Source organism: Thamnophis sirtalis, unplaced genomic scaffold (assembly GCF_051295495.1).
Source record: "Thamnophis sirtalis isolate CommonGarterSnake01/CBP01778 unplaced genomic scaffold, rThaSir2_p1.2 scaffold_3, whole genome shotgun sequence".
Taxonomy (NCBI): Eukaryota; Metazoa; Chordata; class Lepidosauria; order Squamata; family Natricidae; genus Thamnophis; species Thamnophis sirtalis.
The window spans coordinates 31,427,709-31,571,887 of record NW_028261383.1 but is presented as its reverse complement, the minus strand read 5'-3'; the positions used below and the strand labels follow the sequence as shown (position 1 = coordinate 31,571,887).

At 44.8% G+C, this 144,179-nt stretch overlaps 2 protein-coding genes and 1 long non-coding RNA gene across 5 annotated transcripts in view; 2 read left to right on the top strand and 1 right to left on the bottom strand.

Annotated features, from left to right (window-relative positions):
* The first annotated feature begins 59,601 nt into the window (after positions 1-59,601).
* LOC148047838 (uncharacterized) lies at positions 59,602-64,710 on the top strand. Its single transcript, XR_015695858.1, has 2 exons — positions 59,602-60,469; positions 64,047-64,710. It is a non-coding gene; the product is annotated as an uncharacterized LOC148047838 (long non-coding RNA).
* A 3,203-nt stretch (positions 64,711-67,913) lies between these two features.
* Positions 67,914-110,283, bottom strand: MDC1 (mediator of DNA damage checkpoint 1). Of its 3 annotated transcripts, none has more exons than XM_087708527.1 (14): positions 109,724-109,869; positions 103,194-103,667; positions 100,056-100,152; positions 88,878-90,853; positions 88,044-88,139; positions 84,685-84,777; positions 80,398-80,856; positions 78,526-78,590; positions 77,005-77,583; positions 75,632-75,763; positions 74,658-74,840; positions 72,673-72,801; positions 69,489-69,599; positions 67,914-68,335 (listed from the first exon to the last, which is right to left on the bottom strand). In XM_087708527.1, the coding sequence occupies exons 1-14, from the start codon at positions 109,848-109,850 to the stop codon at positions 68,072-68,074; spliced, it is 4,785 nt and encodes a 1,594-aa protein (XP_087564653.1). In that variant the 5' UTR covers positions 109,851-109,869; the 3' UTR covers positions 67,914-68,071. The 3 variants fall into 3 exon arrangements, with proteins under 3 accessions (XP_087564653.1, XP_087564654.1, XP_087564652.1); XM_087708528.1 differs by having other exon boundaries at positions 84,685-84,771; XM_087708526.1 differs by lacking the exons at positions 80,398-80,856; positions 84,685-84,777 and adding an exon at positions 110,146-110,283 and having other exon boundaries at positions 109,724-109,851.
* Positions 110,284-125,128: 14,845 nt separating this feature from the next.
* The window catches only part of TUBB (tubulin beta class I), a 23,953-nt gene continuing 4,902 nt past the window's right edge, over positions 125,129-144,179 (top strand). Inside the window, exons 1-3 of the mRNA XM_014071541.2 lie at positions 125,129-125,374; positions 141,867-141,975; positions 143,551-143,661. Of these exons, the coding sequence (XP_013927016.1) occupies positions 125,318-125,374; positions 141,867-141,975; positions 143,551-143,661 (277 nt within the window). The 5' untranslated portion in view covers positions 125,129-125,317. The remainder of the gene's footprint in view (positions 125,375-141,866; positions 141,976-143,550; positions 143,662-144,179) is intronic.

Here is a 144,179-nt window from a genome sequence, read left to right as displayed (position 1 = left end):
GACGAATGAGCGCTGAAGCGCGCCGACAACAGCACACCGACAGAAGCGCGCTGTAACGCTAACCCTAAACCAAACCCTAAACCTAACCCTAAACCTAACCCTAACCCTAAACCTTACCTTAACTTAAATCGTGCTTCTGTCGGCGCGCTTTTGTCGGCGCGCTGTTGTCGGCGGGCTTTTGACATCGGTTTTAGTGCCGCGGTTTTGTCGGCGCGCTTTTGTCGTTCGCGCATTTGTCGGGTCACGGAATTGGCTGTGGCATGGCCAGTGCATAACACATCTGGCCTGAGGGACGCAAATTTGACAGCCTTGAGCTAGATCCATCCAATGTCCATAGGTTATTTTGTCCCTGAGGTACAAGCAAGGACTACTGAAGTCAAGACTAAAGTGGTTTTAGAGCAGGAGTCTCCAAACCTGGAAACTTTTAAGACTTGTGGACTTCAACTACCAGAATTCCCCAGCTAGCTTGGCTGATTGAGGAATTCTGGGAGTTGAAGTCCACAAGTCTTAAAAGTTGCCAAGGTTGGAAGCTCCTGGTTTAGATTAAGGGCAGGACGGGGAGCTATGTCTGAACCACATTAAATGGCTTTAAATCAGTTCCTAAACTCTTTCCTGGTCAATGTTTGTACATTTCTTTGTTTAATATCCTGCATTTATTATTTTTACAAATAACTCAAGGCAGTGAACATATCCAAGGCACCTCCTCCCCCTCCTGTTTTTCCCACAATAACCCTATGAGTTGAGCTAGGGTGAGAGAGAGTGACTGGGCCAAAGTTAGCCAGCCAGCTTTTATGCCTAACATGGGACTAGAACTCATAGTCTCCTGGTTTCTAGCCAGGTGCCTTCACCACTAGACCAAACTGCCTCTCCCAGTTTGTGTTTCCTGAAGAAACTTTCTTCCTGGCAACAGCCCCAGCCAGCACTATTTGAACCCAATGAATTACTGTAAGCATATGCTTCTCCTTGATGGATGGTCACAGGTTGATAAACAACAGAAAGAAATGAAGCGTGATTTTCTTATCTTTACATATGTTCAGACATTCCTGGCGAGAGAAAAAGAAGCAGAATTCCTTCCCTTTCAAACAAGGGTGAAGATTCACAGCTTAATCAGTTCAGGGACAGATGCAATACTGAGACAGGCATGAGAGAATCATCACATCATCACTTCACGGAGTCTCGTGATTGTCTTATAAATGCCACAGCTTAGTGGGGTGACAAAATGTTGGGCAATTCCCAGTGGTGCACCTGCCATCTTCTAAATTTTGCCACCCACCCACCCCACCCCCATAGATGACCATGATTGACCTCCAGCTGCCTGCCATTCTCTCCTGCAAGAGAATAAAATGTACACGGGCTCTTTATTTCATTTATTTATTTTATAAATCTCATGGCCCACCACAATTACACAAAGACTCCTGGCAGCCAACCAAGAGGAAATAACATCCATAATAAAACTTACGCAATCCGACACAATACCTGGCATCAACCCCCAAGCTGGAAATATACAGAAAGGAGATAAAATATCTTCCACAGGTCATTTTGGAAGGGTTGGCCCCTCATTTGGAAGATTTGATCCCTCTGATCTCATGAAAACGCGGGACAGCCAGCTGCTTCTCTCTGCATGATTGAAAAGATTGAGCCAGATCTTGTGAAGAGATGCCTTCCTGCAGGTTGACTGGTGCCAGGGCATAAAACGTTTTATAGATAAAGACTAAATTGCATTGGGAAGCTAATGGAAAGCTAATGCAAGGCCCACAAAATGGTGCAAGACTGCATGCATGTCCGGGCAAACACCGGGTGGAAACTAATCAAGGAGAGAAACAACCTAGAACTAAGGAGAAATTTTCTGACAGTTAGAACAATTAATCAGTGGAACAACTTGCCTCCAGAAGTTGTGAATGCTCCAACCCTGGAAGTTTTTAAGAAGATGTTGGACAGCTATTTGTCTGAAGTGGTGTAGGGTTTCCTGCATAGGCAGGGGGTTGGACTAGAAGACCTCCAAGGTCCCTTCCAACTCTGTTATTCTGTTCTGTTCTATTCACCTTTGAGTGTGATGGCCAGTACATCTGACATCAATTGAAGTCTCCAGAGGGTGTTTAAAAGCACCCTCATGGAAAGCATGTTCCGGGAGTCGTGTGTGTGTGTGTGTGTGTGTGTGTGTGTGTGTGTGCATGTTTGTTTGTGTGTGCACATGCACACATGAATGCCTTCAAGTTTGTGTGGACTCTTAGAAACTGCCTGGACTAACCCCTGCAGGGTTTATTTGGCAAACCAGAAGTGGTTTGCATTTTATTTTGCAGTATGCCAAGTTTCCTTTTATTAAAACGAAGGAAGACGAATGATTGAGGAGGAGGAAGAGGAGGAGGAGGAGGAAGAAGAAAAAAAGGAAGGAAAAAAGGAAAGAAGAGATAAAGGAGGGAGGAAGAAAGGAAGGGAGAGAAGGAGAAAGAGAGAAGGAGGGTGGAACAGAGGGATGAAGGAAAGAAGGAGAAGGGATGGAGGAGGGAGGGAGGGAAGGAAGTAAGGAAGCAAGGAAAGAAGGGTTGGAAGGAATATCCATCTGGCTCAGTTCCAAGCTGGGAGAAAGGCACTGGAGACAAAATGGAGGCTGGAGGCTGATTGGAAAGATGGTTTAATGATGAAGCAGAACCACATGGGTTCTTCTGGGCAACTGACTACATGGAGTTGAGGGGGAGTGTATTATACCTTCTCTTGGGCTCCGTACTTGAGCTTCCTGTTCCTATGCAAGAACATGTATTCTATTGGCTGTTGTCAGACTCCCATGGGGCCATCTCCTAAGAGTTTGTCTGAGATACATTTGGCTGAAGTTTGAGGGTGATGCAATGAAGGAGCTTGTGTTCTGAAAGGGTGTTGGGTAAATCCTATTGTGGCTTTATGGCTTTGCCCTGAAGGATAATCCCATCATCCTGGAGCTGAAGGCCTTTTGTTTTGTAAATAGGCTGGCCTAGTCTTTCCTAATGGGCAAAAAATATCTGCTGGGGCTATTAAGAAAGTAAAAGGTAAAGGTAAAGGTTCCCTAGCACATATGTGCTAGTCGTTCCCGACTCTAGGGGGCAGTGCTCATCTCCAATTCTAAGTTGAAGAGACAGTGCTGTCCGAAGACATCTCCGTGGTCATGTGGCTGGCATGACTAAATGCCGAACGCACCAAAGTGGTCCCTATTTTTCTACTTGCATTTTTACATGCTTTCAAACTGCTAGGTTGGCAGAAGCTGGGACAAGTAACGGGAGCTCAGTATGTTACAGGGCACTAGGGATTCAAACCACCGAACTGCCGACCTTTCTGATCGACAAGCTCAGCGTCTTAGCCACTGAGCTTTTTTTTTTTTAGCAACCTCCATTAAGAAAGTGGGGGATTCCTAAAAAAATAAAAGCATTTCCTCTGTTTCTCCCTTTGGAAAATATAATATTCTGCCATTTTTTTTAATATTCCTCCAAATATTTCATTCTCCAAGAGAGGGGCAGAGGTGGGTTGCTGCCAGTTTGGCCTGGTTCAGTTGAACCGGTAGTGGAATTCAGGCCTGGGTCACAGAACCGGCAGCGACCTGGGCCTGACATGTCTCTGAACTGGTTCCCTAGCTGCCGCTTGGGTGCCGCCATTTTGAATTTTAGTGACTGCGCATATGCAGATCACTGTAAATTCACTGCTGCCATTTTGAATTTTAGTGACTGCGCATGTGCAGTTCACTGTAAATTGTTCTGCGCATGCACTCAGAACAATTTACACTCAACAGTGCACACACACGCATGTTGAACGCAGGTTGCGAACCGGCAGTAATGGAGAGGGGCGTGCGCTAACTTTCTACAGAAGGCTTTTAAAGTATGGTCAAATTAAGCACAGAGCATAACATTTATTTGGGTATCCTGGCATTGAGAGTCACCCTGCTGACTCCCCAAATTTTAGTCCCCATCTCTAAAGAGTGAAAGGGCATAGCAGGTGTTGCCTAGAAGAAGCTTTCTTTCTATGTGGAATCTTTCCTACAAATCCTCATTATTCTCCTCCGAAGGCGACATCAACCGAGGCCTTTGTGCCTCCCTCCCAGCTACTCCCTCCGGGGTTACAGAGGCGTCATTATCAGAGACTTATTCATTCATTATTCACCACTGGGCTTGTGAAAACCCTCCCAGCCCATCTGGTATGACTGGAGCACCGGGTGGGTGTCAAGAGAGAAACTCTCCTTTTAAATTATTCAAATATTGCTCAGATGCACACACACACACACACACACACGCACACACACACACACACACACACACACACCAATCAATAGGCGGGGGGGGGGGTTGGGAGACACCCATGATGGATCACCGACCAGCTGGAATTTTCTAATCTTGCCCCATAAAGCCCTCCGGGGCCTTCCCGAGCCTCACTGCCTTTGCACAAAATCCAAGCCTCGTTCTTGGCTCCCGCTGGGATGATGGAAAAAACCTATCTGCTCCTAGTCATGTTACAAAAAGCTCAAACCCATCTGTGCTCACAGCATCTCGTTTTATTTACTCTTTTCATACCACCCAAGGACCAAGAGATTGAGTAGCTAGGAAGGCATTAGATCAGCGATGGCAAACCTCTCACACATATGTCAAAGGCGACACGGCCTGGCATTCTGGATGGGCTGCCAGCATTCACCGATATACCTGACATCAATAATACTCGGAAGCACGCCTTGTTCTCGTGTGTGGTCGAGGCTGCAGAGGCCTTGTGAAAATGGAGGCTGCTCTTCTGCAGCCTCTGAAAATGACTTTGTTTTACTTGTATTTCATGTTTTGTAATTATGTGATTTTTCTTTATATAATACATAGCACCACGTATGAGGAATGAGGAAAGAGAAGAGAGGAGAAGAGAAGAGATGGAGGATGAAGGAGAAGTAGAGTGGAAGGAAGGGAGGGAGGGAGGAAGGAAGAAAGGAAGGAAGGAAGGAGAGGTGGAGTGGAGTGGAGTGAAGGAAGGAAGGAAGGAAGGAGGGAGGGAGGGAGAAGTGGAGTGAAGTGGTGTGGAGTGAAGGAAGGAAGGAAGAAAGGAGAGGTGGAGTGAAGGAAGGAAGGAGGGAGGGAGGGAGAAGTGGAGTGAAGTGGTGTGAAGTGAAGGAAGGAAGGAGAAGTGCAGTGGAATGGAGTGGGTAGATGAAAGGAAGGAAGGAAAGAAGGAAGGAAGGAAAGATTTTTTTTAAAAATGAATATGGAAAAATTGTCTTGTTTTGGTGGGATTGTTCATTTTTTGAATATTTGACAAAAGGTTCACAATCACTGCATTAGACATCGGAGCTGAAACCAAAAAGGTGTGTTAGAGCAGGAATAAGTACCTATATTGCACAGAAACAGCGTGTGCATCCCTGCACCCTCCAAAGCACCATGTTGGCTTCAGAGCCTAAACACAACACATCCTTGCTGTTGGCAGTTTACAATTAAAATATTGAGCCAACTTAACCACCAAGATAATAAAAAGAAATTCAGATGTTGTTGTAGAAGCTGTGCCAGCTGGAATCAGTTTTTCATCGATACTATTATTAAAGGCATCAGGAGCAACCTTTTTCATTAGCTGGACATCCTACTAGGTAGCTAAGCTTAGCAAACTCAAAACCTACGTTAAAATGGAAGGATCACCCATTGGCATTTTTTTTCTTTTTGCAAAGAAGGGGGGGGGGAATACAGTAAAAATAGATGGATGTTGTTGCTAGAAGCATGGCAATCCATGGCTTTTTTAAAGTTGGAGGTAAATTTATGAAGGATATATCTCTCAAATCAAAAACCATGACCTCAGGTAGTCCTCAACTCACAATCACAACTGAGCCTAAAATGTCTATTGCTCAATGAGACAGTTGGTATGTGAATTTTATAATAGAATAAAATAACAGAGTTGGAAGGGACCTTGGAGGTCTTCTAGTCCAACCCCCTGCTCAGGCAGGAAACCTTATCCCATGTCAGGCAAATGGTTGTCCAATCTCCTCTTAAAATCTTCCAGTTAAGAGAATTCACAACTTCTGGAGGCAAGTTATCCACTGATTAATTGTTCTGACAGGAAATTTCTCCTTAGTTCTAGGTTGCTTCTCTCGATTAGTTTCCACCCATTCCTTCTTGTCCTACCCTCAGGTGCTTTGGGGAATAGCTTGACTCCCTCTTCTTTGTGTTAGCTATTGAGATATTGGAACACTGCTATTGTGTCTCCCCTAGTCCTTCTTTTCATTAAACTAGACAGACCCAGTTCCTGCAACCGTTCTTCATATGTTTTAGCCTCCAGTTCCCTAATCCTCTTTGTTGCTCTTCTCTGCACCCTTTCTAGAGTCTCCACATCTTTTTAACATTGTGGTGATGAAAACTGGGTGAAGTATTCTAAGTGTATTCTAAAGTGGTATTAACACTCCAGGGATCTTGATTCTATCCCTCGGTTAATGCAACCTAGAAGATTTTGCCCCATTACGACCTTCCTTTCCATAGTTGTTAAGTGAATCACTGCAGTTGTTAAATTCATAGCACAGTCCTTAAGTAAATCTGTCTTCCCCATTGACTTTGCTTGTTAGAAAGTAGCAAAAGGGGATTGCTTGACCCCAGGATGCTGCGACCTTCATAAATATGAGCTGCCCAACTTCTGAATTTTGATCACGTGAGTATGGAGATGCTGCCATGATTGTAAGTGTGAAAAATGGTTAGAATAGAATAGAATAGAATAGAATAGAATAGGATAGAATAGCTGTTGTGATTTTGAATGGTCACTAAAAAGTGTAAGAGACAGATATTACAAAACAGCATCAGTCCTTGGGCAAGTATAGACAACTTCATTTTAAAAGCATCTCTGAAGGGCTACAACCATTTTAAGTGAAGTCATCCGGGGTTGAGTTAAGCCCAGGGGCATCAACCAAGACGAGTCTTCTCCTGGAAATCCTCGGTATCCTGATGGACCCTTGAAAGCTGGATAATTTAGTCTGTTGTGTACTTTAGAAAGGAAGAGACATGGGCATCAGCAAAAGGCTGAATATTTGATCCCCAGCTGTGAAATGTTGCAGGTTCCTTCCCTTCTGTAAAGCATATGGAGAGGAGTCCAATCACACAATTGTGCAAGTAAGCTTGGGGTCAGAAACTGACAAGAAAGGTGTCAAGAGAAATCCTTCAGTTAAACATATCATGGCATCTGGGGGTTGTAGGGGGAACAAAGAGATGGGGTTGGGGGAAATATTCTCCACAGGAGCACAATTGCCAGTTAACAGGAATTATTAGAGGACTACGATCAAAAATTGACTTGGAACAGCTTTTCCCAATCATAGCCATTTTAAGATGTGTGGACTTCAATTCTGGCGGGGATATTCTGGGAGTTTTAAGTCCACACATCTTAAAATGCCGAAGGTTGAGAAACACTGATTTAGAAGTCTATGGAGATTTCTCAACCATCCAGATCATGATTGTCCCAAAGGTGCTTTTTTTCAGAAGGCAACTGGACTTTCTTGTTTCTTCTTCCTAGAAGACTTTTCGCTTCTCATCCAAGAAGCTTCCTCAGCTCTTGGATGAGAAGCGAAACGTCTTCAAAGAAGAAGAAACAAGAACGTCTAGTTGCCTCCTGAAGAAAACACCTTTGGGACTGGTTTAGAAGAAGACAAAGGCCAAAATTAAAGACTGTTGGAGACTTTACACAAACATTTCGGGATCTTATCAAGCTCGCCCTCCAGGTGCCCAAATCTATGACTTTGGAATCAGGACCCTGGTCTCAGGCTGGTGTCGCTAAATGCCAGGTCTGTTGTTCACAAGGCTCCCCTCGTCCAGGACTTAATTTTAAACGAGAGGGCAGACCTGGCATGTATTACTGAGACATGGCTGGGCACGGAGGGAGGAGTCCCCCTCGTTGAGATGTGCCCAGACGGGTTTCAGGTGCTGCATCAGCCGAGAGCCTAGGGAAGGGGTGGCGGTGTGGCTATTGTTATCCAGGAGTCTTTAGCATCTCGTAGGATCCCTGCTCTGGAGCTTGTCGGGTGTGAGTCCCTGCTGGTGAAGCTGGACCTCAAGGGTCAAGTGGGTCTGCTGCTAACGTACCTGCCTCCCAACAGCGTTGCAGCAGCCCTCCCCTCGCTCCTCGAGTCAGTAGCCGAGCTGGCAATTGAGTTCCCCAGGCTCATGGTTCTGGGGGACTTCAATTTGCCATCGCACGGGGAACACTCTGATGGAGCGCAGGAGTTCATGGCTTCCATGACAGCCATGGGCTTGACCCAGGTAATTCGGGGCCCAACCCACTCAGCGGGTCACACGCTCGACCTCGTATTCCTCTCGGAGCAGTGGACTTGTGATCTTGGTCTGAGGGGTAGTGAGATCATACCCCTGTCGTGGTCAGACCACTGCCTACTGAGGCTAGACTTCCGGAGGCCAAACCCCCACTGTAGGGAGGAGGAACCGACCAGGTGGTTCCGTCCCAGGCATCTCATGGACCCCTTAAGGTTCCAGACAGAGCTTGGGGTTATTCCTGATACTCTCACCCACAGTTCGGCGGAGACTCTTGTTGCTGCCTGGCACTCGGCGGCATCGGAGTCCCTCAACCGAATTGCGCCACTACGGCCCCTCCGGGTCAGCGGATCCTGGAGACCTCCTTGGTTCACCGAGGAACTCCGGGAGAAGAAGCGCCGGAGGAGACGCCTAGAGCACCTATGGAGGTCCGATAAGTCCGATTAGAACCGAGCACTCCTGACAACATGCACCAAGGAATATATCAGGGCATTAAGGACAGCTAAAAGATCACATATTGCCACCTTGGTTGCGTCCGCCGAGTCACGCCCAGCCGCCCTGTTTAGGATAACCCGCTCCCTCCTAAATAGGAGGGACGCGGGCGAACCCCTACAGGGTAAGGCTGAGGAATATGTCCAATTCTTGGCGGACAAAATTGCTCGGTTTCGGTCGGACTTGGACTCCATCTCTGCAGATCCAGCCAAGAAACAGGGGGAGAGCTTGGCAGACCATCTCTGGGTTGAGTTTCAGGATGTTGCCTCTGGGGATGTGGACAAGGCCATACGAGCTGTGAGTGCCTCCACCTGTATACTGGACCCGTGTCCCTCCTGGCTGGTTGCCAACAGCAGTGAGGTGACACGAGGCTGGATCCAGGCGGTTGTAACCACCTCCCTTCGGGAGGGGCACTTCCCCGCCGCACTTAAAGCGGCGGTGGTGAGACTCCTCCTGAAGAAAACATCTTTGGATCCAGCCGTTCTTAACAACTACCGTCCAGTCTCCAACCTCCCCTTTCTTGGGAAGGTTGTTGAGAAGGTGGTGGCCTTCCAGCTCCAACGGACCTTGGAGGAAACAAGTTATCTTGACCCCTTCCAGTCCGGCTTCAGACCTGGTTACAGCACAGAAACCGCTTTGGTCGCATTGACCGATGATCTCTGGAGAGCCAGGGATGGAGGCCATGCGTCCATCCTGGCTCTCCTTGACCTCTCGGCGGCTTTCGATACCATCGACCATGGTATCCTTCTGCGACGACTGCGGGAGGTGGGAGTGGGAGGCACTGTTCTGCGGTGGTTCTCCTCCTACCTCTCGGACAGGTCGCAGTCGGTGTTGGTTGGGGGGCAGAGATCGTCCCTGAGGCCCCTAACTTGTGGGGTGCTGCAGGGTTCGGTCTTATCCCCCCTACTATTTAACATATACATGAAACCGCTGGGCGAGATCATTCGGAGGCACGGGATAAAATACCATCAATATGCGGACGATACGCAGCTGTATCTGTCCGCCCCGTGCCAACTCAATGAAGCGGTGGACGTGATGAACCAGGGTCTTGAGGCCGTTAAGGACTGGATGAGAGCTAACAAACTGGTACTCAACCCAGACAAGACCGAATGGCTGTTGTGTTTCCCTCCCAATAATTTGGCCAGTGTTCCATCGCTCAGGCTGGGGGGTCAAATTCTACACCCCTCAGATAGGGTTCGCAACTTGGGAGTCCTCCTGGACCCACAGCTGACTTTTGACCACCATTTGTCGGCTGTGACCAGGGGAGCATTTGCCCAGGTTCGCCTGGTACGCCAGTTGCGACCCTACCTGAACCGGGAGGCTCTCACAACAGTCACTCGAGCCCTTGTGATCTCCAGGCTGGAATACTGCAATGTGCTCTACATGGGGCTGCCCTTGAAGAGCATCCGGCGACTTCAGCTAGTCCAGAATGTGGCCGCGCGAGTGATAGTGGGCGCACCGCGGTATGCCCACATAACACCCATCCTCCGCGAGCTGCGCTGGCTACCTGTTGATCTCCGGGTGCGCTTCAAGGTGCTACTTACCACCTATAAAGCCCTTCATGGTAGTGGATCTGAGTACTTGAGAGACCGCCTTCTGCCAATTACCTCCCTTCGTCCCATCAGATCGCACAGAGTGGGCCTCCTCTGAGTTCCATCCGCCAGTCAGTGCCGACTGGCAACTACGCGGAGGAGAGCCTTCTCAGTAGCAGCTCCGACCCTTTGGAACGATCTCCCCGTAGAGATTCGCACCCTCACCACAGTCCAGAGCTTCCGCACAGCCCTTAAGATCTGGCTATCCCGTCAGGCCTGGGGATAAGATCCTCATACACCCCACCCGAATGTTGAATGAATGTTGTGTTTTATTGCTATTATTATTTGTATTCACATATTATTTTACGTTTTGTCTTGCACCCCCTTCCCATGAGTTGTAAGCCGCCCTGAGTCCCCTCAGGGAAAAGGGCGGCCTATAAGTGACAATAAAATACCTAAAAAAAAAAAAAAAACTTTAAAAAGGATTCAAAGGAAAAATGGGATCATACTAGCTACTTTTTACTCATGATTCAAGCAAGGAGTGCTTCCTCCATTAACTATGCCTTCTCACCAGGGGTGAAATGCTACCGATTCGAGCCCGTTCAACGAACCAGTAGGAAAAAAAAAATGCTTAACAAAGTAAAAAAAAGTTCTGATGATCAGCTGTGCTGCACGATGGTAGGGACTTTTTTAAAACTTTTTTTTAGCATTTGGGGTCCATTTTTGCTCCCAGGAGACTTCCTTGAGGCCTGCTGGGCGAAAAATGGGGGGGAGGGGTGTTGAGAAAGGAAGGAAGGAAGGAAGGAAGGAAGGAAGGAAGGAAGGAAGGAAGGAAGGAAGGAAGGAAGGAAGGAAGGAAGGAAAAAGGAGATGGAGGAAGAACCACAAACCTGGCACTAGATGCAGCTTCAGAGGATACCTTGAAAGAGCACAGCAATCCAGGGCTGGAAGGGACCTGGAGGTCACCTAGTCCAATCCCCGGCTCCAGCAGGACATCGTTAAAGTGAGTTTCTGTCTTCTGACCCCCCTTCACATGACTACATAGCCATGTCCACCAAGTCACATGACCCCCACCAAGCCACACCCTCAGAACCGGTAGGGAAAAAAAATAGATTTCACTACTGCGTCTCACCTTATAATGCACCTTATAATTGCAATGGTTTGCCCAGACCAACATAATAGGAAATGCTGCGTGGTCTTCTTTCACCGACACCATCTCAGATATGCAAACATAATTGAGGGATTTTTGAAGGATTTCTATTACTGAACTTCCGAAGGGAGATGCTGTTCCACGTTAATGCCAGCCTTATCCCCTGAGAGGTAGCCATGGATTGATCATGAAAGCACCTAATCCCCTTTTAGAGTTTAACTATATTGTATGTGATGAAGTGCTTCCTTAGGGGAAATCTAAGTTAATCCAATAAATATGAACTGCCTCGCCTCGCCTCAGATTTTAGTCTTAACAGAATTGATGTTTGTTTTTACTTGTTCCACTTTGTTCTCTGAATAATCATAATATAATATTCAGGGAATTCAAGGAAACCAGGCCGTCAAAGAACTCGGTGGCTGGACACCACCAAAACTACACAGAAAAACTTTCTGTACAGAAAGTACAGAAAAACTCAAAGAATTAGTGTAAAATCGAAAGATGTGGAGAAACCTGGCCCATAAAATCACCAAGAGCCAGACAGGACTGAACGGATAACACCATCAACATCATCCGATCTCATTCATTTATTCATGCAATCATTCCTTCATCCATCTCTCCATTTGCTCTCTATAAGCCACCATTGAGAGCTGGGATAAAACTGACAGGAAACGGTAGTAACAACACAAACTGGTGTTTGTAATCTTAAAATTATTAGCATCCTTGACTGATCAGGAAGTCTCATGATTCTTTGCCAGAACCATGGTGCTGATTTTTTTTCCTTTTAGAGAAGCTTGTGCTTTATAAAAACAGTAAAACTAAAGAGCGATGATTTCATTTGGCTTGAAGCATGGAATTTTTCACATGTCGCAAAGTTTCTCTTCTCTCCCTTCCCCGCTTCTCTCAATATTTAACGCAGTTAAGATACGCCATCCTACTGCTGTATATGATTTCCTGAAATCTAATGGTTTAGCAAATTGGCAGCTTTCAAGCAACCTTATACAGAAGATCCTTGACTTATGACCACAGTGGAGCTCAGGATTTATGTTGCTAGGTGATAAATTTGTTGAAAGTGAGTTTCGCCACATTTTATGACTTCTCTTACCACATCTGCTAAACGAATAATTGCAATTGTTAAATTAGTAATGTGGTTGTTAAGTGACTCTGGCTTCCCCAATGATTTTGCTTGTCGGAAGATTGCAAAATAGGATCACATGACCCTGGGACACTGCAACCGTCATAAATATGAACCAGCTGCCAAGTGTTTTAATTTTGATCCCGTGGCCATGGGGAGGCCGCAATGGTCATAAGTGTAAAAAGCAGCAATAGCAAAAGCACTTAGACTTATATACCGCTTCCAAGTGCTTTTACACCCCCTCTCTAAGCGGTTTACAGAGTCAGTGTATTGACCCCAACAATCCGGGTCCTCATTTTACCCACCTCGGAAGGATGGAAGGCCGAGTCAACCTTGAGCCTGGTGAGATTCGATCTGCCAAATGGCACGCAGGAGAAGTAGCCTGCAACACTGCATTCTAACCACTGTGCCACCACGACTCTATGGTCATAAGTCTCTTTTTCCAGTGCCGTTGTAACTTTGAATGGACACTAAAACGAACTGTTGTAAGTTGAGGACCACCTGTAATAATCAACGATGTTTAACAACACAAGGAAGCATCCCAACATTTGCATACACACATTGCAATAACACATCTCTGGACCCTGTGGTACAGTTTATTAGTTGCAGATGATACTTCTACAAGGACACGTGGTGGCATTTCAGTCCAAAAAAGGCTTCTTCTACAAGGCTTCCTTTTTTTCCCGAGAGGCTCACTTCAGAGGTCCATGGAAGAAAGGGTACTTTCTTTCCCAAGAGAAAGAGGGAGAATTCAGAGACATCTATCATTGTTGTGAAGGTCCTTCCCTGACCTTTTTCTGCCAAGGGTATTTTCCCCCAGTTTTAATCCTCTGGCTCTTCCATTTACTTTTGCCCTAAGATCTTCATGGAAGATTAGCTGAAGGCTACATTGGTTTAGGGTTTCATGGCCGACCAATATCTGTCGGGCAGTGATGAGCTTCAGGGTTTAGTGACCCTGGTCGAGAATCAGATTTCCTGATGTTTTGCCAGCAACTGTAGTTGGCACAGCCAGACACTCAGGTGCCAGGACACCTGGCTATAAAGACAGGAGCACACTCAATCCCTGCTTAGTCTTCCATAGTCTATGGTAATTGTGCATTTTGTCTCTGAAGATGCCAGACACAATTATACAGAATACCAGAGTAGGAAGAGACGCTGCAGGACTTCTGGTCCAACCCCCTGCTCAAGTAGGAGACTCTATACCAGCGATGGCGAACCTTTTTTGGCTCACGTGCCATAAACGGGGGGAGCGCAGGGAGGTCGTGCGCATGCATAAACCACCCCCAGTGTGCATGCGCGCATGACAGGTGCTCCCTTCCATTTTTTGCATGCTTTTTTCGCCCTCCCCAGGATCCAGAGGCTTCATAGGAGTCACTTCCGGTTTGCTCGTAGGGTCATTTTTAGTCCTCCGGAGGCTTCAGGGAAGCCGCCTGAAGGTCCCTGAAGGCCCCAGAGGGCTTAAACCGGCCCTACGAGCAAACCGGAAGTCCGTTCCCAAACTTCCGGTTTGCCCTTAGTGCTGGTTTTTTGCGCTCCGGAGGCTTCAGGGAAGCTCCTGAAGCTTCCGGAGGGCCGCCGGGTCGGGGGGGAGGCTGTTTCCTTCCTCCCCAGGCTCCTAGAAAGCCTCTGGAGCCTGGGGAGGGCGAAAAATGGTTTTAAAAAAGGCTGAACTCAGCTAGCCAGCACGCTCATGCCCGCTGGCCAGTTGACAGGGCAACGCCTCGTGTGCCCTGACAAATGGCTCCGCGTGCCACCTGTGGCACGCGTGCCATAGGTTTGCCATCCCGGCTCTATACCAGTGATGACTAACCATTTTGGTGCCGAGTGCCCAAAGGGCATGTGTGTGAATGTGCATGTGCACACACGAAACCCAGAAATGCAACACGAATGCCCCACACACATATGTGTGTGTCCCCCATGCATGCGCCCTGCCCTCCCTGCCCATTTTTGGCTTCCAGGTTGGTGCAGGAGGCCTTCCAGGCCCAAAATGCAATGCGTGTGCCTGCCGCACATGTGCCATGCCCCCTGGGCATGCACAGCAGAGACCCAAAGACCAGCTGGCCAATGGGAGGTGTGTGCTGATGCACGGTGGAGCTGGGCTGGGGCAACCGCTGGCGTGCCTGCAGAGAGGGTGTGCCATAGGTTTGCCATCACGGCCCTACACCATTCCAGACAAATGACTGCCAAATCTTTTCTTTAAAAACCTCTAGGATCTTTGAAAGATATGGTTTAGTGGTTCCAAAATCTACATCTGCCAGCTTTTTCAGATCCCTGAGATGAAATGCATCTGGACGTGGTAATTTGAATTCATCTGGAGTGGATAGATGTTCTTGTCTGTTTTTTATTCCTAATCTCTCTTTTATAGTACTGCTTTTGATAGTTACTGGTGAGTGTCAAGAAATCTGTTGTTTAGATCCCAGGCACTAAATTCTGAAGTGCAAAATAATTCCCATTAGCTGAAGGCTTTGAAATTCGGGGGTTCAGGATCCTATCTTACATTTGAGGGGGGAGGAAGATTACAACGCGTGGAGAGTGGGCCCTATTTCACCATAAACAAACATAAGTGCCCAATTTTTTGATCCATCGCAGACAAAGTATCTTGGCGTCCTAAACGTTAGATCCAAATCTAAGTCACTCAAGACTTCACATCGGCCTTTTTCAGCCTGGCACCTTCCAGAATCTTCCACTCTAAGTGTATTTAATTGTGTTTTTAAAAAGCCAATTTGCTGCCATCTGGTGCGTTTATATCAACTGGAGTGGCTGGCAATCCTTAGAAGCAATTCAAAGAATTGACATTGTTGAAAAGATGAACAAAAACCAGGCACAATTGCAAACAGAGTAAAAGCAGGCAGATAGAGGCGCTGAAACAGGATATAGATTAAAACTGACATGGGTTATGGAATAAACGTCTTCTGAAATTGGAGAGATCTTAACCAGCTGGAGAGAGAGAAAGAGAGAAAGAGAAGAGGAAGGGAGGGAGGGAAAGAGAGGGAAGGAGATAAGGAGGGAAGAAGGGGAGGGGGAGGGAGGGAGAAAGAGAAGGAAAGAGAGGGAGGGAGGGAAAGAGAAGGAGGGAGGAATGGAGAGGGGGAGGGAGGGAGAGAAAGAGAGGGAGGGAGAGAGAAAGAGAGGGAGGGAAAGGGAAGGAGAGGGAAGGAGGGAGGGAGAGAGACTGATCTGCAGTCCAGAGGCAAGGATTTGTTGATTTAGTGATCTCTTCTCTTTTGATGATCCTCAAATCTGTCATTAGATCTTAGGATGTGCGGTTTTAAGAGAAGGCTGCCTTTAAGGGCCCAAAATCCTTTAGGGGGGAGTAGGCAAGCTATGGCTTGTGAGGCACATGGGTTCCGGCATCCATTTACATTCCTGATGGACAGGGCACAATTTGGAAGTTTGTTTTGGTTGTTTTGGCTCAGGAGGTGGTCTTTAACAGACAAAGTGAGTAGCTTGGAGCGGTTTAAGGCAAGCAAACATCTCTTTAGAAAAAAAAAAACACTCCTGCTCTCTCCCTCCAACCCAAAGCTGTGTTTGCACACCCTCAAGAGCAAAATGGGTACCTTAAATTCCAGTAAAATCAAAGGCAGTCAATCCCTACCTAACCTCAAACTCTTACCAGCCTCAAAATGAAGAAAAAGCAAAGTTGGAATGTTCAAGAAAGTCATGGCTAGGCTAAAAAACATTGTCAGTGTCTGCTCCATCACATTTTGTCACTTTTCTTCGGCCTACAGTTCAGATCCCGTCATCTACAGCAACTCAGATGATTGGATCTGTCTTCATTTGAAGGACACTGAAGGGTTCTCGTCTTCTTCCCACCTCTCTAGCGGGGACCTCCAGACTTCTTCTCACAGGGGTATCCAACTTTGGCTACTTCAAGACTTGTGGACTTCAAGTCCCACAATTCCCTGGCCAGCCACAGGAGCCATGCAATTCTGGGAGTTGAAGTCCATGGGTCCTAAAGTGGTTGACACCTCTGTTCTATAGCATAGGCTTCAAAGGTCCCTCTCTGATTTCTTAGATCAGCTTTCCCAAATCCAGTAGCATTTACAGTTGTTGGTGTGTTTAAACAAGTCTGGGAGCCCCCTTTTGTTGTTGTTGTTGGTTGCAAAGTATGTCCAACCCATTGCAACACAATGGACAACATTCCTCCAGGCCTTCCTGTCTTCTACCATCCTCTGAAGTCCATGTAAGCTCTTTGGTGATGCCTACTGCTTCGGCGACTCCATCCAGCCACCTCCTTCTCAATCGTCCCGTTCTTCTTTTGCCCTCAATCTTTCCCAGCATTAGGCTCTTCTCCAGTGAGTCCTTCCTTCTCATTAGGTGGCCAAAGTATTTGAATTTCATCTTCAGGATCTGGCCTTCTAAAGAGCAGTCAGGGTTGATCTCCTCTAGGACTGGCCGGTTTGATCACCTTGCAATCGCAGGAGTCTTCTCCAGCAGTATAATTCGAAGGGCTCATTTCTTTGGCGCTCAGCCTTTCTTAGGGTCCAACCTTCATAGTCGTATCCCCTTTTAGGGATATTTTAATGTAGACCCTTGCCCTGAACAGAAGGCTGGATTCTCTGGCCCCATCAAACTCAACGATTCTTGTTCTTTCTCATCAGGATTGCCATGGGAGTCGTAATCCAACATCTACAGTTGCACCCATTTGGGAGAAGGGGACCTGTGCTCCTCCAGAAGTTGTTGGGTTATAATTCCCAGAATTCCCCAAGCCACTGTGACAATGGTGAGAACAGCTGGATCAGTAAGACAGGTGGTCTTCAACTTACGACCACAACTGAGCCCAAAATTCATGTTGCTAAGTGCGATAGTTAACTGAGTTTTGCCCCATTTTACAACCTTTCTTGCCACAGTTGTTAACGGAAACATCGAGTTGTGAAGCTAGTAAGACGGTTGTTAAATGAATCTAGCTTCCCCATTGACTTTGCTGGTCAGAAGGTCGCAAAAGGGGATTGCATGACCCTGGGACACTGCAACCATCATAAATTTGTGCCAGTTGCCCAGCGTCTCAATTTTAACCTTTTTTTAAACCTTTCCTTTTATTTCCAATTTCCTTTTTTATTCTCTAACCATTGGTAGAAAATGTCCCGTATCAGGTAACAATCAGTTTGCTCTTTCTCCTTAATTGCCAATGTAAATCTATTCATTTCTGCACATTCTAATATTTTCCTAATCACCTTCTCCAATAGGAATCTCTTTGCTTTTCCAGTGTTGTGCAAATACAATTCTAGCTGCAGTTAATACATGAATAAATAAATAAGTATTCTCTTTATTGTAAGTTTCAGGTAATATTCCCAACAGAAATATTTCTGGTTTAAGCTCAATACGTTGCTTTGCCAAGCATCTGAATTTTGATCACGTGACCACCGGAATACCGCAACGGTCATGTGCGAAAAACGGTCCTAACTAAGTCACCTTTTCCGGCGCCATTGTAACTTTGATCACTAAACCAGTGTTTCTCAACCTTGTCAACTTGAAGATGTCTGGACTTCAACTCCCAGAATTCCCCAGCCAGCATTCGCTGGCTGGGGAATTCTGGGAGTTGAAGTCCAGACATCTTCAAGTTGACAAGGTTGAGAAACACTGCATTAAACAAACGGTCGTAAATGAAGGACTACCTGTATTGAGATGGCTGCAGGTTCCTCCCTCCCTTCCCCTTTGACACACCTGCTCTTCCTTACCTTGATCAGCCAGCCAGCCCGGCTACCGGAACCCAGGCCCACCTACCAGAAATGGCCTGCAGAGATTTTGAGCCAGAGGAGGAAGAGATGAATGAGACATGACTAAATGTCTCTTTTCTAGCAATGACCTTCACATCTTCAAATGCAAACAAGAAACCAGAGAAAAGCTAATAATACTCCGCTGGGCCAGCCGGGAGTAAACACTCCTCTGCCTTAGCCGGGAAAGCCAGGAGCTCGAGTGACACCCGCCTGGAGCCAGTGAAGGCAGCCAAGAATGTGCTGAGCGTGTCTAAAAGCTGGGAAGGGCTGCTGATGCATTTGAAGTCTCAGGGTCTCTCGGGGTTCGTTTTTGGATGCCGAAGAGCCAGCAAACACCCTACAAAAGGCACCGAGCTTTGGTATCCATGCCAGTGGTGGGTTCCGGCAGCTGCTACTGCTGGTTTGCTCAGGGATGCGCCGCGTGTGCGTGCTTAATGCTCAGTACAATGAAAATTGCTCTGCGCATGCGCAGAAGCCAAAAACAAGACAGCGCCGCCGATGGCACTGCCGAGAAAACCGGTTCCGGGGCATGGCAGGTCAGTTCCAGCAACCCAGGCCGCCAAGCTACTACCGGTTCGGCCGAACTGGTAAGAACCCACCACTGATCCACACCGTCGCTTATGGAAACAAAGACTTTGTACAGGATTAATCAAATAATAATAATAATAACAGTAGACTTATATACCGCTTCATAGGGCTTTCAGCCCTCTCTAAGCGGTTTACAGAGTCAGCATATTGCCCCCAACAACAATCCGGGTCCTCATTTTACCCACCTCGGAAGGACGGAAGGCTGAGTCAACCCTGAGCCGGTGAGATTTGAACCGCTGAACTGCTGATCTAGCAGTCAGCCTGCAGTGCTGCATTTAACCACCGCGCCACCTTGGCTCAAATCCATGAAAGAGGAACCTCCACTCAGTTACCCTCAACTCCTTGCTCTCCAGCTGCTTTGAGGAAGCATTTCACATTTCCCAGACTTCCTAGGCAGCCTCTCTGTCCTGAAGAATTCTGGGAATTGTACAGGTTGTCAGGCCTGCCAGCCATCTTTTCTTTTGGACTTGGGGCCTGCCACACTTTCTACTATTCATTTTCTATTGTGGGAAAATGGGAGGGGGGATTATATGGTGTTGGTTGATATGTAGCCATAATAACATTCTTCTTAGAAAACCACGGTCATCCTTTGTCTCTGCACCTGGACGGAACTGGATGGGTGGAAGCTGCCAGCGTGGCAGTGGATGATTGGACCATGTGATGGAATTGTGGGTGTGGGGGCAGGATCTTGAACTTTCAACTAAGTGGGGGAAACCGGGAAGCTTTCAGATTTGGGCTTCCCCAGATGTGCCAACATGGCTCTCTCTTAATAAATTGGAACTTTGAGGAAACTTTTGCCTCAGACTCTGATTTACTTTTGAATGCTATTTGGAACCCTGACACAGGTAGCCCTTGATTTACGGCCATAAATGTATTAGAAATATACAGGTGGTCCGCAACGTACGGCCACAATTGAGCCCAAAATGCACATTGGTAAGCGAGAAATGTGTTGCTGCAGAAGTTAAATTAGTAACATGGCTGTTGAGTGAATCCAGATCCCCCATTGACTTTATCTGTCAGAAAAGGGGATCCCATGACCCCAAGACGCTGCAACCATCTTTAGTATGAGTCATTTGCTAACATCTGAATCAGGGGTGGTATTCACTTACTTTTGCAAATGTGAGCACATGCACACGTGCTTCGTTTGTATGAACCCCATCCATGCATGTGCTTGGCCTTCCGCACATGCGCTTTGGCTTTTAAAATGTGACAAAATAGAGCTGGGACATGTGGGTGGACCCACCCGCGATTTCCACTACCGGTTCGGGCAAACTGGTCCGAACCGGATGAATACCACCTCTGGTCTGAATGGAAAACACATGACCATGGGGATGCTGCATTGGTCGTATGAAAAATGGTCACCCGTCATTTTTTTCAGTGTTGTTGTAAATTTAGAATGGTCACTAACCAAACTGTTGTAAGTTGAGGACAACCTGTCTAGGTACTTTTGTGACAATTGCATTAGATAACTACATACAGGTAGCACTCAACTTGCAATCACAATTGAGCCTAGAATTTCATATTGCTAACAACTTAATAGTTGTTAAATGAGTTTTGCCTCGTTTTAATGACCTTTCTTGCCACTGTTGTTACGTGAATCACTGCAGTTGTTGAGCTAGTAGCATGGTTATTAAATGGATCTGACTTTCCCACTGACACTACACGTCAGAAGAGTCGCAAATGGCAACGACATGACCTTCCGACACTTCTTTTTTAAATCAAGATTTTTTATTTCTTTTAATACAAATTATACATATTATAGGAACAAAGCGTTGTCCCGGTCTTTTCTTTTACAACATCTCATTTACATAGTCCATTTTACATCATAGGTTTGTTTTCACTTTCAGCCAAATTATTCTCTTCCATTATTTTTCATCTTTATACTTATTTTTCTTAACACATAAACAATATCTTCAATTGCCCCTTCAAAGTTACATCACATTTTCACTTCTTATTTTCTCAATTTATATATTTTACTATAAACAACATACGTATATCTTCCAATTCAATTTAAACGTAGAGAGCATTTCTTTCAATTTTTCTACAATGAACAATATACTATAATTTCTTTATTTCCTAATTAATTACATAACAACAACAATCTTACTATTATTCTCTTTGTTCTACTAATATAACTCTTGTCCCCTTTCTTTCTCTTTTAACCGTTTTCTCTTGGGCTCTCATAAATTCCACTTTTAATTCTTTTTCTTCTTCTCCCCCTTTCTCCTAACTTCTTTTTCTTTTTCCTATTTTTGTGGTTATTGCATCTTTTCTTCAGAGTATTTTCTTTTATTATTCTTTCCCCAGGGTGTGTCCCCTGTTCTCCTCCCTTCCTTACTATTTGGTGGTTTCTTCCTGGAGGGGATCTCCCCTTTTGTCCTTCAGACACTTAATCATCCTAAATACATGCCAGTTATTTAAACGTCCCGGATTTTGATCACGTGGCCATGAAGATGCTGCCAGGGTTGTAAGGGTGAAATAAGTTACTTTTTTCAGTGCCATTTAACTTCAAGCAGTCTCTAAACAAATGGCAGTAAGTGCTTCACCCAATAGGATACAACATCTAACATCTAGTCTAACATCTGAGCTCTATCAACACCAAAGAGAAGCCCATGGGTGAAGATTGATGGTGATGATCTTCCCAGCTACCTTCTAGCTCAGGGATGTCACACTCAAGGCCCGGAGCCAGATCTGGCCCACAGACTGCTTAGATCTGTGTTGAGGACTACCCTCGAAACAGTGAAGGACCAGCCTGCGGGGCCTCTGCCAGCGAAAACGGAGCTCGTGGGCGCTGCGTGTAGCCCGACCAGGCTCCATTTTCACTGACAGAGGGCTGCAGGAGGCTATCGTGGCCAAAAATGGAGCCCGGGTGGGCCACCACGACTGAAAACGGAGCCTCAATGAGTGACGTCAAGCTGGCCATGCCCCATAGCCCCCCCCCCCCCCGAGATAAAACACAACCTTGATGCGGCCTTCAAAGAAATTGAGTTTGACACCCCTGATCTAGCTGGTCCTCCTGACAAACAGGATGATGGATCAAGATGGGTTTTTTTTTTCCTTGCAGAGTATTTTGTAGCTTTCTCCTGATGCCTCTTATCCTAGCCGAGATGCAGCACTTCCCTTCACAACGTTAAAATCACTTCCATTCCTCTGGAGGATCTTAATAGAAATTAACCTAAGAAGCTTAAACTAGATAAAGTCCTGACCTGGACGGAAGCTTCTAAACCTGCTGATCATTGTGGTTTTCGCTTTTCCTGGATCCATCACACACACACAACACACACACACACACACCCTCTAGGTCTTTGGGTTCTGCTGATCTGCTTCACCCAATAGGATACAAGTGCCTTGACTGGAGCCAAGATTGATATACGGAAAGATAAAGCATTGATTTCCTGTCATTCAGCCTTTCAGCTGCCTTGATTCTTCATTCCTGGTCTTTCTTCAGCCAAGGAAGCTTTGTTGCTCCCACTTTCTGAGCGAGGCATTTTAGACAATAGGATTGGATGCCTACGGTCTTGTGAAAGAAAGATCCTGTGATCTTTCTTGTGTGGTGTGTCTAAAACAGTGGCCCCTAACCTGTTGGACTCCAGGGACCGGTTCTTTGGGGAGAGGTTTTTCTATGGACCGGGGGGGGGGAGGGAGGCATGGTTTTGTGTGCTGCCTGGTTTGTGCGGCTCAGTTTCGGACATGCTGCTGACTGGTGCTGGTCCATGGAGCAGGAGTTGGGGACCCCTGGTCTAAAAAAGGTCTTGGCCAGGGGTAGGATTGAAACATTTTAGCAACCGGTTCTCTTCCCAGTTGCCAGTCCTTCCAACTACCAGTTTGATGAACCAGATGCAAAATTAGCATCCGGTTCGCCCGAACTTGTCCGAACCGGCTGAATCTCACCCCTGGTCTTGGGGTACCTGAGCACAAGTATTATGATGAAAGTGTCTATGGATCTTGAAGTGGGACTGTGAAAGTTGGCATCACATAATTCAGCTTTTTAAAGTACTGCAGCATCAGGCAATCAGTTGTGATCGCAAAATTCGCCGGTCCTGCAAAATGTTACAAATCTACGGTAAGACATTACAGACGGTCCTCAGCTTACAACCAAAATCGTGACCAGAATTTCTGTTGCTAAGCAAGATGGTTGTTAAGTGATTCATGCCCGATTTTACATCCATTTTGCCATGATTGTTATGTGGATCGCTGCAGTTGTTAAGTGAATCACACATTTGTTAAGCAAATCCGGCTTCCCATCATTGACATTGTTTGTCGGAAACCACCTGGGAAAGTTGTAAATGGCAATCATGTATAAGCATGCCAGTTGCCAAGCATCCAAATTTTTATTACCCTACATGATTATGGGAATGCTGCAACAGTCATAAGTGGGAGGACTGAGAGCAAGTCACTGTTTTCAGTGCCATTGTAAATTTGAAAGGTTGCTAAGCAAATGCTTGTAGGTCAAGAATCTCCTATGAGAATCTGGGAAAAGCAAAATCTCACTAGAAGTTGGTATCTAGGGCAGGACAAGAAGCAATGGGTGGAAACTAATCAAGAGAGAAGCAACCTAGAACTAAGGAGAAATTTCCTGACAATTAGAACAATTAATCAGTGGAACAGCTTGCCTCCAGAGGCTGTGAATGCTCCAACACTGGAAGTTTTTAAGAAGAGATTGAATAACCATTTGTCTGAAATGGTATATGGGCAGTGATGGCTAACCTTTTTGCTTTTGGATGCCAAAAATGCAAACCCTATACTATAGGGTTTCCTGCCTGAGCAGGGGGTTGGACTAGAAGCCCTCCAAAGTCCTTTCCAACTCTGCTATTCTATTCTATTCTATTCTATTCTATGCTATGCTATGCTATGCTATGCTATGCTATCCATCCCATCCCACTCCATTGTATTGCATTCTATTCTATTCTGTTCTTGTTTCGCAGGAGATTTTGTGAAAGATTGCAATAATGAGTAGTCCTCTACTTACAACCATTTTCTAGTGACTGAAGTTACAACAGCACAGAAAAAAGTGACTTAGGATTGTTTTTCATATTTATGACGGTTGCAGCATTTCCATGGCCATATGGTCATAATTCAGACAGTTGGCAACTGGTATTCATATTCATAATGGTTGCAGTATCCCGGGGGTCCTGTGATCCTCTTTTGTGTCCTCCTGACAAGCAAAGTCAATGGGGAAGCCAGATTCACTTAATAACTGGTTAGTAACTTAACAACTTCAGAGATTGACTTAACGACTGGGGCAAGGAAGGTCGTAAAATGGGACAAAACTCACTAAGCAACTGTTTCGCTTAGCAACAGAATTTGGGGCTCAATTGCGATTTGTACTGATTTTTAAAAGCCCAGATTGTACATTAACATGACAAAGCATGCGCCCAACATGAATGAAGGTGTACATCAGCTTCAGGCTTAACAGCATTTATGCAGCTGTCCCAGGATGAAGTTACAGGATCCAATCTGGGTCGGTCACCGGAGCCAGAGGTTTTTGTCTTTTCTGTGTTAGGGCTCATGCTGGAGCCCATCCTCACGGAGCTTCTATCTAGCAGAGTATGTGCAGTTCTGTGTGTGATATTTATAGTGTCTGTTGTAAGTGGCTTTTTAAATATTGATTCGGGTGTGTTGATAGTGGCTTTTAAAAGTCATGAACCCAATAACTAACACTTCTATAAACGTTATAGGGCTCCGCACACCAGAACAACTAGACACAAGGACAGTTTTTTCCTGAATGCCATCATTCTGCTTAACAACTAATTCCCACCACACCGTCAAATTATTTACTAAGACTGTGTTACTATTATTCTTCTCATCTTTCCTAGTATCTATCTCTTCCCACTTATGACTATAACCATGTTGCTTGTATCTTTCAATTCACATTGTTTTATTTGTTCACTAGTACGATTTGATAGCTTATTAGTAACCTTGACTATCTCTGTGTGCTTTATTATTCTTGATGAATGTATTCTATTTTTTTAATGTACACTAAGAGCATATGCACCAAAGACAAATTCCTTCTGTGTCCAATCACACTTGGCTATTCTATTCTATTCTATTCTACTCTACTCTACTCTACTCTACTCTACGCTACTCCACTCCACTCCACTCCACTCCACTCCATTCTACCCTACCCTACGCTACTCTACTCTATTCAACCAAGGTAGAAAGAAAGAAATATAGATTATTTTTCAAAGGCAGAAATATTCCAAAAATGCTTTTCAAATAACCAGGAAATTATAACTGAAGAGAGATAATTCCCAGCAATCAGAATGAGCTCTGTAAATGTTTCCAGATCTTGAGACAACATCAGCCCCTAAGCTCTGCTTGATACCTATCTTGCCTTGCTCTTTTCAGAAAGAGCAAATATTTGTTTCCATAGATCCGTAGAGACAACTGCAATGTGCCCCCCAAAATGTGAACTATGTGCAAACACAGAAAGGTTTCTCTCAAATGAGCTCAGAAGTTGACATCTGTCCAGGGGGGGAGGGGGGTTCTGGGAGGGGGGGGGACTCCAACAAAGTGTTGAGTGGAGGCGGCTGTCAGGGTTCCGCTCAACCGCATTCCGTGCCCATGACATAACAATCGGCCACTGTTCTGATTGGCCCGTCAAGCAAATTCGGTCCTTGCTGGATTTACCTGAGGGTGCTCCTAATCCCAAGATATTTCTTCTTCAAAATGCTTTTGTTTCTGCGATTTTTTTGAGGGGTGGGATTTCCCACACCTGTTGGGGCAGGGATGCCACAGCCCTCGCAGGTGGATACATTGCGTGAAGTCCTAATGTGGTTTTGCTTGACTCTGGATTAGTAAGTTGTGTGAACCTAGACACTAGAGTTTCTAAAGCAGTGTTTCTCAACCTTGGCAATTTGAAGATGTCCGGACTTCAACTCCCAGAATTCCCCAGCCAGCGAATGCTGGCTGGGGAATTCTGGGAGTTGAAGTCTGAACATCTTCAAGTTGCCAAGGTTGAGAAACACTGTTCTAAAGTAAGGGTGTTTTGTTTTGTTTTGTTTTGTTTTGTTTTGTTTTGTTTTGTTTTGTTTTGTTTTGGTCTGGTCTGGTCTGGTCTGGTCTGGTCTGGTCTGGTCTGGTCTGGTCTGGTCTGGTCTGGTTTCCTTAACAACCGTGTGACTAGTTTAAGAACTGGAGTGATTCACTTAACAAATGAGGCAAGAAAAGTCGTAAAATGGAGCAAACTTACCTTAATATATTTCTCACTTAGCAACCTAAATTTAGGGCTCAATTGTGGTCGTTAAGTTAAGGACTACCTGTGATCATGCTGGCTACATGACTACGGAAGTGTCTTCAGACAACGCTGACTAGGAAACAGAGACGAGTGTTGCCCCTAGGGGTTGGAGATGACCGGAAACCTTCACCTTTGTTTTTGCTCCCAAGAATGGGTGAGCAGTCTGGAGAGATTCTTGTATTATAGGTGGAATACAATAAAGTAGTCAACTTGAATTTGTCTGTGTGAGTCTGGTTGCTTGCTCCTGATCCAGAGGTGGGCTGCTACAGGTTCATCCAGGTTTGAGAGAACCATAGCTAACATTAGGGCTGGTTCGGAGAACCTCCAAATCCCACCGCTGGCTGGCCCCACCCAACCTGCCCTGCCCTGGAGTCTCCATGCTGCCCGTTTTGGATGTGCAGGGTCCACATGGAAGCTCAGGGAGGGGAGAAAACAGGTCTCCCAGAAGACCTCCAGAGCCCAGGGGAGAGGTTTTGTCCCCCCAGAGGCTCAAGGAAAACCTCCAGCACCTGTGGAAGGTGAAAACATCCCCCACCCCCACCGTGGTGCAAGAGGCCAACCAGGCCACGCCCACCATGGCCATGCCCACCCAGCAACCGGGTAGAGACCCCGTTGCTGAAATTTTTGAAGCCCATCCCTGTCCTGATCCCTAGGCAGTTTCATGCTTATTCTCAAAGACAAGGATTAAAACAAAACAAAAAAGCCATCATTCTGTGGTTAGTTCCTGGTTTATCCAGGACAAACGCTCTGCATTTTCTACAGAAAAGCTTCAGGCTGCAAACAAACAGAACCTCAAGGCACCTCTTAGAAATTAACCATTACCCAGAGTTGGGTGAGTACAGAGACCAGGCGAGCTTGCTAGCAAATCATTAAATCGCTCCAAGGGCCAAGAGTCAAAGGAAAGAGTGAAAACCACACACCTTGACTGTCTGTGCAGCCTCTCGTACTGGGATACATGAACTCCATCAGTTCCAGCTTGGGACAAAGGCCGCATCGCCACTTGCACTTGTGACAGATTCAAATTTCGATCCCATTTCCCCACCCACTCCCCCACCCCTTGACCTTGCCTTCATCTCATTCCTGGCTTATCAGTCATGCTGCTGGGAGAAAGCAGAGTTGTCTTTAGTAATTCTAGGATGAAAGCGATTCTGATTCTGGCACTGCACAAAGGCATTCTCGAAAATCTGTTGCATTTTCTCACCTTGGAGGGAAATCGGATGGCGGGTAGGATCCTGAAACAGGACAAAATAGGTAGAAGGCAGCAGCAATGGGGGGCAGCAAACACCACACTATAAAAAAAGATGTTGAGACTCTAGTCTAGAAAGAGTGTAGAGCAGAGGTGGGTTCCTACCAGTTCACACCTATTTGGTAGAACCGGTTGGTCAAATCTACTGAACCGGTTAGAAGAGGTTCCACCAAGTGGACCCGGAAAGCAGACCACACCTACAGAAGAGGTTCCAAAAAATTTTGAAACCCACCACTGGTGCAGAGAAGAGCAAACAAAGATGATTAGGGGACTAGAGGCTAAAATATGAAGAACGGTTGCAGGGACTGGCATGGCTAGTCTAGTGAAAAGAAGGACCAGGGGAGACATGATAGCAGTGTTCTGATACTTGAGGGGCTGCCACAGAGAGGAAGGGGTCAAGCTATTTTCCACCTGAAAGCCAGACAAGGAATAATGGATGGAAACTGACCAAGGAGAGATTCTACCTAGAAATAAGGAGGAACTTTTTGACAGCGAGAACAATCAACCAATGGAATAGCTTTGCCTTCAGAAGTGGTGGGAGCTTTATCCCTGGAGACTTTCAAGAAGAAATTGTGTAGGGTCTCCTGCTTGGCCGGGGAGGAGGAGATGGACTAGATGACCTACAAGGTCGCTTCCAACTCTGTTATTCTGTTAATTTGTCAGCCTACTCAAGAATACAAAGGTATCTGCAGACAGGTTGTGACAAGCCCCACCCCTCGTGGTATCATTGCACAAGCCTCTAATTCATGTGCCTGCATTGTGGAATGATGTCACTGGGCAAGCTCTGATGCCATGAAAGCTCACTTGGTTCCTTGCTTGCTGGCAAAAAAAACCAGCCAGGCCAGCCAGATCAGCTGGTTTATTCTCTGCCAGCAATTGCAAATCACCCACCTGGAAACAGCCTGGTAGCCTGTTTGCTGCTGGTTGAGAAACAATAACAGGTCAACCTTATGCCCATCATTGAGCCTAATATTTCTGTTGCATAGGTATCCAGGTGAAATACAGGAAGAAGTTTTTATAAAACCTTTGTAAGACCACACCTGGAATTCTGCATCCAGTTTTGGCCACCACATTACAAGAAAGAGTCTGAGACTTTGGAAAAAGTGCAGAGAAGAGCAACTAAGATGATTAAAGGCCTGGAGACTAAAACATAAGAAGGATGGTTGCAGGAACTGGGTATGGCTAGTCCAGTGAAATGAAGGACTAGGAGTGACATGAGAGCAGTATTTGAGGGGCTGCTACTAAGAAGAGGAGGGTCAACTTATTTGGGGGTCAACTTATTTTCCAAAACACCACAAGGTCAAACAAGAAACAATGGATGGAAACTAATCAAAGAAAGAAGCAACCTGGAACTAAGGAGAAACTTCCTACCAGTGAGGACAAGAGGTGGTATTCAGCAGGTTCTGGAGAACTGGTAGTGGAAATTTTGAGTAGTTTGGAGAACCTGTAAATACCACCTCTGGCTGGCCCCGCCCCATCTATTCTCTGCCCCCTCCTGAGTCCCAGCTGATCGGGAAGGAATGGGGATTTTGCAGTATCCTTCCCCTGGAGTCGGGAGGGAATGGAGATTTTACAGTATCCTTCCCCTGCCACGTCCACCAAGCTAACCCCACAGAACTGGTAGTAAAAAAATTTGAATCCCACCACTGGTGAGGACAATTAATCAGTGGAAGAGCTTGCCTTCAGAAGTTGTGGGTCCTTCATTACTGGGTGTTTTTAAGAAGAGACTGGACAGTCACCTGACTAAAATGATATAGGATTTCCTGCTTGAGCAGGGAGATATCAGCTAGAAGATGTCCAAAGTCCCTTCCAGATCTATTCTATTCTTTTTTTGCGGTTCTTATTAAGGCAAGGATCAGCCAAATGCTCTTAAGAGGAAAAAAAGATTCATGCTCTGACATGATTCTGTAGTCTGTTACCTTCAATTGCTGTGTAGTATCTAGTAATTAGGGATCCACAACTGTCTTGAAGTAATGTTGCCGTGGCCAGCCCTAACTACAGGCTGATACACCATGAATTTGCCCTATTCTTTGAACAAACCACCAGGAACCAACATGCTTATTTTATGGCAGGAGGTTCTGTAAAGTAATTATGCAATGTGCAAACCCAGGAAACCTTCTTAGGAGGTGATGAAATCAAGCCATCCAATCCTGGTTTTGCAGGATCGGGCCAGCTTCTCGATCAAGATCACACATGCCCGGCAAGTTTTGCAGCATAGATCTTGAGTCGCTCTTCCAAGAAATTTCAGTGGAATGGTTTTGAAAGGGTGACTGCACAGTTTTAGGCCTTCCAAGGTTTTTGAGGCCCTCCTTTTGTCCTCTAACCCTTCCAAACTTCCAAAAACATAACAGGGGAGGAGGAAGAAGCAGCTAAAGATTTGGGCATTACACACTTTGGGGCCAGTGACAAGGGATCCTGTCTAATAATAAACACATCTTGGCTAATAATAAACAGCAAACCCATGGTTTGCTATGGGCCAGTTTTGCTAAGACGCGGAAGTGAATGCCGGTTTTTAGCAAAACTGTTATAAAATGTAAACAAGGGATGCTGCAAATGGCTGTAAATGGAGTTTGGCTGCTAAGCATCCAACATGCAGACACATGACCACAGTGTGTGTGTGATTGACTGATGAAACGTCAAATCCGAGTCATTGTTCTGACCTAGGCTTCCCCCAAAAAGCAGGAGGCAGAGTCGTGGTCTCGAGAAAACCCCTTTTATTAAATGAATGTGAATTCCTCTCCTTCACATTCAACAAAGGCCTGGCAAACAGTCTTTCAAAGGCGAAGTTATGACCACAGACCTTATCTAGCTTGGAAAGCTGCCATGTAAATATTTTCCAAACACAGTGCTGTGCAAGGAAAGACTTGGCACAGAGTCTCTGGGATTCACGGACAGATCTTCACACTCCTGAAACGAATCTAACAGCCAAACGAATAAATTGTTTCCTGCAAAAGCCCACTCCCCTTTCGTTCCTCTTTTATTTCCTCTGGGAGGGGCCAATCACCATCCACCTGTGGCTTTACTCCCAAGTTGATCCTGGTTCTTAGCTATTCTTTTCTTCTGGCAGCTCTGCACATGCGCACTCTGGGAACAGTCTCCAGCTGTTCCTCTGCCTCACTGCTGTCTAGCTCCGAATCGGCTGAGAACTGCCAGACTGCCTTGGCCCCATCTCTGCCTCTGACACAGAGCTCTCATCTGAGCCTTCCCCAGCCTCCAAGACTGGCTCATGTTCCTCCCCAACCTCCTCATTGTCCGGCTCTGCTGCTAAGCTTCGCTGGCCACTGGTTGGCCACAACACTCATAAGTATTCCCTGGGTGGATCCTTCGTAAATTCAAATGCTCACTAAGTGATGGTCGAAAGCCAAGGGTTACCTATAAGAGTAGATGATAATGACCTTGGGAGACAGAATGAAGAGCCAGAGCCAGGAGAACAGACAGATAAGAGGCAGGTGAGACTACAGAAGGAATGGGGATGTGGCAAACATCTCAAAAGAGACACGAAGCTATAAAGGTATCAGGGGAGAACTGTACTTTCAGACTTGTAAGATTGTATTAATGTCACCTTAAAACAGAGTTAGTCCTTCTGGATGTGCTTCTAGTCTGTACTACCTCGCAGGGTTGACATTCTGTGATAACTTTGGAGATACATGCATGGAGATGCACATGCTCCTTTTAGAGTGTGTACCTTGAAGACAGCCACACATCGCACATTTGGATTAAATGATAAACTCCTAGTGACTGAATCTCTTAATCTCTACGTACTGAAGATGGGGAAACATTTAACAGAGTAACAGAATAACCAAGGCAGTGCAGTGGCTCACAAGGTGAGGATGCTGTGGTGACAATTAGCAGGCTCGTGTTCGAACCCAGTTGCTGCCGCAGGATGGGGTGAGCTCCCGTCACATGCTCCAGCTCCTGCAGTTCAAAAGCAGTTGACCGTGAATAGATAAATGGGTGCTACTTCATTGAGCAACTTAACAGGGGCGTCAAAGAAGCCTCCAATTGGATATCCTGCTGGCAACAGTGAAGTCACCATTCAATCGTTTCATCCCGGAAGAATTTCAGTGCTCCCAACACAATTGTAATAGTACAGAATAACAGCATGGGAAGGGACCTTAGAGATCTTCTAGTCCAACACCCTGCTCAAGCAGGAGATCCTACATCTGGGATGGCAAACCTATGGCACGGATGTCACAGGTGGCATGCAGTGCCTTCTCTGCGGGCACGCGAGCCGTTGCCCTAGTTCGGCTCCACTGCGCATGCATGCATGCCTTCCGCCAGGCAGCTGATTATCTGGTTTCTGCTGTGCATGCAGATGATGTGTGCACATGGGAGGGCGGGGTTGTGTGCACACTTGCGCGGGGGCAGGGGAGAGCACGGGGGCAGTGCCCTTTGCACCTGGTTTTGGTCCCAGGAGGCTTTAGGGAGGCCTGCTAGGCCCAAAATGGGGTGGGGGGGTCGTGCGCATGCATGGGGGCACCTCAGGGTCATGTGCACATGCACAGGGGGCAGGCTGCATTGCATTGTGGGTGTGGGCACACAGGCATGCGCTGTCATGTGTGCGCTGTCACGCATGCACGTGTGATTTCAGCACGCAAGGATAAAAAAGTTAGCCATCACTGACAAATGATTGTCCAATCTCTTTTTAGAAACCTCCAATGATGGAGCACACCCAACTTCTGAAGGCAAGTGATTCCACTGATTAATTGTTTTCACTGGCAGGAAACTTCTCCTTAGTTCCAGGCCTTGATTAATTTCCATTTAATCTTAGCCAGTTTCAAAGATCTCCCCTGTTGAACCAGAGAAGGCATGACAACTGTTTCCAGGACTTTCAGAAAGAGGCCACTATACAATGCACAGTTGTAAAAAGAAGATTTTCTTTGCATGTGGCAACTGCAGCTGAATGGGAAACAGATGGGGGGGATTGTAAGAAGCAGGTGGAACAGGAAATATCCATTTCAAAAAATTCAGGTTTGCCTCTTTTACGTTTTATAATTTCTCCTCTCTTATGCTCTGGTATTTTCATTTTATCCTTGGATAATTTCCAATAGTGCAACTGAACTGCACTCAGAAGGCTGTGGTTTGAAATAACACACAGCTAAAAGAATGTCTTTTCCAGAGCAAACCAGTGTTGTTAATCTTTTTGGATAGAGGCACCCTTGTCAGATTCCGTATGACACTTTAGGTAAAGGTAAAGGTTCCCTTGCACATATGTGCTAGTCGTTCCCGACTCTAGGGGGCGGTGCTCATCTCCGTTCCAAAATTGAAGAGCCAGCCCTGTCCGAAGACATCGCCGTGGTCATGTGGCCGGCATGACTAAATGCCGAAGGTACACGGAACGCTGTTACCTTCCCACCAAAGGTGGTTCCTAGTTTTCTACTTGCACTTTTTATATGCTTTTGAACTGCTAGGTTGGCAGAAGCTGGGACAAGTAACGTGAGCTCACTCCGTTACGCGGCGCTAGGGATTCAAACCACTGAACTTCCGACCTTTCTGATCGATCGTCTTAGCCACTGAGCCACCGTGTTTTTTTTATAAATGCCAAAAATAAATATCAAATGCCATTTTGGAGACTGATAATTGAAAAACCCAAATATGTCTCAAAAGTGATGTGAAACCGGTTTTATGTAATAAAATTGGGGCCACTTTGAATTTTAAAAAAGCCTACCACGTTTATTTGTTTCCCACAAAGGGAATATCAGCAATCCTTATACACACACACAAACACACACATTTGGAGAATGAAGAGAAACCTATGGAGTATATTTTAGAGGTGTCAAATTGTCTTACATCTTTGATTGTGTCAAGGAATATAAGACCCAATTCCATGTGAGTTTCCCAACTAAGATGCTATATATCAAATAAAATTCAAATGCCTTTGTGGGCTGGAAGGATTTCCCGTTTCTTTCTCAGTTAATTAATTTATCATGTGCCATCAGATTTGGAGTTTCTGCCATTAGGTTCACCAGTTTAATGTTATAATGATACATTATGCAGGTACTCCTCGACTTACAACAGTTCTATTGACCGTTCAAAGTTACAACAGTAGTGAAAAATGTGGCTTATGACTGTTTTTCATAGTTACAACATTTGAAGCATCCCCATCATGTGACTAAAAATTCAAATGCTTGGCAACTGGTCCATGGACAGTTGCAAAAACTGAATATGACTAGTCTAGAAAAAAGAAGGACAGTTGCAAAAACTGAATATGACTAGTCTAGAAAAAAGAAGGACTAGGGGAGACATGATAGCAGTCTTCCGGTATCTCAGGGGCTGCCACAAAGAAGAGGGAGTCAAGCTATTCTCCAAAGCACCAGAAAGCAAGATAAGAAATGATGGATGGAAACTAATGAAGGGGAGAAACAACTTGGAATTAAGGAGAAACTTCCTAACAGTGAAGACAATTAACCAGCGGAACAGCTTTGCCTTCAGAAATTGTGGGTGCTCCATCACTGGAGGTTTTTAAGAAGAGACTGGAGAGCCACTTGTCTGAAATAGTATAGGATCTCCTGCTTGAGCAGGGTGTTAGACTAGAAGACCTCTAAGGTCTCTTCCAGCTCTGTTCTGATTGATTGATTGATTGATTGATTGATTGACTGTTGCAGTGTCCCAAGGTCATGTGATCACCTTTTGCAACATTCTCACAAGCAAAGTCAACGGGGAAGCCCAGTTCTGTAACCGGGTTACTAATTTATCAACTGCAGTGATTCACTTAACAACTAAGGCAAGAAAAGTCATAAAATGGGGCAAAACTCACTTACCAAATCTCACTTAACAACAGAAATTTGGGGCTCAATTGTGGTCATAGGTTGAGGACTATGTGTCCTTTTTATTTTTCCTTTGTTGCATTTTTTACCTTAAAAACATTTTCTATATGTTATTTTCAATGACAATGCACACATTTTTAATCATAATTATCTCTTTTGTTCCTTTTTGGCATTGGCTTAAAAGCCATCAAACAATAAAAAGTTCAGCTTTGCCTTTGAAGAGTGTTATTTGGCATCAGCCTGGAGGTCAAAGGACACACGAAGGGGGTGCAATTCCCTTCCCCCTGCCCAGACTCCTGGTGCCACCTATGCTTTTTAAATCATGTAAAAAGGATTTGCCTGTGTGCTAAAGGAGCACATGACTTTAGGGGGGAAGTGGAATGTGAGTGGGAAGTGCTAAATGCCTTTGCAAAGACTTCTACCCTTCCACTCTGCTTTGGGAAGCATTTTCATCTGTAGCTTTGGTTTAATACAGGAAATGAGCTTGACTGGCAGAGAAGTGGTGGGTGAGATTGATGGAAAAGGAATTGAGAAAATCTGACACTGGGAAGAACAAGAAGGTAGCCCTTGACTTACAATCACAATTGAGGCCAACATTTCTCTAGCTTAAAACGAGAAGTGGTTAAGTGAGTTTTGTCTCAATTTATGACCTTGCTTGCCACCGTTCTTAAGTGAACCATTGCAATTAAGATAGTAACATGGTTGTTAAATGGATTTGCCTTCCCCATTAACTTTGCTTATCAGAAGGTCGCGGAAGGTGACCCTATGACCCTGGGTGACTGAAACTGTCATAAATACATGCCAGTTGCCAAGCATCTGAATTTCGCTCATGTGACCACAGAAATACTGCAATGGTTGTAAGTGTGAAAAATGGCCATAAGACACTTTTTTCAGTGCCGCTGTAACTTTGATCGGTCACTAAGCAAACTGCTGTAAGTCGAGGACTACCTGTAACGATATTAAGTCATAAAGTGATTCATTTGGTTTGGCATGTGAGCCAATCCTACTATTTTGGTTTGTTTAAAACTCAGTCTTATTATAAACCCAGCTACCTGTGCTTAAGGGGGATGGAGTCGATTACAGTGGTGATGGGGTCACCATTGGAAGACTTAAAGGACCAGGTTTGAAGCAGATCATCATGGAGAAACCGTAGTTGCTAAGAGTCAACGCATACTGGATGGCACATAATCAATCAATCAATCAATCAGTCAATCATTTCCCATAAGCCACGTATAATAATATTTATTAATTCATTTTCCATGTTTTCCCATGCTGGGAATCCATACATCTTAAAAGTGGCCAAGGATGAAAAACACAGCTGAAACCTCCTAATAAAAGTGATATTGGTCTATATAATTATAGTTTCTTACTTTGGACTACCTTGAAGGGATGACCTCCGTTCATTTCTGAGAAGTGGGATCTGGATAAGTTTGGAATCCCAGAATACTAAATGGGCCATGTTATTAGTGAATAAGAAAAACTCAGCAGAAAATACTCTTTTAGAAAGGAAAGGAAAGGAAAGGAAAGGAAAAAGGAAAGGAAAGGAAAGGAAAGGAAAGGAAAGGAAAGGAAAGGAAAGGAAAGGAAAGGAAAGGAAAGGAAAGGAAAGGAAAGGAAAGGAAAGGAGATGAATTTTCTGAGTCAATCTCCATTGAAAAAAATTGTATGGTTTCTAAAAAGAGAGGTAGTTGAAACTAAACTTTTGTGGGTGTTTTGTCTCTAAAGAAGAGGCAAGACCAGAAGGAATTGGACAAGAAGTAATGGATGGAAATTAATCTAAGAGAGAACCAACCCAGAACTAAGGAGAAATTTCCCAACAGTCAGAACAATTAATCAGTGGAACGATTTGTTTTCAGAAATTGTGGCTGCTCCATCACTGAAGGCTTTCAAGAAGAGATTGGACAACTATTTCTCTGAAATAGTATAGGGTTTCCTGTTTGAGCAGGTAGTTGGACTAGAAGTCCTTCAAGGTAGTTTCCAACTCCATTATTCTGAATTCTGCATTCTGTATTCTGTTTACCGGACTCAAGTTCCCTAGTGGTGCAATGGTTAGGATTCAGTATTGCAGGCAAACTCTGCCCACAGCCTTGGGTTCAATCCTGACTGGCACAAGATTGTCTCAGCCTTTTTTACCTTCCGAGGTTGGATTGTTGGAGGCAATATGCCAACTCTGTAAATCAAGTAGGCAAGCCTGTCAGACGTGGGCTGGATGCGTCACACACAGGCCACATCCACCCCGGCTCCACAAAGGCAAAAAACGTCACAATATGTCACAATACGTCATATGACACAATCGGATTTGACATCTGTGACGTAGAGAGTGCTATAAACACTATGAAATGGTATATAAGTCTAAGTAAGTGCTATTGCTATTGTTATTCCTGCACTCAAGTCACCAGCCCTGAAAGGGTTGATATTTTCCTTTCTCCCTGTTGGGGTTCCTCTACCATCTTTATTTACCGTATTTTTCAGAGTATAAGATGCACCTTTTTCCCTCAAAAAAGAAGGGTGAAAATCTGGGTGCGTCTTATACACTGAATACAGCATTTTTTTTGCCTCCTGAAACCCCGCCCCTTCACCAAAATGGCTATGCAGAGCCTTTAGGAGTCTTGCAGAGTGCTCCTTGGGGCTGGGGAAGGCAGAAATGAGTGAAAAACGGGCTGTTTTTTGCTCATTTTTGGCCCACCCACCCCCCATCCAGGAGCACTCTACAAGCCTCCTAAAGGCTATTCATGCTCTTTTTTTGAAAAAAAAAATGGGCTCATTTTCACAAAAAACAGGCTGTTTTGGGGTAGGTCTGCAGAGTGCAAAAACTTTTTTTTTATTTGCCTCTTCAAAACCTTGGTACATCTTGTACTCCAGTGCGTCTTATACTCCGAAAAATATGGTATTGTTGGGGGCGATATGCTGAATCTATAAACTGCTTAGAGAGGGCTTTAATTCACTGGGAAGGGAATTCACTGGTATGTAAGTCTAAGTGCTATTGCTATTCCTCTGCTGCTCTAGCAGATTTGAGTTTTCATCTGAAAAGGCCATAAAGACCTGTGTTCTCTATCTCAGTTATCTTTGTAATCTGTTATGTGTAAGCAGGGGATTGGACTAAAAGACCTCCAAGGTCCCTTCCAACTCTGTTACTCTCTTCTATTCTATCTTCTGTAACCTGATCTGGGATGGTAGATAAACCCCTTCTGTCATTTTAATCTATCTCCTATGCCAGCTTCAATTGTGGGTTGATTAAAATTTGTTTCTACTTCTTTTTTTTTATTTTGCCTCAGATTGCTTTTGATCGATTGATATTCATTTCGCTTTCTTATCGTTGCCCATGATAAGAATCGCGAAATGTCTAAGAGGGCTGCCTTTATCTCAAGAAGAGGTAAGATAAAGTTGGCTTCCTCCACCCATTTTACCCTGTCCATTTAGAACTCCCTCTTCCTGCAATTACAAATGAAAGCTGCTTTTAGCCGCACAAAGGAACCAAAGATTTCACACGCCTGTCTTGTTGCCCCTCTGCGGACCCAACCTGGCCCAAGAGAGCATTTCTCTTCCATGTATTATGGAGTGACGTTAATGAGATTTTAAGCAATGCTCCTGGCTTCCAAGGTCAGCCAGCAAGACGTAAATGTCACCCCAGCAGCAGGGCCTACTGAATTCCTGGGGGGGGAAAGATAACACCACAGTCGCCAGTCCAGCCGCTAACCATACATCACCCAGCATCCTGGGTGGCTTAGGAGAAAAATAACCTTGAAAAGTGTCTCTTGTTGCTATACACCAGGAGTTGTTCGTGATCCAGAAGTCCTGGTTGTTGTTGTCAATCTCTACCCTCCCTTCTCTGCTAACTAAAGATGGTGTCCTACAGATTTAGCAAATGAGACAAAGACGCGATCACGGCTCACAGTGTTTTAGCAATCCTGGAAATGTGTTGCATTAAAAATCTCAATTAATAATATCAATACCAGACTGGAAATTCTGTAATCGGAGTCAACACGATTCAAGAATATCTTAGATTGGAGGGGGAAGTGGTGGGTTCTGGGCCATACGGCCCGGTATGGGAGCACCGGTGGTAGCTTGGAGCAGTGGCTACTGTACCTGAATGGTGGGCCATTTGGCCCACCCACCCGCCCGAGTTCCTTACCACTTTTTGAGGCAAACGGGCCAATTGTGTACGTGCGCACAGCATGCGGCACCTGCGCGACCTCCACCAAGCAGCTGAGTGTCACTGGGCAGTGGGGTGCACATGCGTGCACAGCGCGCATGCCCGCCGAGGACGCCTAGCCCCATCTCAACGTACCAGTTGCAACGGGATCCGGAACCCACTACTGGGAGAGGGGTGTGGTGGGAGCAGGAGCAATGGAAGGATACAAAGCAAAATAGGTACCTAAAGCATTGTTTCTCATCCTTAGAGTCTTTATGATGTGTGGACTTCAACTCCCAGAATTCCTCAGCAAGCAAAGTCAGCTAGGGAATTCTGGGAGTTGAAGTCCACACATCACAAAGTTGCTAAGGTCGAGAAACACTGATTTAGATATATATCTCCTGTCTTCAAATTTTCAGAATAACAGAGTTGAAAAGGACCCCGGTGGTCTTCTAGTCCAGTTTTTTTCAACCTTTTTTGTGCAAAGGCACACTTTTTTCATGAAAAAAATCACGAGGCACACCACCATTAGAAAATGTTAAAAAAATTTAACTCTGTGCCTATATTGACTATATATAAAGTAATTTTCCCACGGCACACCTTACACTATGTCACAGCACACTAGTGTGCCACGGCACAGTGGTTGAAAAACACTGTTCTAGTCCAACCACCCGAAGCATATATCATTTCAGACAATTTGCCAACTTCTAACTGAACCTGGCCGCAGTGTCTTGAGAGCCCATCAATTAACCCAATTGGCCAACGTGACCTGTGACACTTGGGGATGGGGTTATTTCCCATTTTAATTATGCTGAAACCGCGGGAAAGATTTAGAGTTGGTTTTCCTTTGAAGCAGTGCTGATACAATGTACTCAATAAAGAAGATCTTTGAGGAGGATCCTAGTCCCAGATTTCTTGGGTTCATTAGTCGGAACCTTGACACAATTTACATAATAACTGTGGCAAAAAAAGTTCATAAAATTGGACATGACTCACTTAACAACTGCTTGTGTCAGACCTGGAAGCCATCTTTTATATTGGGGCCTTCAGGACTGCCACATTCAATGATGTGGGGAAATGGGAGGGGGGATTATATGGAGTAGGGGACACATGAAGTCTAAATAACATTCCTTTCTCAGAAAATAAAGGTCATCTTGCCCAGATCAGCCAATGGGGACTGTTTGGATAGACATGGCAACAAGTCAGCCAGTGGGGACTGTTTGGAAACTGAAACAGTTATTTGCTGTGTGAGCAACAAGGAGACAGTAAGGAGCCTGGGCGTGGCTTAGCTCTGCAGCTCTGTGTCTGTGCTGAGCTCTAAACTAGTCTGCTGTTCTAAACTGATATTGAAACTGTTCTCTCTTTTGCCTGTGTTTGCTTGTATTTGCTACCATGTTGAAAAATCTGGTTTTGGTATTGTATATTTACTTGATGTGTTATATTATATATAAAGAGAAGTTAATGAATCCTGCTGAATCAGTTACCTCTGTGTGCTTTCTGGATGTGATTGCTGCAACAAACTCTGACAGAACTCCAGCAGAAAAATGCTGGTGGGTCCCATTTTGTTGTTCTGAAAGGGAAATGACATCAGGGGCTTCACCCAGATAGGAAAAAGAAAGGCACTGGGTTATTCCTGCATTTTCTGGAAACAGAGTACAATCACAGAGGGTGGGAGAAAATATCCCAGCTGTTGAAAGCCATATGTTCTCTCATTTTATAGCTTGGCCTCAAATGATGGATTGTGATGGATGGAAAAGCAAGGGCTGTTATTCACTGTGATTGCTCTTTTCAAATAAACCATGGAAACAAGGAAGGAGAAAAATGGTGATCAGACTGTGGCCAGTAGAATTATGATTATAGAAAAACTGCCTAATATGGAATTTTAGACCACAAGATTAATGTATTTTGTATTTGTGACTGCATTGAAGGAAGTTGGACATTACTCTTTTTTCTTTTTCCTTTATTCTTTTGCATCTTCCCTTTCCCTATTTTTTAAATTGTTCCTTTTTCTTGATTTTTATATTGTATTTTGTAGAAATTTAATGAAGGTATGTGGTACAACCAGAGGTGATTTGGGGCATTCTGGATGAAAAGCACCTGCCCCCCCCCAAAAAAAGAACATTGTCCCTTATGTAAGATTGTTCCTTATGGACAATCTCACATTTGGTCACTGCCATCATCAGCTGCTCATTCATTTCAAATGCTTTTATTTATTTTATATTTTTATTTATTTGAATTTATTAATTGCCCAACTTTAATGAATCATGGGCGGTATATTTTATTTATTTGAATTTATATGTTAATAAAATATTTCATGTAGACATTTTATCAAAAGCCAGAAGTCATTTGGGAAGCCACGCAAAGTTTTAATCCAGCCTTCTCTGGCTTGTAAATCAAAGACAGATATCAGTTAGAATATAGAATAACAGAATTGGAAGGGACCTTGGAGGTCTTCTGGTCGAACACCCTGCTCGAGCAGGAGACCCAGGGGTGTCAAACTGGCGGCCCATAGACCGGATCGTCATGTGTAGAACATACCCACCGCAGTTCCGTGAAGGGGGAAAACATCATGTATGTTACGCTGTGAGTTTGACACACGTGCCCTATACCATTCCATGCAAGTGGCTGTGCAGTTTCTTCTTAAAAGCCTCTAGCGATGGGACACCAGTGGTGGGTTCCTACCGGTTTGGCCCGGTTTGGCCAAACCACTAGTAGCATGCCCAGGGGTGGGTTTCTTGCCCCGTTCCAACCGGTTCGGTTGGAACGGGGCCGGCGTCGTCCTCGTGCACGCGCGCGGTGCACGCATGCGTACTAGCGTCTGTGCGATGCTCCAGCTGCTCCTGGAGGATCGCGCAGGCGCTGTATGCGTCCTGCGCATGCATGGAAGCGCAGAATTCATCAAAACCAGGTAAGGAGCGCGGGCGGGCGGGTGGGCCCTTCGCCGTTCCGAAAGTTACTTACTTAAAGAGCCAAGGTGGCGCAGTGGTTAAATGCAGCACTGCAGGCTACTGCTAGATCAGCAGGTCAGCGGTTCAAATCTCACCGGCTCAGGGTTGACTCAGCCTTCCATCCTTCCGAGGTGGGTAAAATGAGGACCCAGATTGTTGGGGGCAATATGCTGACTCTCTGTAAACCGCTTAGAGAGGCCTGAAAGGCCTATGAAGCGGTATATAAGTCTACTGCTATTGCTATATTGCTATTGCTACTTCCAGGTTCACCGACCAACCGGTTCGCAGGGACCGCCGCGAACCGGTTGAAACCCACCCCTGGGCATGCCGGCCTGGGTCGCAGAAACGGCAGCAACCCAGGCTGGCCATGCCTCCGAACCAGTTCCCTGGTTGCCACAGTCGCTGCCGCCATCTTGTTTTTGAATTCTGTGCATGCGCAGAACTATTTCTGTTGAAATATGCATGCACGCACAGTGCCCATCCAGCATGCTCAAAACGCGCAAAGCACACCCACAAGCAAACCAGCAGTAATGCCTGCTTCAACCCACCTCTGTCGGACACCCACAACCTCTGAAGTCAAGCTGTTCCGCTGGTTAATTGTTCTCACCATTATGAATTTTTTTCCTTAGTTTTAGATTGTTTCTATTCTTGTTTAGTTTCCATTCATTGTTTCTTGTCCTGCCTTCTGGTGTGCTGTGGAGAATAGCTTGTCTCTCTCTTCTTTGGGGCAGCCTCTCAAATATTGGAACAATGCTGTCATGTCACCCCATGTCCTTCTTTTCACTAGACATATTCCTGAGCGTGGCACGACAAAACCGCGCTCCACTAAAGCGCGCCCGATTAAACCGCGTCGCTGACGTCATCAGCAGGGCGACAACAGCGACCGCGGAGAAAAAAGGGCGCTTTAAATAGCGCTTTGAAAGCAAGCCGATTCAAGTTAAGGTAAGGGTTAGGATTAGGTTTAGGTTTAGGTTTAGGTTTAGGGTTAGGTTAAGGGTTAGGTTTAGGGTTAGGTTAAGGGTTAGGGTTAGGTTTAGGGTTAGGTTAAAGGTTAGGATTAGGTTTAGCGTTAGGTTAAGGGTTAGGTTTAGGGTTAGATTAAGGGTTAGGTTTAGGGTTAGGTTTAGGATTAGGTTTAGGGGGGTTAGGTTTAGGTTTAGGGGTTAATTTTAGCTTTAGCGTTTACAGCGTGCTTTTTTCGTCGTGCTGTGATGACGTCAGCTACGCGGTTTCGTCGAGCGCGCTTTAGTCGAACGCGGTTTTGTGGTGGAACCTTCCTGAGACCATTCTTCATATGTTTTAGCCTCCAGCCCCCTAAACCTCTTTGTTGCTCTTCACTGCCTTTTTTCCAGAATCTCAACATCTTTTTTATGTTGTGGTGACCAAAAGTGGATGCAGTACTCCAAGTGAGGTCTTACAATTCCCATAATATAGATTATGGGAATGGTAGCCCAGTCGTGGTGGGTGAGAAAAACTACTTCCATTTTTTTTTAAAACGGGGATTTGAAACATCTTTTCTACCACTGCACATTTACTCTCTAATTATGTCACCCAATCTTTTAATTTCCTGCAGGCATTAAGCTACAAGAGTTTTCCAATTAAAAGAGATCATCTTCAAAAAAGCATGCTTGCTTTGTTTTTCTTGGCAACAGGTCTAAAACGATGACATCAGCCGCCACAAAAATCCAGCTGTGCTGGGATTGTGCACTCCCTTAGCAAACCTGGTAACAGAATCCAAAATTATATTGGTGCATTTATGGAAATTTGTTCTGGAAGACATGTGGAAAGAGAATTAGGTTTCACCCAAGAGGAAAAACAAGAACCATCAGAAGAGTACAAGGAGTCCTCATTTAGCAATCATTTGAAGTTACAATGGTGCTGACAAAAGTGACTTATAACCAGTCTTCGCACTTAAGCCCACTGTAGCATCTCCACAATCAAAATTCAAGTGCTCAGCTCAAGAGCCAGGATGGGATAGTGTTGAAGATGTTGGTTTAGGAGGGGGTGAAGGACCAAGGATGAAACCCCCCTACTTACCCATGGTAGCTCTATGAATAAATTGGGTTTATTCAACTTCTAACCCAGGGTTTCTCAACCTTGGCCACTCAAAGATGGGTGAACTTCAAGTCCCAGAATTCCCCAGCCCGCTGGCTGAGGAATTCTGGGACTTGAAGTCCACCATCTTAAAATGCCCAAGCTCGAGAAACATGGCTCTAACCCATCTAAGAAGAAGAAGAAGACTCACTTCAATATACCGACATACTTGCACCCCCTAAATTTTAACCATTTGGAGGACAAAGCTTGGTTGATGGAGTATGTACATTTACTAAATGAAATGTTTACGATATGGTATAAGTGTTCTGATAGTTTATTGTCCTTCGTTTTAGTACTGTGCATCTTTCATTCCAGTTTGAATGGGTATTGTTGACCACAATTGTTCATAAGAATTGTGCTTTGCTTCATCCCTGTGGGATTGATGTAGCAAGACTGCCTCATCAGCGGATCAATACATATTTGTCTGCACATTAAATGCTTTCCTGTATAGATTTATAGTTCTGAATCATCTGATGTTCTACATTGCTTTATTGACCAATACCACGAGCTTGACTAAAAAGCTTCTAAATAAATCAAAGCTGGCTAACTTCAAAGACAACTTGGGGAGGGGGGGAGAAGAGAGCAAACAACCAGATAGGAGAAAGGGAGTGGGGAATCTATAAATAGGCTGTAATTATGATTAAAGTATTTGAAAGATCCCCAAAAGGCTGCTTGAAGTAGCATGCCTGCTTATTATATTTAAGAAATTAGCATTATTATTGTTTTTAATTTGGTATATATTTAAATCTAAGCACAACATGACCCATTCTTTAAATATAAAAGGTATTTTCTGCCATTCCATTTCCTAAAAATCATTTAACAATGGAGATATTCTCATCTTTGGGAGACAAATCTGGATTTCTTAATTTTGTCAAGAGCGCAAAAAATGACAGTGTGACATTACTCACTGGAATCTTTTTCTTTCTTTCTTTCTTTCTTTCTTTCTTTCTTTCTTTCTTTCTTTCTTTTTTTCTCTTTCCTTCCTTCCTTCCTTTCCTTTCCTTCCCTCTCCCGTCCTTCCTTTCTTTCTGTCCTTTCTCCATTATGTCCTTTTTCTTTTCTTTCTGTCCTTTCTTTAGTCCTTCCATCCTTTTCTTTTTCTTCTCTCCATCCTCCTCCCCCCCCCCATATAAGAGGGGAGCCAATGGCATTGAAAAGGGGGGGTCAAGGCCTGGCTGTTTCTCCAGGTGTTTGGGTCTAGATGAATGGAGACTTCTATTACATCTTTTAATCTATGCACTCAGGTTGCACATTGGAGCTATATTTCTAAATGAGATGAGGTTGATTTTCTTACGAAATTTGCCATATGCCCCACAGAATTACATTTGCTGAGTTGGGTAGACATATAAATGCTTGAAATAAATAAACCCTCTGGGACCGACATTCCCGAGAAGCACAAATTAGCATGAGGGATAGAAAAGTGAAAACTAAGGTCTCTTTTGAGTAATGCTTGGTGTCACATGGTTTTTAACTAATACCCAATTAGATCAGGGGTGTCAAACTCAATTACATTGAGGGCCGCATCAGGGTTGTGTTTGACCTGGGGGGGGGGGGGCTGGGGGGGAGTGGCCAGGGGGGGCGTGGCCAACTCAACATCACTCATGTCGGGTGTCCCTGAGCACTCTGCCAGCAAAAACGGGCACCCAAGCTCTGTTTTCGGCTGCAATGGCCTCCTGCAACCCTCTGCCAGGAAAAACGGAGTTTGGGAGTGCTGCCCACAGTTTCAGGGTCTTGGCAATCTTATAGCCTAGACCAGTGATGGCAAACCTTTTGTGGCTAGCATGCCAAAAGTGAGGGGAATGCAGAGGGGAGTCATGCGTGGGCGTGCCACACCCATAATGCTATGCGCATGACCCCAGCGCGCATGCGTGTACATCCAGCACTCCCCCTCATTTTTGGTGTGCCTTTTTCGCCTCCCCCACCCTCCAGAGGCTTCAGGATCTTCCTTGACGCCTCCGGAGCACGAAAAACCAGCCCTACCGACAAACTGGAAGTTCGGGAACGGACTTCCGGTTTGCTCGTAGGGCCGGTTTTAGCTCTCCGGAGCCTTCAGGGGCCTTCAGGAGGCTTCCCTGAAGGCTCCGGAGGGCAAAAAACAACCCTACAAGCAAACCTTTCGGTTTATCCGTAGGGCCTTTTTTCATCCTACAGAGCCTTCAGGAACAATTCATTTTTTCAGATCCTCACAGAGTTCATTGCCATGAGGTGCCATGTTGACCTTCCAGTGACCAGTATGAGAGAGTGAGAGCACTAACACCACATTTAACACATCTGCTCTTCCTTCACACTAACGAGTCACATGATACCAGGGAGGGAAAACGGCTACTTGGGCCCCATTTGGACATTATCACTTAGAGGTGTACTCACTTTTGTTGCCAGCAGTTTAGACATTAATGGCTGTGTGTTGCGTTATTTTGAGGGGGCAGCACATTTACACTGTTGCACAAGCTGTATACTCACTACTTTACATTGTAGCCAAGTGTCATTTCTTCAGTGTTGTCACATTAAAAGAAATACTTAAATATTTACAAAATGTGAAATGGATTCACTTCTGTGATATACTGTATATACTATTACATGTATATACTATTAATTAATGTTACCTTTTACCCTATTACGATTACTTACACACTGCAGAAGTAGTCCTCAATGTACAACCGCTTGTTTAATGACCATTCAAAGTTACAACGGCACTGAAAAAAGTGGCATGACCATTTTTTCACACTGTTGCAACATCCCCGTGGTCACATGATCAAAATTCAGGTGCTTGGCAACTGACTCATATTTATGACGGCTGCATTGTCTTGGGCTCATGTGATCTCCCTTTGTGACCTTCTGGTAAGCAAAATCAATGGGGAAGCCAGGTTCACTTAACAACGGTTACTAACTTTAACTAATGCAATGAATCACTTAACAACTGTGGCAAGAAAAGTCATAAAATGGGACAAAATCTGCTAAATAAATGTTTCACTTAGTAATATAAATTTTGAGCATCGTTGAGGTCATAATTCAAGGACTACCTGAATTGCCATTAACTATTTCCCACTCTGGTCTATCCTTCTCAGAGGTGAGCTGCTGCCGGTTCCAACCGGTTCAGATGATCCGGTAGTTCTGACCACCGGGTGGGGCCGCCCACCCACCCCAGCACTATCCCATCCTATATATCTCACTCTCTGGCTTGTTCACCCTGCCCACGCAGCCCAGCTGATTTCCAGGTTTCACCCACTCTACTCATCGCGGCTGCCAGAGAAGTTGTGCTGGAAGCCACGTGCATGAAATCGCCGTGTGTTTGAAGGCGTGCACGCGCACATTTTTGGTTCTGCACTAGGTGAATTGGTTGTTAAATTACATGAAGCCCCCCTCTGATTGTTCTCCCATCCATGTATCAATCAGATCTGGCCTTGTTTAGTTTCAGAACTTGGAAAAAAGTCAACCAGCTAAAGAAGGGAAGCTAACAGTCCACCAGTGGTTAAACTCTCTCCAGCACAACAGGAAGTAGGAGAAAAATTCTCTCCAGCGGCCCAAAGTCATGGCAGGATTCCAAGAAGAAAACAGGTTAATGGTTTACTAAGGGCTCAAAGCTTTGCAGAAAAAAATGCAGAAATGTTGATAGTAAAATCACTCTGGCAATGGTTGCTGTCAAGAGATCCTGGGATCAAGTGAAGTACAACAACTTTCTCAACAGGGGCCTTCCAGACGTGCCAAACTACAACTTCCTACTTTTCAACTGGCAGGACTACCATGTACTTAATGGGAATTGTAGTTTCATGTGAAGAATGAACATGGGAGAATGCTAATAAAGTACCAAAAGTTTTAATTGCAGGAATGAAACCTCTGGTGATTCATTTTCAGGCCCACAGGAGTTGCTGTGAGGATACAACTGGAGGCAGGACAGAAAGCACACATATTACCTGTGATATGGACGATATCTAGGGAAAATAGCACTTGATGACCATCCATGCTAGATAATATCTAGATTCATAGAGCAAAGGTTATGCTTTGCTTAACCATAGTTTGCAGACAAAATTGTAATTGCTAAGTTCACACAACATGTTGAATAAAAAAAGAATTCTGCATTAGATGGCTCATTGAATCCACTCAGATTGAGTTCACTCATCATTTGAAAGATTGGTTGGTTGGTTGGTTGGTTGGTTGGTTGGTTGGTTGGTTCGTTCATTTATTCATTCATTCATTCATTTTATATGCCACTCATCTCACTTTGAAAAATGAACTCTGAAAATGGCTCCGGATGGCAGTTTCTTTGATTTTGGTTTAGCACGTTGAACCTATCCACTGTAATTTGATAATCATAGCATGTGACTTAATGTGCTTTACAGACCCAGTCAAACAGTGGCCTTTAATGAATACTATAAAGCGTGATTACCTAATTGACGGCTTAGTATTTTATACAAATATACATTGAAAAATGTTTGAGAATATTAGTGCTGAATATTCTTGTGTGGTTAAAACAGAGTCATTTGTCTCTTGTTTCTATCTGACTGAACATAAAATGCAAGCACAAGGGATAAACTGAAATTGTTCATCATTGGTCAAAATTAAAATAATGAGTTTTATGGCAATCGTGAGTGAGCAGGCCATGGGCTTCCCATTACGGAAATTTGAAATATAACATCAAGAAAAGGAGGGGGGATGACAACACATCATTTAACCCACATCATTGCTGGGAATTTGGGCAGAATGAATCCTCTCTTTCAGGAACTTAAGACCGTAGCAAAACTTTTTAACTAGGAAACATGTGACATGTTCTCAGTTACAGCAATTACACATAAAAACTGCCCAAGTAGATCAAATCAAGGTCCATCTTGCCTAGTAGTCAGTTTCCAGGGGCATCCAGCCAAATTCCTGTGCGCTCATAAAATAGTACATACCTTAAGCTGAACACTTTGCTTGTGAAATGAACTATTTTGGCTATCAAACCAGAATGCAGACAGGGGAGATGGAATCTGTCTTCTGAATATGTCTCTGAAGAAACCCCAATGACCTACAGAAAGTAGCAATAAGGAGAACAATCAAGCAGGCCACAAATAACGGAAATCGGATGGCCAGAAGGAGGCAAGATGCATGGATGTGACTTCTGGTTAAACCCAAATGTTGCCATGTAATGAGAACCAGTTTGGCTTAGCGGTTAAGGCACCAGGCTAGAAAGCAGGAGACTATGAGTTCAAGTCCCATCTTAGTCAGGAAAGTCAGTTGGGTGATTTTGGGATAGTCGTTCTCTTTCACACAGCCCAACCCACCTCACTGGGTGGTTGTTGTGGGGAAAATAGGGGGAGGAAAGTGTAAGTATCTGTAAAAATAATAAAGGTGGGATATAAATCAATAAAAAATGTCATAGAACACTCTTAACTGAAGGGTGGGTAATGAAGGCCCTTTATAGCAATGCTGGCTCAGGAATTCTGGGAGTTGAAGTCCATAGGTCATAAAAGGACCATAATTGCTTACTCCTCTTCTAAGTGAAGAGTGGTAAGATCTCCTTAGCTAGAGGAAACAAAATTCATGCTAAAAGTCTGTCACAATGCTATATTTGAACACTGTCAGTCACTGAATGAACAAACAGATGACTTCTATGATCCCTTCCGCTTCTAAGACCAAAAATAATGAGTATAGATACTAGCTCCCAAGATTTGTTTAAATATCAGAATGAGATCTTGTCAACCGTGGAACAGTCTTCATATGGAGATTCTCCCAGGGATGAAATCCAGCAGGTTCTGACAGGTTCTGGAGAACCGGTAGCAGAAATTTTGAGTAGTTCAGAGAAGCGGCAAATACTACCCCTGGCTGGCACCAAAGTGGGGAGGGAATGGAGATTTTGCAGTATCCTTCCTCTGCCACCCTCACCAAGACACACCCCAGAACCGGTAGTAAAAAAATTGAATTTCACCACTGGATTCTCCAGTAATAGAGGGTTTTTTTATCAATAAGCTGAACAGCCAACTCTCAAGGATGATTTAAACTGGCTTTGTTGCACATTGCCAAAAATCCGTCTAAACGAAGCACGGTGGCACAGTGGTTAGAATGCAGTACTGCAGGCTACTTCTGCTGACTGCAATTTGGCAGTTCAAATCTCACCAGGCTCAAGACTGACTCGGCGCCAAAATTGTTGGGGCAATATACTGACTCTGTAAACTGCTTAGAGAGGGCTGTAAAGCCCTGTAAAGTGGTCTATAATGCTAAGTGCTATCGCTAAATGATCTTGGTTGTCCCCTCTTGACCTCAGCAATGTAGATTTCTTATAGCAGGGTTCATGCATCAGCTTGACCCATGATCTGTTTGGTTCGACTTGATTTGCTACAGAGATCTAATACAGATCTCTAATTTGATCAGAAGTTAGTCCTATTGAGCCCAATACGCTATACTCCCACATAAATGTGCAAAAGTCCATCATTTTAATAAGACACAAACCTTTGTACAGATATTCCTGGACTTCTGATCACAGAAACAGAATTTCTGTTGCTAAGCAACAGAACCCAATTTCACAAGCTTGTTTTCCCTACAGTTGTTAAGGAAATGACCGCAGTTATTAAGTGAACCATGTGGTCATTAACTGAATCTGGCTTCCTCCATTGACTCTGCTTGTCAAAAGTCAGCTGGGGAGTCACAAAGGGCAATCGCACAATCCCAGGATGCTACACCAGTCTAAAATATACGACAGTTGTCAAGCGCCCAAATTTTGACACATAGCTGTACAAAAGCTGCTATGATTGTTTGTTTCACACTAGTCAAAGTGAAGTTGTTTCTCACAACTTCAAACTTTCACTAAACAAACAGTTATAAGTCAATAACTAGTTGTAATATTTTTAACAACCACATAATCTAGTATCTATCATGAATTCCTTAGGATAATTATATATTCTTAAGAGCCGAGGTGGCGCAGTGGTTAGAGTGCAGTACTGCAGGCCACTTCAGCTGACAGCTATCTGCAGTTCAGCGGTTCAAATCTCACCGCTCAAGGTTGACTCAGCCTTCCATCCTTCCGAGGTGGGTGAAATGAGGACCCAGATTGTGGGGGCAATATGCTGACTCTGTAAACCGCTTAGAGAGGGCTAAAAGCCCTATGAAGCGGTATGTAAGTCTAATTGCTATTGCTATTAAGTGTGTCTGTCAGTTCTACTGACTGATCCTAGTTTTAATTCTTACAACAAGGAACTAGATTAAACCCTTATTAAAAGTCTACCAAGTGAAATCAGAAAAATTCATATTTCATCACTGTCAAAACACTAATGGCTACTGAGATTCATTGATTTCAATGAATCTAACCCAGTGGTTGAATTCCATTTTTTTTACTACCGGTTCTGTGGGCGTGGGTTGGTGGGCGTGGCGTGGCAGGGGAAGGATACTGTAAAATCCCCATTCCCTCCTGATCAGCTGGGACTTAGGAGGCGGAGAATAGATGGAGGTGGGGGCCGTGCAGTGGTGGGTTGCAATTTATTTTACTACTGGTTTGCTTGTGCGCGTACTTATGCAATCATGCGATGCTTCTGCGCATGCGCAGAAGCGTCTAAGCAATGGGTGGAGCCTCTGCCGCTGCCACTACCAGTTCGCCCGATCTGGGCCAAACCAGCAGCAACCCTGCAGAGGTGGTATTTACTGGTTCTCCAAACTACTCAAAATTTCCGCTACCAGTTCTCCAGAACTGGTCAGAACCTGATGAATTCCATCTCTGATCTAACCTAAGCCAATATTTAAAATTATTACTTATGAAAACTTTCAGATAACATCCCCCAATTCCTCCTCCATTTAATTTTCTCAGCAACCCTGCAAGCTAAATTAGATTCAGATTTCCTAAGATGGAAAGACTATCCAAATCCTTATTTCGTTCTGAGAAGGAAAAGGAAGTCTTCCGCCCCTCATCCCGATTTTACGGGCATCTTCTGCCACCTCATAACAGCTCCCTAGTCCATTCTGAAGAAAAGAAAGTGGTTGGTATCCAGTCTCAAAATACCACAGTACAATGGGCTGGAATGGGTTGCTATTACAAATCCACTCTCTTTCTACAAGAGAAAAAAGCAAGTTTAGTGGATGATAGTTAGACAACACACTGGAAATGCACACCTGTTTAACAGTGGAAGGGTTTCCCAATCTTTTATCCTTTTCCCAGATGTCACCAGGAGGATTCCAGTGACTAACAGAAGCTGTAAAGTGCCATGTGGTACTTTGGGTCAGAGTTTGAACAAGTCAACCAAAAACAGCTGTTTCACCACTGAGTCACAATACTGTACCAAATGGGGAGTGAAATTTGAGTTGGTTTCGGTGCTCAGAAGACCATGACAGCTACTTAATCCTACCCAGAACTTCTAGGGCAGGGAAAATGCAATTGGGCACCCTGCATATGATGAAACAGATGCTCGGAGTGGTAGTTTAGCAATATCCTTGGGGGCGTAGATTTCCTATGTTCTAGTGAAAAAGGATGAAGAGTAGATAAATTTAGGACATATACTGTATATACTCGAGTATAAGCCTAGTTTTTCAGCCCACTTTTTGGGCTGAAAAAAGCCGCCTCGGCTTATACTCGAGTCAGTGAAAAATTTGCCCGAAATGGAGGAGAAAAAGGGGCGGGGCCATGCCGCTGGGTGACACTCGTGAATGGCCCAGTGCCCCTGTGAGTTTCCCCTCCCTCTGTGTCAGTTTGCCGCGCAGCGCGCACCGCACCATCCCCCCTCCTCACGTTCTAATGTAATGCAGGGCTGTCTTACGATTCCCCTTCCTCCCCCTCCTGCCGCTCTGCAACGATGTCCCACCTCCTCCTTGTTATGGCAAGCAGCCACATAGCGATGTCCCACCTCCTCTGGTACAGTGATCCAATGATAGGAATCACTGTGCCGTGTGTCATAAGAGGCGGGACATCGCTCCCGCGGCTGCACGGGACATCATCATCACAGCGGGACATCAGCATCATGAGGTGAGTGAAGTATTTCATTGAATACACCGCTAGTTTACTGTTTTTCTTTGAAATAAATATTCAAAAACATTATTGGTATCTATTTTTATTTTTGAAATTTACCGGTAGCTGCTGCATTTCCCACCCTAGGCTTATACTCGAGTCAATAACTTTTCCAGTTTTTTGTGGTAAAATTAGGTGCCTCGGCTTATATTCGGGTCGGCCTATACTCGAGTATATACAGTATGTATGCGTGACCCGTCAAAAGCGCGTTCCACAAAAGCGCGGTCGACGAAATCGCGTATGTGACGTCATCACAACGCGACGAAAAAGATCGAAAAATTGAAATAAAAATTAAATTACAGCAAGCCAATTCACATAAAGGTAAGGGTTAGGTTAAGGGTTAGGGTTAGGTTAAGGGTTAGCGTTAGGTTTTTCGTTACGTTAAGAGTTAGGTTTAGGGTTAGGTTAAGGGTTAGGTTTAGGGTTAGGTTTAGGGTTAGGTTTGGGGGGGTTAGGGGAAGGTTTTAGCTTTATTTTTACATTTTTCGATCTTTTTCGATCTTTTTTGTCGCGCTGTGATGACGTCACATACGCGCTTTCGTCGACTGCGATTTTGTTGTCCGCGGTTTTGTGGTAGAACCATATGTATGAAGTTCTGTCTATTTGTTTATTTTTATTTTATTGATTATAATTTGTCAAAAACAAAAACAGGAATAAGATGACAGGGGCAATAGGCACGTTAGAGAGTAGGACAAGAAGCAATGGGTGGAAAATAATCAAGGAGAGAAGGAACTTAGGAGAAATTTCCTGACAATTAGAACAATTAATCAGTGGAACAACTTGCCTCCAGAAGTTGTGAATGCTCCAACACTGGAAGTTTTTAAGAAGATGTTGGATCACCATTTGCCTGAAGTGGTGTAGAGTTTCCTGCCTAGGCAGGGGGTTGGATTAGAAGACCTCCAAGGTCCCTTCCAACCCTGTTATTCTAGTCTAGTGCGCTTATGCATGCCCCCTCTACGGATCTCTTAAGTATGAAGTGAGGTCCATGGAAGTCAATTTGTGACTAAAACTGTGAAAATTTGTAGCTGAGACAAGTGAATCAGGTAGAGCATTATTTATTTATTTTCTTTTAAACAGCTTTTTAAAACTTTATTTGCATTTAAACAGCTGTCTTCCTCTGCTTAGGATGCAACTACAGTGAGAGGCAATATTGAGATGAGGCTGGACACTCTAAACTGGAAGGAGGAGCAAAGAAAGGGGGAACCAGAAGATTACCGTAACTCAACATTATATCATACGTCAGGACTGCGAGTCGAGTGTATTAATGAGATAACAGACATGGGGAAAAAAGTCCTTAGTATGACCCCTAGTGGATTATATTATGCTCTTTCTTTAATTTAACATACATACAAATGCACGCACCCCTTTCTCCCTTATAGTCTTTTAGTTAGTTCTCCAGTGCAAATCTTGATGTGTTCATATGCAAAACGGGGGAAAAAAAGTAATATAAGGCAATCACGGAGTTAGCACTTAGCACTTAGATTTATATACTGCTTTACAGTGCTTTACAGCCCTCTCTAAGTGGTTTACAGAGTCAGCATATTGCTGACTGGGTCCTCATTTTACCCTCCTCTGAAGGATGGAAGACTGAGTCAACCTTGAGCCTTGTGGGATTTGAACTGCCGAATTGCAATCAGCCAGCAGTCAGCAGAAGTAGCCTGCAGTTACGGCACTCTAACCACTGTGCTACTGAGACTCTTGATAGGTTTCTACCCATTATGGTGCAAAGATTTTCATGAATGAATACAGTCGTTTTAAAAGATCCATTTATTGTACCCTGTTTCCTTGAAAATAAAATATCCCTGGATCATAAGCCCAATTGGGCTTTTGAGCTCATGCACTAAAAATAAGCCCTCCCCTGAAAATAAGCCCTCCCCAAAATATTGCAACACAGCAGCAGTCATGAGGTGACCACATTCGCTGCCTCCTGCACCTCAAAAATAATAAGACCACCCTGAAAATAAGGCCAAACGTTTATTTCAGGGGTCAAAAGAAAATAAGACACTGTCTTATTTTTGGGAAACACGGCATACTCATAACAAAGACTTTAAAAAAAACTCTGCTTAGGTATCAGCTATATTTGTTAGAGTCCTGTATCTTATTTGTAAATGGCCCACAATCACTTAGATAAAATGAGTGATGTAAAAATTTGATCAATGAAATAAATCTCTAAAATGAGTTGTGTGATCTATAAAACTCCTTACAACTTAGTACCAGCATATCTCATGGAGTTCTTATATCCCTGTGAAATTTGTCAGGTTTGCAAATCATCAGCAATTATTTGTGAGATGATAGACTAATTAGGATCAAAGACTGAACTTTGTCAGCCAAGGCAGCTTATCTTTGACATTCTCTATTCACAAAAGCTAACATTTCTATCACATTATTGTGGGGTGGACTTTTTTTGTAATTTTATTTATGGTTCCCCACCCTTCAACATATTTAGCAAACAGTACATTGTCTGGTTCAATTTGCTCTATACAAAATACTGGTAATAATAATAGTATTATTTAGATATACATAATAATCAGAGGTGGTATTCAGCAGGTTCTGAGCAGTTCTGGCGAACCAGTAGCAGAAATTTTGAGTAGCCCCACCCCCATCTATTCTCTGCCTCCTGAGTCCCATCTGATTGGGAGGAAATAGCGATTTTGCAGTAACCTTCTCCTGGAGTGAAGATTACCATCACACATTGGTGGGATTCAGCCAGTTCACACTACTTCGTGAGAACCGGTGGTTAACTTTCTTAGGAGTTTGGTGAACTGGTTGTTGGAAGAAATCATTGGAGCAGAGAACCGGTTGTTAAATTATTTGAATCCCACCACTGCTTTAGCACCATCAAACAACATTTGCCTATCCCAGGTCTTTGGAAATGGATAAAAACGACAAATCTGGTCTAAACATCTGGCTGCCTGTGCCATGAACCATAATAATAAAATTACCTAGAAAGAGAGTGAGAGAGTTGCAAGTTTATCTATCAATTTGAATATAACTAGAAGACAAGATTCAACTGAGTAGTCCATACAGTCATGGAAAAAGTTAACCTTGTAAGCTCCAAGGAGAAAAAAAACAAAAACAAAATGGCAATTGAAAAAAGATTTAGACCTGGAACTTAGCCATTCTGATATATTGTACATCCCACCAGCCCTCTCTTTGTCTAGACAGTTTTTAATATGTCCCTTTGAAGGATTATTGAAGCAATAGCAAAATTTGAAAGCGGGCGCAACTGGTGCAGCTGAAACATAGGGCAAAGGAAATGAGGAGAAAAAGAAAAACAAGTCACTGAAGGAATGAAAAAAATTGCAAGTAGTGGGGAGAGGGGTAAAAGGGAGAGGGGTGCAAACCCTGCCAACAAAGGAAAGAAATGGAGAATGTTGACATGTGGGTTGCTAAGGGATGTCACGCAAGGCTCCCAACAAAGAGATCTAATCCTTAGCTTTGCAGGACTATATTTCCAAAATGGGGAAGGGGAGAGAGGGTGAGGCTGAGTGGAAGTTAAGAAAGTAGCCCTTGGTTTTAGCCAAAGTTGAGAGTTGGATCTTAAGAGAATGAATCTGTCTTGGGCAGTGGTGGGTTTCAAAAATTGTTTGAACCTACTCTGTGGGTGTGGCCTCCTTTGTGGGAGTGGCTTGCCACCCATGTGATCGGATGGGAGTGGCTTGCTGCCCATGTGGCCGGATATGAAGATGCCGACGACACTTGTCAGAACCACCTTACATTACCTCACACACAGCACTGGCATGCATAAGAATATGATGTAAACTTGTTTTTTAAAAGGCATCTTTGGTTTGCGTTAAAACAACTTCAACACACGCAATGTTCTGATTGCACCACAAACGCAGTAGTCATCCTTACCTTTCACAGAGGCACTGAGTTTTATAAATATGAGCATGATAGTGCAGAATAATCATATCCAAGGACCAGTGGGGGGTTTCAAAAATTTTTGGAACCTCTTCTGTAGGTATGGCCTGCTTTCCGGGTCCACTGGTAGAACCTCTTCTAACCGGTTTGGTAGATTTGACGAACCGGTTCTACCGAATAGGTGAGAACTGGTAGGAACCCACCTCTGGTTTTGGGGGACAGGAAAGCTAATCGAAAATTGCTTTTCCATCAGCGCAATGGCAACTGAATGACTAAATCCCTCGTAATCCAGAGGTCCCCAAACCTGGCAACTTTAAGACTTGTGGACTTCAACTCCCAGAATTCTCTAGCTGGAGAATTCTGGGAGTTGAAGTCCACAAGTCTTAAAGTTGCCAAGTTTAAAGACCTCTGCTCTAATCTAATGCAGTGTTTCTCGACCTTGGCAGCTTTCAGATAAGGGGACTTTAAGTCCCAGAATTCCCCAGCCAACTAAGATTGTATTAAGTTTACATGGGGGGGGGGGGGGCACGAGGCCTGATCCATATCAGTAATTGAATAAATTAACCCAAGCAACCAAATTTTGCTTCACTGCCATGTGGAGGCAGCGAAGATAAAACTGCATTCCTCGAATACCTTCCAATGTCTATCTTTTGCTCCTCCTTTTTCTTTCTTTTCAATTCTCTTTAATTCCTCCCAACGGAATAGTAATTCAAAACAAAAGAAAACCCACTGATTTTGCATTCACGGAACAGCCCCACTGCGGAGACTTCAGCTAGAATTGCTGGGGACAGGCCCCGCCCCTCGCCCAGCCCTCCGAACTCGGGAGAAGCCAATGAGCGAGGCCGGCGCATCCAGCCAATGAGAGGAAGGAGAGTGGAAATTCGGGTCCAGGCGCGCAATCCCAGCAGGCTTTGCGCGGGCGGCGGGCGAGTTGGGCGGCGGGGACCGGCGGAGAGCGGAAGGCGGGCGGCATCCGTCGGCATCGCCTCGACGGAACGTGTCTGGGGCTCGGCGGGCTGGCGAGGCTTCGGGACGGGCACCCAGGCAATTTAAGGGAAGGCAAGCGCTGGGCTTCTCCGAAAAGCCTGTTCGCACCGGAGGCTCGTTCACCGGGCAGACCGCCAGCTCTTTCCCCGAAGTCCGTGCAATGCTCCGGCTGTCTGGGAGCAAGGGGTGAAACAAGCCGGGTAAGCTCCGTCCGCGTCGGCTGCCCCGATATTGAGGGATCCCAACTCCCATGATCCCATCCAGGCGGCACCTCTAAAGATCTGTCTGGGGAAAAGCTGTCCTGGCCCTCTGGCGGGGGATGATGGGATCGGTAGTCCAGCGCCTTGGTTGAGCCCAGATCTGGGATAAGAGGACAAAATGATAATTCCCGAGAGCTTGTTTTTTTTTCCCTTAGTAGGTGGCGTTGCTGTCACCCGATGTCCTCTTTGCATCGTGGCGTGTGAAATGTTCAAAAAGAGCTGGAAATGAGCTCTGAAGTAGTTTTATTTTAATGCAAAGGACCAAACGTGAATAGGGGTTGCAAACATGCCTAGATTTTATTTTATTTTTTGGCTTCCCATGGCCGGGAGAAAGGACACAGGTGTTCCTGATGTCGTTGTAACTCTTGTCTTATAGCCCTGTAAATGTATGAAATAGCAGATTAAGTGAGTTGGAAGGCACCTTGTAGGTCATCTAATCTAACCCCATGCCCAAGCAGGAGACCCTCTACCATTTCTGACAGATGGCAGTCCAATCTCTTCTTGAAAGCCTCCAGTGATGAAGCTCTCACGACTTCCGAAGGCAAAGCTGTTCCATGCTGTTGATTTATTTGCACTGTCGGAAAATTTCTCCTTATTTCTAGTGTAGGAAGTTATCACCCAGCCCTCTCCCAGAAAAATGAAATATCCTAGGAAATATTGAAAGGGCAGAATATTTCTCTGGATGTGAAAAGAAAGAAACATGTTTTAAAAGACAGAATAGCTCTCTGTAGCTTCCTGCCCTTTGTCAATGAGCCATTAAAGCCTGAGCTAGTCCACTTTAAATAATAAAAAGAGTTCTCCCCTTCAGCTCCAGAGTGATGGGATTAAGGCATAACCCAACATGCCACATGGCATCTGAGAACTCAACCAGACCTGGATTCAAAACGCAGCCTAGAGAGTTGCCTCTGCATGGCCCCATGGGAATCTGACAACCAATCAGAATACAAGCTCAAGATCAAAGGCCAGAGAGGGCATAAAACCAGGGACTCAGCATCTCTTCCTCCCTTGCTTCCCCTTCTCCACCAACATTGAAGCATGTGATCACCTTTTCTGTTCAGGGCTCAAGCCATGTGGTCCTGTCCACCATTAAAATCATCTTTCCAAGCAGTCTCCAGTGTCTTTTTCCCACTTGGAGCCGAACCCAGAAGGACATTTCTTCCAACACTAGGTTGAATCTCTCCTTGGTCACTTTATCCGTTATTCCTTGTCTGACCTTTGGGGGCTTTGGAAAATAGCTTGACCCCCTCCTCTCTGTGGCAGCCCCTCAAATATTGGAACACTTCTATCATGGTCCTTCTCTTGACTAGCCATGCCTAGTTCCTGCAACTGTTCATCGTATGTTTTAGCCTCCAGTCCCCTAATCATCTTGGTTGCTCTCCTCTGCACTTTTTCTAGAGTATCAACAGCTTTTTTATAGTGGTGACCAAAACTAGATGCAGTATTTTAGATGTGGTCTTACTAGGGTTTTGTAGAGTGGTAATAGTGCTAGCTTGACCTGGGTTCCCTCCCCCCAAATCCACAACATGCCCAGCATTTAGAACGGGAATTCTTGTGCGGTATATGATCTGCATGGCAGTGGACTGCCAAAATGGTGATTAAAAACAACACACGGGGAGATCTTATGTACAGGTAGTCCTCAACTTAACAATTCACTTAGTGACTGTTGGAAGTTACAACAGCACTGAAACAAGCAAGTTACGACCATTTTTCACACTTTTGACCATTGCCGCATTCCTCATGGTGACGTGATAAAAATTCCGATGCTTGGCCACTGAGTGGCATTTATGACGGTTGCCATGTCCCAGATTCACTTAACAGCCACATTACTAATTTAACAATGGCAGAGATTTACTTAACAACTGTAGCAAGGAAAGTCATAAAATGGGGCAAAATTCACTTAACAAATCTCTTACTTAGCAACATAAATTTTGGGCTCGGTTGTGGGTCATAAGTTGAGGACTACCTGTACTTTCCAGGCAGTCGCTAGGAGTCAACACTGTCTTGGCAGCACGTTTGCAGGTTCAAGAATACAGAGTTGGAAGGGACTTTGGAGGTCTTCTAGTCCAACCCCCTGGGGGCTCAAGCAGGAAAACCCAGTATCATTATCCAACATCTTTAAAACTTCCAGCGTTGAAGCATTCACAACCTCTGGAGGCAAGTCGTTCCACTGGCTAATTGTTCTCACTGTCAGGAAATTTCTTCTTAGTTTTAGGTTGCCTCTCTCCTTGATAAGTTTCCATCCATTACCTATTTGTTGTGGAAATTTTGTTTTTTGTTTTTTTTTAAATCCAAACCTTATGAGTAATGTTCACCAGCTTCCTGTGGTGAATTCTGCTTGACATATATTTATCCTCAAGGTGGTGGTTTGCTCACCTTTGTGTACAGCTCGGAATATATTATTAGAACCAGAAGAATGTTCATTATTGTTCATGTCAATCCTCCTTGGTGATCCTTCCATAGTCTGTCCCTGTTCGGGAGCACTGGGAGGGAAAGTCCATATAAAAGTTGTGCCTTGTGCAAGTTTCCCTGCACGCAGTCTGCACAAGCAAGCAGATGTCATCGCTCATGGGCTACATGCAAACGTTGGCTCTCTTTCTACATGCAAAATTTGGACGGTTGGAATGGGGTAAGTGATGTCCTTCGTTGTCTATACCAGGGGTCTCCAGTGTTGGCAACTTTAAGCCTGGCAGACTTCAACTCCCAGAATTCCCCAGCCAGCCATTTTGTGACCTTCTGACAAATAAAGTCAATGGGGAAGCTTTGCTGGCTGGGGAATTCTAGGAGTTGAAGTCTGCCAGGCTTAAAGTTGCCACGGTTGGAGACCCCCTGGTGTATACTGTTGATCTCTAAGAAGAAGAAGTCACATCAAGAAATTTTACGGTTATCATCCACACCAGGGACTAGCCACCGAAGGGGTACTTACTCAGAAGTAAGTCCAGTTGATCTAAATGGGGCTTCTTTGCTTGTAAGCATGGCTTGGATGGCAGCCTCAGTCTTGTGTCCAAGGCAGAGTTCTTCGTTCTCTCTTTTCTTTTCTCTTCTGCTCAGATGGGACACCTTCGTGAGTTCCTGGGCTTCACCTGTGCCGCATCTTGTCGTTTCGAAATACAGTGCTAACAGGGTCCTGCCGGAGTCTTCCAGGAAGGTAATTCTGTTCCTCCCAAAATAGCAAAGCGGAGGTAGTCCTCGACGTACAACAGTTCATTTAGTGACCATTCAAATTTACAACGGCACTGAAAAAGTGACTCATGACCGTTTTTTACACAACTGTTGCAGCATCCTTGTGATCATGTGATCAAAATTCAGGTGCTTGGCAACTGATTCATCCTTATGACCATTGCTGTGTCCCAAGGTCACGTGGTCACCTTTTGCAACTGTTTGCCAAGCAAAGTCAGTGGGGAAGCCAGATGATTTGCTTAAGAGTTGTGGCAAGAAAGGTCACAAATTGGGGCAAAATCTCACTTAACAAATGTTTCACTTAATAAGATAAATTTTGGGCTCAATTGTGGTTGTAAGTCAAGGACTACCTGTAGAATTTGATGATCGCTTATTGAATTCATATGTTCCATTTATTGTCAGGCTTCCAAGCGACACCCCCAACGAAAGAAGACTCCAAGGCTTAAGTTCCCTCAAAGTTCCATTTTATTAGAGATGTCATATTGGCATATCTGGGAAAACCCAAATCTGAAAGCTTCCAGGTTTTCCCCACCCAAAAGAAAGTCCAAGTCCCTGCCCAGCACCCACATGATCCAATCAGGCACCATCCAATAGCAGTAGACTTATATACCGCTTCATAGGGCTTTCAGCCCTCTCTAAGCGGTTTACAGAGAGTCAGCATATTGCCCCCAACAATCTGGGTCCTCTTTTTACCCACCTCGGAAGGATGGAAGGCTGAGTCAACCCTGAGCCGGTGGGATTTGAACCGCTGAACTGCTGATCTAGCAGTAGCCTGCAGTGCTGCATTTAACCACTGTGCCACCTTGGCTCTCCAAAACTGGAGATGCCTCCCAATCACACCATCGGCAGCTGCAGGGCAAGGTGTCCTTGACTCTCTCAGAAAGGAAATTATTTAGACTATATATCACCCATACTCCATACAATCCCCCCTCCCATTTCCCCACAGTAGAAATTGTGGCAGGCCTGAAGGCCCAATGCAAAAGCTGGCTTCCAGGTCTTGACATGTATTTGTAAAAATTACTAGATGCCCATCTTGCTATATGGGGTAACTCTGGGCAGCCTACAATATTAAAAGATAATGCTGTATAATTTATAATAGCAATAGCAGTTAGACTTATATACCGCTTCATAGGGCTTGCAATAGCAATAGTTAGACATATACCGCTTCATAGGGCTTTCAGCCCTCTCTAAGCGATTTACAGAGTCAGCATATCGCCCCCACAGTCTGAGTCCTCATTTCACCCACCTCGGAAGGATGGAAGGCTGAGTCAACCTTGAGCCGGTGAGATTAGAACCGCTGAACTGCAGATAAGAGTCAGCTGAAGTGGCCTGCAATACTGCACCCTAACCACTGCGCCACCTCAGCTCTTAATAATCTAAATACTATAAAAGAACCTAACTAAAAGAGGGGCAGGGGAATATGATGAGAAGGTAGGATCCACCAACCACTCCCAAGCCAACTGGCAGAGCCAGTGTCATGTCTGGAAGACATCTTTTGCATTGGGCCTTCAGGCCTGTCATATTCAATGCTGTGGGAAAATGGGGGTTATATGGAGTATGAGAGATATATATAGTCAAAATAACATTCCTTTCTCGGAGAGTCAAGGACATCTTGCCCTGCAACTTGAGTGGTGTGACTGGGAGGCATCTCCAGATGGGACGGTGTCCGAATGGACCCTCTGATGGACATGTGGGTGCTGGGCAGGGACTTGAAACTTTCATTTGGGTGGGGAAAACCTGGAATCTTTCAGATTCGGGTTTTCCCAGATGTGCCAATATGGCATCTCTAATAAAATGGAACTTCAAGCCTCAGAGTCTTCTTTCGTTAAGAGTGTTACTTGGAAACCTGACAGCCAGATCTTTTAAGCTGCTACAGGAGGTTTGGAGCTGACCTCTCTTCCGAGCGGTGAGGTGTTCCAGACAGCAGGCACAATTCATAAGACGTTGGTGCTATGTGTGAATTCAGTCTTGGTGGCTTATCTCACAAACGATGGGTACAACAAATCAGGGCTTAGGGTGATGTCGAACTTAAACACTATGTTTGAAATTTGGATTGGAGTTCTTTTATGGTACGAGACATTGAATGGGTTCTAGCAAGAGCAGAACTGAGTGAGCGGATTCTCCACAGTGTCAAGACAGTTGCAGGCCACTTCCACCCACGTATGGAAATTAAACAAGTATTCCAAAGATCCCCGACCAGTCCTTCTGGAGGAGGCATCTGAACAAGTGATTTGAGAATCAAATTTGAACCCACAGATAATGTTTTACCTCAGACTAATCTCCTCTCCCTTCCCACCAAAAACCAGAGCAGATTCAGTTAAGACTTTTTGAAGCAGAAAATGACGTTCGTGAGATTTGGTAGCAAATGGCCTCCTACAAAGGCGTGTCTTTACCTCCCATGTGGAGACACGTAAGAAAAGGAGGCAGATTACAGATTACGGAATAAGACACAACAAGAGCATTGTCGGTTTCTGGACTCTGTGCTACGGTCTTCCGTCCTACATGAGATCATAGCTGATGGGACGGGATGGGGAAGGGAACAGGTAGTCCTCGACTTACGACTGCCATGACGGTCGGAAAACATGAGTCATGTGACTGGCCTATTTCTACAGTCTTTTTTGATGAGCAGATCAGTGGTTTGCTGTAGACTTGGGTTTTTGTCAAAAACCTGGAAATGAGTAGCCAGTTTTCAGCCAAACCATTGTAAAACTGTCATGCGGGACTCTGCAAACGGTCGTAAATGCAGTCATGTTGCCGAGCAGCTGAAGTTCAGTCATGGGACCACCAGGGAGCTCCCCACATGCTGAACTGCACATCTGGGTTGTAAGTTTAATAAAAATCTAATAAACCAAATAGCCCCACAGTAGATTCATCATAACTTTGAACAGTCACCATACGACCAATCAGAAGTCAAGGACTATCTGTATTCTTTGATATGCCGTCCCTTCTGCAGAAGCCTTCTCAGACTGGCAAGTCCCACGTTCTCTGGCCAAACGTTGCCAAAAACACATCCTTAAGTAGGGGTGGAAGTAAATCCCATGTTTTGAAGACTTTACATATGGGAAGGTTGGCCTATGGCAGTGATGGTGAACCTTTTCAGCATTGAGTGCCGAAAAGGGAGCATGCATGCCCTTCGGGGCCACACACCCAGAAGAGCTGCACAGGGGGCACAGCGCACACCAGAAAATGAAGTTCCGATTTCTGGCATGCGCACTAGCCAGTTAGTGTTACTGGTGTGCATGCAGCATGACAATCACCTGGCCGGCGCATATGCTCAGGCCGAAAAACAGAAGATGAGCTCTTCCAATTTCCAGCACTGCCGCATGGACAAAGGCTGGCTGATCGCCGCACATGCATGCACACCAGAAACCCGGAAGAGGAATGGGTGATGCCACACCTGCCAGGTGACATGGTGCCACGTGGCACTTCGGGCACCCGTGCCGTAGGTTCGCAGTTGCAGGCCTATGGACTGATAAGGGGTTACACAATTTACATTATTTTTTTATTCTGAAAATGTCTTATTTTTCCCCCCCCTTCTTGGGCAGGTTTCCTCTCCCAGGCGGCACTGTAACCCCAGGATTCCTTAGTCTGAAGAACAGAAATGCTGTTTCGAAGAGCTATTTCAGTAGGTTCTTTTTAAGATACAAAAAGCTTTGCACTCTTGATTGTTATGCAGGATATTTTTGTATTTAAAAGTTTTGTATTTAAGTGTTTAAAAAAGAAAACACAGCTAGAAAAAATGCTTTCTGCTTGGTTGGTTTTAAAATTCATTGCAGTCTACTCACAATGTTGAATCTCAAGCGTAGACATTTTCCAAATGAAGCCACAGAAACATTTATCCTCCAAGCTGTGGACTTTATGCTGATTATTAGAGGCTGAAGAATAAAAAATAGCACCTCTGTTAATGTTGGTACAGATCAAGCTTTCCAACAAGCTCCTGGAAGTTTTGATTACAATGACCATTCTCCACAGCTTGACAGCTTGTATCTAGGGTATGATGGGGATAGTAGTCCAGCATAGTTAGTATGAGATTGCCAATGGTTGGTTTGGTTCATTGAACTGAACAAGACTTAAATTTCAGGGGTCCTTGTCTGGATTATAGCGAAGGTCCAAATGCTTCTTAAGGATGATAAAAAATAGCAAATACACTTGTGGCAAGCTAAGCCATTCTTTGTACACGAACAACACGAATAAAACCTTTTAAAATTCTGCCAGCAGTCGTTTGACAAGTTATTTTGAACCTCTCTTTTAAATCCTTATCATTTCTCACAATAAGCATACAGCATGGTGGTGGATCTGGGTCTCCATCATGGGTGAATTCCAGCCTGGCTGGAGAATTCTGGAAGTTGAAGTCCACATATGTTAAATGTTGTCAAGATTGGGAAACACATGTCTTGTCCTTTGCAAATGTTCTCCTTCATTTACGATGGATGTTGTAGCCTTTAGCATTCTGGTCTTTTCTATCTTTCAAGAATAGGTGGAAAACATGGTATGGCATCACAGCAGGTTATCCAATCAAGGACTATCCATGGATCTGTCTTAATAACTAACGACTGAAAAGATTGCAATTGTAGCCTCCCACAAAGGCGTACCTATTACTTTCTGTGAGTGGGCACGTAAGAAATGGAGGCAGATGAACTGGACTGGCGACGTTGCACAAAATAGACAACTTTTCTTTGCTATTTGTAGATCTCCAGTCCTACATGTCCTGTAGAGCAGCGGTCACCAACTGGTGATCCACATAAAAAATATTTGCATTTTTATATTGCACCAAATGCTATTTATCTTTTTTTTAAAAATCATATTAGTGGTCTGCGGGATTTAAAATTATGAATTCAGTGGTCCCTGAGATCCAAAAGGTTAGTGACGCCTGCTGTAGAGAATGTAAAAGATTTAGATCCCTATTTGATTAAAATGGATTTATACAATAGGAAGGGACCTTGGAGGTCTTCTAGTCCAACCCCCTGCCTAAGCAGGAAACCCTGCTTGTTAGATCTGCTTGTTTAATTAAAATGCTCCAATCTCTATTTGAAGACTTTAAAAGTCTTCCAAATTGCTTTTATTTTGAGGGAAATCTAACCGCTGGTGTTTTTTTTTAACCTGCCTCTTTTTTAAAAGGATTGAAAGATAGTAATTGCCTTCATAAATCAATTTCATGAAGCTGTGTGTCTTCTCCCCGAGAGTTGCTATTTTTTTCTTGCGGGTGACTGAATTACACTAAAAGATAAATTATACTTCAACATGGTTCTCTGTGAATTTTTCTGGTTTAAAAATACTGTCTACTCAGTCAAGGGCATGTAAGGAAAATCGGGACGGAAGACAATGATATTTCAAGAACATGCAAATATCCAGAAGAAACATGTTATTTGTTACATAGAGGACCCAAAGTATTGTGGGCAATAGCCTGACCCTGTACTCTGCTTAAGAGAGGGCCATAAAAGTGTGTGTTATGAAAATGAAAATAAAATATGAAGCAAAAAAAGAGGGCCATAAAGCACTGTGAAGTGGTATATAAGTCTAAGTGCTATTGCTACATGGAACACAGATGTCTCCTATGTCCATGGCAGATGAAAGTTGGGAAACAAACATCCAGATGTTTCACATTCTTTTACTAGGATGGTGCTTACATTTTCCAAGTGGTGATTTAGAACTCCACAATGGCAGAACATTTTAGAAACACTTAGAAATTAAAATTAACCACAGAAGACACTGCACATCTGCCAACCTGCTGTTTGTTCAGATTCTGCCAGTTCCACCAATGGCTTTCCTGATAGTTGTTTTTTTAAAAATCCACAATTTGAATATTAGGCATATTCAAATTAATTACTAAACAGGTATACCTACTTTTTAATTCAAAGAGTATTTGACACATAATTCTTTGGTTGGCAGATGGAAACCAATTTTGCTGGCTACTTTTAAGTCAGCAGAACTGTGATTATTAGACATTACAACCTAGGAGTTTCTAAGCAATTTTGGAAGCCGTCAAAGCTGTTCAAATTGTCCATTGTCCTGACAACTCAATAAAGAAATGGCTATGGTATATCTCCATATTTCAGCTTCCTGAGACAAATGGTATTCACACAAAGGATTGAACTTCAAACTGACAGGATTTGTTTGGTTTAGTTTTCATATTTTCCGATCCTAACCCCAAAATAGAACATAATGGAAACCTATTTGATGTGGAACAAGAAACCAGATTTAATATAAATCATTTGTAAAAATAATAAACGTTGGATATAAAGAAATATGTTTTTTTTTTAATGGGCCAGATCCAGCTGAGTACAGAGCAAGGGCCAACAATGCTGGTTGAGGAATTCTGGGAGTTGAAGTCCACAAGTCATAAAAGGGCCATTACTTCCCATCTCTATACCAAAAAAAAAAAAAATCCAGAGGTTTTCTCCAATGCATCCTGATGGGAGAGGAAGTCAATAATTGGCTTTGCATGTTGCTGAGTATTCCATCCAAAAGACACACACCTGATCATATAATCCTGACGCATCTATTAAGGGGGTTGGAAGGGCAAAAAAATGAAATTCACCCAACTGAAATAATAAATCAAAATGGTAGATGTAAAGAATTTTGGGTTCAGGTGTTTTGTTCTATACCAAACATCCAATGCTGCAGCTCAAAAATGCACCCCCAAGATAACAGAGACTTCTTCAGCTTCAGAAATAATATTTGGGGTGAGGAAGAATTATGTCCTTGCTGCAATTTAACAGCTGGTGATAAAACTTTTTGCCAATCTGCTAGAAATCAATAAAGACTCAACCCCTATCAAAGCAAGGTCATGTTAGAAGCTGAGGTTTAATCTAGTGATTTATGTCTGATCCAAAGTAGTAAACGATTTGGTCCATGGTTTTACAGGAATCTAACACTGACTGACAGGGAAACTTTTACCCCAATTCCTATTTTATTTTTTTAAATAAATACAAATGACGCTTTAAAAAAACGTGATCTTTTTTAGGCATTGCACCCCAGTTCTGCCCATTTTTTGGAATTCAGTCTCTGACAGGCTGTTTCAAAGCTGTAGCAGCTTTCAAGCTGACTTAATTGCCCATTTTATGGGCACGTGTATTCGTTTTGACATTATTGCAATTCCAATGGGTCACCCTAACAGTAAAAGAGACATAGATGTAGCTGCCATGAGGGCTACCTTTTGGTTGCTATAATTCTATATCAAAGGCACTGATTCCTAAATTCTTAAGCCCAGTAAATTTAAATTTCTAAAACTAATAAAGCCATTTAAATCAGGGGTGTCCAACCTTGGTCATTTAAAAACCTGTGGACTTCAATTCCCAGAATTCCCCAGCCAGCGTGACTGGCTTGAGAATCCTGGGAGTTGAAGTCCACAGGTCTGCCTCCCGTTTAAATCTAAATTTAAAAAAAAAATTTAAACTACTGATTTAGAAAGGTTTTTTTTTCTCCCTCTCCCCCATTTAGCACCCTGTCCAATTGCTAAGACCCTATTCCAAAACCATCAAAAGTCTTTTCAAAGCCCATTTATTGGTAGCGGGGCAAAAAAAAAAAATCCCATATGTACAATTTTAAGGCAGTGCCGCCCTTGGGGGAATCAGCGTCGTCTCTTGGCTGTGCTGGGCGGAGCTGGGGCCGTCTGTGTGGCTGCCCGCCTCTTGCTGGTTCTGGTAGAGGGAACAAGGGGGCTGGAAGCAGGAGATGGACCCGTATTTCCATCCAGGCGGTGAGCCTCCAAGTCCACCGTCTGCTGCAGAATACCCGTCAGGATGAACTCCGCGTTGGTGATGGGGACTCTGGCCTCCTGAGCTGGTTTGCAGCGCGACAGATCCTCAGGGCAGGATACCACAATACGTTTCTCCTGAAATAGGTTGCAAAAAAGGTCAGATCGTCCTCTTTTCACAGTCGAAGAGTTGAGTCACGCATTTCTTGCATGGCCCCAATATACCTCAATTTGCCTGCCTGCTGGAAAACCAGTATATGTTTTGACCTAAGCAAATCGCAAAACAGGTTCCTTGTCCTGAAAAAAACCCTTTTTATTTGGCTAATGTGAATTCCTAGCATTCACATCCAGCAATGTCCCAGCAGAGAGTCTTTCAAGGGTGCATTGCAACCACAGACCTTATCAGTCCTTGGAGAGCTGCCAGGCCGAGAGCTTCCAAGCGCAATGCTGTACAAGAAAATACTGAAACGAGTGACTTGCAGCCTTTTTTTCACACTACTGTGGCAACAACTCCATGCTCATGGGATCAAAATTTAAATGCTTGGCAACTGTTTTATATATATACTTTTATAAATATATATATAGCAGTCACAGGGTCCCGGGGTCACATGGTCCCTTTTGCCATCTTCTAATAAGCGAAGTCAATTGGGGAAGGCAGATTAATAACTGTGATATTAGCTTAACAACTGCCATGATTCACTTCACAACTGTGGCAAGAAAGGTTGTAGTGAGGCAAAATTCACTTAACTCTCACTTAGAAAGAGAAATATTGGGTTCAATGGTGGGCGTAAGTCAGGGGTGGGTTTCAACCGGTTCGCGGCGGTCCCTGCGAACCGGTTGGTCGCCGAACCCGGAAGTAAGTAACTTCCGGGAACGGCAAAGGGCCCGCACCCGCTCCTTACCCGGTTTTGATGAATTCTGCGCTTCCACGCATGCGCAGGATGCATACAGCGCCTGCGCGATCCTCCAGGAGCAGCTGGAGCATCGCACAGACGCTAGTACACATGTGTGCGCTGCGCGCGTGCGCGAGGACGCCGCCAGCCTCGTTCCAACCGAACCAGTTGGAACGGGGCGAGAAACCCACCCCTGGCGTAAGTCGAGGATGACCTGAAATTAAGGTAACCAGGGTCACGATGAAGTGTTGGACTAGGAATGGGGAGACCCAGGTTGCAGCCCTCCTCAGCCATGGAAGTTTCCTGCTAGACTCTGGGCCAGCCACCCTCTCTCAGCCCAACCTATAACTCGATGTGGTAATAAACAAAAAATCAACAAAATAACAGCTCCGACTCACCTTAAAGGCCCGTGGCATTCTTGGTAATAATGTCCCACCACTGCATTTAACAATGTCTTTCATGTGTTCCGGTTCTGGCTTCACGTTGGGCGTGACATGGATCTCGTAGCCCTGGAGGGAAAGAAACTCTGGGGTACTACCACAAGCAGTCCTCACTTAGCGGCCAGTCACATGGCGCCCATTTGACGTGACGACACACCTCACCAAAAGTAGTTAATACCCCAATTTTGAAGCTCTGATGGCCGTAACGCTTTTATCTCTGGTGGTCATGTGATCATTTTTTGGGAGCCAGGGCTATTTGCAACGTCCTACAGTCACATGACCACAATCCCCCCCCCTTTTTTTCGCTGGTTTCCAGCAAAAAACACACATTGGATAAATTGGATTTACTTAACGATCACAGCCCTTGGCTTAACAACCCCATTTACCGTATTTATCGGCGTATAACACGCACCGGCGTATAACACGCATCCCCCATTTTAACACAAAAATTTGAGTAAAAATTTTTTTCATTAAAAATAAATGACTTGGAAGCTCGGAACTTAATGTTGGATTAAAATTTATAACATTAGAACATGAATTATAACATTAACTCCTCTTAAAAGGCAAATATGAAATGAAAAAACACCTCTTTGAGCAAAAAGTTATTTCCATTTTCTTCCTTATATAATATTTTCTGTTTCAACATAAAGTGCCTTCCTTCCTTCCCTCCCTCCCATCCCTTTCTTTATGTTTTCTTCATGCTTTCTTTTCTTTTTCCTCTGCTCTTTTTAAATCCCCCCCCCTTCTTCTCCTCCTCTACATTTAGGTTGGATTAGTTTGTACAACGGTCATCAAACTTCTGAAGTAAAAATAAATAAATAAATCATATTTAAGAAGAAGAAGAAAAAGGAAGACGTTTTTAGTTAAGTCAAACGTTTTAATAAAAGTTTCATCTTTTAAGATTTGTCCAACACATCCAATTGTAACCTTAACAGTAAAGAATATCACCCCAGCTGCTAAAGGTTCAACCAGTCTGAGAACCATTGAAAAGACAACAGTGCAAAATCCAAAAGACACAACTTCCTCACCGCCATTGCTTTGGTACCAAATCTTTGAGGAAGGGGCTCCAGAAAGAAGGAGGAGGAGGAGGAGGAGGAGGAGGAGGAGGAGGAGGAGGAGGGAACCAAAGAGAGGCTTTTACCGAGTCTGCGCCCCACAGCCAGGACCGTCCTTGCGCCTCCAGCCGCGTTTCTTCCCCGCAAAGCCCTTCGGGCAACCCGAGAGTTCCGCTTGACGCCAGAAGGGCTTTGCAGGAAGAAACGCCGCGTTTCTTGTGTGTGTGTGTGTGTGTGTGTCTGTCTGTCTGTCTGTCTCCGCCATCCCCAACCTCTACACCTTGCAGGACTGCTGCGCCTTTGAGAAGCCGGGGTGGGGGGGAGAGGGGGACGGGAACGACGCCTAACCCCCACCCACACAACCCGGTCCACGGGAATGCCGCTCCCGCCGTTCAGAAACCGAGGGGGAGAAAAGTTCAAAAGCCGCCGGAGCCAGCTGGAAAAGGAGCGACTTTCCCCATTAGCCGGCGCCCTCCGCCAATCCGCAACGGCCTCGCAAATTAAAAACCGAAGGAAGGCGGCGAGCTCAGCCAAGCGCGGCCAGGCAGCCAGCGGCGCGCACCGGCTTCCCCGCGCAGGGAACTTCTCCGGCGGCTGGGGGGAGGCCGTCAAGCGGAACTCTCGGGTTGCCCGAAGGGCTTTGCAGGAAGAAACGCGGCGCTTCTTCCTGCAAAGCCCTTCTGGCGTCAAGCGGAACTCTCGGCAACCCGAGAGTTCCGCTTGACGGCCTCCCCCCAGCCGCCGGAGAAGTTCCCTGCGCGGGGAAGCCGGTGTGCGCCGCTGGCTGCCTGGCCGCGCTTGGCTGAGCTCGCCGCCTTCCTTCGGTTTTTAATTTGCGAGGCCGTTGCGGATTGGCGGAGGGCGCCGGCTAATGGGGAAAGTCGCTCCTTTTCCAGCTGGCTCCGGCGGCTTTTGAACTTTTCTCCCCCTCGGTTTCTGAACGGCGGGAGCGGCATTCCCGTGGACCGGGTTGTGTGGGTGGGGGTTAGGCGTCGTTCCCGTCCCCCTCTCCCCCCCACCCCGGCTTCTCAAAGGCGCAGCAGTCCTGCAAGGTGTAGAGGTTGGGGATGGCGGAGACAGACAGACAGACAGACACACACACACACACACACACAAGAAACGCCGCGTTTCTTCCTGCAAAGCCCTTCTGGCGTCAAGCGGAACTCTCGGGTTGCCCGAATGGCTTTGCAGGAAGAAACGCGGCTGGAGGCGCCAGGACGGTCCTGGCTGTGGGGCGCAGACTCGGTAAAAGCTCTCTTTGGTTCCCTCCTCCTCCCCCTCCTTCCACAGTCTGTGTGACGCTGCCGCCAGGCTGAGATCGGCGTATAACACGCAGGCAGGGTTTAAGCTTCCAATTTTAGTTTTAAAACTGCGTGTTATACGCCGATAAATACGGTACTCATTTGTTTAGCAACTGCCACCATGTACAATCAGGCGTGGACCTGTACGAGCCGCTTAAGGACCACAATGACTTAACCATAATTGCAGTCTCAATTACAGTCATAAATCAAAGACTTCTCACGTTTGCTAGGCATATGGGCCAAAAAAAGAGAAAAGGACATTGTGTCACAGCAGGCTGGCAGCTGATGGGCCTAAAGCCACCCCTGCAGCTTTCACCTAGCCTGGTTCCCTTCCCTTTACAGGTGTGTTGACTCAAATCACATTTCCCACAATCCCCAAATACCTGTTCACAAGGGGGGGGGGTGTTTGGGTGTGTGTGTGTATACTTGTGATAATGGAGCTGTTGTTTCATGGGCCTGGAGGCCACTAAACTGGGTTGAAATTGGTTTAGGACAGAGGTGGGGAACGATGTTCCTTTTATGACTCATGGACTTTAACTCCCAGAATTCCTGAGGCAGCCATGGCTGCCTCAGGAATTCTGGGAGTTAAAGTCCATGAGTCATAAAAGGAACATCGTTCCTCACCCCTAGTTTAGAACATGAGAAATTCAAACAGAGATGCTTCTTTTGCACCTGGGCCTTCTGAGCACTAGGAGTGAGGGGAGGATACCTCTCCCCCTCATGGTAGTCTGGATACTGGATTCTTTAGGAATCACCTGGGCCCAAGACAGCAAGCGATGGGCTCACCTGGAATAGGGCTCCCTTCTGCTGTGCCGTCTGCAGCGAGGTGGAGAGGTTGAACCGCAAATTCTTCTCCTGCTCAGGGTCCCGAACGAGGAAGTTGTTTGGTGCCAGGAAAAAAGCATTCCGTCTGCTCTGTGGGGTGGAAGCAGGAATAAAAGGGAGATCATACATACATAGAGGAAGTTCTTCCTTTATGGTTACTGTTACTGTTCTGACCGAGGCTTCCCAAGTGCATGAAGCAAACTTCTTGTCCCGACTAAAAAACCCTTTTATTAATTGACTGTGAATTCTGCTCATTCACATCCAGCAAAGTCTTTCCAGGGAGGATTTACACTCATAGACCTTATCCGGCTTGGAGAGCTGACAGCCGAGAAGTCTTGGAGTCACGAGCCAATTAAGCGAACTATTTGTCTCCTGCAAACTCCAATCCTCTTTTATTTCCTCTGGGAGGGGCCATTCATCATCCACCTGTAGCCTTGCTCCCAAGTCGACCCCTGTTTTTTAGCTGTTCCTTTCGTCTGGCAACTCTGTGCATGCGCACACTGGGAACAGGCTCCAGCTGTTCTTCTGCCTCACTGATGTCAGACTCTGAAGGCATCTGATAAATGGCCTATGGCTCTGGCCCCATCTCTGCCTCCGACACAGAGCCCTCCTCAGAGCCTTCCCCAGACTCCATGACTGGCCCACGTTCCTCCCCAACCTCCTCACTGTCCGAATCTGCTGCCAGCTCTGCTGGTGGGCCACAACACTTAACCTTTAATCCACGGGTGTCAAACTAGATCGCGTAACGGGCAGGATCATGACATATCGTGACATTTTTTGCCTTTGCAGAGCCAGAGTGGGCATGGCCTGCATGGGACTTACTCGGCCCGCAGGCTGCCAGTTTAACAGGCCTGCCTTAATCAATGGGGCCTTGTCCGTAGTCCTGCTGTTGAGCTCTTAGCTTTCAGAGGCTCCTGGGTTTTTCTCTATTGGAGGAGATTTAAATGAAAGTGCAGCTAGTCCTCAACCTACGACCACAATTGAGCCCAAAATTAAAGTTGCTAAGAGAGAAATTTGTTAAGTGAATTTTGCCCCAGCTCACAACTTTTCTCCCTACATTTGTTAACTGAATTGCTGCAGTTCTTAAAATAGTAACACAGTTATTAAATGAATGTGGTTCCCCCTTTTGACTTTCCTTGTGAAAAGGTCGTAAAAGGGGATCGCGTGTCCCCAGGATGCTGCAACTGTCATAAATGTGAGTCAGTTGTCAAGCATCCGAATGTAAATCATGTGATCACGGGATGGTGTAACAGTTGTAAGTGTGAAAAATGGTTGACTTAGCCTTCCATCCTTCCAAAGTGGGGAAAAGGAGAAATACGTTTACTCTGTAAACCGCTTAGAGAGCGTTGTAAAGTTCTGTGAAGCGGTATATACTGTATTTTTCCGTGTATAAGACGCATCAGAGTATAAGATGCAGCAAGGTTTTGAAGAGGCAAATTAAAAAAAAAAAGATTTTGCACTCTGCAAATCTCCCCAAAACAGCCTGCTTTTCGCAAAAACAGGCCCGGTTTTTTTAAGGGCATGAATAGCCCGCAGGAGGCTTGTAGAGTGTTCCTTGGGGGGAGGGGGGAAAACGTCCCCTTTTTTGTGAAAATGGGCTCGTTTTTTGTCAAAAAGAAAGGGCATTAGGAAGCTTATAGAGTGCTCCTGGGGGCTGGGGGACAAAATTGAGGGAAAAACGGCCCATTTTTTTGCTCATTTCTGCCCTCCCCAGGAGCTCTCTGAAAGCTTCCTGCAAGCTACGCATGGAAATTTTGGTGAAGGGGGCGGGGTTTCAGGAGACAAAAGAATGCTGTATTCAGTGTATAAGACGCATCCAGATTTTCAGCCTCTTTTTTGAGGGAAAAAGGTGCATCTTATACTCCGAATAATATGGTAAGTGCTATTGCTATTAACGATTGGCATGACACGTGACCATAATTCCGGGTATCAGAAAAGGGAATTACCTTCTCCAGCCAATCAAGCGTCACAATGGGGATTCCCCGAGCCAGGGCGCACAAGAACTTGACGGTGCGGCGTACGCGGTCCGTCACAAGGTGAGTGCAGTCAAAGACAGATTCCGCCAGAGTACCCCCCAACTCGGCCACTACCCGCTCTCCTTCCTCATCAATTACACCTGTGAACAGCACCTGAAAAGAGAAGAGGGAGGAGATTCAACAAACTTTTCAGGCTAATGATGGAGTCAACGCAGCTCAAGTGGCCCTATTCCCTTCTCCAGCCCCAACCCCTCCCTCCTCTGCTATGCACAGTACATCACAGTACTTAAGCAAAATGGTTCGGTTGAGCTCTGCATATCTGCAGGACTGATTGGGATAGATTGTAGGGGGTGACGCCGGAATATAATTTTATCATGGGTAAAGGTTATCTTTGCACATAAGTGCTAATTGTTCTCGACTCTAGGGGCGGTGCTCATCTCCATTTCAAAGCCAAAGAACCAGCGCTGTCCGAAGACGTCTCCATGGTCATGTGGCCGGCATGACTAAACCCCGAAGGCACACGGAACGCTGCTACTTTCCCACCAAAGGTGGTCCCTATTTTTCTACTTGCATTTTTAATGTGCTTTTGAACTGCTAGGTTGGCAGAAGCTGGGACAAGTAACGGGAGCTCACTCCTTTACGCGGCACCAGGGATTCGAACCGCTGAACTGCCAACCTTTCTGATCGACAAGCTCAGTGTCTTAGCCACTGAGCCACCGCGAGTCCCTTTTATCATATTTTATCTATATCTTAAATTATTGTATTTCATCCCATTTTCGTCTTAGATTGCATATTATTCCAATTCCATTTTAAAATCGTATTTTATCCAACTCCATTTTAAATAACTTTTATCAAATTTCAGTAATAATTGGTGTCCGGAACTCTACCCTTTGACATGGCACAAGGGCTAATCAATCAAAACTAATCATATGCACAGGCCATACCTTGGGGGCAGGGCTGCCAGGTCCAGTGGCGCGGCGGCTGCGACTCCCCGATGAAGCTTTTTGACTTGTCGCTTTGCTCTCTGGGCTGTGACACCGCAACCTCCTTCCTGAAGACGGAGTGGAGACGGGTTCCTGGCGAAGACAGCGGGGGGGGAAAGCCCATCAGTCCCCAACTGTATGAAGATTTTGTGAAAGAACACCACAACCATTGGCCACAAGGCCTAAGCACACCGCTCACTCCCTGGAGGGGGACCCCTGCTTAAAGGCAGCTCACGAGGCCTGAGCAGTCGCACAATCTAATGACAGATGTCCCAGCTCAACAACCCCCAAGTTTGTTGGCTTCACAAAACCAAGACTAACCAGGTTGCATTCATTCCCAGGCTTCTAGTATCCGTTTTTACCGACAGATATTTTAACCTAGACCTGCCAGCTTGCCGATGTTCCAGACTCAGCTTATGCAGCAGCGTAAAGGAAGCCCTCGACTCAACAGTTCATTTAGTGACTGTTTGAAGTTACAACGGCAATGAAAAAAGCGACTTACGATCATTTTTCACACTTAACAACCTTTGCAGCCTCCCCATGGTTACGTGACACAAAGTTCAAATGCTTGGCCCCTGACTCGTACTTATGACGGTTGCAGGGTCCTGATCCTCGTATTTATGATGGTTGCAGGGACCTTCTGACCAGCAGAGTCAACGGGAGAATGCCAGATTCACTTAACGGCCGTGTTACCAGTTTAACAACCGCCGTGATTGACTTAACAACTGTGGCAAGAAAAGTTGCAAAATGGGCAAAACTCGCTTAGCGACTAAGGTGTTGGGCTCAGTTGTGGTGATAAGTCGAGGACCACCTGTACTAACTGATCAAAATAGGTGCATCAGCTGGGAATTGTGGGAGCTGCTGTCACAAGACATCAGGGAAGGCAGAAAGTTGGGGACCGATGCTCCCCATTGGTTCAGGAAACTCTGGAGACCCTCCCATTAAAGATGACTGACTGGCAGGAGTCTGTTAGGTGTGCCTAAGGCTGCTTACGACACTTGTGGCTGTCAAGGCTGGGTTTGAATGGGAAAGGATGTGTGGAAGAGCAGCACCACCCACCAGTGTAAGCCAGGGATCTCCAACCTTAGCAACTTTAAGCCTGGCAGACTTCAACTCCCAGAATTCCCCAGCCAGCTGGCTGGAGAATTCTGGGAGTTGAAGTCCTCCAGGCTTAAAGTTGCGGAGGTTGGAGACTCTTGATCTAAGCAGTTATAGATGTATGTGACCTAGAGAGGGAGATGGTCCTTCTAATGATTCAATTAAGGATCTGTTGCCCGGAAAAGGGGAGAAAGCTTTCTTAGAGCAGCTTCTCCTTCCTCTCTTTGGATATTCACCTGCGCAGGCTTGGCATCTTTCCCAGAATCCTTTGGGCTTGGGGTGCTCACGGAAGCGCTGCTGCTACTGCTGGAGAGCTTGCTGGCCCGAGTCCTTGGATGCTCCCTCTGTCCTTCTAGCCCACGGTCTGGAGCAGGAGCCCCCCTGAGCCGTTTTGTGGGCTCCCTGGCCCCGGGGTTGCTGCCAGATACAGCTTTCGCCACTTCTGTAACTTTCCTGGCAGCTGTGGATTCCCTCTGTGAGCTCCTCGTTCGACCTTGAGGGATGGGAGCAGCGTTCAGGTCTTCATTCCTGGCTTTCTTCCTGGGGCCCTCTTCTTCTTCGGGCTGTTGTGGCCTCTCCTTCACTATCCTCATTCGTTGACTTGCGTTGCTGAGCTGCCGCAGCCCCCTACGCCTGGTCTCTGGGGCAGCCGGGGTGCTGGATGCAACCACAGCCCCAGATCCATGACGGCGGAGGCTTCGTCTTTCTGGGACAGGGGTGGGTGAAGGGGAAGTGGTGGAAGATCGCAGACTGCGCCGCAACTCACGGGCAGGGGGCGTTGCTGAAACCGGATCCTCCTGGGTGGGCACCAACACCTAAGGGTATCAAATGGAGCTCAGGCATTATGCCAAACCATGATTCGGTTAATCAGATGGGGGGGGGGGGGCTGCACAAACCACAATTTGCTGAGTTCTCATAACAAACCGCAATTTACCAATCACGGTTATCCTGCTCTACCCCATGAGATAAGAAAAAGGTGAAGGTTAAGCTTCACCAAATCAGTCCTGGGTTCATGAAGGATGCCAGTCACCCTCAGTCCAACCCACTTCACAAGGTTGTTGTTGTGGGGAAAAGAGGGGAAGAGAGTAGCATTAGGTATGTCCACTGCCTTGAGGTATTTATAAAATAACTCATTTATTATCTATCTATCTATCTATCTATCTATCTATCTATCTATCTATCTATCTATCTGGCTGTGTGTGTGTGTGTGTGTGTATGTTCCAGCATTAACTCTGGAACGCCTCAAGCAATTTCAACCAAACTTGACTTACTCTCTGGAAACAAATACTGTGAGGTGTAAGACACCTTGAACACCCCTCAGAGTGTGTGTTCTGTTAAGATACAGCCTATTGTGCCTTAAAATGGCTTCTACTGTACAGCACAGTGGAGTTGCCATGGTAACAGCTTCACTGTACTCCACAAGAGGGCTCACTCTAGTAAGGGGGAAAATTGTACATTTGTGAATGTCTAATACAGGATTGGGATAAACAAATACCTGGGCAATGGCAGGTTAACAACTAGTTACCTATATAATACATTTATATATTTATTATCATCATCATCATTTATTCACTGCCTATCCACTGTAGGATGAAGGCCTTTTCCGTATGTTTCCGACCAATACAGTCTTGAGCTTTTTTTTTGCCAAGTGGACCTGCAATACTTACTGATGTATGTATGTATGTATGATGTATATATATATTATAAAAATAATAAAGGCAGCATATTAAATAAATAAAGGCGAATCTGATGCTTACCTTCTTAGTATTCCTTGTTTCTCTTATTAATTCCGAGTTTTCTTCCACACCGTCACCCACAGGAGCTAGAAAAAGCCAAAGGATGGAAACAGCCTGGATTGAAAAACACCATTTCACTTTTTTTGCCACCGGGGAGCCAAGCAGAGATACGGACTTATTAGTATAACGCAGGCTGCGCTCCCTACCTCACGTAAACCGATGGGAAATGTAACTATATTCCTCACCAAGATATTATAAGAATGGCTTCCGGCTAGAGTTTTTGGCTTATGACTGGTTGCTTAGCAACCATTCAAAGTTACAATGGACACCCCCCCCCCCAAAAGCTATTTATGATATAAGGTGCTGAAGTTACAATGTTCACCCCCGCTCCAGTCACAGGACCCCATTTTGAGCGGCCGGCAACTGGCCTGTATTTACAATGGTTTTTTTCCAGTTTCCGTCCCAAAGCAAACAATAGATTCACTTAACGACCAGATCCTTCACTCCGTGGTGGCCCCTTCTTTCTGGAACATCAACACCCCTCCCCAAGATTAGAACAGCCCCCACTCTAATACTTTTCTGGAAGACCTGGTTCTGCCAGCGGGCCTAGGGAATCCAGAGCGGGATGGAGCTCATTAAATGGCTCATGTGATCTGCAGTCACGGGGGAGGGAGGGGGAGAAAGGGATTTTGTTATATTTTACTATATTAATTTATTTGATTCTTTTTGTTCGTTTTTATTGTTTTAAGTGTGATTTTATATTCTGTAAGCTGCCTTCAGTCACCATGGGTGAATAGTCGGCAATATAAGGCCAAACTTGGAATACTGCATTCAGTTTTGGTCGCCACGATGTAGAAAAGATGTGGAGACTCTAGAAACAGTGCAGAGAAGAGCAACAAAGAGGATTAGGGGACTGGAGGCTAAAACATATGAGGAACTGTTGCAGGAACTGGGTATGTCTAGTTTAATGAAAAGAAGGACTAGGGGAGACATGATAGCAGTCTTCCAATATCTCAGTGGTTGCCACAAAGAAGAGGGAGTCAAACTATTCCCCAAAGCATCTGAGGGCAGGACAAGACGCAATGGGTGGAAACTAATCAAGGAGAGAAGCAACTTAGAACTAAGGAGAAATTTCCTGACAGTTAGAACAATTAATCAGTGGAACAGCTTGCCTCCAGAAGTTGTGAATGCCCCAACACTGGAAGTCTTTAAGAAGATGTTGGATAGCCATTTGTCTGAAACAGTATAGGGTTTCCTGCCTAGGCAGGAGGTTGGATTAGAAGACCTCCAAGGTCCCTTCCAACTCTGCTATATTCTATTCAATTCTGCTATTGTAAGTTGTAGGTTTGAGGACAGGAACAGGAATTTGATTCCTCAGGCCTGCATGCTCCAGATGCTCTTTTCATGAGTTGTGTACAGGTGGTCCCAAACCATCATTGAGCCTGGCAGTCACAGACATGAATCAGAATGGTTTGTCATCATGTGATTGGATCCAATTTTATGACAACACCCCCCCCCAGTAGTAGTCAGTAAGCAAATACCATAGGGGTAAAGCGAATGCTACTGTTGTTATTTATTTATTCAATTTATAGAATAGAATAGAATAGAACAGAATAGAATAGAATAGAATATAGCTGAGTTGGAAAGGACCTTGGAGGTCTTCCCTCATTCGTTGACTTGCATTGCTGTCAACGAATATATTAGTTAGTTAGTTAGTTAGTTAGTTAGTTAGTTAGTTAGTTAGTTAGTTAGACAGACAGACAGACAGACAGACAGATAAAACAGGTTCAACAAAGAACCATATGCATTGCAGCCTCCATGACTGCATTGCAGCAGTGAGAACCATAATCCATTCATTCCCCTTATGACAATTTTTCACATGCTGCCACTCACTTGCCTCACTCTGTCTCGGCACCACCTCGGAAGAAGGGCTTCCACTTCCCAGGACCTCCACCCTTTTTTCTTCCTGTGGCGTCAAGGACCCCTTGCTGGCCACAAGGGGAATTTGCACAGAAGGGAGAGGCTGAGGGTCCTCTTCAGGGGCGCCCTCTGGTGTCTGCAACGGGGACTGCATAGAGGGCAACGCCACAGCCTGAGGTGGAAGGTGGTCTCCTGGAAGACTGGAGGTGGTTTCTTCTCCTGCAGAGGTTGCAGCTGGGAAGTCAGGCTGAGGCACCGGCTCAAAACATTTGTCCTCTTCGGGTTGGTCCTGGGCAAGCCGCTTCTCTTTGCCAGTCAAGGCTTCGCAGGGCTCTGCTGAGACTTGCTCGGGCTCCTCACAGTATGGCTGGGTAGCTTCCAGGATATCATCTTCCTGGTCAGAACTGTTGTCTTTCAAAGGTGAGCTGGTTACTACAAGTAGAGACACATTGTCTTTATTTGCTCTTAAGACTAAGCAGGCCTTCCCTGTCTAATCTCCTGGGCTACAATTGCCTTGATCTCCAACATAATGGGATCTGAAATTTCCATTGTAAGTCATGAAGGTCATAAGTCAAAGCATTACATGACCCGATTTTACAACTTTATTTTGTAGTGGTCATTAAATGCCATAGTCATTAAGTGAACCTGGTGGTCATTAACACAAATTAATGTGTTCCCAGGTGCCTTTTTTGTGGAAAGCAGCTTAAAAGGCTGGAAACTGGCCAGTAGCAATCCTTGCTTAGATGATGGGGACCAGAGTCCATGTATTTATTTAGAAGGGGAATCAGGTGAAGGAAACCTTGGAAGTTCTACCAGGATCTTCGTGTTTATCACACCAAGTTCCCGTCACTTCCCTCCCCCTCTATTAGAAGCAGCCCAGCTACAATTTCAATCGATCAAAATAGAGCTGGAAGAGAACTTGGAGGTCTTCTAGTCCAGCCCCCTGCTCAAGCAGCAGACCCTATACCATTTCAGACAAGTGGCTGTCCAGTCTCTTCTTTAAAATCTCCAGTGATGAAGCAGCCACAACTTCTGAAGGCAAAGCTGTGCCACTGGTTAATTGTCTTCACTGTTAGGAAGTATCTCCTCAATTCCAGCTTCTCTCTTTGAATAGCTTCCATCCATTGTTTCTTATCCTGCCGTCTGGTATTCTGGAAATTAGTTGACCCCCTCCTCTTTGTGGCATCCCCTCAAATACTGGAAAACTGCTATCATGTCACCCCCTAGTCCTTCTTTTCTCTAGACTAACCTCAAATCCCTGCAACCATTCTTTGTATGTCTTTGTCTCCAAGCCCTTGATCATTCTAGTTGCTCTTCTTTTGCACTTTTCCAAAGTCTCAACATCTTTTTTGTAATGTGGTTGTAATTTTTTTTTGGAGGGGGGTGAATTTAAAGGTTTCTAAGCTCTCACTTCCTTCTCCTTGCCAATTCTGTTGTCCACACTCTCTCGGGTGACAAGAGGCAGATCAAGTCTGAGGTTCAGGAAACTGGACTCCAAAGGCAATTCTCGATGCAGATGTAAGCAAGGGCTGGCCTTCCAAGCTATTGCTAAACTACAACTCCCAGCTTCCCAAGGGAGTTAGGCCACACTTCCCAGGGGAGGTTGGGTGGTGAAATTCTAGAAGGGCCAGAATGCCACATTGGCAACATCTTTATATGCAATTGCTCCCAAAATTGGTCATCCCTGCATCGTTTCTAGCTAGTCATTACAACAACTTTCTAAATTTCCTTTACCCTTGGCCCAGCTTCGATGGGGACCCAGAGAAGCTAGCGTTCTTCCTGAACCAGGTGTGGGCCCACCTGGGCTGGTATGCACCGACCTACCCTATTGTGTCACGTCTTTCCAGAATATAGAATATAGTCCTTGTTTAGTGACCATTTGCCGTTATGATGGACCCCACCCCAAACAGATGCCCATACCTTTAGTCTCACGAGAATACCAAGACATTGGTGTGCAGTTTGGAATTGACAAATGTGCAACAATGGCAAACAAAGCAGGCAAGGTCATAGAAAATGATGGAATAGAACTTGAGAATGAAGAAATGATAAAGGCAGTAAAACCAGAAGAAGGCTACAAGTACTTGGGGATTTTAGAGGCCTCTGACTTAATGCATAATAAAATCAAGGAATTAATTTCAGCCAAGTACATTCGACGAATTCGCAAGATATTCAAAGTCCAAATTGAATGGAGGAAACATCATAAAAGCCATAAATACCTGGGCTATACCTGTGATTCGATACTCTGCAGGAATAATTGATTGGACCCAGATGGAGTTGGACAATTTGGACAGAAAAACAAGGAAGCTTGTGACAATGAATCATGCTTTGCACCCTAAAAGTGATGTTGACCGATTATATCTACCAAGAGCAGAGGGTGGTCGAGGACTCCTACAAGTAAAACAGACTGTGGAAGAAGAAAAACAAAGCTTGAATGATTACATCCAGAAAAGTGAAGAACCAATGATTAAGGAAGTAAATAAAGGAGGCCTTTTAAAGACAACTAAGTCAAAAGCTGAATATGAGAAAGAAGTAACTGAGAAGCGAGCTGAAAATTGGAAAAACAAAGCTATGCATAGCCAATACTTGAAAAGTATTGAAGGCAAAGCCAACCAAAAGCTAACTTGGAACCGGTTAAGATCAGAAGCACTGAAAAAAGAAACAGAAGGCTTTATTTTGGCAGTTCAAGAACAAGCCTTAGCCACAAACTACATGAAGGCAAACATTCAACATGTTACCACCAACAGCAAATGTCGCCTCTGTAATGTGAAATACGAGACAGTCGACCACTTGATCAATGGGTGCAGCAAAATTTCACAAACTGACTACCTACAACGCCATGACCGTGTTGCTAAGATCATTCACTGGAAATTGTGCCAAAAGTTTGGATTTGAGTACAGCAAAAACCACTGGGAACATCAGGTTCAGAAAGTCAAAATCTTGTGGGAATCCAGACTGACAGGCACTTGGCCCACAACACACCTGACATAACAATAGTTGAAAAGAAAAAAGTATGGTTCATTGACATTGCAATACCTGGAGATGCACGAATTGAAGATAAACAGCAAGAAAAAAATCACAAAGTACCAGGACTTGCAAATTTAAGTTGAGCGACTGTGGAAAAAGAAATTGTGTGTTGTCCCGATTGTAATTGGAGCCCTTGGAGCAATACCTAAAGGGCTACCTCGCTTTTGGAAATTTTAAATTTATCAGACTTGACATTCTGACTCTACAAAAAACCACCCTCCTTGGAACATCTTGTATCCTCCGACGTTACCTTAACAGTTCCTAGGTCCTTGGTTAGGACTCAAGCTGTTGAGCTACCAACCAGCCCCAAAGGCTGTGAATCTCACCAAAGATTAACCACGTAATAATAATAATAGTTGTTATTTGCCAGTTCCAGCTTTTTCGGCAGGTTTCTGCAAAAAGCACCCATAGGAGTACATTAATTTGCATTAATGACCGCCAAGTTCCCTTAATAACTGTGGCATTCAATTAATGACCACTAGAAAATAAAAGTCGTAAAACTGGATCCCGTCATGGGGTGTTTTGACATGATCATCATGACTTACAGTGAAAATTCCAGATTTCATTCCATTCCTAAGTCTAAGGCTACAGTACTGATTTTGAAAAAAATGTGACCAGATCCTAAAAAGTTATTCAAGAATATTCAAGTACAATCAACGAAAAGATACTGTATTTTTCGGCGTATAAAACGCACCGTTTTTAAAGGCAAATTAAACAAAAAAGTTTTTGCACTCTGCAGACCTCCAAAAACGGCACATTTTTCGCGAAAATGGGCCTGTTTTTTGTCAAAAAAAGGCCATGCATAGCCTTTAGGAAGCTTGTAGAATGCTCCTTTGGGGCTGGGGGGGTGGGGAAACAAGCAAAAAATGGCCTATTTTTCACTCATTTTAGCCCTCCCCAGACCCCAGGAGCTCTCTGGAAGCCTCCGAAAGGCTATGCATGGCTTTTTTTGTAAAAGTGGCAGGTTTTCAGGAGGCCAAAAATGCTGTATTCAGTGTATAAGATGCAGCCAGATTTGTGTCTTATACTCTGAAAAATACAGTAAACAAATGAGAGATTTGGGGCAAGTGCAAAGAGATTAAACTATTTAAAAAAAATAGATCATGGTCCAAATTCAATGCAAGTAACGAAATCTAAAAGAATGTACATTCCCCCTTTTCACCATCATCCAGGATAGCCCTGGACAACAAATCCCATCATGGAAAAATCTCCTCTCGTTGGAAAAGGGAAACTCACCATTCCTGAATTGATGTTTAGTGGGTAAAAAGTGTGGGCTGAAGTCAAAGGACTGAGTGGGCTCCTCTTCGAGAGCACAATCGGAATCTGATACTTAGGGAATGGAAGAAAGAAACCCATATTATAATAATGTGAGGTTTCCAAAAGATGCCCTCATTAATTTACATTTCCATGCCTATTATGAACTTGACAAATAAGTCATGGGAAAGAAAGAATTGTTCTGGAGCAGGGGTGACAAAATCAAGGCCCAGAGGCGAGATACGGCCCATGGGATTCTTAGATCTGGCCTGCGGGCTGCTCTGAAACAGCAGAGGACCAACCCATAGTGCCTCTGGCAGAGAAAACGCAGCTGGGGAGGGCCGCGTATGGTTCTCCCAAAGCTCTGTTTTCGAGGGTTGCAAGAGGCCATCACAGCCAAAAACAGAGTTCATGCGGGCCACGGGTGGAACTCCCAAGCTCAGTTTTTGCTGGCAGAGGGTTGCAAGAGGTCATCACAGCCGAAAGCAGAGCTCGCGAGGGTCATGGGTGGCACTTCCAAGCTCCATTTTCACTGGCAGACGGTTGCAGGAGGATGTCGCAGCCAAAAACGGAGCTCACAAGGGCTGTGGCTGGCACTCCCAAGCTCAGTTTTCGCTGGCAGAGGGTTGCAGGAGGCTGTCGCAGCCAAAAACAGAGCTTGGGATCCCGTTTTCACTGGAAGAACGCTTGGGCTATCACAGGCTCCTCCAACACGAGTGACATCGAACTGTCCATGCTAACCCTTGCCACGCCCACTCCAGCCCCCCAAGGTCAAACACAACCCTCATGCGGCTCTCAATGAAATCCATTTTGACACCCCTGTTCTGGAGGATCAGGATAGGGGTCCTTCTAATCTAGAATTCTGTGTCATGCATCAGCCAACCAGGTGTATTCCAGAAGTTCTAAATCACAGACAGGAAAGAAATAGCCCCCATCCGTTTTAAGAAAGCTAAAATAAAGAATGCAGGAGTCACCAAACCTTTTCTAACTGAACTTCCAATTCGAACTGTGATTCATCAACTGCTGTTCCAAAAGCTCCCCACACATTCCAGAAATGCCAATGATTGTGGGGTCCTTGGTGCTCCCTGAGCTTGGTTATTTGTTTAGACGTTTCATTACTCAACTAGATAACGTCATCACTGCAATCATCACTAGCACTGATAAGGTTGCCTAGTTTAGGGAACAAAAGTCTGCAAGAGAACAAGCAAGCTCAGAGAGCATCAGGGACCTTCGTATCAACCCTGAGCTACAAATATTCTCCTTTATTAGTGCCACTTGTGGGCGTCAAACACTTCAGACAGCACACAAATTGTGGGGGGGGGGGGGGGGGAGAATTGCCTGCAGGCACACTTCCACCAAAGAGCAACTTTTCTTCTTGCACGAATGCCTAGACTAGCACTGATGATGTTACCTAGTTTGGATGAAGAAACATTTGCAAGAAAACAAGCAAGCTCAAGATAGCACCACAGACCCCTTAAGTCAACCCTAAGCTACGAATATGTCAGTATATTAGTGTTCATGAATTGGAATAGACATGGTAACAGGTCAGCCAATGGGGACTGTTTGGTGACACAGATGGCTCGGAGACTGGGTATGGCTTAGGTTCACTGATCTGTATGTGTGTATATACATACATACATACCAATGAGGGGTTCTGGGTCCTGGTGCAACCGATACGGTGCAACAGGGCCATGCGTCCACCACATGAACGTGTGCAGCGCACGCATGAGTACTTACCGCCTGCAACGCTCTGTGACGCTTTCGCGACGTTCCAGTTGCTCAGCGTGCGCGTGCGCAGAATCCCCGAACAGCTCAAATACAGGTAAGGAGCGCAGGCGGGCAGGTGGGCCCTCCGGAGCACTGTACAGGAACGGTACCTGGTGCTCCTAGCAGTCACCGGTACGCCCATACCGGGGCGTACCAGTCGTATCCCACCCGATACATACATACATGCACATACACACACACACACATGTGCGTGTGTGTGCTTCTGTGATTCTATAGCTTTTGTGATTATGGATTATGGACTTCTAAATTCTGAGTTCTGGCTTCTGCTGTATGGCACTGTATATAAAGAAGTTTGTTATATAAATGAATCCTGCTGAATTATTTGTGTGCCAGATGGATTGCTGCTAACTTTGACAAAATATTCCCCGTTATTAGTATCTCAATGATGGTTTGCAGACTACCATTTTAGGAAAGTCTGTAGAGATTCCCAGTCATCCAGGTCAGGGTTGTCCCAAAGGTGCTTTTTCAGAAGGCAACTGGACTTGTTTTTTTTTCTTTGAAGACAAGGATGAGAAGCGAAATGTCTTGAAAGAAAAAACAAGAAAAATCCAGTTGCCTCCTGAAAAAGCACCTTTGGGACAACCATTTAGGAACACGATGGACGGAGGCAGGTCAGAGCATCTAGTTTCCCTCCATGTCTGACCCAAAGAGTGTACGAAATCCTTAACTTGGGGCTAATAACTCTCTTCCATGATGAATCCATGTCTATCAAAAATTCAGAGGTAGTCCTGCAGCCATCACAGCAAGTTAGCCATTGCTCTCATCCTCAACCCATTTCTCAATGTTTAAACCTCTCCCTATCAACTTTTTTCTTTTAATCTTCTATTTGTACTGATGGCATGTTCCCAAAAACCATGGATCACCCTTATGATTAATGTCCATTCTGTTCCACCGATACTAGATGAGGCTTTGCTTCTAGTAAATCCCACATAAGCAACTCATAATTTGCACAAGGCTTTAAAACTAGCGTGGCACGACAAAACCGCGCTGGTCAAAATCGCGGCGATAAAATCGCAGCGCTAAAGCCGCGACGTCATCACCACGCGTCATCACCGCCGCGACAACAGCACGGCAACATAAGGGCGCTTTAAAACGGCGCCGCAGCAGAAAGCCAACTTCATTTAAGGTAAGCGTTAGGATTAGGTTTAGGGGTTTGTTTTAGGGTTAGGTTTAGGGTTAGGTTTAGGGTTAGGGTTAGGGTTAGGGTTAGGGTTAGGTTTAGGGTTAGGTTTAGGGTTAGGTTTAGGTTTAGGGTTAGGTTTAGGGTTAGGTTTAGGGTAATGAGTGCTTGGGAATGCGCAATTTTGCCCTCCGCCATTATGTCATCGCGGTAGGGTCGCGTTTTTCCCTAGCGCTTAGAACGGCGTGATTTAGTCTTCGCGCTTATGTCTCCGCGCAGAAGGGCTTCGCGGATTTGTGGTGGAACCAAAACTACAGCTCCTGGCCTAAATCAGTTCTTCTGCCACCGAACCCTAGGAACCAAACATCCTGGCTTTTATCCCATTAAGTCTCTTCTCTTCCAGATGATCCAGAAGTTCAGCAATGTTTCTTACCTGTAGCTGTGATACCTCCAGCTTTTTCAGGTCCAGACGGTGTGCTTTCAGTCGACAGGTAACACTGTGTAGCTTGCAAGGACACATCAAGCTCATCTGAAAAAAAATGGAAACAGTGGAAAGAAATGCACCATGTACATCTTGTGCTTAGTCTTGAGTAAAGATGGATTCAAACAGCATTTCCTACATACCAGACAGCAGCAGAAAACAAGCAATTGAACAATGGAATGGCTTGAAAAACATATCTAGAACCTGCCGTTCTTTGAATGAGACTCTGTTCAAACAGAGGGAACAATCTGGGCACATTTTTCTGAAGTTGTTTTGTGCCCAGTATAACATTCCAAATATTTTTCCTTTCCTTTTCTCTTTTCCTCTTGTTAACTTTAAATCCCAAAAGAACTCATTGAGTAATCTGAAGTCAGATGACACCATTTGTTATTTTTTAAAAAACATCAAAAGAGTGTGACCTCTGTTACTATTTAATGCATTGACATATATACCGACAATTATTTTATAAGGTGCACACCTGCCTTTCTAACTACAGGTAGTCTTGAGTTACGACCGCAACTGAAACAATCCAAGAAGCTTCCTCAGTTCTACCTTGCCAGAGCTGCTCTTGTCTTTGCCCCTGGCTTGCCAGAACTGGAGAAGCTTCTCAGATGAGAAGCGAAACGTTTTCAACAGGAAAAAAAACCCCAAGGAAGTCCCATTGTCTTTTGGAAAAAGCATCTTTGGGACAACCATGACCTGGATAATTGGGAATCTCCATAGACATTATGGGGACAACAATACTTGAAATTTCTCTCTCTCTCTCTGTCCTCCCTTTCTCCTTACCATCGGTGTTGCTCTCATCTGCTGAATAGGATTCCTCTCTCTCGGCATCTGTGTCTTCGTTGTCTTCACGAGGTTTGAAGGCCCCTCCTATACCCACTGCGGAGGAAGCCAACGGCTCTCCTTCCGCCTGGGATCTCCCTGGGATTATTATCTGGAAGCTTTTCACTTCTAGGGGTTTTCTTAGTAAAAATGGAGCAACGTCTTTCATGTCTGTATCGCTGTCCTGAGCCCTCGATTTATCATGACCCACAGATGTCACTTCCTCGTTAGTATCACTGCCCTTGTCTTGGTCGGGTGGTTTTTCTCGAGATCCAACATCTGGATCCCCCAAACAGCTCACTCTACTTCCTTTGCTGGACTCTGCACCAGAGACTGGTGGGCGCTTCTTTGATTCCACATCTGGATTACCTGCCTCCTCTTCCTCATCTGTATCACTACCTAGAAAGAGCATGGGGAGGTTGGATTGCATAGGGTTCGGCGAGGGCTCCTTCTTGTCAAAGTCCCTAGGAGATTTGTCACTATCTTCATAACTCATCTCGAGTTCAACCTCAGAATTTTTTGTCACCCCAACCACATCACCGTGTCTCTCACTGACACTATGACCGCCTGACTCAATCTTCTTGAGGGAAACCTCTTCCATGTCTGTGCTGCTCTCCTTACCACTTGAAGAACAGATCCTCTGAGCACAAGTATCTTCTGAATTCTCCAGCTGGGGTTTAATTGTTTCTTCCTTGGTATCAGCACCATTACTTTGCCCACCAACTCCACAGTTCTTGATCCTACCTGGAGTCTTTCCCTTCACAGATGAGTCTTCCACATCTGTGTCAACATCTTCATCGTCACTGTGTCCACCAACTACACAGTTCTTGGTCCTACCTGGAGTCTCTCCCTTGACAGATGAATCTTCCACATCTGTGTCAACATCTTCACCGTCACTGTGTCCACCAACTACACGGTTCTTGGTCCTACCTGGACTCTTTCCCTTGGCAGATGAGTCTTCCACATCTGTGTCAACATCTTCACCGTCATTGTGTCCACCAACTACAGGGTTCTTGGTCCTACTTGGAGTTTTTCCCTTGGCAGATGAGTCTTCCACATCTGTGTCAACATCTTCACCGTCACTGTGTCCACCGACTACATGGTTCTTGGTCCTACTTGGAGTTTTTCCCTTGGCAGATGAGTCTTCCACATCTGTGTCAACATCTTCACTATCACTGTGTCCACCAACTCCATTGTTCTTGGTCCTACCTGGAGTCTCTCCCTTGACAGATGAGTCTTCCGCATCAGTGTCAACATCTTTATGGACAGTGGGAGGCAGGGTATTCACACCACTTTCTGGATTATCCAAATCTTCCTCCACATCTGTATTATCATCATCCTTTCTCCCGCCAAGTTGGGCGTTATCTTCATTGTCTTCCAACTGTTTGAAGGCACCTTCTTTTGGGGGAACAGGCTCATGTTTTCCTGGACAAACAACACTTGGGTTCTCCACTTCTGCTTCCGCATTGGTGTCGTCCTCTTCTTTTTCCATAGAAGCAGAGGGGAGCTTTAATCTGGAGACAGCTGGGCTTTCTACGCTCTCCTCCGCATCTGTATCACTGCCCAGCTCCATTGGGGTTTGGGGACAATGGACAGCTGGAGCCACCAGTGAAGACTCATTCAGATCAGTGTCAGGGTCCAATTCTGGGGCCCTGTCCCTTTTTTCCGGGTCCAACGATGCTGGCACTTCAGAGATGCGACTCATTTGGTTTTCATCCTCTACATCTGTATCGCTGTCCAAATGAAAGCCTTCCACCAGGCCATGTTCTGCAGAAGCTGCCTCCTCTTCATCTGTGGGCTCTCCACAGTCTTCTCTGTTGGAGGAAGGACTACCACCATTCTCTACGGGGCTCCGTTCAGCCTCCTGGCTCTCAAAGGAAAGGCGCAGAGCAGGGCAGGGTGAGCCACCAACGGGAGGGTCTCCATTTTCATCATCACTTGAGGAAAAAACAGAAAGCAGAACAATTTAAGCTCACGGCAATTAACTGGAGTTGTCTACACTGCTATCTGGAACTATTCTCCTAATTAGAAAAATATAGGTAGTCCTCAACTTATAGCAATAGAACTTAGACTTATATATTGCTTCACAGTGCATATTCACCCAACAATTTTGGTCCTCATTTTACCCACCTTGGAAGGATGGAAGGCTGAGTCAACCTTGAACCAGTCAGGATCAAACTGCTGGCAATGAGCAGAGTCAGCCTGCAATACTACATTCTAACCACTACACCATCACGGCTCTTATAACTACAACTGGAACCAGAAAAATGTATTGATAAGAAGCATCGGGATAATGAAATGAGGTATCACATGACCACTCTCAATTTTATGACTTTTGTTGCAGTCGTGAAGATAATCATCACCATCCTTAAGTAAACCAGACTCTCCCATTGACTTCGTTTGTTGGAAGCTGGCTGGAACGGTCACAGATCACAATCAATGACCACAGGGAGCTGCAATTGTCATAAGTGTGAGCCAGTCGGCAAGCACCCAAATAAATGATCAAGTGAGCGTGGGGGCGCTGCAACACTCATAACTTTGAGGATGGGTTGTACGTCAGTAACTTTTTTTTTTCAGTAACTTCAAACTGGTTTTAAATGAAGGGTCATAAGTCAAGGACAACCTGTATTAATTGAGCTCTACTTCCAATCTGGTATCCATTTGGTGGGGTAGATTACAATACCTGGTATCCCATATTTTAAACCATGGGTTGTCAACCTGGTCCCTACCGCCCACTAGTGGGCGTTTTGGGATTCCAGGTGGGCGGTAGGGACTTCGGAGGTTAAAACCTCCTTTTGAGTGAGTGGAAAAGAGCGAGTGCAGACATCAATAAACCAATGTGCGCGTGCACACAAACAAGCAAACACGTGGGAAGAGGAAGGGGAGGAATGGAAACTGATAGCAGGGACAGGCAGGTAAGTTTTGTTATCTTATAAAATAAAGCGGAGCAGAGCAGTTGCAAAATAGGAGAAAGAAAAGTTATAGGCAGGAGAGAATTGTTGTTGGCTAATAATAATAAGTGGGCTAACTAGCTCAGCCTTACTTTTGTACATTGCCCTAAGGAAGGTAAAAAAAAGGAGATAAAAAGGAAAAGATCAAAAAAAATTAACAAAAAAGGGAAGAAAAATAGAGAAAAGGGGATAAAATAAAGGAGGAGAGTAAGCAGTGTTTAGTCTGGCTCATAAATTAAGTTTTGTTATCTTATAAAATAAAAGAAAGAAATAAGTAAAGGAAGAAGGAGGAGAAAATAAAAAAAGGGAAAAAGAGATCCTTGATATAGTGAAATACTATAAGAAAGGTAAAGAAGAAGGCAGGAAAAGGAATTTTGTTTTGATGGTGACACTTAATAAAAATTGGCACCTAATACAGCACTGTTTTTGGTGTTTGTAATAAAAGGGAAAAGAGGAGGGGAAAAAGCACTGCGTGGAGTACAGATCAAAACGTAAGAGAAAAAGTAGTTATTAAATTGTGAAACAAATTTAGAACCCATGTCTGAAAAAAATAAACATGCTCATGTTCCACACTTGCGCAAAAACTGGTGGGCGGTAAGGAAATTTTTCCATCAAGACCATTAGTGGGCGGTAAGTAGAAAAAGGTTGACTACCACTGTTTTAAACAGTTGAACAAACATCCAAAATAGTTTTGATAATATTTTTAAAGAGTGTCTGATTTGTTTTTAGTAGATTAGATTTTTGATTAGATTTTTTTTTTTTTTAGATTTTGTTTATTTATAGGCCGCCCTTTTCCCTGAGGGGACTCAGGGCGGCTTACAATCAAAAAAGGAAGGGGAGTGTGGGACAATACGAAAAAAAAAAAAAATGTGCACAAAGTAAATTAGACAATAAAACTCAACATTCACTCAGCATTCGGGAGGGGCGAAATAAGATTATCCCCAGGCCTGACGGGTTAGCCAGTTCTTGAGGGCTGTGCGGAAGGCCTGGACGGTGGTGAGGGTACGAATCTCCACGGGGAGATTGTTCCATAGTGTCGGAGCCGCAACAGAGAAGGCTCTCCTCCGAGTAGTCGCCAGTCGGCACTGACTGGCGGATGGAATACGGAGGAGGCCAACTCTATGCGATCTGATGGGACGCAGGGAGGTAATTGGCAGAAGGCGGTCTCTCAAATAGCCAGATCCACTACCATGGAGCGCTTTATAGGTGGTGAGTAGGACCTTGAAGTGCACCCGGAGACCAACAGGTAGCCAGTGCAGCTCACGGAGGATCGGTGTTATGTGGGCGAACCGTGGTGCGCCCACGATCACTCGCGCGGCCGCATTCTGGACTAGCTGTAGTCTTCGGATGCTCTTCAAGGGCAGCCCCATGTAGAGCACATTACAGTATTCCAGCCTAGAGATCACAAGGGCTCGAGTGACTGTTGTGAGGGCCTCCCGATTCAGGTAGGGCCGCAACTGGCGCACCAGGCGAACCTGGGCAAATGCCCCCCTGGTCACAGTTGAGAGATGGTGGTCAAAGGTTAGCTGTGAATCCAGGAGGACTCCCAAGTTGCGGGCCCTTTCTGAGGGGTTTAAATTTTGTCCCCCCAGCCTGAGTGATGGTATGGTGGTCAAATTTTTGGGAGGGAAACACAACAGCCACTCGGTCTTGTCTGGGTTGAGTATCAGCTTGTTTGCTCTCATCCAGTCTTTAACGGCTTCCAGTCCCCGGTTCATCACGTCCACCGCTTCATTGAGTTGGCACGGGGCGGACAGATACAACTGTGTATCGTCCGCATATTGGTGATATTTTATCCCGTGCCTTCGGATGATCTCGCCCAGCGGTTTCATGTAAATGTTAAATAGTAGGGGGGATAGGACCGACCCCTGTGGCACCCCATAAGTTAGGGGCCTCAGGGACGATCTCTGCCCCCCCACTAACACCGACTGCGACCTGTCCGAGAGATAGGAGGAGAACCACTGCAAGACAGTGCCGCCCACCCCTATCTCCCGCAGTCGTCGCAGAAGGATACCATGGTCGATGGTATCGAAAGCCGCTGAGAGGTCCAGGAGAACTAGGATGGAAGCATGGCCTCCATCTCTAGCTCTCCAGAGATCATCAGTCAATGCGACCAAAGCGGTTTCTGTGCTGTAACCGGGTCTGAAGCCAGACTGGAAGGGGTCAAGATAGTTAGCTTCCTCCAAGGTACGCTGAAGCTGGAGAGCCACCACCTTCTCAACAACCTTCCCTACAAAGGGGAGGTTGGAGACTGGACGATAGTTATTAAGAACAGCTGGATCCAGAGACGGCTTCTTCAGGAGGGGTCTTACCACCGCTGTCTTAAGCGCGGTGGGAAAGTACCCCTCCCGAAGAGATGCGGTAACAACCGCCTGGATCCAGCCTCGTGTCACCTCACTGCTGTTGGCAACCAGCCAGGAGGGGCACGGGTCCAGTATGCAGGTGGAGGCACTCACAGCTCGCATAGCCTTGTCCACATCCCCAGAGGCAACTTCCTGAAACTCAACCCAGAGATGGTTTGCCAAGTTTTCTCCTTGTGTCTCGGCTGGATCTACTGGGGTGGAGTCTAGGTCCGCTCGAAACCGGGCAACTTTGTCCGCCAAGAACTGGACATACTCCTCAGCCTTACCCTGTAAGGAGTCCCCCGTCTCCCTCCTATTTAGGAGGGAGCGGGTTATCCTAAACAGGGCGGCTGGGCGGGACTCGGCGGACGCTACCAAGGAGGCAATGTATGTTCTTTTTGTTGTTCTTAAGGTCCGAATATACTCCTTGGTGCATGCTGTCAAAAGTGCCCGTTTCGACTCGGACCTATCAGACCTCCACGAGTGCTCTAGGCGTCTCCTCCGGCGCTTTACCTCCCGGAGCTCCTCAGTAAACCAAGGAGGCCTCCGGGGGCCGCTGACCCGGAGGGGCCGTAGCGGCGCAATCCGGTCTAGAGACTCCGAAGCTGCCGAGTGCCAGGCAGCGACGAGGGTCTCCGCCGAACTGTGGGCGAGGGTATCAGGAATAACCCCAAGCTCCGTCTGGAACCTAACAGGATCCATCAGTCGCTTGGGGCGGAACCAGCTGGTCGGTTCCTCCTCCCTACGGTGGGGGTTTGGCCTCCGGAAGTCTAGCCTCAGTAGGTAGTGGTCTGACCACGACAGGGGTATGATCTCATTACCCCTCAGACCAAGATCGTAACTCCACTGCTCCGAGAGGAATACGAGGTCGAGCGTGTGACCCGCTGAGTGGGTTGGGCCTCGAATTACTTGAGTCAAGCCCATGGCTGTCATGGAAGCCATGAACTCCTGCGCCCCATCAGAGTGTTCACCGAGCGAAGGCAAGTTAAAGTCCCCCAGAACTATAAGTCTAGGGAACTCAACCGCTAGCTCGGCTACTGACTCGAGGAGCGAGGGGAGGGCTGCTGCAACGTAGTTGGGAGGCAGGTACGTAAGCAGCAAACCCACTTGACCCTTGAGGTCCAGCTTCACTAGCAGGGACTCACACCCGACAAGCTCCGGAGCAGGGATCCTACGAGGTACTAAAGACTCCCGGACTACAATAGCCACACCGCCACCCCTTCCCTGGGCTCTCGGCTGGTGTAGCACCTGAAATCCGGCTGGGCACATCTCGACGAGGGGGACTCCTCCCTCAGGGCCCAGCCATGTTTCAGTAATACATGCCAGGTCTGCGCCCTCATCAGTTATCAAGTCCCGGATGAGGGGGGCCTTCTGAACAACAGACCTGGCATTTAGCGACAGCAGCCTGAGACCAGGGTCCTGAACACCCGCGCCATCTGACCTTGGAGTGGGACTCCTAGGGCCGGAAGGAGGGATCTCTATGACACAGCGAGCCCTCCTTCCCCGATGATGGCCTGCCCTAAAGTCCCCGCCGTATCTGCCTCTCCCTGTCATGACCGCAATGCTCCGACCCTCTCCCGTGGGCGTAGTCCCCCCAACCACCCCAATGGCCCCCACTTTCCCCGGCAGGTCCTCCGAATCAGACATACTCATTCACTCACCCAAGCAGTCCCCACATAAAAGTTAAAACATATAAAGTACAATGGTAACAAATAGTAAAAGTGGGACATTCACTCAATCACATACAATCTCATGCACTCATCATACCGATTTAAAATTGCGCAAGAGAGGGGAAACTTAATATTTTGAACTTCTCCTCTGTAGAGTCCAGCAACAGGGGGCAGAGCCCCAGAGTTTAAAAAGTTTAAAATAGTTAGAGGATTAATGTCAGTTGGGAGAAGGTGCCAAGCAGGCCCCCTGCCCATGTCCTATTCGTCCCCTGCCTTCTTCTTTCTGCAAAGTTCAAGTGCAGGATGGTATACAGGAAAATGGCTGGGAGTCTCAGCAAGGCTGGAGGTGGATTCAAATATCCCAGCTTGTTCCAAAATGTTGGTCTTAAGGGTAAAGGTGGGGGTAAAGCCGATCGAAAGGCAAGGACAGTCAAGCGTCTAAAATGGGGGCTCCTAAAGCAGCCACGGATAGCAGCGGCAACAGCAACATAAGCCGAAAAACAGGCCATGATAGTCAAAAGTTCAAAGGGTGAGATGGAAGAGGGGGTGCGTTTGGTCGGCAGCAGTAACAGCAACGAGCCTAACCTTTCGGCCCACGGCGTCTCAGGAACAAACTCACCAACCACCCTGAGGACAGCTCACCCAGCGTCTCAGCAACATGAATAAAATAGGACCATAATAATCTGGGTCCAAAGCTGAGCGCTGCATCCACGATGGAGGGTGGAAAGGGGGGGGGCGTCCAGTTCAAAGCCCAGCGGCGCCACGCAGAACAAAGGCAGGACCGCGGCAATCTAACACAAGCTAATACAGCGCTGGAACTGCCATCCGCTAGAAACCGCCGTCCACAAGAGGAGGGAGGGGAGGCTTCACGTTCCAGCAGCTCCGTTGTTTCGCACAGGAAGGCAAGCTGCGGCGGTCCGTCAGCTGGAAGCCGCCGCCCACGCCGTCTGTAGGGGGGGGGGGAGTCCGCCTGCAGGCTTCTCAGCACCGCCCAATACCGCGTCGCCCAAAGCCGTCCGGACAGCGTTTTTCCAGGTGCTCGTTTTTCCAGCACCCTCTCAGGATCCTCATACCCAGGCTTTGCCCTTCAGTAGTCTGGCTACAGAAGAGGGTCGATTTTTTCAAGGTTTCCTTTCTCCTCAAACCCCGAGCGAAAAGCTCAGGAAGCCATCTTCCTCGCACATGCGCACATGTGTTTCTTAGTAGGGACTAAGATATCAAGATCTCCATCCTGCTGATGATTGAAAGGCAGATACTTTTTTAAAGATACCACTTGTTCCCTGCACAGACTATAAATATTGTATATATTTGATGTGAAATGCTTTTGGAGGCATTTTATACAACACTCAACTATTGTCCCAAAGGTGCTTTTTTTCCAAGAGGCAACTGGACTTTCTGGTTTTTCTTTGAAGACATTTCACCTCATCCAAGGTGTAGTAAAGATTCCTGCTTCTAGGGGGCAGTGCTGATCAATGTCAGGGTTCCAAGTAACACCCCAACGAAAGAAGACTCCGAGGCTTGAAGTTCCTCAAAGTTCCATTTTATTAGAGAGGTCATATTGGCACATCTGGGAAAACCCAAATCTGAAAGCTTCCAGGTTTTCCCCACCCAAGTGAAAGTCCAAGCCCCTGTCCAGCACCCACATGTCCAATCAGGCACCGTTCCAACTGGAGATGCCTCCCAGTCACACCACTCCAGGTGCAGGGCAAGATGTCCTTGCCTCTGCGAGAAAGGAATGTTATTTCGATATATATCTTCCCTACTCCATATAATCTCTTTCCTATTTTCCCACAGCATTGAAAATGTGGCAGGCAATGTAAAAGATGGCTTCTAGGCCTAACAATCTGTTTCTTAGTCAAGGGAACCAACTTTGCCTGAGGACACTTACATGGTCATGACGCAGGACGCTGTTACCTTCCTACCAAAATGGTGCCTATTTATCTACTCGCACTGCCATGCTTTCGAAGTGCTAGGTGGTCAGGAGAAGGCGGGGCAAGGAGGAGACCTCATCCCATCAGCCATCAGCGCTCGGATTCGGGCTGTCAGCTTTCCAGCTGACAAGCTCGGCATCTTTAATTGCCTTTGATCATCTTTAATTGTCTTTCATCACTGAGCCATCGCACTCCCCAAATACAATAAAGCAGAATAAGCTTATCTGGCCATGTTTCCTGTCTAGCTACCTGGTCAGCTTGACACCATCTGGATGCACCAAGGATGCTCGCAAGCAGTGTGATTGGAAGGCAGAAGTTCCCATCTGCTGTTGCTACCTAGCAACTACCTTAAAGATCGGACCCCTCTGGTTCAGGAGGCTGGAAACAGCCATAAATAAGCCATTGATAACTTAATCCTCCTTCAACTTTCCCAATCCTCTTTAAAGGCATCTAAATTGGCTGCAACCATTACCGCAACTCCTAAGGTCTACAGCAGTGATGGCCAACCTTTTTGTCATTGTGTGCGAAAAGTGTGTGTGTGACTCCCCCGCTCCCCCCACACGTGCACATGTACCCCTCACACATATCCGCATGACTCCCCTGCATAAACGCCTGACCCCCGTGTGCACTCCGCCCCCGCACATGCATGCACGACCCGCACGTGCCACTGTGCATGCATGCCCATCTCCTGCATGCCCCTCCCCCATGCACAGCAGAGACCTGTAAACCAGCTGACCAGCAGGAGGTGCGCACACGCATGTGCAGTAGAGCTGAGCTGGAGAGACCACTCGCATGCCCGCAGAGGGCTCTGCGTGACACCTGTGCTGTAGGTTCGCCATCACGGATCTAGAGATAACTCAGCGCTATAGATTTCAAATCTTCCTGCATTTAGTTATCCATTGAATATCATTTAATTATCCATGGTTTTATTGACCTACGAGATACCCAAGACTCACTGATTATTTATGAGGCATTCCCTTGCCAGATTCTTCAGTGACTGCCTTTCACAATGGCAGAGATTGTAACATACAGGCAGTCCTCGACTTACAACAATTCACAATTAAGTCCCAAATCCCCACTGCTACTGTTATGTGAGTTCTGCCCCATTTGACGAACTTTCTCGCCACAGTTGTTAAGTGAATCACTCCAGTTGTTCACTTAGCAACACGATTGTTAAGTGAATCTGGCTTCCCCATTAACCCGGTCGTGTTTGTGAAAAACGGTCATAAGTCATTTTTTTCAGAGCCGTTGTAACTTTGAACAGGTCACTAAATGAGCCATTGTAAGTCGAGGATTACCTGTACTACGGATAAAGTTAAGGAGAAATGCCATGATGTCGAGAAGATAGGAGGTGACGTCGCAATGACACGATGTGCGATCTTGGAGCTCCGAGATCGTGGTCCATACTTTTGCCGCTGGACGGTCCTTTTGGACCTAAACCGTCCCGAAGAGATGGTGACAGGGAAGACTATGTCTTGCTGATCTCAGGGACACCGCAGGCGGTGTTTACAACATGCTAAGTTGTAATGTGTTTTGTCAGGCTTAAATTTAGCCTCTTATTTCACTTTAATTCATAAGCCTGCATAGTACTAAGGATAGTGAAAACAATTCTGGCTTGCCTCCAAAGGTTGTGGATGCTCCAGCATTAGAGGTTTTTAAGAAGAGACTGGACACCTATTTGTCTAAAATGGTACAAGGTCTCTTGCTTGAGCAGGAGGTTGGACTAGATGACCTCCAAGATCCCTTCCAACTCCGTTATTCTATGTTCTTTGTTCAAGTGCATTGTGTGAACCAACCAACTGCTATTTAGTCCCTAAATAATGTCTCTCGGACGTGGTGGCTCAGTGGCTAAGACACTGAGCTTGTCATCAGAAAGGTTGGCAGTTCAAATCCTTAGCACTGCATAATGGCGTGAGCTCCCGTTACTTGTCCCAGCTTCTGTCAACCTAGCAGTTCAAAAGCATGTAAAAATGCAAGTAGAAAAATAGTAACCACCATTACACCGTTCCGTGTGCCTTCGGCGTTGACTCATGCTGGCCACATGACCACGGAGACGTCTTCGGATAGAGCTGGCTCTTTGGCTTTGAAACGGAGATGAGCACCGCCTCCTAGAGTCAGGAATGACTAGCACATATGTGTGAGGGGAACCTTTACCTTTACCTATGACTCTTGCCTTACACTCTTTTTGAAAATGCAAATATATCCCAGGTTTTAACACCAAGGAATTTGCTACATGATGACTTACCTTTCAGGCACCACAGTAGCTGAAAGAGAGGAGACACCAAAGGAAGCCAAACTCGCTTGTCCTTCTCCTGTGCCATTTTTGTTAGAGCAACCGGACTCTGTTGGTAAAGAAGAAAGATGGAAATAAGAAAAAAATATCAGCATTTAAAGCATTTTCTATTATCTTAACTTTAAACGTGTTCAAAGCAGTGACGGTGGGGTGAAAATACAGGAAAATGTTTCACAGGGAAATTTCATCCCACATTAATTGCCTTTCTATATGCATTTCTTAAGTTTATTGGGAAAACACATATTAATTGGTCTAAATAGCATCTTCTCTGGTGAAAAGGTTAATTTAAATCAATATATATGGCTTCCCCCAAGGAGTGGTACGGTGGCCTAGAGGTAGAGCTCTCGCCTCACAATCAGGGGCTGCGAGTTCAATCCTAGGTACAGGCAGATATTTCTCTCTCTGGGCACAATGAGAATATATCTGCTGAACAAAACTCTGCATTGGCGATAGGAAGGGCATCCGGCCATTAAAAACTCTGCTAGCTCCATTCAGTTGCCCAGATTCCACCCCGCAAAGGTTTTAGGGGTCGTTAAAAGATGATGATGATATGGCTGCCCATCTCTCAAATATAAATCCTAGACTTATGACTGCAACTTGAGCTTGGAAAATGCAGCCTTAAGTTGTGACAGTTGTAAAGCAGGTCATCATGTGACTGATCCACTAATTTCCCAAATGCTAAATAATCTGACTGACCCAATTTTACAACAGAGTTTTGTAGTAGTCACAAAGCAAACACTGTGGTCATAAAACAAACCCATTATTCACTGTTTGTTTGTTTTTTGCTGGAAACAGAAGTAAACCCTGATTTTCAGCAACAACGTCATAAATTGCAGTCAAGTGACCATGCAAAGATTGCTAATAGCCATAAATATGGGTTGGTTGCTGAAACACACCCCCCCTACATGTGGTCATGTAGCTTCAGGAGAGGAGGGGACAACCATTGTAACTTTGGAACCGGGTCGTAAGTACCTTTACAAGAATCTATTGTGACTTCAAACAGTTGCTAAGTGGCTGGTCATAAGTCAAGGACTACTTGTATGCTTTATATCAGCGATGACGAACCTTTTTTGGCTCGCGTGCCATGGGGGGGGGGGTTTGCAGGGGGGTCATGCACAGGCGTGCCACACTCATAATGCAATGCATGACCTCCCCCAGTGCACATGCGTGCATGAAAGGAAACTCCCCCCCCCTTTTTTGCATGCTTTTTTCACCCTCCCCAGGATCCAGAAGCTTTATAGGAGCCTGGGAGAGGGTGAAAACAGCCCCCCCTGCTGCCCCCCCCCCCCCACGGAGGCCCTCCAGAGGCTTCAGGGACCTTTAGGAGGCTTCCCTGAAGGCTCCGGAGGGCTTAAACCGGCCCTATGAGCAAACCGGAACTCCATTTCCCAAATTTCCGGTTTGCCCGTAGGGCCGTTTTTTTGTGCACCAGAGGCTTCAGGGAAGCTCCTTCAGGGAAGCTCCTGAAGCCTCTGGAGGGCCTCCGGGGGGGGGGGGAGGCTCTTTTCGCCCTCCCCAGGCTCCTATAATACCTCTGGAGCCTGGGGAGGGCGAAAAATGGCTTTAAAAAAGAGTGAACTCAACGCCTCGCGTGCCCTGACAAATGGCTCTGAGTGTCACCTGTGGCACATGTGCCATAGGTTCGCCATCCAGGCTTTATATTTTCATTATTTTATAAGTTATCAATCATGAACAGGAATGAAACAGAGAAGACACAAAGTCCAGGACATTCCCCGCCCTCCCAGGAAAACTTTCCAACTCAATTTTCAAATGTAGTTCACAAAGATTAAGAACTTCTTATGTTTTTCCTAAAGGCAGGAATCACAGAATGAACGCCTGGACTCTCACAAAGATGATTTATGAGTCAATCGTACATTCAGGGTTTGGGTTTTTTTTTTTGCTCTCCAAAGAATCAAAGCATATCTTCGCATACAAAGACCTGGTTATTTTAGTTGATGAATTTAACATAGGTAGTCCTCCAATGATGACCACAATTGAGCCCAAAGTTTCTGCTGCTAAGCGAGACAGTTAAGTGGCTTTTGCCCATTTTATGAACTTTCTTGCCAGACTTAAGTACATAAATCTCTGCAGTCGTTAAGTTAGTCGTTAAGTGAATCAGGCTTCCCCATTGACTTTGCTTGTCAGAAGGCCACAAAAGGGTGGATCACATGGACCACACCGCCACCCTGGGACACTGCAAGCATCATAAATACGAACCAATTGTCAAGCACCCAAATGTAAATTATGTGACCATGGGGATGCTGCCATGGTCGCAAATGTGGACCATGGTCACAGGTCACTGTTTTCAGTGCCATTGTAACTTCGACCAGTCCTTAGAGTCCTAGTGGACAACCATTTAAATATGAGCCAGCAGTGTGCAGCAGCTGCCAAAAAAGCCCACACAGTTCTAGACTGCATAAACAGAGGGATAGAATTAAGATCACGTGAAGTGTTAATACCACTTTATAATGCCTTGGTAAGGCCACACTTGGAATACTGTGTTCAGTTCTGGTCGCCACGATGTAAAGAAAGATGTGGAGACTCTAGAAAGAGTGTAGAGAAGAGCAACAAAGAGGATTAGGGGACTGGAGGCTAAAACATATGAGGAACGGTTGCAGGAACTGGGTATGTCTAGTTTAATGAAAAGAAGGACTAGGGGAGACATGATAGCAGTGTTCCAATATCTCAGGGGTTGCGACAAAGAAGAGGGAGTCAAGCTATTATCCAAAGCACCTGAGGGCAGGACAAGACACAATGGGTGGAAACTAATCAAGGAGAAAAGCAACCTAGAACTAAGAAGAAATTTCCTGACAAGTTAGAACAATTAATCAGTGGAACAGCTTGCCTCCAGAAGTTGTGAATATCCCAACACTGAAAGTCTTTAAGAAGATGTTGGATAGCCATTTGTCTGGAACAGTATAGGGTTTCCTGCCTAGGCAGGGGGTTGGACTAGAAGACCTTCAAAGTCCTTTCCAACTCTGCTATTGTATTGTATTGTATTAAATGAAGAGTTGTGAATCAAGGAATACCTGTAATGCAGGTCCTACAGCTGGAAGAGCAAAGACCCCACTCAGAGCAGAGATTCCTTACCATCTTTTGATGCGTGGTGCAGGTAGCTTCCTGTCCCATTGATCACTTCCTCCCCTTCCTCTTCCTTGTCAGAATCCTGGACCAAAACCTGCCCAAAGCCTATTTTCCTGCCTGGCGCAGGCGTTTCCTCAATGACCAGTGCACTGGCCTCCACTCTCCCCTGGGTCGGGGGCACCGCCATGGAGTCATCATGGGAGTCATAATCAGCCTCCGGGACCAGGATGAAGTACTGGCATCCCACGTCCGCAAAGAGCAAGGTGTCCCCATCCTGGAGGCTGTACCGGACCTGTGGGATCAAGTTCATCCGCTGGCGCCGAGTCCGGTTCAAGCTGCCCATATCATACAAAAGGTGGGGGCCTTGGGAGGAGGGCACCTCGATCACCGCGTGCGTTTTGGAAACAGAGTTGGCAGGCAAGCAGATGTGACAGCTTTCCAAGCGGCCAATGGTGTTCTCGCCAGGGTAGATCCAGAAATCTAGGAAGAGAAAAGATCATATGGAGAAAATCTTTCTTTACTTCCATGCAGAAGTGTCAAACAAAAAAATCAAGACAACAGCCACAAATATGTGACCAAAGGCCCGCCCCCCTTTAAAACTGCATCGCAATGGACATAGACAGGGGGCGGGGCTTTGATTTGGCGGTGGCCGCCCTTTTGATTTTGTTGATTCTTCCCCATGGCAATATTCCTACTTTCATGGTTGCCGCAGAAACCTAGTTTTACCGAAGCAAATGGTTAAATCAAGCGAATAATTCAGGCAAAATCAATGATGTCCAAAAGGAATAGATATAAAAGTCATACATGAGAAGGAGGGTGTGCACACGCGCACACACACACACACAAACACGCTATTTGAATAGGATATTCAAATAGAACAACAAATACATAAAAGCACTCATGGGAATATAAAGTCATTAAAATTAAAAATACATACACACATGGGCAGAACAACAAATATCAAAGAATATAAAAAGTCATTAAAATTGAATATATGTGTGTGTATGTGTATGTGTGTGTATAAACACACACATATATTCAATTTTAATGACTTTTTTATATTCTTTGATATTTGTTGTTCTATTTGAATATCTAAATCAAATATTATATTCAGTACTATGTGAGTATACCATCCAGACACTTTTGTGGGGGAAGGATGGCTGTATATAAACGTGATTACCATATTTTCTGGCTTATAAGATGACTTTTTAACCCCAAAAAATTATTTCAAAAATCGGGGGTTGTCTTATAAGCAGGGTATAAAAACCATACCAAAAAAACCAACAACAACCCATCAACCGGTGTATAAAAAAAAACAAAAAACGATATTGACATTGATTAAAAACGTGTTCATTTGAATGAGATTGTTTGGGGTGGGGTGGGGGGAAACTGGCCTCCCTTCTCAGCTCGCCATTCGCTCCTCCTCCACTCCGTCCCTGCCAAGCACTTAGGGACCCAAGCACTGCCTCCCCGCCTGGCTGGGCTGTCGCGCTGCTGCTAGCAGGCGGAGGAGCCAATGGGCTGGCTGCTGGTGCCGGCTCGGAGCGCTCTGCTGCTGCTGGTCCCTCTCGTGCTTTGCCACCCCCGTCTTCTTTGCGGGGGCCCAGTAGGGAAAATGGGGCGCTCATGGGCCCGGAGAGGGGTGTAGTAGAAGGGGGGGGCCGCCCATGGAAAGCGTAGGACTTGGATGTTTTCCTCCTCCCACCCAGCCTGGCCCTTTCTCACTCTCTATTGAGGCTCGAAAGGGAACTGGCCAAGGCGACACCAGAGCCTTGGTTGCTTCATGCGGGATTGCGCTGCAGCTCCGTCCGCAGAGCATTTGTGTGTGTGTGTGTGTGTGTGTAGCTCTTGTGCTGAAATTCCAACACAGGCAGACACATGCGTGCGCCCCTGCACAGCCCGCTGCCTTAATTACGTTAATTTAGTAGTCAAGTCTCCTGTGTTGCGCGACGTTGGTGTCTGTGGCGGGGCCTGCTTTCGCATTAAATGTTTGATGACTAAAATAATAGGCAAGGAGAGCTGGGCCAGGGATTAAAAGGGAACAAGCTGAACTTTTTCCTACAGTGGAATTCCATAGGTAATCAAAACAGCCTTTCCTGATCTGCTTTTGGGATCTGCGTGACACAATACAGCTGGAAGATACAGGTTTCCACTTACAACAGTTGGTTTAGTGACATTCAAACTTACATCCTCACTGGGAAAAAAAATGACTTCTGACCATTCTTTTCAGAGTTACAACCTTTGTAGCATCCCCCATGGTCAGGGGATCAAAATTCAGATGCTTGGCAACTGGTTTAAACTTATGATGGTTGCTGTGTCCCAAGGTCGTATGATCAATGTTTGCAAACTTTTGACTCCGGAAAGAGGCGGAGGATTAGGGGAGCTAAAAAAAAAAAAAAAGCCGGCATAGTGCTTCATATTCTGTTTTTCAGGCATATAGGAGACAGAATCCAGTCTAATAGCTTGGGAAGCCCTATAATACAGGCAATGCTCATAGCCTTGGCGGTTTGCGGGCCGTTCACTTCTCGAGCGAGGAAACCAGTGGTCGGTTTCAAAAATTGTTTGAACCTACTCTGTGGGTGTGGCCTCCTTTGTGGGAGTGGCTTGCCGCCCATGTGACCGGATGGGAGTGGCTTGCCGCCCATGTGACCGGATATGAAGATGCCGAGGACACTTGTCAGAACCACCTTAAATTACCTCACACACAGCACTGGCATGCATCAGAATAGGATGTAAACTTGTTTTTTAAAAGGCATCTTTGGTTTGCGTTAAAACAACTTCAACACACGCAATGTTCTGATTGCACCACAAACGCAGTAGTAATCCTTACCTTTCACAGAGGCACTGAGTTTTATAAAAATGAGCATGATAGTGTAGAATAATCATATCCAAGGACCAGTGGTGGGTTTCAAAAAATTTTGGAACCTCTTCTGTAGGTGTGGCTTGCTTTCCGGGTCCACTGGTGGAACTTCTAACCGGTTTGATAGATTTGACGAACCGGTTCTACCGAATAGGTGCGAACTGGTAGGAACCCACCTCTGGAGGAAACCCTCTGTTTGGTGGGAGTGGGGAAGGGGGTATCCACGTCCCGGTGTTTCCTTTGGCTTCCCACCTTTTTCCTTTGTCAGCTGAGGTGGTGGGGAGAGTTGCTGGGCAGGGAAGATGCTTCTCTCTCCGAAGCGCTGAGAAAAGCCCTCTGGGTACGAAAGGTGGCCCGGAGCTGCCTTTGGTTTCAAAGCAGCGATGCAGGTCTCGGATATTCGGCCTGAATTGGACTGAAGCCTGTTCCCCCCTACCTCACCTCCGTCGCCAGAAGAAGCCAACCTGACTCATCTGGGGTCCAGTTTGGGGAAGGGGAGTATTAGAAGGAAAAACCACCTGGTTCAGTAAGGCGCTGGAAATGAAATAGAGGCTGACTGTCTATTTGGTGTGCCTCAGAAGAGGGCTAGTCTTATACGGCGAGTATAGCCCAAACCCTATATTTTAATAGGAAAAATAGGGGTTCGTCTTATACACCCAGTCGCCTTTTACGCCGGAAAATACAGTAATAAATAAATACATATTCAAATTTTCCCCCATCCCCAATTTAAACTCGGGAAATCTTACCAGGCTTTCATCAAGGCAGGTTTGCTCAATTGCTTAGTTATGAAGTAAAAGAATGATTAGGAGGAATTCCCATCCTTCCTTGCAACCTCACGAAAGGCCAGCTATGTAGAAATGTGGGTTGGCTTGATCTAAGTCAGGGGTAGTCAACCTTTTTATACCTACCGCCCACTTTTGTATCTCTGTTAGTAGTAAAATTTTCTAACTGCCCACCGGTTCCACAGTAATGGTGATTTATAAAGTAGGGAAGTAACTTTACTTTATAAACTTTATAAAACAGAGTTACAGCAAACCCCTTCCGCCCACCATGAAAGCTAGAACGCCCACTAGTGGGCGGTAGGGACCAGGTTGACTACTACTGATCTAAGTCAAGATTGCTAAAAGAGAAGCTGGGGAACCATGAGTTTTAATCTTGATTTGGACATAGAAGCCAGCTGGGTGACTTTGGGCCAGTGACTCTCCTCCCTAGAATCCAGGTGGCTAGGGCAAACCATCTTCAAAAATCTCCCCATGAAAACTGCAGGCATCTGGTCAGCTTAAAGAAGGAAAATGACCAGCTGTCTCTGCAAGGAATATAAATCCTTCTATTCCCCACCATCCAGTCAGACCTGAGGAAGCTTCTTGGAAGAGAAGGAAAAATGTCTTCAAAGAAAAAAACAAGAAAGTCCAGTTGCCTTGTGGGGAAAAAAAAGCACCTTTGGGTTCCTCAAAATGTGATTTATCCAAAAAACCACTACTAGACAATTGATGAAAAGGATCTCTGCCATATATGGAAAACAACTCTGAAACTAGTACACTCCCAGGCACCAAGATAGCCTATAGACCACAAGAATCTATCTAAAGGATCCCAAACAAACTCAAAAAAGCCAACAGCCCAAGAAAACCAAGTAAGTCTTATTTCTGTGCGGGGAGATAGACAGAAAAACACATCCATGAAAACTGGGAGCCAGAACATATGAAGATTCCTTAGTTTTCAAACATACTAATACATTTTCATCGAGGAAGCTGTCGACATCTTACACCAAGCCAGGTCAAAAATCCCAGAGACTTCTTAGATCAGTGGTTCTCAACCTTCCTAATGCCGCGACCCTTTAATACAGTTCCTCATGTTGTGGTGACCCCCAACCATAAAGTTATTTTCACTGCTACTATGCAACCGTAATTTTGCTACTGTTATGAACCGTAATGTAAATATCTGATAACAAGAAGAAACAAATGAGGTTGAAATGAGGGAACTTTGGTGCTCTCTGAGCTTGGTTGTTTTTTTGCAGACATTTTATTACCCGGAACTAGCGGCGGCCTCAAACAACGTACCATCATCCCAAAAACAGTCAAGCAAGAAATAATACCCTATCACAGATGGCAGGGCAAGCTTCTATATGCAAACAGCCTACAACTACTCCTCCACACCTTGATGAAGTTATGCAGCCTGGTAATGAAAGATCTGCAGGAAGTGAAGCAAGCATAGAGAATACCAAGAACCCATTATTATCCCAAATAGCAACAAGCAAGCATGTGATATGCCGACATTGTATCATAGCTTACTACAGACCGTGGCTTAGGAAGGGAGCGCAAACTCTACAGCAGTGATGGCTAACCTTTCGGTTGTCGCATGCTAAAAGTATGCATGCGCACCTACAAGGCAGCGTGTGTGCGAAATCCCCACCATGCTTCCCCTGTGCATGCGTGCACAACACACACACCCGATCCCATTTTGGGCCTATTAGGCCTCCCTGCAGCCTCCTGGGAGCAAAAACGGGCCGCGGGGTGTGTGGTGTGGCCCCCTGCACTCCCCCTGCCTCCTGTGCATGCACGTGGGAACCCCCCCTCCGCTCCCTCGCATGCACCCCACACCCCATGCATGCACGGCAGAGACCCAAAAATCAGCTGGCCAGCGGGAGGCACACGCACATGCGCAGTGGAGCTGACCTGGGTGACGGTTTTTATGCCCACAGAAAGGGCTCTGCATGCCACGCGTGCCAGATTCGTCATCATGGCTCTACAGCAAAATGCACTTTCATATCAGTAAATATGAATCCGGAGTGATCAATCAGAATAGAGTTGGAAGGGAACTTGGAGGTCATCCAGCCCAACCCCCCTACTCAAGCAGGAGGCTCTATACCATTTCAGACAAGTGTCCAGTCTTTTCTTAAAAACCTCCAGTGTTGAAGCACCCACAACTTCTGAAGGCAAACAGTTCAACCGGTTAATTGCCCTCACTGTTAGGAAGCTTCTCCTTAATTCCAGGTTGCTTCTCTCCTTGATTAGTTTCCATCCAGTGTTTCTCGTCTTGTCTTCTGGAGTGGCTTTGGAGCAGGAGTCACCAATGTTTCAGACCTCAGGGACCACTAAATTCATAATTTTAAATCCCGCGGACCACTCATAGGAATTTTTAACAAAGATAAATAGCATTTAGTTAAAGGTTCCCTTCGCACATATATGCTAGCTGTTCCCGACTCTAGGGGGCAGTGCTCATCTCTATTTCAAAGGCAAAGAGACAGCGCTATCTGAAGACGTCTCGGTGGTCATGTGGCCAGCATGACTAAACGCCAAAGGCGCACGGAACCCTGTTACCTTCCTACCAAAGATATTTCCTATTTTTCTACTTGCATTTTTTACGTGCTTTCGAACTGCTAGATTGGCAGAAGCTGGGACAAGTAATAGGAGTTCACTCCGTTATGCGGCACTAGGGGTTTGAACCAATGAACTGCCAACCTTCCTGATCAACAAGCTCAGCATCTTAGCCACTGAGCCACCGTGTCCCTAAAAATAGTATTTAGTGCAATATAAAGAAAGCAAATAATTTTCCCGCAGACTACCAGTTGGTGACCAATGCTTTGGAGAACCTGGGACTTGTAGTTCCACAAACCTGCGAAGCCAGCAGGTCACTTGTAGCTCTAAGGAGAAGCAGAGGCAGTTCCAGAAGCGCTTACCTTTCTCAGGGCCGTACTTGCTGCTCAGCAGATGCAGGCGCCCCACCGGGTTAGGGGTCTCCCTTGCAGCATCAGACTCATCCGTGGAGTCGCCTTCTCCATCCCACAGCAACTGAGTTTGTTCCATCCTGCAATTGAAAAAAAAGGACTTTATTCTCTCCTGCAGAGGGGAAACCTTCCCCGCTCCGCTTTATTGCATCCGAATCGTCGTTTGCCCTTCCTTGCATTGCTCCTTTTCCCCAATCTTGGCGATGCCCCCAATTCCTGGTTTCCCTCCCCACCTTATATGGGAGCCAACTTTTTAAGGGAGGCATGGCCCTTTAAGCCTTAAAGCCGCAGCAGCCCTTTTCAGATTAAATTCCGAGGAAGCCGGGGAAAGGAGTCCTCAGCTAAAAGCAGAAAGGGAGATGGGGGAAAATTACCTTCCTTGCATACATGCACCCTCCTCCGGGCACCCTAAAAGCGAAGGACAACGATCCCTCTTTCTGGGCGCGCCCTACCTCTCTGGGCAGGAAGAGTTTCCATTCGTCCACTCCGCTGCCGTTTAAAAGCCTTCCTTCTCTTGATTGGACCATTCGAGTCCTGAAAGACGGGAGAGTAAACGGTCCCCGCTTGTCCCAAGAACCAATGAAAGACCCAGGGGGAAATGACCATAGAGAGGGGAAACGCCAGGCTAGAGAGTATTATCATCATCCACCCCGGAGGACAATCATAGAGTTGCGTTTCAAGTCTAGCCTCCCTTATCTGAGTTTTATACCATCTGTTTTCGCTCCGCAAAGCGGAAGTCGGTGCCGTTCATAGGAAATAATAGTTTAATATTGCGGGAAATGCAGCGATCTACGGCAAGGCTTCGACTGCCACCCTAGAAAGTAAAAATGCCAGATCTGGGCCCCAAAATCCGAAAGACCGGTGGGTGGCAGCAGAGATGCTAAGTGTCGCTGGGGTTTTTTTTCCCAGCCAGAAGCAAAAGCCATACTTTTGCAATTTGCATGCAAAAGTTCATTTAATTTTTTAATTCAAATCCTTTTCAAAGGGGAGACCCCAGACTTCCTTAAATGAAATAATGGAGACTTTGCACTTCCCCCCTAATTTTGTCCACCCGTTTATGTTTCTCCCGAATAGATGCTTGCAGTTCAGCTTATACTTATAATTAGATTAGCTAAAGCTTGTTTCTGAAGATCCCCATTTGCCTCATCATCATCCTCATTAAGTTGGCAGTGTTAAGATATGAAGTCGTATAGGCACATAATTACAGGATTGCATTTTTTCCCATTTGCAGATATTCCTTCCACCCCATCCATCCTTCTACCACCTACCCGAAATTCATAACTCTGGGCGGCTAACTATTAAAAGAAAAAGTATAAAAAAAAGGAAAAGGAAGTTAGCAGCCACCCCTCTCCTAGAAAAATGAAATATCTTAGGAAATATTAAAAGGGCAGAATATTTCCCCTAAAAGGGAGGCAAGAAACTCACTCCCCGCCCTCTTCAATAGCCCACAGCAGATGTCCTCACTGAAGAGATAAAGAGATAGCTAGGTCTATTCATAGGGAAATGCCCTCATCCAAAATCCAACAAAAGTAGGATTAGCCCTCTACCCATCTAGCAACTGAACTCACCACATTGCACCTAGGAAGCTTACATCATTATAAGGCTCAACCAAGCCTGGGAATCAGGATAGCCTACAGTAGTGATGGTTAACCTTTTTGTTGTTAGGTGCCAAAAATGCGAGCGCAGGAGCGCAATAGCATCCATATGCACACAAAAACACCCACACACACACTCTCCCCACACACACACCACACTGCTTGCCTCCAAGCTGAGCTTGATATATCCTCTGGGGGGCTGGGGAAACCATTCTCACCCTCCACAGGCTCCAGTAAAACTTTCTGCATGGCCCCATGGAAGTCTGACAACCAATCAGAATACAAACACAAATTCAAAAGCCCAGAGAAGGTATAAAACTCAGGCACTCTCAGCATCTTTGCCCTCCCCCCCCCCCAACCTCAAACCACGTTGTCCTGTCCATCATTAAAAACCATCTTTCCAAACAGCCTCCATGTTTCCAGTGTCTTTTTCCCCACTTGGAACTGAACCCAGAAGGACATTCCTTCCAACAAACCACAGATAAAAAAAACAGCAGCAGAGGTACAAACAATTCAACTGTCACAAATTAGCATAACCAATATATTGACTCAGCCACAGCTCCTAAGACCCGGGTCTGGTTATCTCTTGAAGTTCTGCCTATCATAAACCTAAAAAGAACATAGAAATTTACACACAAATGCAATACAACCCACTTTTACTTGCTTCCAGTTGTGTGGAAGACAGAGACATACACAAGTAGTCCTCGAATTACAACAACCGTTCAAAGTTACAACATAACTGAAAAAAGTGACCTGTGACCATTTCTCACATTTATGACCGTTGCAACATCCCCATGGTCACATGATCAAAATTCAGATACTTGGTGCATATTTATGATGTATGCAGCATCCTGGAGTCATGTGACAACCTTTTGACAAGCAAAGTCAATGGAGAAGCCAGAGGGACTTGACAACTCTTTTATTAACAGCAGTAATTTGCTGAACAGCTGTGGCAAGAAAAGTCGTAAAATGGGGCAAAACTCACTTAACAACTGTCTCACTTAGCAAGAGAAAGTTGGGCTCAAGTGTGGTCGTTAAGTCGAGGATTACCTGTACTAATCCTTTCAGATGTTGGTTTGAGAGCCAGCTTGGTGTTAGGGTTAAGGCCTCAAGTTAGAAACAGAGACACCATGAGTTCTACTCTCACCTTGAGCAAAACGCCAGCTGGGTGACCTTGGGTCAGTCACTTAGCTCTAGGAAGGATACAATGGTAAACCACTTCTGATGAGCTTTGTCAAGAAAACTGCAGGGACTTGTTCAGTCTTAAGGCAGAGCCCTGGGGTGACGGGAGGCTCAAACAGGCTACAAAGTGAGCTAGCTTAGGGAATAAATCAACTACAGTCCACATTATAGTGATGAAAGAAATGTCCTTCTGGGTTCAGCTCCAAGTGGCGAAAAAGACACTGGAGACATGGAGGCTGCTTGGAAAGATGGTTTTAATGGTGGACAGGACCACATGGCTTGAGTCCTGAACAGAAAAGGTGATCACATGCTTCGATGTTAGTGGAGAAGAAGAGAAGGGAAGGGCTGAGATGCTGAGTCCCTGGTTTTATCCCCTCTCTGGCCTTTGATCTTGAGCTTGTATTCTGATTGGTTGTCAGACTCCCATAGGCCCACGGAGGGGCAACTCTCTAGGCTGCGTTTTGAATCCAGGTTTGGTTGAGCTCTCACATGCATGTGGGGAGTTGGGTAAAGTGCCAATTTTATCATGCCTTAATCCCATCCCCCCCTGGAACTGAAGTGGATAACTCTTTATTATGTAAAGGGACTAGCTTGGCCTTCTTAATGGGCCATTGACAAAGTGGGGATGGGCAGGAAGCTACGGGAAGCTCTTCTGTCTTTTAAAACATGTTTCTTCCTTTTCATATCCAGAGAAATATTCTGCCTTTTCAATATTTCCTAGGATATTTCACTTTTCTGGGAGAGGGCTGGGTGATAACCTCCTACAATAGTATTCCACCCCACTTTGACTATGTGGGGGTTTGACTATGAGGTTCACAGCTATTGCCTCCCAAGGCCAAGTTGGCTCAGCCACATGCTGTAACATTCCCGGGGTCTTCCCTATTCTCCACTTCATGGAAGCACACACAGCGCAACTTTTTACATAGCTCTCTCTGTCCTTTTTCATGCTTGGCCACCAGAATTGCCATTTGGTCAGGTGTAAGGTGTTTAGGAACCTGAAGTGGCCGGCTTGCTTAGTAGTAGCATCGTGGCTTCGTTGCAAGACTTGAATCCGTAGACTTTCGGGAACATAGTTTGTCTCCCTTCCAGGCCATCCTCTCCCTCAATGTCACCATCTCCAAGGATCAGATACAATTGAACAAAAGTGGGGGGGGGGAGGTGTTGGTATGCTGTGAGAATAAACCATTTGTGTTTTCTAGAATTGTTGGAAGAGATGTCCATCTGGGTTCAGTTCCAAGTAGGGAAAAAGACACTGGAAATGTGGAGACTGTTCGGAAAGATGGTTTAATGGTGGACAGGATCACATGCCTTGGAGCTCCTGGTTGAAAAGAGCAGAGATGTTGACAGTCCCTGGGTTTTATGCCCTTTGAACTTCCTGGGGCACAGGGAGATCATCCTGATTGGTTGCTGTCAGAGGTCATAGCTAGCTTTGTAGGTTGTCTGTGTGCTACGTTTGGTTGAAACTTAGTGGGTGGTGCAATGAAGGGCAATGAAATGGCTCTGCCTGAATGGGGTAGATCTTTGTTATGTAGAGTAGACTGACTCTAATAGCCCATTGACAAAGTGGGGGGGGGGCTATTAAGAGTGAGTCTGTTTCCTACCTAAAAACATGTTTCTCATTTTCTCATCCAGGGAAATATAATATTCTGCCTTTATAATATTTCCTAGGATATTTCATTTTTCTAGTAGAGGGGTGGGTGCTAACTTCCTTCAGAATAATCCAACTTTTGTTAAATTTACGCAACACAGGCCATAAACCAAACCAACTTTATAAAGGCTTAGCAGCATATTCTGAGTATCCATCTATTATTTCGAATTCCTGCTCAAAATGAGGTTTTTTTGAAGAATTGAAGCCATGATGGAAAACATGTAACATCCATCCTATTTTGATTTAGAAAACCAGTGATGTTATAAACTGTAGTGTAATGTCAAATGTGACCCCCCCCCTTTTGAATCTAGGAGGGAAGCAACAGTATGTATATGCCTTTTGGTGTTTTGTTTTTAAATAAAAAGAAAAAAGAGAAAATGAATTTCATATATCAATCAAAACTGGATTTATTTTATATTCAGGTTAGACATACCACATTTCATTTCTTGTAGTCGTAAGTGTGAAAAATGATCCTAAATCACTTGTTTCAGTGGCATTGTACTTTTGAAAGGTCACTAAATGAAAAGTTGTAAGACTACCGGCATTTTTCTCATCCTTAGAAAGGGGATAACCAACTCATCTTGTATTCTCAGAAAATGTTTTGAAATAATAAAAATGCATCATAATCTCTTCTGCAGTTTTTTCTTTTAAATTTCCAAACTGCTGACATATACTGTAAATAAAAGAATGGGATCATCCATAAATCTAATAAGAAGTCTTCCAGGATAAAATCAATATGGATAAAATAATGCATGTCCTGATTGCAGCACATGACTACATTCCTTTGAACTTATATTGCTTTTTGTTCACCCAAAGAGTTAACTGAAATCATCAATTTCTTCTTTTTTAAAAAAACCATATCGGTGTCCAATAATCAGAAGGAAAGGGAAGGGGAAGGGAAGACAGAATGGTTATGCAGATGCAGCCTTGGGTTTTCAGCATTGGCTCCAATTGCGGGTGTCAAGTTCCTACACCCTGGGCTTTAAATCCATATGAAGTTGCTGAATGAGGTCATCAGTTGGGACTGCTTAAAGTATAATCAGTACTATCAGTTCTCAAAGGAAGCTGAGTCAAGAAACAGATTCCAGGAATTCTGTATTATTGTTGTAAGATATACATAAGTAGTCCTCGACTTACAACAGTTCATTTAATGACTGAAGTTATAACGGCGCTGAAAAGTTACTTGTGACCACTTTTCACACTTATGACCGTTGCAACACTCCCATGGTCACATGATTTACAAGTGACCATGGGTGCAATTTTTTTTTTACTACTGAACCGGTAGTAATGGTGGCTGGAACCCACCTCTGATGCTTACACTTACAGAAGAGGTTCTAAAATTTTTTGAAACTCACCACTGATTCACATCCAGAGTTGCCAGACGAAGGGAACAGCTAAAGAATAGGGGTCGACTTGGGAGAAAGGCCACAGGTGGATGATGAATGGCCCCTCCCAGAGGAAATAAAAGAGGAGTGAAAGGGGAGTGGAGTTTGCAGGAGACAGTTTGCTTAATTGGTTTGTGATTTTCCAGGTTTTGCAGATATCGGCTTGGCAGGTCTCCAAGCCAGATAAGGTTTGTGATTGTAAATCCTTCCTTGAAAGACTTTACTGGATGGGTGGGTTTCAAAATTTTTTAGAATCTCTTCTGTAAGTGTGGCCTGCTTTGTGGGAGTGGCCTGCTGGCCATGTGACTGGGTGGGAGTGGCTTGCCAGCCATGTGACCGAGTGAGAGTGGCTTGGCAATCATGTGACTGGGTGGGCGTGGCCAACTTGTAAAATGTGGTGAAACTCACTCTTGCTTAGCAACCAAAATGTTGGCTCAGAAACTCTGGCATTTGAAGCACACAAGTCTTAAAGCTGTCAAGTTACAAGACCCTTGCACCCCTAATCCTTTAGGGGAAAAAAACCCAGGGGTGTTCAAACTTGACAGCTTTAAGACTTGTGGACTTCAACTCCCAGAATTCCTCCTCTTCATCTTGATGATGTGTGGATGGGTGGGGGGAGGGAGATAGATCCGGTTCTAAACGGCACGGTAGATTTGTGGAATCTCTTCTATAGAAGAGGTTAGAACTGGCAGGAACCCACCCCTGATGTGAATGAATAGAATTCACAGTAGTCCAATAAATCCAATAAACCAAACAGTAAATTAATAAAAGTTTCTTTTTGTCAGGACAAGGAGTTTGCTTCATGCTCTTGGGAAGCCTAGGTCAGAACATACTGTGTTTAAAAAAACCTCCTCTTCCAAATTGCATTTAAATTGTACAACTCTTGTCTCTTCTTTTGCCTTCCTCATATAATATACAACTAACTATATTGAAAAAATCTCCTTTTTTTTCAAACCAGAGACAGCAGAAGATATCTAAATAAAAATTTAGATGGCTCCTTCAAGGCTGGTCTTCAAGGCAAACGTTTGGAGCTGCACTCAAGTAAAACAAAGAGGGGAGTTTCCAGTACAGTGAAAAATCAAATAATCCTTATAAATGATAACCGCATAGTCTGGTAAACCCATTATGTATAGAAACGAACGTTGCTTAAGTGCATCGGTAGAAGGCCTACATCACTCTTTCTCGTATGCAAGCTCTGAAGATGGCATGTGAATCCATTTTCGAGAGGATCAAGTTCCAACCATAATGAAAACCAATCTCCAAGCAGGACAAATGACACGTATCAAAAGCTTATGTTCGGGAAGGAGGCCAAATGGATGCATCCTGAGTGCTTTTAAAAGCACAGAGGAACAAAATGGACATTGCATGGTGCCTAAATTATTCAGAGGTGAAGTATATAAATGCTCCTGATGTCAGCTTGATTTTGAATTAAAAAAAATCTTAGTGAGAGCTGGCTTTCATTGATCTGACCTCCATCTCGCCTCCTACAGATGACACATCTCAACTTTGCAATCCGTTTCTGAGTGAAAGGAAAACTTTCTAAACTGCCCTTTTAACGTTCAGCGTCCCACTGAGCAGTTGACTGTGGATTAAAACATTTAAAGCATCTTTGAGAGCTTTGGGGGGGAAGTTTCCCCTGCAGTCTGGCGTTGTTTGTATGGAGGGAGAGAAGCCAACTTGGTCTAGTGCTTAAGGCATCAAGCTACAAAACCGGGAGACCAAGAGTTCAAAATCCGCCTTAGCAATTGTTGGAAGAAATATCCTTCTGGATTCAGTTCCAACTGGGGGAAAAGACACTGGATTCATGGAAGTTGCTTGGAAAGATGGTTTAATGGTGAAAAGGATCACAACTGCTTGAGATGCTGGGCAAAAAGGGAAGAGATGCGGAGAGTGCCCTGGTTTTATGCCCTCTCTGGGCTTTTGAATTTGAGCTTGTATTCTGATTGGTTGTCGGACTCCCGTGGGGCCATGCAGGGACAACTCTATAGGCTGTCCTGAATCCCAAGCTTGGTTGACTCTGTCTGGGTGATGATGTAATGAAAGGGCTTTGGGATTCCTATTATGTCTCTGCCTGAAGGAGGTAGATCTTTGTTATGTAGAATAGACTGACCCAGGCCTTAATTGCCCATTGACGAAGTTGGGGTGGGGGAGTGAGTTTCTGCCTCCCTTTTAGGGGAAATATTCTGCCCTTTTAACATTTCCTAAAATATTTCATTTTTCTAGGAGAGGGGTGAGTGTTAATTTCCTACACCATGAAAGCCAGTTGGGTGACCTTGGACCAGACATCCTTTCTCAGCCCAGTCCATCTTGTTGTTGTGGGGAAAATAGGAGGAGGAAGGAGCATTAAGTGTGTTTGAGTGATGTGTACGAACAATGAAGTCAGGATATAAAGAAATAAATTAAAAACATTTACAGCTTAAAACTTTACAAGGCTGCCACATTGTAAAGTATCAAATCATGTTAACTATGGATATGTTGTAGTTGCAAGAAATATTAAGTTTGGGTTAAGAAAAGAGCTGGGGTCGCATAGTGGTTAGAATGCAGTACTGCAGGCTACTTCTGCTGACTGCTGGCTGCCTGCAGTTTGGCAATTCAAATCTCACCAGGCTCAAAGTTGACTCAGTCTTCCATCCTTCTGAGATGGGTAAAAGGAGGATCCAGATTGTTGGGGGCAATATGGTGACCCTGTCAACCACTTAGAGAGGGCTGTAAAGCACTGTGAAGCGGTATATAAGTCTAAGTGCTAATGCTATCGTACACATGGCACTTGACTGCTCCAAGATGGATTGTGTATTTCCATGATATTGTCACTTTTGGCTCAGTTGTCACACATTTCAAGCTGCTACATCAGCTGATTTATTTTTTAGATGCTGTGGATGAGATGCTTTGTGCAAATTTGAGGGCAAGGATGACTAATAGCTTTTTACATGCATTCCTTGATTTACATCCATTCATTTAGCGACCATTCAAAGTTACAAATGGCATCGAAAGAAGTGGTCCTCGCACTTACAACGGTTGCAACATCCCCATGGTCATGGGATCGAAACTCAGCCACGTGCATTTACAAAATTCAGCGGGTATTTACGATGCTTGCAGCATCCCAGGATCACATGATCACCATTTGAGTAGAATAGAATAGGAAGGGACCTTGGAGATCTTCTAGTCCAGCCCCGTGCTGGACTAGAAGCAGGAGAACCCATCAACATCAATGGGGGAAGCTGGATCTGTTTTAACAAGTACGTGATTCACTTACCACTGCAGTGATTCACTTAACCACTGTAGCCAAAAACAAGGTCATAAAATTGCGCACAACTCAACAACTTGTTTGGCGATGGAATATCTTGTCTCAATATAATGGCATTAAAATGAAAATAAAGATGGCCACATCAGTTCAGCGTATAAGGCTCCCGCAAAAGAATTCAGTTTTTAAGAGTTTTCAACAGATCAAGGAGGGGATTTGTATTATTTGTTTTTAACACGCAGATTGTGGCAAACTTCTCTAGAGAGACTGGAGACTGGAGCAGATGGTAGTCAGGAAGTGACCAAATGTGTGGATAATGCCACCTTAATCCACATTATGTATAACTCTTTAACTGAGGACTTAGCTTCAGTATTATCCAGATCCAGAGTGGCAGTCATTTTAAATTGACTGAATCTGGCAACTGTCATCTGGGTTTTTGTAGTGGGTACAGGAGGTGCCGTTGAGCTAAGTTGTGTGAATGTGTCAAGTGAGGGAGACTGACCGGCTCAAAATGTATACAACAGATACAGCATAATTAATGCTAAGTAAAATATTACAATGCTGAAAACCAATATAATAATGTAGGAAGTTAGCACCCACCTCTCTCCTAGAAAAATGAAATATTTTAGGAAATATTAAAAAGGCAGAATATTATATTTCCCTGGATGAGAAAAGGAAAAACATGTTTTCTTAAAAAAGGCAGCTCCCTGCAGCTTCCTGCCCCCACCCCACCTTTGTCAATGGGCCATTAAGGCCTGAGCCAGTCTATTCTACATAACAAAGATCTACCTACTTCAGGCAGAGCCATAATAGGAATCCCAAAGCCCTGTCATTACATCATCACCCAGCAACAGCTCAACCAAGCTTGGGACTCAAAAGATAAGACAGCCTATAAAACTAAGACACCCTCCCCCGCCCCCTGGGAATCTAACCACCAATCAGAGTGCATTTCTTACACAGGAACAGGAAGCTCAGGGATGAGGCCCAGAAAGGGCATAAAACCAGGGCACTCTCAGCATCTCTTCCTTTTCCCTCCAGCATCTCAAGCCATGTGATTCCGCCCACCATTAAACTATCTTTCCAAACAGCGACCATGTTTCCAGGGTCTTTTTCCCCACTTGGAACTGAACCCAGGAGGACATTTCTTCCAACAATAGAGATTAAGAATTGGCTCTCCATTTGTGCTTCATTAGGCCAAAATGTCCTATATAAAAAAGAAATCAGAACATATGTTGTGATCTCCCTATTCTTTGCTTTAGCCATTCTCCAGCTGTTTCAGTGCTATGTACAGCTGGAAGTTTCGGAGTGGGGAATGATATTAAGGTTTATTTCAGGAAAGAAAAGATCCCTTATATCCCAATGTTATGATTTGCTTTGATTTTGTTTTTAGGGTATAACCAAAAGGGAGGTTAAACATGGAACAACCCAGGCCTTGCTGCCTGATGAAAGCCAGATAAGGGCAAGATAATGAGAGCTTTTGATTTTCCTTTTTCCTCTGATCTGAAGGATCCAGAGTACAAATTTCAGGGCTCTTTGGAATCTCAGCAGTAAAAATGCCACTGTCACCCGGGATGGGAACTGGCAAGAAACTGTGCCAGCTTAAAGAAGTGCTGACCTCAATTTCAACTCTTACAACTAAACAGATGGGATTTGTGCGTGTGCGCATGTGTGTGTGTGTGTGTGAGAGAGAGAGAGAGAGAGAGAGAAAGAGAGAGGTATAGTGTTGCTGTCTGCAAAAGAAGCAATATGTTGGGGCACAAGAAATGAAGAACCACATCTTGAATTGCTGGGTAATTTCTTTATTGCTGTTCATTCTTAGGCAGGAATCTTGCCATACTAAAACACATTCCCCCAAACTATCAGATATAGGAAGGAGTGGTGAAATCTAATTTTTTTGCCCACCGATTCTGTGGGCGTAGCTTGGTGGTGGTAGGGGTCATGTGACTGGATGGGTGTGGCCAACCTTTTTTCACTTTTTAAAGCATTTTTTTTCCTGCCTATTCACCTGAACCAGCAGGAAAAAAATACTTTAGAAAGTAGGGAAAAAATGTTCTGACAATCGCACAGCTCACAGCTGATTTGTGTCATTGTCGGAAGCTTTTTTTTTTTTTACTACTTGTTCACAGAACCAGGAACAATTGTCCATAACGGGCCGAACCCGGGAGGATTTCACCCCTGATATGAAGGTTTAGGGAGGATTCCTCCTGGCCCTCCTTCTGCATACCAACGATAAGACTGATTTGCCTCTTAGCACCTTGGGAAAGACACACGCACAAACACACCTCCTCCTGCAACTCACAGTTGGATTCCACCACAAATGAGACATGGTGGAAAATGCCTCCTTTGGTGTCGGTCCCAAGCAGCAGCCACAGGTGCCAGGACTGCCACTCAAAGATTCCTCCTTCTCCTCCTCCTCCTCCTGCTTCTCCTGACGCTCAGAGCTGGTCAGAGAATTGAAGAGATAGCCTTGTGGCCCAGTAGAAAAACCCAGTTCTCCTACTTCCCAAAGACAAATGGCCCTGAAAGACAGTGGCCAGGAGCCAGAGGGTTGGCAAGTTCAGGTAGCAGCGTGGAACAAAGGAGCTTATCACATCACACTCTTACCAGGAGCTCTTCTGATTTGAATGGATTAGCTGGAGACATTACTGTTGCCTGGGGCATGGCCAGTTGGGGGCTCCTTTCATAACCTCAGCAGGAGCTGGGGTGAAGGACAGGAACTCACCTCACACCTTGGCAGCCCTCGGGTCTTAAACACTCTTCATACAATATTTAGATTTAACTAGGTTGCTTAGTGTTGGCTTAACATGTTTTGTCAACCTATCCATTGTGGTGTTGGAAGAAATGTCCTTTCTTCAGATACAATTGAACAAAAGCGGGGGGGGGGGCGGTGTTGGTATGCTGTGAGAATAAACCATTTTTGTTTTCTAGAATTGTTGGAAGAGATGTCCATCTGGGTTCAATTCCAAGTGGGGAAAAAGACACTGGAAACATGGAAGCTGTTTGGAAAAATGGTTTAGTAGTGGACAGGATTACATGGCTTGAGCTCCTGAACAGAAAAGGTGGATCACAGGCTTCAGTGTTGGGAGAAGAAAAAGAAAGAGAGCGAAGAAGGGGCTTGCTGGATTTTTTTATAATTTGTTCAGCCCCACCTCTGTTTCCTGTTCCTGGGTAAGAAATGTATTCTGATTGGTTGTTGTTAGGTAAGCTCCCCGTTGGGAGAGCGAGTGCATTCAGAGAAGCGTTGTGAGAGTGGTGTTGGAGAACACACAAACAAGCATACAGAGACACTGCAGTTTAAATAGGCTTTTTCACACTTACGACAGTATCCCATGGTCACGTGATTTACATTCGCATGCTTGACAACCAGTTCACATGTATGATGGTTGCAGTGTCCTGGAGTTATGTGATCCCCTTTTGCGACCTTCTGACAAGCCAAGTCGATGGAGAAGCCAGATCCACTTAACAGCCGTGCTATTAATTTAACAACTGCAGTGATTCACTGAACAACTGTGGCTAGAAAAGTGGTTAAACACACATTTTACACTTCGCAACATCAATTTTGGGCTCAATTGTGGTCATTAAATTGAGAACTACCTGTATATTGACTGACATGGGCTTTTATTACTCAGCAGGCGTATGCGTCTTTCCCCCCCAAAAAACTTTGTGGAATGGAGCAAGGACAGGCATATGTATAAAAATAGAGAAAGCCCAAAGTAGTGATGAGTCAGGAAAAATGAGCTTAACATGTGCAGAAGGAAATGCTTCAAAAAAAACCCCACTGCAGGTAGTAACTTAGGGACTTTAAAAGAAAAAGCAATTTAGCAGTTTGGAAAAAGAAAATGCCATGAAAATTTATGGGCTGAGGAAACAAAGAGACATTTGAGCAGAGAGAAAGAAGCTCCTAGGGGAAATCAACAGAGAAATTCTTTGATAGCTGAGGGAATTGGTCTTCCAAGGTAGGCAGCCTCACAAATCAAGAATTAGTGTCTGAACGGTAAGCTATTTCTTCTTTAATGGTTTGACTGTTTGGAGAAGGGGCTTCAATCTGAACTGTTTGGGGACCTCCTGCTCCACTTGGCTTAGTTCTATTGTACATCAGGTACATACTGTGGAAAAATAACAGACAAAACCCCCTGAAGGGTATCGGTGGAAGCAATGTAAAACCTCATATAATATGGCGACATAACGGAATGTCAAATTTGGTTCTCTCTAACCTAAAAGCTTAAGAGAAACTACAAAAGGTTAAGACCCCCAAAAAAGGTTAAAAATGTAAACCCAGAAATAAACAAGAATGCCCACTGTACAAAACACTGCACAAAACATGAATTGTTAATTTTCTATGTTAAAAGTTATTGTGCACCAAGCAAAAGCGTAACATTTTGATTTTGCTTACTTTTGAAATGTGTTTCTTCTTGCTGGTCTCCCCCCCCCCCCGATTTTATTAAAAGATAGAATGTTTCAAGGAGCTACAGTTCACCCTAATATCTTTTAGTAACATTGGTGGGTCTAAAAGGTTACTACTGTCTCCTTGATTTTTGGCTAACCTAGAGTATTGCAGCTCTCCTCCTGCAGTTTTCCCCAACTGCATTTTCGATCTTATTTTTGGGAGGAATCATAAATAAGCTTCAATCTGTATTAATTAAATCCCACCCCAATCTTTTCCCCATAATGCTATTTACTGGTTCATTGTCAGCAGCATTATCTCTTTTACACATTGTCTCTTCTTTAGCAAGATATGCCCTCAAGGGTCCATAGGAAAATACAATGCATTAGTGCAAAAAAAACAAAAAACAAAAAACTATGACATTTCCAAAAATAATTAATGCAATTAGCAGGATGTAGTGCACAATTAACATTAGGACTATAAAACATTTCATTGTTCACTATCAGTGGCAGCTAGCTAAATATTATCGTGCCAGCCCAAAACCAGTTTTTTTTTTTTACTTTTTTTTTCTACTCTCAGGGCTTCTGCTCATTTGTAAAGATTATGGATAAGAGAGCTTTTTTTTTTTTCATGCCAGCTGCTGCCTTTATTTTTTTTAAATTTTATTTTATTTTATCAATTTCATATATACATTCACAATTATATGATCTCATAACTGTTATTAATAATATGTATTTATAACAATTTCCCCTACTGTTGACAATATACTTGAAGATTGCTTTTTTGACATCCCATAGATCCATCTTATCTTACAACGGTCCTACTTCTTCTTCCCTCCCTCCCTCTTTTCTTCTCTCCTACTCCCCTTCCTTCCCCTTCCCTCCTTCCCTCCTTCCTTCCCACCTTCCTTCTCTCCTACATTCCCTCCTTCCTTCCCTCCTTTCTTCTCTCCTTCTCAGGATAAGAGAGCTTTTGTCTGTAAGGGTGATATTTATAAATATTTACTGTATAAAATTAGCACAGACACATTCACAATCGCATCTCAGGATTATTTGATGGGGTTTTAATATATTATTCTTTCAAATAGGCTGCCAAATACTTTTGATTTGGAGAATCCCTGAGAGGATCTTTGGGGGAGGGGTGGGTGGTCTTAGGACCACTGTAGAAAACTAGACTGCTCTAGTACTCAACACTACTGCATTAAGGCTAATTTTACAGCAGTAATACAAAAGATCGGGTAATAGCATGAACCCAGAAATTAGACAAAGCCAGGAATGAGATCATTATACAAGAGGTTAACTCCTAATCTTTCAGGGTAACCCTTAGTACCAAGGAATAATGCATTTTGCCAGGCTAAATAAATATCTTGATGAGGGACACACACATCAAACTATATTCTGCCCCCTCCCTGTTTTCAAACGCTGAAAGACCCCACCCTATTCCTGATAGGGATGAGCAACATGCCTATTCCTGATACGGATGAGCAACAAAGAAGGGCATTTCGCTAGCTAGGCATTTTGAGGATGTATATGTATTTGTATGTGTATATGCCCGAAAACTCTTTAAAACAGAGCACAGCAAGAAAAGAACCACGCATTGAACGCAACACAAAAGCGGACAAGATCTCGTGGCGTAATACTGTAATGCGGAGGGGAAGCGCGGTGCCGCTTTCTCGTCCATTAGACAAGCCTTCCAACGCCCCTTCCCATTTTATCACCGCCACAAAAAGAGAGAGAGAAAAAAAATCGCATTTTTCTCCCCGACTCCCTCCTCTGTCACCGACCACACCCCACTCTGCCTTCACCCCTCCTTTTTCTAACCACGTGGCTCTTCCTGGACCCCCCCCTCCCCACCCTATCAGCGCGCGCTCCTGATCCCTTTCGGCCAATCAGAGCTCGAGCCGACTGCCAGTTTATAAAAGCTTTGTCTGGCTCTCCGCAGGCTACCCAGCCACTTTCCTCCGAACGTCTCGCTGTTGCCGCCGCGTTCGGAGAAGAGAACCTTGAGCTCCGCAACGTTCTATATATACTTAAAGGAGCAGCGGCGTCCGGCTTTTATTATTATTATTAAAAACAGAAGTGCGGGCGAGGCATTAAGAAGCAAAAGCCAAAATGAGGGAAATCGTGCACATTCAAGCTGGGCAATGCGGTAACCAGATTGGCGCAAAGGTGAGGCTGGCAAATTTTCTCTTCCCTCCCCCCACCGCCCGTCTACGGGGCCCCCAGCGTTAAATTTATAATATAGTCAAGATGAAAAAAAATAAGCGGGAGGTGGAACGGCTCCAAACGCTTCGCCACGCCGCTCCTCTCATCCATTGCCACGGTGGCAAAACGGAAGTGCTCCCGCGGCGAAGCACGTGGCCGCCTTAAAATTTGAAATTAAGGGCTGCGGGAGGGAACCTTTTGTCCGATCGCCGTTGCAAAGACGCCCGGTGCGATCGCTTATCAAACCCGGTGAAATCGGTGCAAATTTTTTATATTTATATATATACTGTATATAAAGATTATATAAATGGCCCCTAGATTAAAACCATTTATCGGAGGGGAAAAGATTGGGGTAATGGGCTCCCTCTCCCCCCCGTTAAAACTTTGTTAATTCTCCTCCTAAAAGGAGGTCTTTGTTCGTCCTTCCCTTTTATCCTGCGATTTAGAAATGAGTGGGATTAGAAGATCCTTAATGGCAGAGGTCTGCTGTGGACCCCACTCATCCTGGGGAGGGGGGGAGGGGAGAGGAGAAGGGGAGTCAAATGCCCGGCAGCTATAATCCGTCGAAGCCTGTAAATTCTAGCGCCCAAAGCGGCTGAGGAAAGGAAGTGCAATTTCGAAAGATATCCGAATCAAGTGACAAAAAGAGAACAAAAGCCGTGCTGGGTTTTTTTTTTTAGCGCCGGGATGGGAAGGGCGGCTGTGTGTGTGTGAAGCCAACCTATATATATATATATAGGATATAGAATGCGAAGTGGGTCACGCAGTCTTGAAATTGAACTCAGCCGGAGAAGGGAAAAAAAAGATGGGAGGATTCGCAACACAGAGTTCCCTCCGCGCCGCCTAAATCCAACGACGCCGTATTGTTTTTTTTCCCCGACTTGGTTTTTTTAAAAAACTGATTACGTTCCCTGAGATCGTCTGTGTCCACGCTGTCGATCCCCCCCTCTTTTTTTTAATCATCCCCACCCCGATTTCCTGATCCGTTAGAGATGATATCGAGGCAAAAAATCTAAAAGGGGCTTTCGGCCAGAGGCGCGGCTCCCTAGGAGACTAAATTGAATCCCTTTCCATAGTAAGCATGGTTGGCATTGCAGGCGTGCAAGGCAAACCCCGGGTAGGCTTACTCGGGAGTAAGTCTCACGAAGCGCTCTTCCCGTTTTAAAATTTAGCCCTCCCCTCCCCGGGTATGTTTTGAAAGGCGTTTAAAAAGCAATCGTTTTATTTCCATCGATAAAACGGCCTTCCAAAATCTCCACAAACATAAAAAAAGGAGGATCCGGAATTCAGTTCGAATATTTTCTCCTACCAAGACACCATTTTTGTTAGGATTTAATAAAAGAGCATTTAAATTCGGGGAAATCCTCCCCCCCCTTTTTTTTTTAAATTTAGAAAAGGGACTCGAGTGTCGAGAGGCTCCGTGACTTCTACGTCCCTATTTGACATTAGATCCTGGCTTGAAATGAAACCCTGCTTCACGCCAAACCGCCGGAGCACCACCTCTTAGTATAAATAACCTTGGATTAAGCCAGGAGAAAGAAAAAAACCAACCACGGCCTCCAGTAATTTTGTTGCAACTCCAAGGATTGAAATGTTACAAAAGGGGGGAAAAAGTTGCTTAGAAAGGGAAATCCTCCTAGCGTAAAAAAAAAAAAACCCGTTGTAACGAGTTTTCAGACGTCTTGAGCTTCCTCCCTCGTCCTCCCCTTATACGCAAGCATGCTTGAGAATGTGTGTGTGGATGATGGGAGCTGGAGTCCAGAGTATGGGGGGGGCCCGCCAAGTTGAGGAAAGCGCTTGCAAAGTCCGATCAGTGCAATGGGTTCATTTTTAATTTTTTTAAACCGACTGCTGCAGAACGGATGCCATTACTGGCGCCAAATCTTCGGTCCCCCACCCTTTTTTTTTGATAACCCGCCCACCATTTCCAGCCGTCTTTGTCTGCAGTCGGGGGAAGCACATGGCCGCCGGGCGCGCTCGCGTCTCCCTCCCTCCTCCATTCACTCTTTCCCTCCTTCCTTCCCTTCTTTCCTCCCTCCACCCTCTCCCTGTCTCTCTGTCCGTCTCAGATCTCCTTCCAGCCCGGTCTTGCCGGCTGCAGCAGCTGCAGACACGGGGTTTTGTGGGCGCGTGTAATGGCCGCTGTAATGGCCGGGTGGGTCTCAGAAAGGGAGGGGGGAACAACGCCCCGTTGGGGGGGGCGGAGATGTCAGCGAGGCGTTTTCTAGCAGCAACAGCAAACGTGGCTGGAAGTGGAGATTTCGCAGGAGAGCTGTAATTGTAATGTGCCAGATCTCTTATACTAAACACGCATTCTCCTTTTTGGGGGGGTGGGGGGGTGAGTTATTTTTGTGAGCCTGCCAGTCTGCTGTCACCTGCAGTCAGTCAAATGGCTGGAAATCCCGACGATCAGAAAAGCCTCCCTCACAAAGCTTGTTGGGATCTTCCAGCTCTCCCTTGTTTAAGGCTGTAGAAAGGAATAAAATAGGTCATCTTAAAAAGTGGGGATGAACCCGAGGGATGAAGAAACCCTTTAGTTGTATTTCAGCTTAGCAGGCTTAAAAAGACTGGGAGATCAGAGCTAAGAGACAATGGCAGATTGTCAGTGCCCACCCACCATTTTCCCCAATCTCCCAGGGTAGACTCCCTCCATCTTTCTGGGTTTGGGACATGGGATGTCTCATCAATGGGCTTCTGAAGCAGCATAAAAACTTTAAAAAAACACCCTATCTCTAAAAAAAATTCCTTGCTTTCTTAAATCTCTCTGGATGTGTGAGAAATTCCAATTGCCTGCCTGAGCCAAGGGGGTTGGACTGCAAGACCTCTAAAGGTCCCTTCCGACTGCTCTACATCCATGTTGAAAGGCACGAAGGATGCTCAGCCAGGCCTTCAGAGAAAGTCACTTGTAACAGTTGTGTGTTGCAACAATTCAGAATCTTCTTGGTTATGCTCTACCCCACATCCTTAGTGAAGCTGGTTTTCTGCCACTTGTTAAGCCCCCCCCCCTCTTAAAATTAGGACATTGTACCAAGTAGTATAGTATATAATATTCTATACTATAATTATATAGTATAGTATATATACTGTACTGTGTGTGTATTTTTTGATATCCATTGTGATTGTAGTCAGTTTTTTCTCCATTGTGCTACTTGCATCAAAAGATTAAAGATATCCTTAGGACTGAAGTTAAAATTAGCTTTCCTATCTTGGAAATTCTTCTCAAAAGAAACTGTCCTCCTGTACGCATAACTCATCCTTTTATTTTCCCCGTCCTCCCCCTTTTTTTCCTGACCTAGATCATGCTATATAATTTTAGACATTATGGAATAGGGGATTTAGGAGTAGTAAAAATAATTCAGCACCTGCACTGTGTTTGTGGTAAATGATAGTGATACCATGAGAAAGAATTGATTGGCTTCTGGACCTGTATGCTTTGTTCTCTTTCTGGTAAACTCTTCTATGGTGCATTTGATGTTTGGGGGCGGGGAGAAAGAAAAATCAATACCAGGGATCATTATTCATTTTCCAAAATGCTGCATTGTTTCCTGGAAGGCTGTTGTAGCCTTTAAGATGTATTCCAAGATCCATCTGGTGCTAATCCAGTATCTGCTCCTTCCCAGCTGCCCCACCCTGATCACCTCTACATGACCTACCTTGCGGTATACGGTATGCGCATCCACTTCGGCATGCGTGAGGGTGTGTCTGCAGCTTTTTGCTGGCACCTGATGAATTAAAAGCAGATTCCCCTAACTGAGCTGCAGGCTTTCTCTATTAGATAAAGAGCAGCATCATTATTTTGTTTCCAAGAAAGAAAGAATCTCCACTCATGATCCTTTAGAACAATATCTTCCCACTGGAATTCTAAAATTCCTAGCTTTGGAATCTCCATGCACATTCCAATGGTGTGCATTGGCTTTTTGGTCCAGTGTCTGTCTGCATGCAACACCCCCCCCCCCCATTAGATCTGCAATCAGGGTGGGGCTAGACCCAATTCCCCACCTTCCTCCCCACTAGTGTATTTAAAAATTTATGTATCTGCAGTGCCTTGGGTGTGTTTGGCCAGCAAATAAGAGAGCCTGGGAGCCAAGGTTTTCCCCCCCCCCAAATAGTGCCTATAAAAATACCTGAAATTGAAGACAAGTGATTTACATTGGGAAGAACAAGCCCATTGGAAGAAATCCTCTTAGGCACAGAGTACAACAATTTTGTTCTGTGGTTTGTCAGCTGTCTTTGACCACAAACTACGAAGGAACCTTACTATCTTAGGATTATATCTCTTGCATTTCTTATAACAAATGGTACCATTATTATCTGCTTTGGGGGGGGAGATATCCCTATGAAGGCAAAATTGCTTCTAAAACTACAACACACATACTTCTTCCTAACTAAAGCTCTTATGACTGAACGAAGATTTTTAAAATCTGCATACAAGAAATAGAAACTTTTTTTAAAAAAATCATTAATTGAATACAAACAAACCTTTACAGAATGATATAGAGAAAGTGGGGGAATAAACCTAACATAAAACTACAGAAAGAAAGAAATGTCTACAGAGCATATATTCAGACATAAATATACATGAGTAAAATGTTATAAGTATTCTAATGAATGGAAGTTATATTTCATTGTAATCCTTAATATGTATGTGTGTGTGTGTGTGTGTGTATATATATATATATATATGTATGTATGTATATATATATATATATGTATGTATGTATGTATGTATGTATGTATGTATATATATATATATATATATATGCAGTCAGTGGGCCACACCCCCTCATTAGTTGCTAGTCAGTGGCAAGCTTATTATGCTAGAAGCTGGATAACTATAAAAGGGCTATTGATTCTGCTACCCCCAGAATCAACCTAGAACTAAGGAGAAATTTCCTAACAGTGAGAACAGTTAACGAGTGGAATGGCTTGCCTCCTCCCATCACTGGAAGCTTTTAAAAAGAGATTGGGCTACCACTTGTCTGGAATATTATAGGGTCTCCTGCTTGAGCAGTGGGTTGGACTAGAAGACCTCCAAGGTCCCTTCCAACTCTGTTATTCTGTTAACTTATTTGACTGTCCGCACACAGAACTGGAAACTTTAGGAAAGCAAAGGAGATGTTATTCATAGGATTCTGAGCATCTTGAATGAACTTCTTAAAAATTGATGGTGGTTATGAGAGCCAGTGTGAAGTTGAAATAATGTAAGTTAAATGCTGGGGCTAGAAATGGGGAGATCCAGGTTCCAATCTCTCATTAAGTATGAATGATAGTCCAGTCATTCACTCTAGTTTTTCCAAGAAATTTTAAAAAAATATCTTCATCCTAACCCAAATTGGTGGGTTTCAATCTATAATCATCAATGGAAAGCTTCATTCTGCAGTGAATTAATTTGACGAGATGGTTGTGATAGTCAGTGTTCCTCAAACGTGGCACCTTTAAAACATGTGGACTTCAACTCCCAGAATTCCCCAGCCTGGGAATTGAAATCCACACATCTTCAAAGATGTTCAAGTAGGATGATTATGATAAGGGCCGCAATGAAGAAGTTTTTACTCATTGCAGAATTTTAACAATGGATCCTGTCATTACCTCTTTAAAGCAATGGTAGAGATACGGTGCTTATCTTCCTAATGCTTCAACTGGTAGAGCAAATCTCAAAATGTTCCTTTTTAGTCTGTATACAATAATGTAAACTGGAGTAGGATGATGTAGGATTTATACTAAAAGAAAACTTTGACAGAGGATGTTAAAAATACTGTATTTTTCAGAGTATAAAACACACCTTTCTCCCTCAAAAAAGAGGCTGAAAATCTGGGTGCGTGTTATACACTGAATACAGCATTTTTTGCCTCCCGAAACCCCACCGCATAGCCTTTAGGAGGCTTTTAGTGCTCCTGGGGGCTGGGGAGGGCAGAAATGAATGAAAAATGGGTCAATTTTTTTTGCTCAATTTTGCCCAGCCTCCAGGAGCACTCTACAAGCCTCCTAAAGGCTATTCATGCTGTTTTTTTGATGAAAAACTGGCCCGTTTTTGAGAGGTCTGAAGAGTTCAAAAACCTTTTTGTAAAAATTTGCCTCTTCAAAATCTTGGTGCATCTTATACTCCAGTGCGTATTGTACTCTGAAAAATACGGAAAGCCTATGATTTAAAATCCCTGAATGTTAAGGAAATGCAGAATTCATTGATCCAAGATAGGAACGTTCTGGACCTGCAGTGTTTTCCTAACTTCTTCTTGAACTGTACCATTTTGGGAGAAGATAAGTGGTTTTGGACAGTAAATCACTCCTGGTTGGGGATATTTACTTCTAAAAACCATCAAAATGCACATCTTTTGTGTTTTGAAGGTAAAAAAATATAACTTCTCTGGTATATTCCTTATTTGGATCCATGAATTTTGCACTTCCCATACTGAATACTGCCTTGAATTACTGTCTGCATAGTAGCCACACTCACTACTAGCCTTATTCATCGTATTGTAACCGTCTCCAATTGTCTGCTCCCTTAGCAACACTGTCAATGAAAGAAAGTTATTGTGCCAGGCTGTGCGATGCCTTGGATTGGATTCCAAAAAGGGTGTTTTGGAATAAAGGGAGTGGGCTATGAGTCCAGCTCCTTTGTGCAGCTCTTTAAAGCAACTGCATCATTTCCCAGAATTTGTAGCAAAGTCTGTCACATTGTCCCAGGAAAATGTGAAAATGTGAGGCGGTTTTAAAGGAATCACTAATGGATGAGCACACAAATTTTCCAAATTTTATTTATGAAGTGTGGCTCAGGGCTATGCTAAGGGCTAGGTTTTGCAAAGGGGAGCATTTTGCGTTATCTCAAGCACTCTGTTTTGAGACAAAAAGTCTGCTTGAAGGGTATATATTGTAAAGACCATTCACAGTTAGAAATTCCTCAGAAAAGGTGCTTTATGGCCTATAATGTACTTCCAGGTTTCGGGAAATGTCACATATCCCTGGCAGTCACATGGCTGCATTTTCAGCATCTGGCAACCAATTCACTTTCACAAATGGTTGCAGAATCCCTGTCCCGTGACAATTTCTGATTTTTTTTGACGGTTTCTGTCAAAAAACGCCCATTCAGGAGAATGGATTCAGACTTATAACTAACTGTCTGATTTCACTTAACAACTGTTATAAAAAAGGGTTGTAATATTGTGGTCCGGTCGTGGGTGCCTCAACTTATGATCCGATTCTCATGAATTTCCAGTCACGTTTGTGGTTGTAAGTCGAGGACTACTTGTAAATAAGCAGTCAAGTCCAGGCATACCCATACTCTTCTGTCATTTCTCTTAAACTACCATTCTAAAATACTTTATACTTTGGATTCCCAAATTTTTGTGGAAAGAAGACAATTTTCTGATCATTGTCTTTCCCCTTTGTCTTCCCCTGCCCCTTTGCCTCAGAGGGCTTGCGAATCTCTAAGATGAAGTTTTCTGGGTGCAAAAAATTATTTTTGGAAGAATGGATGAAAATTAAGTTATAACTCACACATGATAATTGAATTCTAATGGGAATAATGGTGTATACACATTGGTAATTTATGTTAACTATTAACCAACATGACATTACTCTAGAGATGACGTGGGTATAATGCGAGTTTCAAGTATTTGGAAGACATATGCAAAGAAAAGGGATTAGATTGTCCCTTGCCTGTATTATCTCAAGAATCTAACCTTGCTTTTTGGAATATAATGAGGGCTAGACTGGGTGTGTATATGAATAATAAGCCTCCATCAAGTTCCTGGCCTGTTAAGTAGATAAGAAAGTTTTTTTAAAAAAAAACCTCCATAGCGCTTTTACAGCCCTCTAAGTGGTTTATAGTGTCAGTAAATTGCCCCTAACAATCAAGTCCTCATTTTATTGACCATGGAAGGCTGAGTCAACCTATAGTTAGTCAGAATCAAACTGCTGGCAGTGGGCAGAGTTAGCCTGCAATATTGCATTCTAACCACTGCGCTACCATGGCCCTTGAAGTGAGTGGCACCTAATTTTATGAACTTGTGCTATGGTCATTTTAAAATATTGTATGGTTAAGCAAATCTTGCTACCTCAGTTGACTAAGCTTGTCAGGAATCCTGAGAAAAGTCACAGGTGAACTCAGGACGCTACAACCACCATAAATATATTGGCAAATGCAGCACTGCAGGCTACTGCTAGATCAGCAGGTCAGCGGTTCAAATCTCACCGGCTCAGGGTTGACTCAGCCTTCCATCCTTCCGAGGTGGGTAAAATGAGGACCCAGATTGTTGGGGGCAATATGCTGACTCTCTGTAAACCGCTTAGAGAGGGCTGAAAGGCCTATGAAGCGGTATATAAGTCTACTATTGCTATTGCTATTGCTATTTTGATCATATGACTGCATGGATGCTGCAATGGTCCTAAGTGCGAGGACCAGTTTTAAGTCACTTCTCGGTGCCGTCATAACTTCGAACAGGCCTTAAATAGATGGTCATGAGTCAAGGACTGCCTGTAAAAAGTGATTTCTATATTGTCAGCCACAAAATTACATGGGCATATTCATGAAATGGCCAAGAGTCAACTTAGATTGAAGGAGAGTTTTACCTTCTTATTCTTTAAAAACTTTGTGTGGTGGGTTGGTTTTATTAATCGTCACCTAAAGAGGGAGAAGACAGGGGACGTTAGAGCTGCATTTGAATCGCTTCTTATATTTTCCTGAACAGATCAGTGCAGCTTTTATACTAGTCTGGCATTTGGGGATTGACGAATTCCCGAATTTGGGGAATTGAAAGTCTCATTTATCTGAAAAACATTGGGTTGGGGGATCTCTAAAAGGAGGATTTTTGGTTATGAGACTTCCATAGAATTTGTGGGCGGGGAGGAAACACATTGGATCTGCTGTGTCCTTTTAATAGGGTTTTTTTCCCCCAGCTTTTACTTGTCCATTGATTTGCTTACTGAGCCGTTCCTGTCCAATCTGTGGTTCAAAGGTTTCTGGATTTGCTTAAATGCTTCCCTCCTCTTTTACTGTTTGGCTTCATGGAGGAAGTGATTTCAGAGAAGGACTGAGCAATTTATTTGAGGAACAGGAATTTCAGCCCAGAGAGCAAGACATATCTGAGAACATTATAGCGCCAATAAATCTTTCTGCTGGGACCTACATGTTTCCTCGTCTCCCCCCCTCCTCCTCTCTAGTTCTGCATTTTTTACTCTGGATTCTTTTAATGAAAAATAATTGGTTGCAAACCAAGTGTTTCTTGGCAGCTTTATTTTCAAGAAGAGTTTTTAACATATCACATTATCCCAAGGACATTTATAGAAAATAAAAATGTTGGATGGCAACAGTAGAATGCAAACATTATGAGTAGGAATGTGTCTGCCTGCCCAGAAATGCAAAAAAAAAAGTGAAGAATATCTCTTAAGGGTTCTGGGGAACAAATCCACCTGTTTGCCTTCTAATCAATGGGCATTTTGGGACAAAGATACTTGCTATGGCAGCCATTTTTGAATAGACACAACATGGCAGGCATTTTGAGAAAGTATCAATCAGTATTGGTCTGAACGTTCCAAATTGTCTACAAACCCTAAGACAGGATTTCAATTTTCAACTTCAATTCCCAGAATTCCTGTCAGCCATGTTGAAGTCCACAAGTCTTAAAAGTTGCCAATGTTGGAGTCCCCTGCCCTAAAGAGGATTGTGCCCCTTTGTGTCTGCTCTTATAAGGAGGAACTTTTATATTGAAAGTGGAGAAAGTGGGTTGGAGTCAGAAGACATGCTATGAACAACGGTATTTTTCGGAGTATAAGATGCACCACCCCCCAAAAAGGATGAAAATCAAGGTGCGTCTTATACACTGAATACAGCATTTTTTAGCCTCCCAAAACCCTGCCACCTTCGCAAAAATGGCTGTGCATAGCCTTTAGGAGGGTTATAGGGTGCTCCTGGGTGCTGGGGAGGGGAAAAATGAGCGAACAATGGGCTGGTTTTTGCTCACTTTTGCCCAGTCCCAAGGAGCACTCTATAACCCTCCTAAAGGCTGTGCATATGCCCCCTTTTTTGACAAAAAATGGGCCTGTTTTCACGAAAATTGGGTCTTTTTTTGCTCGTTTTTGCCCCCCCAGCCCCCAGGAGCACTCTACAAGCCTCCTAAAGGCTATGCATGCCCCTCCTTTTGTTTTACAAAAAATGGGCCTGTTCGTGAAAAACAGGCTGTTTTTGGAAAGTCTGCAGAATGCAAAAAAATTTTTTTTTAAAAAAATTGCCTCTTCAAAACTTTGGTGTGTCTTATACTCCGGTAAGGAGCTAGATTTTTACACAGGTAAACAATTACTGGCTAAAACATGTTAGTCATGTTGTTTTGCAAGGTTAAGTTAAAGTTTGCACAAACCCTGTAAGAAGATTTCGACATCTCAAAGACTGCATATTCTGCTGGACATTATTAAGCAAGTTTTGGCTTACAGATATTGCAAGGAGCAAAAACAATCCGTCCAGAAATTGCTTCTTTCCTTCCAAGTCTTTGTAAAATGTTCCTTTGAGGGACAAAAGGGCAGGGATGAATGGAGGCTGTTCATGGGGCCCAGTGCCCTTTAAATCAACCATTACTAGTTTTCAAAAAATGCTTGGAATGTTTCTTTTCTTTACCACTGATAGTCACGGGCCTGGAGAGTGAAAAAGAGGTTGTTTTTCTGCATCTTGAAATGGATCCTACTGAGGATTTAGAGAAGGCCCCCTGCTTCCTTCTGAGTTCCCCTCACACCTATGTGCTAGTCGTTCCCAACTCCAGGGGGCGGTGCTCATCTCTGTTTCAAAGCCAGCGCTGTCCGAAGACATCTCAGTGGTCATGTGGCCGGCATGCCTAAATGTCGAAGGCGCACGGAACGCTGTTACCTTCCCACCAAAGGTGGTCCCTATTTATCTACTTGCATTTTTTAATGTGCTTTTGAACTGCTAGAATGGCAGAAGCTGGGACAAGTAGTGGGCATTCACTGTTATATGGCGCTAGGGATTCGAACTGCAGAACTGCCAACCTTTTTGATTGACAAGCTCAGCGTTTTAGCCACTGAGCCACCGTGTCCCATAAATTTTCTTTTAGGTGACACTAAAGCAATTAGATCCAAAAGGAAAAAGTCACTGTTCATCATTTAAAAAGTTTGCCTGTCCAATTGCGTCTGACTGATTCTTGGGCTTGGTGCTTATCTCAGTTTCTTGGCTGTGGGAACCAGCATTGCCTGAAGACATTTTCCATGGTCATGTGACTCACCTGGCTATACACCAAAAGCACATGGCACACTGTTACCTTCCCACTGAAATGGTACCTATTTATCTACTCGCATTTGCATGCTTTTGAGCTGCTAGGTGAGCAGGAGCTACTCTGGGATAAAATGTTACCTTTTAAAAGAAAATTTAGAAATGAGGGAATCTGGGCTTTATACACAAGCAGGCTCTAGGTAACACCATCTTTTCGTAGTTGGGTAGTGAAACATCTACAAGAAAACAACCGAGCTCAAGGAGCACCAAGGATCCCATAACTAGCGTGGCTGATTGTTTAGCTAATGTGTCATTGCCAATTCTTGCTCTACACTCCACACTTTGCCCCAGTAGAGCCAGCTTAGATGAGGTGACTCATCTTTAAATAGATAAGACAGGACACTTAGGAGAAGTATGAGATGGCCCTTAATCCAGGAGTTGATCTATGAATAGAGTATAGGAAATAGCACACAAATACGTAACACTTTTAATACAAATGAGTTGCAATAACCTACAATTTGATTGTAGCATTGGAAAATAGTCCAGTGCTTAGAAGCTGCTTCTGTATTGTTAGCATTTTTGTCACCTACTCATCTTTGCAATTGATGTTGAATTGTCACAGAATTAAATTCTCCCTAGGCTTTTCGGGGGAAATTGAAATATTAAGACTATTTTCTCTGCCTACTATAATTATAATTTCCAGCCAATAGAGAGACACTAAATTGGAAATTGATGTTTTTAGTTCTTTAATTATCCCCTATTCTGTCAAAGCAGGCATACAGATGTGGTAAATTCCAAGTCTTGTAGAGTAATTTCCCCAATCTGTTTTCCCTCCCCAAATGTACTGAACTTCAGCTCCTACAAGTCAGCAGATGCCTGCTTGGATCAAATTCTAGATGTTTTTTTAAAGTATCCTGGTCCATTTTTAAAAGCTGGCGTGAAGTGAAATAGTGAAAATTCTTCCATTTGCTTTTCATCTCCCCAGGAATGATTCTACTTTTTCTCTGCTACTTTTGAGTAGCTACAATGACTTCCCTCAAATGGGGAAGTAGAAGCTATTTGCCATACATGAAGATGAGTCAGAAACCTTAATATCCTAATGCAGAACGAAGCAGTTGTACAGGAAGTCCTTGACTTACGACCACAATGGAGCCCAACATTTCTGTTGTTAAGCGAGACATTTGTTAAGTGAATTTTGCCCCATTTTACAACCTTTCTTGCCATAGTTGTTAAATGAATGTGGCTTTCCCATTGACTTTGTTCATCCAAAGGACACAGGGACTCTGTAACCCTCATAAATATGAGTCAGTTGTCAAGCACCTAAATTTTGATCACATGACCATGGAGATACTGCAATGGTCATATGTGTGAAAAAGAGTTGGTTACTTTTCAGTGCTGTTTTCACTTTGAATCATCACTAAATAAACTTGTAAGTCGAGGATTACCTTTATATGGATTCAGTCTTGTAATCTTTCTAATTTAGCATATCCTGGTACATGTTAAGTCAGTTGGGTTTATTAAAAACTGGAGCTGGGCTTGCACTACATACTGAGTCAAACATGTTAAATGAATAACTAGCTATGCATTAAATTGATAATAACTAGCTGGCTTGTAACACGTGTTCCTAAGGATACGGAAACATACCTCCCATTATGATGGATGGTTAGTCAATTTAGTTTTATTGCTGTAGTTGGGTTAATTGACTGAAATATTGCATGTGAGTGCTGTAAATAATCAAAGGTTTGGCATATTGATTTATTTTAATAAGCAGTAAAATCTGTTTAAGCCAAGGACAGAAAGAGTTGGAATCCTGGACTGTTGAGCAGAGCTCATTCAACCTTAAAATCTTGCTCAGTTTCTGAAGGGGAGAAGATTTCAATGGATGGGCCGTCTGCTCTAAGAGACCATCCCTCCCCTGAAATATGTCATCTCTTAGGATTGTTCTTACGCTAGTATTCCCCAACCTGACATCCACAAAGATCTTGTCCATCATAACCAGAAAAAGAGTATGGGCAACACCTTTATTTAGTGTCCCTTAGAATGCCTCTGGGTTCCATGTATGCCCCAGAGATATCCTTAGGAAATAAGATCAGAGGTCTTATCATCTATAATAGGAGCCAAGGTGGCGCAGTGGTTAAATGCAGCACTGCAGGCTACTGCAGTTCGGCTGTTCAAATCTCACCGGCTCAGGGTTGACTCAGCCTTCCATCCTTCCGAGGTGGGTAAAATGAGGACCCGGATTGTTGTTGGGGGCAATATGCTGACTCTGTAAACTGCTTAGAGAGGGCTGAAAGCCCTATGAAGCGGTATATAAGTCTAACTGCTATCTAGCTCCTATAGGTGGTGAGCCTATGGCACACAGAGCCCTCTCTGCGGGCACACCAGCTGTTACCCCAGCTGAGCTCCACCCCACGTGTGTGTGCCTCCCGCTGGCCAGCTTGTTTTTCTGCATCTGCGCACATGCACACGTGGGGGACATATACACTCATGTGCGGGGGAAGGGTGCATGCATGGGAGGTGTTCGCATTGCATTTTTGGGGATCGCACGGTGCCCCCCCTGCACCCCATTTTGGGCCTGCATCAACCTGGAAGCCTAAAATTGGGGGAGGGGAGGCAGAGTGCAAGCATGGGGGGAGCACAGGGGGGTCAGGTATGCATGCGCAGTGGGGGGCACATGTGCATTGCATTATGGGGGTGGGTTTTTGGCACGCAATGTCAAAGAGGTTAGCCGTCATAGCTCCTAAGACTCCTGACCTCTCCCCCAAGAAAGGAGATGAGGCGAGGCTAAGCTTAGAATGGATGAAGATGTGATGGAAATACTAGAACAGTGGTGTCAAAACTCAAGGCCCAGGGAACAGATCTGGCCCGCGTGGTGCTTCGATCTGGCTTGTGGGGCCACCTGGAAACAGTGAAGGACCAGCCTGCAGTGCCTCGGCCAGCAAAAACTTGGGAGCCTGTTTTCGCTGGCAGAGATCTGGGGGCCACCACAGTTGCCTCCCAACATGAGTTGATGTCATGCTGGCCATGCACCCCCCCCCCCCAGGTCAAACACAACCCTGATGTGGCCCTCAATGAAATCAAGTTTGACACCCCTGCACTAGAACCACCAGTTTATATTGTTTCACGATGGATCACCATAAAAATGGCAGCCATTTTGTGAATAGGCAACTATTTTCTCCCCTCAGAATCCCACATTTTCCTTTCTAGCATCACCCAAAGACTCTTCCAAAGCAGAGTTTAGCAGCCTGGTTTTCTGGGTGTTTCTGGGAGCTAAATCATAAGCCGAGATGCAAACTATTGAGAAAGTCTCCTTAAGATTGGAAGAAAAAAATTTTTCAGTTAAAACCAAAGCAGAACAAATGGAATCCATTAAAACAAGTTGTAAACTAATTTAGTGAAGTCTTTTTTTTACTAAGGATAAAGTTATCCTGCAGGAAAGGACAGTCTTCAAAGACATTCTTAAAGGACCCATTCCTCAGCTCATATACTTCATAAGGAGATAAGTGATAAGAGACCCTTTCAAACTGAAGGCTAAGAATTCTGGCAGGTCCATCGGATCTTCTAGTAGGTGGCAGAAGCCCCCTGATGAATAAGCAAGGAACAGTTGTTTTCTAAAGATGGGATGATGGGAGATGTAGTCCGCACCTATAAGATGGATGGATGGGGGAAGAGAAAAGCCAACAGACACGATTTACACTGCAGCTAAGAGCTACTTTATGAAGACTGGCCTTCAACAGAACAAAGCAGAGCTTGTATATGGCCATTACAGCTGCTTACTCAGCCCCTCGGTCCTTTGAGAAGGGACGTTTTGTTGCTTCTTTTAAAAAGAGGACTGTGATTAACGTGAAGATCATTGGTGCCTTAGGATGGTTGGGCCTTTTAAAATAAACAATCCTTCTCACTTGCATTCGTGTTGTTTTCCCTGTAATTGCATATCCCAAGCCTGGATGGGAGCAGAGCCCTGAAGTCTACTTAATGATGCCCAGATTCCACCTTGGAACTGTAAAGGGAACAGCAATGAATTCTAACCATATTTTGAATTCACTCATCTTGCCATTGAAGACGGAGAGCTTTTGGCTCAAAGGTGCTGCGTGCAGCCAATTTGTTGTTAGTTGTGAAGTCGTGTCCAATCCATCGCGATCCCATGGACAACATTCCTCCAAGCCTTCCTGTCCTCTACCATCCCCTGGAGTCCCATTTAAGCTGACTCCATCCAGCCACCTCATCCTCTGCCGTCCCCTCCTTCTTTTGCCCTCAATCATTCCCAGCATGAGGCTCTTCTCCAGTGAGTCCTTCCTTCTCATTAGGTGGCCAAAGTATTTGAGATTCATCTTCAGGATCTGGCCTTCTAAAGAGCAGTCAGGGTTGATTTCCTAGGACCGACCGCTTTGATCGCCTTGCAGTCCAAGGGAATCGCAGGAGTCTTCTCCAGCACCAGAGTTCAAAGGCCTCCATTCTTTGGCGCTCAACCTTTCTTATGATCCAACTTTCACAGCCATACATTGCAACTGGGAAAAACCATAGCCTTGACTACACACACTTTTGTTGGCAGGGTGATGTCTCTGTTTTTTAGGTCTATGCAAAAATATGATTTGGTGCCAGAGATCTTTGTATTTTCTCCCACCCTGTCCTCTGAGAAGGCCTCTCTTTAGGGTTCTTTTCCTCATTTTGATGGTCTGTTGTTCTCCAGATGGTTTATCATCCTCAGAATTATCTACCCATAGGGCGGTGCTGGCTGGAGATCCATCCCATCACAGCTGGGCACCAGATTAGGGAAGAGTGGTGATTTCTAGTTAGGGTAGAGATTTCGTGGACTTCCTTCTTTCATACTGGAGATAGACACCAAGCATTTAAAGGGGTCTTCCGAATGGAAAACATGTATGGCATCTCTTCACAGCTTCCTTGTTCTGCGTCCAAAATGTTTGGGCCCTGTATAAAACTAAGCGGCTTCTAAATTGGCCAGTAGCACGGGAGGTATAAAGTGTCGAGAGGTTCTCTTAAGATATGGAAACTTGGGGACTTTTTAAGGGTGTGTCTCACAGTGTTGGGCAGATAAATTTCTTGGCAGATTGTTCTAAGAATGTATGTCTCCTAGTCTAATGTATGTCTCTTAGTCTAAGAATGGAAAATTGGCATATACCCTGGAAAGGGGAAGGGGGTGAAAGATCATACTTCCTTTTGTAAATACAGCTTCCCCCCCACCCACCATCCTAACCCAAATCTTTCTCTATTTATCCTTGGAAGTTCTGGGAAGTGATCAGTGATGAACATGGAATCGACCCAACTGGAACCTACCATGGTGACAGTGATCTACAACTGGATCGCATCAGTGTTTACTACAATGAGGCCACTGGTAAGCCTTCCTCTCCTCTTCCTCCTCCCTCACTGTACTGGCATGATTTGACCCAAATGTTTTCCAACAAATAAATATGAACCCTTGTTGAATTTCATTGTTTCCTCTAGAATCATTCTTTCTGTTACATTCTTGTACATTAAAATTTAATGTGAGAGGAACATATAAATAAGTATATGGGCGGGAAGTTATAGTCCAAGATTGCTAAGAATCTCAATATTCATTAATGTGAACGTAAAAGTAAGCTTCTAAGCGTTATTTCTTAACACTTAACTTACGACCGACCCCAAAAAGGGGACTTATGACCCAGAACCAAAACTCCCTTTTCAGGTGGTGACCACTGCATTTGGCAACACAGCTGCATTTGAGACTTTGCAACATCTCATGGTCATGTGATTGCATTTTACGACAGTTTTGCTGAAAATTGGTACTTCCGATTTTTGGCAAAACCACTCCTCCATAGCAAGCCATGGATTTGCTTAATGACCATGGAATTTGCTTTATGACTGCCATATTCACTTAACAACTCCTGCAAAAAAAATGTAAAATTGGGTCCATTACGTGACATAAAACTAGTTGTGAAACCTGTGATCATAATGGGCAGGCTCCATTATGGTTGTAATTTGAGGACTACTTGTATTAAATGAAAAAGCCTGGCTCAGGATTAAACATAATGTTACTCTACAAAGACAGCCTAATAAATTGGATTGAGAAAGGTACACGCCAACAAGTATTGGAAAGTTGACTATTTTGTAATATTTGTAATACCATATTGAAATGCCACTTTTTTTCCCCTCACCCTCTTTTTTGTACCTTTGATACCCATTCTGTGTTCAGTTCCACCCATCCTATATATCAAGGATCTCCAAACGTGGCAACTTTAAAGCTTGTGGACTTCAACTCCCAAAATTCCTTAGCCAGCCATATTGTGCTGACTGGGGAATTCTGGGAGTTGAATTCCACAAAGTTGCCAAGTTTGGAGGCCCCTTGCTATATAGTTAAGGAATGCCTGATCTCCTTTAATTCTTTGACTGCCTTACCAACGCTCAGCCTCTCCTCTGAAATCTTAACAACTGGGCAAAAAGCAAGCTACTTAATAGCTAGAACTCAACTGTAATTTGGTTTTTCATCAGAGGAAACATGGTGTCAGCATCCAAAATTAAATCAGTCAGAGGCAAACATTTGCTCAAAGTTCCAATTTATTAAAAGAGCCACATTGGCACATATGGGAAAATCCAATTCTGAAAACTTTCAGGTTTTCCCCACTCCACCCAGTTGAAAGTTCAAGATCCTGCCCTCCACACCCACAAGTTCATCACATGGTCCAATCTTCCACTGCCATGAAAACAGATTCCTTCCAGCCAGGTGCAGAGACAAAGATGACCTTGGCTTTCTAAGAAGAATGTTATTATGGCTACATATCACCCAACTCCATATAATCCTCCCTCCCATTTTCCGAAAATAGAAAGTGTGGCAGGCCTGAAGTCCAAAAGAAAAGATGGCTTGCAGGCATGACACTGAGTTTGTTACTGCCATGGACTTTTTGTTACACCTGTTTTTTGTGTCTTTGTCTAGGTGGCAAATATGTGCCTCGTGCCATCTTGGTTGATTTGGAGCCAGGAACTATGGACTCTGTGCGTTCTGGACCTTTTGGACAGATATTTCGACCAGATAACTTTGTATTTGGTAAGAATCTACCTCATTCCCTGCATCCTTTGTTACTTGTAACCGTGACCCGTCAAAAGCGCGAACGTCATAAGCGCGCCGACAACACCGCGGCGCTAAAACCGCGATTTCAAAAGCGCGCCGACAACAGCGCGCCAACAGAAGCGCGATTTCATTTAAGGTAAGATTTACAGTTAGGTTTGGGGTTAGGTTGAGGGTTAGGTTACAGCGCGCTTTTGTCGGCACGTTTTAGGGCTAATTAGTCGCTAATTCATCGCACGGTTTTGTCACCGCGCTTTAGACACCGTGGTTTAGTCAGGCGCGCTTTTGTTGTGCGCGCATTTGTGGTGGAACCACTTGTAACTACATTTGATGGAGGAAAATATAGGAGGACTAGGCTAGGTTTGAACAACCAATGTCTTTCGTCAAATTTGGGAATGTTGATAATTTAGGAAGGAGGAAGAGAAGTCTTTGCAGAGCATGGACACGATGGGAGGGGCAAGAAAAGATAAGCAATTTCAGAAGAAGCTGGAATAGCT

Bases quoted from the DNA above. Each gene is read 5' to 3' on its own strand.
- MDC1 (XM_087708527.1), bottom strand. From the start codon at position 109,850: ATGGAACAAACTCAGTTGCTGTGGGATGGAGAAGGCGACTCCACGGAT. The intron at 88,140-88,877 runs GTAAGGAGAAAG...ATTTTTTTTCAG, and splicing joins AGATGAGAGCAACACCGATG to ATGAGCTTGATGTGTCCTTG. The intron at 84,778-88,043 runs GTAAGAAACATT...CCATTCCCTAAG, and splicing joins TGGAGGTATCACAGCTACAG to TATCAGATTCCGATTGTGCT.